This window comes from Vicia villosa, unplaced genomic scaffold (assembly GCF_029867415.1).
Source record: "Vicia villosa cultivar HV-30 ecotype Madison, WI unplaced genomic scaffold, Vvil1.0 ctg.000968F_1_1, whole genome shotgun sequence".
NCBI classification, from domain to species: Eukaryota; Viridiplantae; Streptophyta; class Magnoliopsida; order Fabales; family Fabaceae; genus Vicia; species Vicia villosa.
The window spans coordinates 132143-276321 of NW_026705435.1; the positions used below are offsets into that span (position 1 = coordinate 132143).

General features: G+C 35.3%; 9 protein-coding genes and 2 long non-coding RNA genes across 23 annotated transcripts in view; 7 read left to right on the top strand and 4 right to left on the bottom strand.

The window, feature by feature from the left end:
- The window catches only part of LOC131632583 (uncharacterized), a 450-nt gene extending 47 nt beyond the window's left edge, over positions 1 to 403 (bottom strand). Inside the window, exon 1 of the mRNA XM_058903320.1 lies at positions 1 to 403. This exon is cut by the window's left edge and continues 47 nt beyond it. Within this exon, the coding sequence (XP_058759303.1) occupies positions 1 to 403 (403 nt within the window).
- Positions 404 to 28015: 27612 nt separating this feature from the next.
- Positions 28016 to 31356, top strand: LOC131632595 (pentatricopeptide repeat-containing protein At3g26540-like). Its single transcript, XM_058903333.1, has one exon. The coding sequence runs from the start codon at positions 28090 to 28092 to the stop codon at positions 30139 to 30141; it is 2052 nt and encodes a 683-aa protein (XP_058759316.1). The 5' UTR covers positions 28016 to 28089; the 3' UTR covers positions 30142 to 31356.
- A 4894-nt stretch (positions 31357 to 36250) lies between these two features.
- Positions 36251 to 39257, top strand: LOC131632593 (putative pentatricopeptide repeat-containing protein At1g77010, mitochondrial). Its single transcript, XM_058903332.1, has 2 exons — positions 36251 to 38566; positions 39162 to 39257. Exon 1 carries the CDS (start codon positions 36287 to 36289, stop codon positions 38300 to 38302), a length of 2016 nt encoding a protein of 671 aa, XP_058759315.1. The 5' UTR covers positions 36251 to 36286; the 3' UTR covers positions 38303 to 38566; positions 39162 to 39257.
- Positions 39258 to 43850: 4593 nt separating this feature from the next.
- LOC131632590 (pentatricopeptide repeat-containing protein At1g43980, mitochondrial-like) lies at positions 43851 to 46906 on the top strand. The gene has a single exon (XM_058903329.1). It carries the CDS (start codon positions 44076 to 44078, stop codon positions 45963 to 45965), a length of 1890 nt encoding a protein of 629 aa, XP_058759312.1. The 5' UTR covers positions 43851 to 44075; the 3' UTR covers positions 45966 to 46906.
- A 3570-nt stretch (positions 46907 to 50476) lies between these two features.
- Positions 50477 to 54367, top strand: LOC131632589 (2-oxoisovalerate dehydrogenase subunit alpha 1, mitochondrial-like). The gene is made up of 9 exons (XM_058903327.1): positions 50477 to 50802; positions 52388 to 52525; positions 52640 to 52822; positions 52914 to 53071; positions 53182 to 53281; positions 53373 to 53484; positions 53579 to 53718; positions 53803 to 53988; positions 54116 to 54367. Exons 1-9 carry the CDS (start codon positions 50599 to 50601, stop codon positions 54281 to 54283), a joined length of 1389 nt encoding a protein of 462 aa, XP_058759310.1. The 5' UTR covers positions 50477 to 50598; the 3' UTR covers positions 54284 to 54367.
- A 5695-nt stretch (positions 54368 to 60062) lies between these two features.
- LOC131632584 (serine/threonine-protein kinase CDG1-like) lies at positions 60063 to 62956 on the top strand. Its single transcript, XM_058903321.1, has 10 exons — positions 60063 to 60234; positions 60344 to 60480; positions 60588 to 60685; positions 60766 to 60941; positions 61419 to 61856; positions 61935 to 62095; positions 62281 to 62354; positions 62465 to 62606; positions 62692 to 62841; positions 62912 to 62956. The coding sequence occupies exons 1-10, from the start codon at positions 60063 to 60065 to the stop codon at positions 62954 to 62956; spliced, it is 1593 nt and encodes a 530-aa protein (XP_058759304.1).
- A 46-nt stretch (positions 62957 to 63002) lies between these two features.
- On the bottom strand, positions 63003 to 79921 carry LOC131632587 (uncharacterized). 3 transcript variants are annotated; one of them, XM_058903325.1, is made up of 10 exons: positions 79840 to 79921; positions 79614 to 79733; positions 79450 to 79517; positions 79203 to 79311; positions 79059 to 79127; positions 78899 to 78956; positions 78441 to 78676; positions 78315 to 78366; positions 78156 to 78224; positions 63003 to 63331 (listed from the first exon to the last, which is right to left on the bottom strand). In XM_058903325.1, the coding sequence occupies exons 1-9, from the start codon at positions 79840 to 79842 to the stop codon at positions 78157 to 78159; spliced, it is 783 nt and encodes a 260-aa protein (XP_058759308.1). In that variant the 5' UTR covers positions 79843 to 79921; the 3' UTR covers positions 63003 to 63331; position 78156. The 3 variants fall into 3 exon arrangements, with proteins under 3 accessions (XP_058759308.1, XP_058759309.1, XP_058759307.1); XM_058903326.1 differs by lacking the exon at positions 63003 to 63331 and adding an exon at positions 76873 to 77475; XM_058903324.1 differs by lacking the exon at positions 63003 to 63331 and having other exon boundaries at positions 77992 to 78224.
- Positions 79922 to 82685: 2764 nt separating this feature from the next.
- LOC131632603 (uncharacterized) lies at positions 82686 to 84702 on the bottom strand. The gene is made up of 3 exons (XR_009293051.1): positions 84571 to 84702; positions 84413 to 84492; positions 82686 to 82929 (listed from the first exon to the last, which is right to left on the bottom strand). It is a non-coding gene; the product is annotated as an uncharacterized LOC131632603 (long non-coding RNA).
- Positions 84703 to 87604: 2902 nt separating this feature from the next.
- LOC131632594 (uncharacterized) lies at positions 87605 to 89706 on the bottom strand. The gene is made up of 3 exons (XR_009293050.1): positions 89567 to 89706; positions 89409 to 89488; positions 87605 to 87919 (listed from the first exon to the last, which is right to left on the bottom strand). It is a non-coding gene; the product is annotated as an uncharacterized LOC131632594 (long non-coding RNA).
- A 3603-nt stretch (positions 89707 to 93309) lies between these two features.
- LOC131632598 (probable cyclic nucleotide-gated ion channel 16) lies at positions 93310 to 96375 on the top strand. Its single transcript, XM_058903336.1, has 6 exons — positions 93310 to 93949; positions 94165 to 94377; positions 94482 to 94795; positions 94898 to 95009; positions 95104 to 95340; positions 95453 to 96375. The coding sequence occupies exons 1-6, from the start codon at positions 93497 to 93499 to the stop codon at positions 96188 to 96190; spliced, it is 2067 nt and encodes a 688-aa protein (XP_058759319.1). The 5' UTR covers positions 93310 to 93496; the 3' UTR covers positions 96191 to 96375.
- A 488-nt stretch (positions 96376 to 96863) lies between these two features.
- On the top strand, positions 96864 to 101017 carry LOC131632599 (ACT domain-containing protein ACR3-like). Of its 11 annotated transcripts, none has more exons than XM_058903346.1 (8): positions 96864 to 97023; positions 97588 to 97688; positions 98668 to 98713; positions 98886 to 99000; positions 99355 to 99422; positions 99547 to 100167; positions 100272 to 100376; positions 100483 to 101017. In XM_058903346.1, exons 2-8 carry the CDS (start codon positions 97618 to 97620, stop codon positions 100801 to 100803), a joined length of 1347 nt encoding a protein of 448 aa, XP_058759329.1. In that variant the 5' UTR covers positions 96864 to 97023; positions 97588 to 97617; the 3' UTR covers positions 100804 to 101017. The 11 variants fall into 11 exon arrangements, with proteins under 11 accessions (XP_058759329.1, XP_058759331.1, XP_058759324.1 ...); XM_058903348.1 differs by having other exon boundaries at positions 97600 to 97688; XM_058903341.1 differs by having other exon boundaries at positions 96875 to 97235.
- The last annotated feature ends 43162 nt before the right edge of the window (positions 101018 to 144179 follow it).

Consider the following 144179-nt stretch of genomic DNA (forward strand, 5'->3'; position numbering starts at 1 on the left):
CGCTTTGGGCTTCGAGAAAACGAGAGGTCGCTTCGGGATCATGGCAGCTACGGTAAGCTTCCATAATCGATTTATGACATTCCAATTCCTCCTTCTTTTTCCTTTTATTTCTGCTGCTCCAAACTACTAATTCCTTAGCACAAGATGAAATTTGATGCGTAACATCACAATGACTTTCCTGTTGCCAACCAAAACGGACTACCTCCTCTATATCCTCTTCTTTCAACCAATAGTTCTCAAATCTAAACGCATAGTATCGAGGGCGCTGAAGGGCCGGCTCACACGAAAGCAAAATGGGGGAGTGGTCCGAATGCGTTGCGATGAGATTATTCAGCTTAACAGATGGGAATAACTCCAGCCAGGATGGCGTCGCAAGGGCATGGTCCAATCTCTCTTGGACCATCCGATCAGTGCCTCGACTCTTAACCCATGTATATTGGTATTGAAGGATAGAAAAACACTTAGAAAGGGGGGGGTTTGAATAAGTGTAGCTTTAAAACTTATAAGATAAAAAACAATTTGCACAATGATTTTTATCCTGGTTCGTTGTTAACTAAACTACTCCAGTCCACCCCCTTGGAGTGATTTACCTCACCTGAGGATTTAATCCACTAGTCACACGAGATTACAATGGTTTTCCACTTTGACAACTTCTAAGTCTTCTAGAGTATACTGATCACAACCTGATCACTCTAGGAACAATCTACTTAGATACCCTCTAAGACTTTCTAGAGTATACTGATCAACAACCTGATCACTCTAGTTCTTACAACTTAATGTAAACAAATTCTTTTAAGAGTTACAATGCTTCTAATAAAGCTATTATCACAACTGTGATTTTCTCTTAAATTTAAGCTTAATCTCACTAATATATTACAACAGCAATGTAGTGAGTTTGATGAAGTTTGAGAGCTTTTGATTTGAACAGTGTTTCAGCGTTTTTGCATAAAGTCTTGTATTCAGAATTCGTAACTTAGCTTCTCATCAGAACTTCATATTTATAGGCGTTTGAGAAGATGACCGTTGGGAGCATTTAATGCTTTGCGTATTCCGTACAGCATTGCATTTAATGTTTCACTCTTTTGTCAACTACCTCGAGCCTTGCTTTCGCTGTGTCTACTGACGTTGCCTTTAATAGCTTTCAACGTTCCTTTTGTCAGTCAGCGTAGCCTGCTAGCTAGTACTTGCTTCTGATCTGATGTTTGTGTGAACAACGTTTGAATATTATCAGAGTCAAACAGCTTGGTGCAGAGCATCTTCTTGTCTTCTGACCTTGAAGTGCTTCTGAGCGTGATGCCATGAGAACTTCAGTGCTTCTGCTTCTGATCTCAAGTCCTTCTGATGCTTCCATAGACCATGTTCTGATTCTGCTTGACCATCTTCTGATGTCTTGCCAGACCATGTTTTGATGTTGCATGCTGAACCTTCTGAGTCAGTGTTTCTTGCGCTGATTTTGTGCATACTCTTTATATAATTCCTGAAATGGAAATTGCATAGTATTAGAGTACCACATTATCTCATACAAAATTTATATACATTGTTATCATCAAAACTAAGAATATTGATCAGAACAAATCTTGTTCTAACAATCTCCCCCTTTTTGATGATGACAAAAACATATATAAATGATATGAATTTGCAATCAGAATATCAGACGGCTAAAGACAATTACACAACTATAGCATAAGCATATGAACATAGTGTGTGAATGTGTCTCCCCCTGAGATTAACAATCTCCCCCTGAGATAAATAATCTCCCCCTAAAATAAATACTGGAAGAAATTTATAAATAAAGGACTTCCCTGAGTATTTTCCATTTCAGTTGAGACGATCACATATGCTTAGATCTTCAGAACATTCATAGCTTCTGATTCTTGCTTCCATAGGACAACTTCAGAGCTTGAATTTCTTCTTGAATCATTGCATGCTAGATTGTATCAGAACATTGTTGAATGTACCAGAGCATCATCAGAGCATCTCTACATCCTGAAATGTTACAGAACAAACTATACGACAAAAGTCAGAGCATGAATGAATCAAAACATAAAATATGTATCAGAACATATAATATGTATCAGAGCAAAAACAATAATGTTTCAGAGCATATTTAGAACTAAAACATGCATCAGAACATATAAGGAATAAGAATGTGTTAGAGAATATTCTATCATCAGAATATCATAACATTCTTCCTTCTTGCTTCTGATCTTGAAGCTTCATAGCACTCAGCTTGCTTCAAATTCCATGAGCTTGAATCCATATAGAATTGCTTCTCCTCATGTCTTTGCTTCTCATGTTGAGCTTTTAAGAATATCTTCATTTCCTGCAAAACACTCAAAGACATAGAACTTGCAAGTTCTGTTAGAAATGTGGAGACTTTCTCCCAGCAACTGATAATGTAAATCAGATCATTTATCACATTTTCTCCCCCTTTTTGTCATAACATCAAAAAACATAAAAGATTCAGATGAAAAACAAAACAATATGAGAGAAAGAAGATAACTTTCATTGATTAGCAAAGGAGAATCATCAGAAAATACAAAAGAGGATGCATAGAAGACAAATGCAAGAAACAAAGAAAAACAACTAAGACACAAAGACTAAGACGACCCTAGCTTAGACATAATCTTGGCCAGCATGTCATGAATCCCAGCATTGCTCTCAGTCTGCCTCTCCATGAAAGTGCGGAACTCAGCATTTGTAGTATCTTGCGCGTCCATGCGAGAAGCTAGCTCAGCTTGGTTCTTCTGAATAACCTCTAGAGTCTTCACTAGAAGAGAGGGTTCACCAGAAGAATCTTCACAACTTCTGTCCAGAGGGACATCATTCTGAACTACAGCTTCCATTGTTAGATCATCACCTTGATTTTCCTCAACAGGAATAGTCCCAGCAGGATGATCTTCAGCATCAGCTTCTTCCATAGAAGCATCTCCTTCATATTCTGCAGCAGGAAGATCAGAATCTCCATTCTCAAGAGCCTGAAGAATGGCAGCAAGATTCCTTGGTGCAGAAGGACCTTCAACTTCTGGCAGGTCAACAACTTCTGGAATGACCAAATTGGGGTCTTTCTCAGAAGGATTTTCCCTCAGAAAGTCAAACAAGGACTTGAAGTCTCCAGTCAGAACTGGATACTTAGGTCTCCAGATCATAATCTCCCTACAAGGATTGGCTTCCATTTCCGCAGAAATTTGTGCTTCTACAAGTTCATCATTGAATTCCTTCTCTTCAAAAATATATCTTCCTCCAAGACGACTGAACCAGAAGTCTTCATAGGGTCTCAGAATTCCACAAGGTCGTGGAGCAAGTTCTACACAAATTTCCTAAAGTTCTTCAAAATAAGCATCTGCATTTCTTCGGAAGATTCTCCAGAATTTTCGCATAGCAGCATCATTTAATCCAGCATGCTCAACTATTCTGAGAGTATCAAAGACTCTTCTGATATTCCTCTTTACCATTTCATAGATTACACCAATAGGGTATGCTTGGCGGGATTTTATTTTGGTTATGGGGGAATCTGGGTTTGGGACAGAATAGGGTTGAGGCTCTCTATCCAAACGAAAAGATGATTCTGCTTCATTCTCAGAATCTAACACTACCATCGTAGCTTCAGGACGAGGCTTGGGTGTGTAATTGCAGTCACGGAGCAATTGCTCATGTGATGCAGAATCTAGAATATCTGATACAACAGAATTGTTTTGAGAGGTGGAAGGAATGGGTTCATAGTTTGCATGAGGTGGAGGTTGAGAAGTGGATATATTTGTGTGAGGTGGAAAGAGAGTTTGAAGGGGTGGTATATCAAGGACAGGGTTTTCAAGGGCCTGGTCAGAATCAAGGTTGGTTGTGGGTGGAGATGAAGGAATGGGAACATTTGTGATGGGTGAGTGAGGAGGAGTAAGAGTTTTGGTTACAGGAGAAGAATGAGGTGTGAGAACATGGATGTTTATGGGTGATTCTGATGGGGCTTTTTCTGGTTGATTTACTGGTTCAGGGGTTTGAGCAACGGCTATTGGTGCAACTTCTGAACGTAAAGCAGGAACAAAATCAGGTTCAGAGAGATGTATATCTTTGGACACCTTCTGAACTGCTTCAAACACAGCCTCCAGCTTCCTCTGCTTCTTACTCTTCTGCTCTTCCACAATCTTTGCCTTTCCAAGAGAAATTTCTCTTCTTCTGGCAGATTCCAGTCTCTCCTTCTCATTATCAGCAGCCTTCTGACCTTCAACTACTTGAGTTGTTGGTCCTTGAATAATTCCTTCTGGCTGATTCACAGCTTCTTGAGCTACTTCTTCTGCATCCGAATCATCAATGATTAATTTTCTTTTTCTTGTCTCCTTCTTTTCAACAGCCTTTTCACTTTCCACATTCTTATTTTTCATTTTTATCTTTTTCTTCTTCTTCTTCTCAGCAGTCTCTTTTTCAACTACAACTTTCTGAACTTCTTTAGCTACAACTTCTTCTTGAGCAGCTTTCTCAACAACATCAGCAGCAGCAGCTACACTTTGGACTACCTTTTCCTGGTTAACAGAAGGATGATCAAATTTTCTTTTTGTCCTTCTTTCCTTCTTGACAATAGCTCTAGGTGCAGCTTCTGAAACATCTTTTGAAGCAGCAGGCCTGGAAGTGGAAACTTTCTTGTGACCACCTTTAGCAGGAGCAACTTTGCCTTCTTCTTCTTCTTTGAGTGAGTTCAGATATATAGTTCTGACTTCTGGCAGCTCACTTCTGAAGAAGGACTCAAAGTCAGCAAGAACAGGATCTCTTCTGCTTCTTGCTCCAGGAAGAGGTTGAGGGATTTTTACAACAGCATCAATAACACTCATCTTTCTCAAGGTGAGAGCATTCAAGCAACTTCCAGTATCAACAACAAGATCTTTGATGATTCCTTGAGCTTCCAGGTCCTCAACAATCTTGGAATGAACCAGAAGATTGGTAATAATTCTTCCGAAAGGAATAATAGTACACTTCTTCTTTCTGAAAGCATTTCTGGAATCCCTCACAGCATTCCACATGTGGTTGAAGATTATGTAGATAACATCAACCTTCTTCTGAGTGGCAATGCAATACAAAATGTATTTCTGCTCATTGTTGACAAAATCTGCAGAATGGGTTGCTTTCCTGTGATAGAAATACCCCAGAAGAATCTTGGTCCAGATTTTGTAGAGATCCTTCATGCCCTTGACACGGTCAGTTTTCTTCACATCTTTATAGAGAGTAGCCAATACTTCATCCCAATCAGCCCTTAGATCAATTTCATGAGCACCCTTAGGGTTTCTTAGATCAAACATCATTCTCAGAATATTTTTAGTAACAACTACAAACTTCCCATGGACAAAGGACATAATAGATTTAGGAGCAACAACAGCATGCGCCCAAAATTCCTTTACAAGATCTGGGTAAACCGGTCCACAGAACTCAGCAAATAAAGAGGTCCATCCTTGAAAGATGATATCTTCTTTAAGATGATACTCATGTTCTACAAGACTGTCAAAGTCTACCATAAGTTCACAGATAACTTCTAACTCCTTTTTGGGAATAGAGCAGGAGATAACTGGAACAATTTCCTGAACTTCTTCTTGAAGATGGAGAGGAGCAGATGAACCAGCGTTGAGAGATGATGAGGCAGCCATTGAAACAGTACTGAGATTGCAAGAAATATTTATGGGTTTGCGCTTAGGGTTAGAGAAAAAGGCAAAGAGGTTACAAAAGTGCATGCACAAGGAGAGAGAGAAAATGGGAGCGAAAAGGATAAACGTTATGATTTGAAATGTATTTATAGAGGCGGATTTGAAAAAGAATGCAATGAAATTATGAGAATGAACAGTTACAGAATCAAATGAAATCAACTGCATTAAATGATGAGTGACGTTAGGTGAGAGAACATGGTAATTGAAATGATTTACACAGTTACCTAGGGCGGCGTCCCATCAGATTCACTCACGCTTTTACCATCTGTGCAAACACGTGTTCGCCATCAGAAACACTTGATGACAGTTTTGTTGCATTGCATTTGCTTCTGATGATGAATAGAGCCTTTCATCTTCTGATTCTGGTCACTGATTCTGACTATCATTCTTTAGAAAAGATCTAGTTCTGATAGGATCATCTTTCTTTCCAAGAATCACATCTTCTGAGTGAGCTGAGGTGAGTCTAGAAGATCTTCTGACTGTTGGCTCTTCAGAAATCCTGAGATTCTCTAAAGATGCAGCAACTTGATCTTCTGATCCTTTGCTTCTGAGATTTTCAGCTTCTGAGACTTTGCTTCTTGGTTCTTCAGCTTCTAATATACCAATATCTATATCTGCAAAATTCTCAAACTGCTTTGGCTTTTCAAGACCAAGCTTATCATCAAATCTGATATTGATTGATTCTTCTACAACCAATGTTTCAGTATTGTATACTCTGTAGCCTTTAGAGCGTTCAGAATATCCAAGAAGGAAACATTTTTGTGCCTTAGAATCAAACTTACCAAGATGATCTTTAGTATTCAGAATAAAACAGACACATCCAAAAGGATGAAAATATGAAATGTTGGGCTTTTTGTTCTTCCACAATTCATAAGGAGTCTTATTTAGAATAGGTCTTATAGAGATTCTATTCTGAATATAACATGCAGTGTTTATTGCTTCTGCCCAGAAGTGCTTAGCCATATTGGTTTCATTGATCATGGTTCTGGCCATTTCTTGTAGAGTCCTATTATTTCGCTCTACAACTCCATTTTGCTGTGGAGTTCTAGGGCAAGAGAAATAATTGGCAATAACATTTTCTTTGAAGAACTCCTCAAAGAATCTGTTCTCAAATTCACCACCATGATCACTTCTGACTTTTATGATTTTGCACTCCTTCTCAGATTGAATCTGAGTGCAGAATTCAAAGAACACTGAATGAGACTCATCCTTGTGTTTTAAGAACTTTACCCATGTCCAGCGGCTATAATCATCTACGATGACTAATCCATATTTCTTCCCTCTAACAAATGCTGTTTTGACTGGTCCAAACAGATCAATGTGCAGAATTTCTAACGGCCTTGAGGAAGAGACAACATTCTTAGATTTGAATGCAGGTCTGGAGAACTTGCCCTTCTGACATGCTTCACAAAGAGCATCTGATTTGTATTTCGGATTTGGGAGTCCTCTGACCAGATTTAGTTTGTTAATCTGAGAAATCTTTCTCAAACTAGCATGTCCTAATCTTTTGTGCCAGACCCATTGCTCTTCAGAAACAGACATAAGGCAAGTCACCTTCTGCTTCTCAAGATCTAAAAGATCAATCTTATAAATGTTGTTCTTTCTCTTGCCTGAAAATAGGATTGAGCCATCTTTCTGACTTACAGCCTTGCAAGAATTTTGATAGAAGATTATGTCATAACCATTGTCACTTAATTGACTTATGGACAATAAGTTATGCGCTAATCCTTCTACAAGAAGTACATTAGTTATGGAAGGAGAGTTACCAATACTTATGGTTCCAGAGCCAATAATTTTGCCCTTCTGATCTCCTCCAAACTTGACTTCTCCACCAGATTTAAGCACCAGGTCTTGGAACATAGACCTTCTTCCCGTCATGTGTCGCGAGCACCCAGAGTCCAGGTACCATGACATTTTGTGCTTTGTCTTCTTTGCTGCTAAGGATATCTGCAACAGAAATTATCTTCTCCTTAGGTACCCACAATTTCTTGGGTCCTTTCTTGTTAGTTTTCTTCAAGTTCTGATTGAACTTGGGTTTAGCATAATAAGTAGCAGGAGGAACAGCATGATATTCTTTAGGTTTGGCAGCCTGATATTTTTTAGGTTGAGTCACATGCTTCTTGGTGTGTGAAGTGAGCCTAATATCATGTGAGTGGCCATATTTGAACTGATCATACAATGGTTTGTATGTGATTTTCAAATCATCAACAGGTTCAAATTTTTGTGAGGTATCACCCTTATAGTCAACGCCAATCCTTTTGTTTCCAGAAACACCATAGATCATAGAAGCAAGATGACTTCTGCCAATGCTTCTAGATAGAAACTTCCTGAAGCTCGAGTCATATTCTTTCAGAATATGATTGAGACTAGGAATGGATTTTTCTGATTCAGAAGGAGATCCAATATATTTGGATAATTTTAAAACATTTTCCTTCAGTTTAGAATTTTCCACTTCCAGCTTCTTAGTTTCAAATTCAAATAGCTTTTTCAGCTTTTTGTATTTGATACTAAGATGAGCCTTGAGTTCCAGAAGTTCAGTTAAACTGGAAACTAACTCTTCTCTAGAAAGTTCAGAAAATACCTCTTCAGAATCTGATTCTGATGTAGATTCTGATCCGTCATCCACTGTGGCCATCAGTGCAAGGTTTGCCTGCTCGCCTTCAGAGTCTGATTCTGATTCTGATTCAGAATCATCCCATGTTGCCATAAGACCTTTCTTCTTATGAAACTTCTTCTTGGGATTCTCCTTCTGAAGTTTTGGACATTCATTCTTGAAGTGTCCAGGCTCATTGCACTCATAGCAGATGACCTTCTTCTTGTCAGATCTTCTGCCTCCAGAAGATTCTCCTCTTTCAGGCTTCTTTGAACTTCTGAAGCTCTTGAAATTCCTTTGCTTGCTCTTCTAGAGATGGTTTACCCTTCTGGAGATCATGGACAATTCATCTTCTTCTTCTGATTCTGATTTTTAAAAACTTTGGTTAAGAGATTAAACATACACACATTCGTATAAATATGAGTCGTTTAAGAAAAAAAAGTTTTCTTGAGACCGTCCTCGAAAATTTAAAATATTATTCTTCAAATCATAATGTACTATTATATATTTGTGGATAACATTAAAACCATAATATTCATTCAAATTCCAGTGAATTATTATTGTAGGGAGTAGTTAAATTATTAATTTACTAATTATCAGAGATGCATGTGATATGTTGCTACCTTATTTTAATTTAGATAAAATATTAGTAGTAATAAAAAGAATTGTTTTATCTTAACTAGCTATAGCTAGCTACAAATTACAAGTAGTAATAAATAATGAAGAAAGCGTTAAAGGAAGAGTCGTAGTCGACACTGGGTACCTTGCACCTGTTACATGTAATGAATATGAATTATGAACCATCGATAAAAATTGTCATGTTGCATTTAGCATTTTTATTGATTTATTTGACTTTGATTGTATTAGTTTTGTTTAGAATATGTTGGATAATTTTTAATTAGAATATGTTGCACTTGCATATGGGGTATGTTTTGGAAATATTTAGACTTTGAGTAAGCTTGCAAATTTAATGGCAAAATAAGAGAGAGAAAAGTGAATTAATGATTGAGATTTAAGCATAAGCTCTAACTCCTAAAGAGTGTTTGATTTGCTAAAACACAGGATTGGACATGAAAATTATTTTGTACTATGTTTCATATATAATTAGAGGTTTGAAAACTGAACTGACCCAATATAAAATCATTAACTAAATCAAATCGAAATTGTAAAAAATTGCATTTGGTTCGGATATATTTGGATCATTTTTTAATACAATTGCACGGTTCAGTTCTGTTTGCGGCTTGTATTCTACAAATCAAATTAAGTCGAACCAAACCGCATTATATTACAATCCAAACTTCACTTAACTCACTTCCAACCCAAACTCAAACCTTTTAGGTTTTAGCCTTACGATTACGTTTTTAATGCACCCATTTTTCTGTAATATTTCATCTCTTTTGTTCTTTCTTTTTCATCTTCTTTCTTTAATCTTTATTCTCATCTGTTTTTTCTATTTCATTATAATATTTTTGATATTGTTTTATGCTACTATTTTATGTTTTTATTTCACTTTTCTCTAATCTTATTTTTGTATATCAAATAAAAAGTTATTGTCAATTATGATTAATTTTGTTGTAGTTTGATAACACATAAATAACTAAATATAAAGTTATGTTGTCATTTATATGTGTATATATGACTCAATAATTTTTTTTAAAAATCGAACCAACCCAAACCGCAATTGTTTGATTTAGTTCGGTTTTATTTTTAAAAGTTAATCGAACCGCACACTTTTTTTCTTGCGGTTCAGATGATTTTTTACGTCAAAACCGTACCATAAAACCCATAATAAAAACTTATCACGCGATGTGTACAAAATATGGCAAAAGACTAAAAAAAAATACATAAATTTTGTTTTATAGTTTACAATTTTTTTAATCTCAAACATATATTACAAAAAGAATATATCAAAATACTATTCTTAATCCCTATCTTTAATATTTTGATTTATAAATATAATTTTAATATTTTAATTATAAATAAATAATTTTATAATAAAATTATATTTTTTTGTCCAATGCATAGACATATCAAAATATAGAGTATAATTTTTTTCTCTCTTCGTCATTTTTTTCTCCTTATCAATATTTAATATTTTGATTCATGAATATCAATATTTTATAATCAATAAAAACTATTATAGTGAAAATTATATTATTTGGTGCATAAATATATCAAACAAAATAGACAAAAAGTTATCCAATGCATTAACCATCGAACACAGTATAATACAAAAATTTGTCTTGTACGATTTAGCATTGTTCTGCCCAATATTTCTTATTTTATAAATCAAACACACCCCTAAACTCAAGGTTTATTATAGATAGTAAATGGTATATTAGGGATTACGATTGGTAGAATTTGTAGATTAAAAAAAGTTTGGTACTCGAACTCATACTCGCGTGGACATCAATATTTATACATTTACCCGTATCTTATGGATACCTAAATACCCTCACCCGTACTCATTTCTAGAAGTTCTAGTAAAAAATTCTTTCAACTGAAAAATAACATATCATTTTAAAGTTTTAACAAAATCAATAAAAAAAATTGTTGAATTATAAAATAAACAAACACTCGTGTTAAAATATATAGTAATTTAATTGTGATGTATTTTTTAAAGAGATTTACATGATTTTTATATGATGATATAAATTAAAATATATAAATATATATTGTGCAGATATAAAAAGTGAGTATTAAAATACGCGTATCCGCATTCATACTCACTTATTTTAATAGATAATAATTTGTGTTTACGCCCTTACATATTTTATAGAATTTTAATCTACTCATTAAAAAAGTTATTTTTTAGTGATTAAATTTATTGATTAGAATACAAGAATACTTAAAATGGGTTAAAAGAATAGTTACATATTTTAAAGATAAAATTACACAAATTAAAAAACCAATTAAGATAGCAATTGGAGTCATCCTCGGTGAATATCCGCAAAAATTATCTAAACCGCAAAATAAATACATGTATGACATAGACCATTATCCACGAAAATAAATAGGTATAAGCATAGGTATGAGTATTTTAGTATTCACCTCGTCCCATACTTGTACAATATATATTTATACATTTTTATTTTTATTATTATATATACATAGGTTAATTTATTAATTTTATTGAATAAATAATTATTAAATTTGGATGTATTTTAATATAAATATATTTTTTATTTTTTAACTCAATAATATCTTCCTTGTTAAAAACTTAAAATAGCAGGATAAATTATACTTTATACAGGTATAAACGTTGCTACCTATAAAAATATGGGTTACGGATATAATTTTTTTTTCAAATCGCATATATGTGAACAACTATTATAATATTATAATACTCAGCTCAAATGTTGCTCATTGTCATTTTTATTATTGATACAAGAAGACCGGGATTTTTCTTTCTTATGATTAATCAAAAAAAAAAAAATTGTGTAAGCAAGAATTTACATATAAGAAGAACTAAGGGTTTTAGAATCTTGATACATAAAGACGGTCTAAAGTTGACCCAAAAAAGAAATTACAAATTAAATACATTACGACATAAAAGTAAAAGTCTTAGAATATATAGTTGGAATGAGTAATTTCGTTAAAAGAAGACCACCTCCAAAACCATATGTTAACAAAAACTTAAAAACAAATAACTACTATTTTTTTTATTAGAACATGTAACTTCAATTAAATAGATAAGAATGATGAAATACTTAAAAAAGTGTCTTGTAGAGATTAGTGACGAATTTGGGAGTTTATAAAAATAAAATGAAAAGTAATGTATTTAAAAGTAACGGATATTTGTAATGATCTGTTTCTTGATTATTTTAAGTGCTAAATGATTGAGATGTTGTAATGCGCCACAAAGAATGCTAATGATGATATCAAAGACCATGTCAATCATAGCCATTTTTTTCCATTATGAATCTCTTCATTGATCATTATCTTACAATTATGTTTGTTTTTCATTAAACAAACATTAGTAATTTGTGATTTTATATATGCTAATGTTTTTTTTTCCTTCACATGAAAGTAAATTTAGGTCTTCAAATATGTCAATTTTTAACTCAAATAAGTTGAATTATCTCACTCTCTATCATCATCTTATTAATATAATATTAGCCGAGGGTATTTCTTAGAAATTGGTTTAATAATGTAATCTTAGTTTGTCTAAGAACTATTTTTTTTTTTTTTTTATGTTAAGACAGATTTTATTAACCGGAAAACGAAGGAAAATTACAAACTATAGGACTCAAGTTTGGGATATGTCCTGTCCATGTTCTTGATCCTAAGGATCTACCAACACCAACAAGCTGATGGGCATCTCCATTTTCATTTCTACTAATAAACATAATACCAACACTTTTGAAACCAGACATTAAAGTTTGACAATCTAAAGCAATAGGACTCAAATCTGCATAATTATTCCAGCCATTGATACAATCCACGACCGCCATCGCGTCCGATTGTAAAACAAACTCCTGGATGCCCAAATCCTTTGCCATTTGAAGAGCCCACCTAATGGCCATAATTTCTTCATTTGCAAGATTTGTAACACTAGGAAGTCTCTTTGTTGCGGCGAGAAAATTACTGGAAGTGGGATCACGAATGACACAGCCGAAAGAAATGATTCCTTCGTCAAAACATCCAGCATCAGTTTGCACCACCCATCCCTTCGGATTTCTATCCATGGCCGCGACCTGTCTTTGATGAGGCCCTGTAGGAGAACAAAACAGAAATTCCTCATTTGCAGTATACCAAATATCCATCGCTACCGCACACGGATCTGGCTTTGCTTCCTTAAAAATCACACAATTTCTTACTTTCCAAATTTTCCACAGAGAAGTAGCTATCAGTTGCCCAAGTTTAAAATCCTTCTTTTTGAATATATCATCCAACCAATCTGCAATATCGCCTGCATCTGGAAGTCGAATTCCCAAAGGACTGGTAAAAAGAACTTTTTTAACAAAAGCGCAACGAAGGAAAAGTTGGCAGGTACTTTCAATTTCAGACTTATAGAGAGGGCACAGACCATCAGTCACGACTCCCTTACTTCGCAAATTCTCCTTTGTCGGCAGAATGTTCTTAATGATTCTCCACATGAAATTCTTAATCCTTGGATTCACATTAAGCTTCCACAGCTGCTTCCAGAAGCCGTGATAATCCAGAGAGGATAATCTGGGGCTGTTTGTGTTGCGCTTCCCTCCTTGAACACGATAAGCGGATCTGACAGAATACTCGCCATTTGATTCATGGTGCCAAATAAGTTTATCTTCCGGTAGATGAAAGGAGATGGGGATACTACTTATATGGCTGACATCGTTTTCACCAAAGTTCTCCCTAAGCGTTTGAAGATTCCAACACGCTGTAGCCGAATCAATAAGAGAGCTGACCTTGCTTGATGAATCAAGGATAGCAGCCGGGGAAGACGGTTTAAAATTTGAAAGAGTAGGGATCCATCTATCACCAATGATGTAAGATATGTTGTATTATTTTTGTATTTGAATTTTGAGCAGATGATTTGGTTGGTCTAACCTTTATAAAAAGGTGGGTAGATTCCTTCTACTATTAATACTATGATAATGAGTTCCAAAAGCACGATATAGAAGATAAATAACTTAAAAGATTTTTTTTATAAATGAAAATATACAATATATAGTTGGCTGGTCAGGTAAATAATATGACTAACTCACTAGTTGTTAAAACCACCGATTACACTAATAAACAATCTAGGACACTAGGACACAAATGATTTGTGGGTTAACACATAGCATACTCCTATTAGTCCATAAATCTATGTATACATCAATTTGAATTGTTCTCATAAGAACACAAATCTATTTGTTTTCAATGCTATTGTGAATCCATCAACTTGTTGCAGTTCTGTTAGATGATATGAAACTTCAAGAATTCAATTCATCACTTGTTCTCCGATAAAATGAAACCTAGTCTTTATATGTTTGATTCTTCCATGTGAAAATGGATTCTTGGCCAAAATTATTGTTGATTTGTTGTCAATCATAAGTTTTAAATGGCTTATGCACTTCACATTACATCATTTTTAGCAATGCATTGCTTGACATGAAGCAAATAAGTCAATTTTGTACTTTGCTTCATAGGATGACAAAGTTGTGACATGTTTTTTGTACACAAGGAGATGGGAGTCTCATTATAAATGAAAACATAACTTGAGGTGCTTCTTCTATCAGTTATGTCACCACACCAATCAAAATCTGAATAACCTATCAAGCATGTCTTTTTCTCCTTCACAATAGCTGGAAATGGCCAACCAAGTCTCATGGTTAGGTACTTGAGTTTTCTCTTTGTAGCCACTAGATATGATTTCATACTTCACTCATAAACTTACTGATTATACTTACTGCACAACATATGTCAAGTCCACGATTGCATAAGTACCTAAATTATTCCATAATTTTTTTGTACAATGTTGCGTCTACATTCTCTCCATCGAGACATTCATCAAGCTTTGCAATCAATCATTTCAAACCTATATAGAAACTCCTTCACACACTTTTTCTTCTGTGTAATCATGTCTTCCACGACTTTTACAATTTTCATGCCAAGAAAGTATGAAAGCTTACCTAAGTAAGTCATCTCAAACTAATCCTTTATTTTGTCCTTTAAATACTCAATTTCAGATAAATGATTGTCAATTATGAGCAAATCATCCACATACAACCATATCATCATGATGCTTGAATTGTTAGAACTTTGCACATAAACACCATACTCAACTATGCATTTTTTTTAATCCTAGCTGAATCAAATATAGGTCAATTCTCTTGTTCTAGGATCTAAGGGTTTGCTTCAATCCATACAAATCTTTGTGCAACTTCTATACCATATGATCTTTGCCTTTTCCCTCAAAACTTGGTGGTTGATTGAAAAACATTGTTTCTTCCAATATGCCATTTAGAAATGCAAACTTTACATCTAAATGGTAGAGGGACCAATTTTTGTTATTAGTTACTGCCACAACTACTCTCACTATATCAAGTCTTACCACAGAAGAAAATGCTTCATTATAATCAATGCCATACTTTTGCACAAAACATCTATCTATTAAACTCACCTTATGTCTTGAAACTTTGCCATCTAGGTTTATCTTCACCTTGAAGATCCACTTCACATCAATAGTTTTCTTTCTATCAAGTAAATTAACCATCTCCTAGGTGTGATTCTTATCAATTAACTTTAATTCCTCCATCATGGCCTCCCTCCAAACCTTACTCTTAATTCCTTCATCATGGTTGATTGGCTTAACAACATCCAGCAGAGCAAAGTGAGCGAGTTCACCTTCATTGTTAAATGCATTATTATGAAGCAACTCACAAAGTATACTAGGAACTTTCCTAGTTCTTTGTGGAATCACATGTGTTTAAGTCTATACTTTTCCATCAATTGCAACTCCAGTGCCTTTAAAATAAATTTCTTCATCTGAATCTTCACTTTAAACAAATTCTGCAAAAACATGATTGATATTACTTCCTTTCTCTAGTGCATCATAACACTTCCATGTCGTTGATTATTTGAAAATCACATCTTTGCAAATGTGCACCCTTTTATCCGCAGGATCATGCATTTTTTAGGCACTTGGAATGATATTCTATGAACACCATTCATGAAGGACACTTGAGAAGATACACCCAGGGAACATCATATAATTTTGAACGAAGATCACACCCATAAGGATGAGATCAATTCTGAAGCCCCAACTGAGGAGAGAAAAAGGGCCCCGAAGAAAGAAAGGAAAGCGAACTAATTCAACATTGTTATAGGAATTCTTGGGGGGGGGGGGGGATCCAAGCTACTCATGCAAAAGGAATGCACGTCAAGTGATGCATGTAGTAAATTTTCCTCAAAGTCCATATCACCCCCAAACCAGAGGTCACATTCTTGTAGAGGGACCAATAAGAATATTTTCCCATCAACACAGCCCCATGGTCATTATTGTGCGATTATTTAATTGGGATGTAAATTGTAACCTAGTAAATCCTAAAAGCTCGACCTAAGTCTTTTACTAGGAAACCTTTGAAAGGTTACAATTGGATCCAGAGCACCTGCAACCATTCAAAGGCTCTCTGGTGGATTTCTTGGGTAAACAGGTTCAAGTCAAATGTTACATATCCATTTGAACCATTTTTAGATTGCGCAAAAAATCTTAATCAATAAAATCAAGTACCTCGTCGTAGATGTTCTATCATCATCAGTTGCCCCACCTTCAACATCATAAACTCAACTTATCAACGCTCTATTCAACTATGAAATACCCCCTTGGATTATTGATGGATATGCATTGTAATGGGGGAACAAGAAATACCAAAAACTGTTTCCAATATCATAATGACCACCTGCTCAACAACGAGGCCTAACCCCCACAGAGTAAAGTTTGTTGACCTAAACCCTTGAGAGAAATGAACTAAAGATAGGGTAATTCCTACTAAACACTTGAAAGAAATCTAGAATGGGCCACACAATTTCCAGACCATAAAATTGAGCACCTCTCTGTCAAAAGGACATTTATTGATGAATAAGTGAAAAAACTAAGGAAGGCAAGACTTATCAATGAAATCAAGAATCCCACATGAATGGCAAACATTGTGATGGCCAAGAAGTCATCAGGGAAGTGGAGAATAATTGTAGACTTTAATTATCTCAACCTGGCATGACCTAAATATTCATATATGGATATATGTTCTTTTAGATATGAAGACTGCAATAACCTATTGATTTGGATTTTATAAAGACAAGCTCTGGATTTTACTAAGGAAAAATATCACACACACTTAAACCTCTTGAGAAACCTCTATATAAAATGTTTTAAAAGCTTAGCCAATTGATTATGGAGTTGTCTATTAAGTTAAAATCGTGTTTTGCAAAGTAATAATCGATTGATCCCTAGGAGTAGTCGATTATTTCACTTTGAACACTTAAAATCGGTTGGAAAGGCTCCTTAAATGATTGGTAACAGCTGGAAATCAAATACTTCTATTTTGGTGTTGCATAATCGATTATGTCTTCAACATAATCGATTATGAGGCTTAATTATCCCATGGATTATTTATAAATTTATTTCACGACTTCTCTTATAAATAGACGGCTTCTCTATCATTTCAAATCATTCAGAAAATGGATTTTGATCTCTCTTACTCACTCTCCATTCATTTTCTACAAAATTTCTCTTTTCTCTCTTTAGTTTTGCCTTAGTGCTTTGAGAGTGAATTTGTGTTTTGTAAGGATCAGCAGTTCTTGGGAGGGGGAATTTTAAAATTGCTCTGTATTATCTCTTGTGCAATATTTTTTCTTGTAATAAGGGTTTTTTTATTGTGAGTTAAACTGTTAAAAGCTCTTTTGATTGTTAATGTAAACTTGGTAAACCTCCAGTTGGATGGAGAGGGTTTCATAGTTAAAACTCTCAGTAGGTTCGCGAGTTTAGCCTATGTTGAAATATCTCATTATTTGTGGAGATCTCCGTACTTAAAACTCTGTTGTTGGTTGGAAGTTGGCCATTGGAAAACTTCAATCCTTGTAAAACGAGGTCCATGGGCACATCATGTTTAAAGCTCTCAAGATAGTGAAAACTCCCGAGAAGAATTTTTGGAGAGAGGACTAGGTCATTTCATTAAAACTGAACATCTATATATCTCTAGTGTGTTTCTCTTGTCCCTTAACTATTTATTTTCCGATAATTTATTTCTGCTGCAAAACCTTTTTCTTATTTTTGCTGCCTTTTGTAAAAGTTTTTGTTTTGGAAATGCATCTTTCAATCGAACACTATTGACCCTACTTTCCCCTCTCTTGTGTTTGGAGTCTCATGTCTAACATCATACCTTTTACCCAACATAGATAGATTGATGAACTTCATGCATGCCTATTTATGTTATAATTAAATCAAGATGAACCCTCTGAATGCACCGAAAACGACTTTCATAAAAAATAACTGCAATTATTATTATGAAGTGGTGCCCTTCGATCTTAAAAATGTCAGCTCCACCTACGAGAGATTGAATGACGCGATAATACTAGCCATATGTTTTTTAAAAGAAAGATAGAGAATTGGTTTTTGACAAAAATATCAACTTACAATTTTTTTAATTAGTGAATGATTATTCAGTTCAAAATAATTCTTTTTTAGGATTTATGTTATATTTGTATTTTGTTTAAAAAAATTTTATGAAATATTTAAAAAAATTCATGATATAGATACTCCTTACATTAACTCAAATATCGATCCTTTTGATTTAGTTTAAACATTGGATATCAAATATTGATTTTCTTTACTTCACTTTATAGTTAATAAATTATTGTGTACAAATAAACTATATTAAAGTTTAATTTTAAATTCAAATTGTTCCGTGCTAGCCAAAATAGTCGTATATTATTTAGAAATTAAGACTAAAGGTAATTTATATACAACATTCTACTTCTCAGTTCAACGAGGTGTCTTTTCAAAAGGACAAAGTTGTGAGGATTTTCATATTCAAAACGAACAATTTCTTGTAGCTGCAGTGAAACAGACTTGAGGTCAACCAAAACATTGACGTTGTATGTGAGAACTCGAAGTTTTCACCGTCTTCTTTAGCAAAACCGTCTCAAATTTCTTAGAGATTTTGTGTAGATTGTCGTAGTTTACCTAAGGAAAAATAGATAGAAGTTCTATTTAACTACAATTTAACCGCTATAAACATTTTACTATGCCCTATTTAACCTTGGGTTAACAATGATGAATTTGAGGCTATGTACAGTAGTCCGCCTTACACGCCTTCAAAGACGGCCCTGTTCCTTAGCCAAAATAGTCCTACATTATTTGAAAAGTGAGATTAAAAATATATATTATATACAATTCTCATTCACCTCAACCTAACGAAATATCTTTTGAAAAAGATAACGTTGCAAAATTCTCACATTTAAAGTGAACAATACCTTGTAGTTATAGGAAAGTAAACTTGATTACTTGAGGTCAACCAAACACAAAAAATGTGAATGTGAGTGGTTGTCTAAGAAATCCAAAAATCAAAAAATTGTTTGAGAAACTTTTAGAATTGTTCTTACCTTTTTTTCAAAATGAAAATCAAATCAAAGATACACTGGGCAAAATTTAGTTTAACTCCTAGCATAGAGCACGCGAGACATAAATCCACCCTTATAAAAAACTTGTATTTTCAAAGTATAACGTACATAATTCGCATGTACCTTGACAATGACATGTCCAATAAAACAACGAAAGATGTCAATTTTTATAACGTCCTCGTGTAGTTGTTTTGTTCTTCCAGTTTTTCTGCATTCTAGAAGTAACAACTGGTGTTATCCGTGGTTCTTTGTCACCCACAATATATTTGGATATTTTAAAATAAGAATATTACAATAAAAATAATCTACATGGACTTTATGAAAATAGGTAAATATATAACGTATGCCACAAGATACATTTTATATATATAACGACAAATGCGTGCGTCAGATAGACTGCACGAAGGAGAGAAGAATCGGATTATTAACACTGTGTTTGTTTGAAGAGAAATGAGTGAGAGAGAAATAGGAGCGAGAGAGTTAAAGGAGAAATAGGATACTTCTCCTGCTTGGAACACAAGTGAAATGAGGAAGAGAGATTAAAAATAGTGGGGTCCACCACCTTTTCTTTTCTCTGCTGTTTAGCGAAGAAACGAGGAGAGAGAAAAAATTGTTATCTTTCTTCCCTATGTACCCTCTTATGATTATTTGATTCTGGATTGTTCAAGTTATAATAAATTAATATTATCAACTTGTATGAATAAGTGGTGTTGTTATTTTTTTTTTCATTTTAACAACAACGTGCACACTATTTTAAAATTAGTTACATTAAATTTAGAATATTTTATTTATTTAAACAAATTAACTAACAAAAATTATATTCACTAATTTAAATTAATTTTGTTAAAAAATACATTTTAACTATGAAAAATTGCATATGAACTCAAATAAAACAAACTACTTCTTTTATAACATCAAATAAAATACTGAAACTAATATAAAATAATATTAATTAATTAATTAATTAAAAACAAAAAATAATAATAATTATTTTTAATAAAATGATCTTTAAATATTTAAAAAAATTATTAAATAATAAAATTTAAATAATTTATAAAGTTGTGCATTCCTAAAATTTTAGAGATAAGGGTAATTTTGTCATTTTAAAAATAATGATATTTCTCTCTCTTCTATTTCTCTCATATTTCTCTTATAACAAACAATATATCAAATCTACTCTATTTCTCATCTCTTTCTCTCTTTACACACTCTTTCTCACATCTTTCTCTCTTCTCAATTTCATCTCATTGCCAAACACACCCTAACCGAAGTATTAATTGTTTATAAGTGCCAGCAAACAGAGCCAAACGATTATGAAGAAATTCAGTACCCAAATAACACTATAAAACAAAAGCTATAATTAAATCAAAGAAAACGTTGGAACTCATCTAGAAGGCAATTTGTGCAATGTCAAAACGTCTTTTTTAGTGTTTACACGAGGGAGCCATATACAACCTTTCAACTTCTGCGGATTTTTATGTTGCAGCAGGACTTTTTACTTCACGACTCTTGGTATTTCGTTCTCGCTGACGACTGTTGCTCAAGGTTCATTTTCTGATGCACGTGTGCTAAAACAATTTTGCATTGATAGAAAAGTGTATGGTTTCAAATTGCGAAACAATTTACTTGATACAGCCATTATATTGCATTGCAATAGAGTTTCCAACTGGTCATTTCATGGGAATAAAAGATGTTAGGGCTCGTTTGTTTTGACTTTTTTTTAAAAATGATTTTTAAAGTATTATCAAATTTTGTGAAAAAATTTTTTACAAAGAAATTTTTTATAAAAGCTTCAAATGAAAATTTTGTTTGAATAATTATTCTTTAAATGTGATTTTAGGTATTTCATCTACTTATGGATAAAAAAATTGGATATCAAAATTTCAAAAAATCACTTAATTTTGAAGCTATTTCAAATAGATTTTCATAAAAATCATTTTTGAAATACAACTTTTTGAAAAAATTATGATTTTGACTAAGTTTTGATCTTTAATTATGTATATTTATGTTATAAGATGTCAAAATTAGTGTTTCATTTTAGAAAAAACGAATATAAAAAATCTTGTAATATTTTGAAAAACGGTTTTAGAAAATCTATTTTAAAAAATACAAAGAAAAAATCCATTTTTTTTAAAGGTGAAACAAACTGGCCCTTAGTTTGGTACAATTAACTTTTAGATTTTAAAGAAAATATAATAGTACAAATTTACTACTCCGTCGCAATGGAATATCTCGACCGAATGTTTTAAAACTAATTAGAGTAAAATAGTAAGTAGTAACAATAGGATGTTTTGATTAGTTCCAGGTTTCATTAACTTCAACAATTGCAACGGAAGTTTTCCGCAGCTAACTCCAACAAATTAATATCTAGAGTTCTGGTTTTGATTTAGAGAAACACGAGTGTACGAGGTGTGTGATTGATTTCGTTCTTCAAATTCAGGGACGGATTCAGAAATATCAATATGTGGGGGCAAAATAATTCATATATTATAAATATTATATAAAATATAAATGTTTATATAAAAAAAATTAAATATATGTTAAAATAAAGATGTAATTATTTTATGAATTCAATTTAATTGATAATTAATTATTACCATTAGAATACTACACCAAAAAATAATTATCGAACAACACATTAGAAACAACAAATTAATATTGTGGGGACAATACTTAATTTTTTTAAGAGAACAAATTGAAATTGTTAATTGTTTAATACTAAATAAATAAACTTGTGGGGGCAGGTGCCCCCAATGACTCTAACCTAAATTCGTCCCTGCTCAAATTTACACTGAATTTGGTAAGAATTGAGTGATTTGCACAAGATCGAAGATGAACGGCGGATATGGTAGCTTGAACACAAAACATCCAGTATTCGACGTAAAGAATTGGTATTAGAATATATGCCATACACTCTGGTAAGAACCTGAAATTTAAGAAAAATGACAAGAGAAAGATGAAAGTGATATGTAAAAAAGGATGTCCATGGGAAACATATTGTGCAAAAATTAAAGATGAAGATACATGGCAACTAAGAAAGATTATTGATAGTCATACACGTAGTAGAGATTACGAGGTCAATTTACTCAAACCTAAGTGGCTCAACAATAAAATACAAAACAATGTGAGAGATAATCCTATTTTAAAACTAACTAACATCATGGAGAAGACCCAACAAAAATGGAATATGGGGATCAACAAAACTCTTGCATATAGGGAAAAGACAATGGTTATTGATATTGTTGATGGACCTTTTAGGGAATATATAAAAGAGTTCATGATTATGCACATCAGTTGTTGAGGTCCAATCCTGGTACAATTGTGAAAGTTACAAGTCAACCATTCTAAGTAAGAGAGGACAACAACGAGCGTCCTGAAAAACAACTGAGCCGACATTTTCAAAGGATTTACATTTGTTTTAAGGCCTGCATAAACAGTTTTTTTTAAGTGCAAACCTATAATAGGTTTGGATGGCTACTTTTTGAAAGGCTATTATGGTGGACAAATACTTGCTGCAATTGGAAGGGACTCTAATGACCAGATGTTGTCTATTGCATTTGCTGTTGTCGAAGGTGAAACCAAGGATTCATGGAGTTGGTTCCTAGAATTATTAATATCTGACCTAGAAGGTACAAGATTGTACAAGACATATACATTCATAAGTGATTAACAAAAGGTAAACTGTTATGACATTTTTCTTTTAATATGTGTATTAACATATTTTGAAGTGCTATTTAAATTATGAATTTAATGTAGGGTTAAATGATTTTTACCCCCTGCCATATAGGCGTGTTTTGATTTACCCCCTTAAAAAAAATTTAAAGCAGACCTTAAAAAATAAAGATTCCATCATTAAAGCCTCTGTTCCATTTTTTTGGCCAAGATTCTTAGAATCTTGACTACGTGGACAAAAATAATGTGCTGACTGTGTATTTGCTGCACAGGTGACATTTTTTTTAATTTCCACGTGAAAATTCATTTTTTTTTTTATAAATTTTTTCTGAATTTTTTTTAATATTTTTTTTATAATATATACTATACATAGTTACATATAACTAGTTACTATATAATTATTTAAATAAATTTAAACTAAAAAAAAAGAATTAATAACGTAGATATATAATTAAAAAATAACATTAATATATTAATTGCACTTTATCCAATTAAAAAAATATCGTTAATATATAAAATTAATATTAAATGAATTTTTTATTAACTATAAGTATTATTTCATATTCAAATAAATTTATAAAATAAATAATTTATGAAATAGCAGTAAACAAATTTATTTTATATTTAAAATAAAAAATATATAACTTATTTGTTTACTGCTACTTCATAAATTATTTATTTTATAAATTTATTTGAATATAAAATAATATTTATAGTTATTAAAAAAATTCATTTAATATGAATTTTATATATTAACGATATTTTTGTATATTTTTGTAATTATATTAAGTGCAATTAATATATTAACGTTATTTTTTTAATTATATATTAATGTTATTAAATTATTTTTTATTTTAAATTTATTTAAATAATTATATAGTAACTAGTTATATATAACTAAGTATAGCATATATTGTAAAAAATAAAAAAATTTAAAATAAATAAATAAATAAAAAGTAAAAAAAAACGAATTTCCACGTGAAAATTAAAAAAAAAAAAAAAATTTGACGTGTGCAGCAAATACACAGTCAGCATATTATTTTTGTCCACGTAGGCAAGATTCTAAGAATCTTGGGCAAAAAAATGGAACAAGGGCTTTAATGATGGAATCTTTATTTGTTAAAGTCTGCTTAAATTTTTTTTAAGGGAGGGTAAACCAAAACACACATATATGGCAGGGGGTAAAAGTCATTTTAATGCAGGGACTGTTACCAGCTCTAAATGAATTGCTCTCAGAAATAGACCAAAGATTTTATGTCAGGTATATTTTATCAGTCCCCTATCTTTCTATGTGCTTCAGTGTTGTCCTTTAACTATGCCTTTTTTTGTAATTCAAGGCATCTATACATCAACTTTAGGAAGAAATGCCCAAGAATTAAGCTCAAAGAGTTGATGTGGAAAGCTGCTACAACAAGTTATACTAATGCATTTGAAAAGGCCATATTCAAGCATTTGCTAAAGATTCCATCAAGGTTTTGGAGCAAGTCTTTCTTCAGGACCAGTTCATTATGTGATATCCTCATGAACAACAAGTCAGAGGTATTCAACTCTATTTTTTTCACAACTAGGGCCAAGCTAGTTATAACAATGATTGAAGAAATTAAGGTCTATTTCATGCTGAGGTGGGAGTCAAACACGCAAAAAATTGCAAAGTACGAAGGTGATATACTACCAAATATCTAGAAAAAGATTGCAAGGGAATATGAAAAAACAAACACATGGATCCTTAGGTATTGAATATTGTTTGGATGTACTTTTGGATTGTGGTGCTGAATTATTGTCTGTTACTGAATTTTGGTGTGTCACACAGGCGTACCCAGGTGAATATGATTATGAGGTGAGAAACATCTCATATAATGGAGAAAAGTATATTGTGAGCTTGTCTAATATGGTGTGCCCTTGTAGGAGATGGATGCTGACATGGTACCATGCTGTCATGCAATATCTTGCATGAAATCTTAACAATTAGAGGTTGACAACTTTGTGTCTGATTGCTACAAAATACAATGTTATGAGGCATGCTATGCATTTGTAATTTTTCCAGTCTCTGAGGGAGAAAAAACAATATTGGCTTACAGTCACCACCAATCAAAAGGCAACCAAGAAGGCCTAAGAAGAAGAGGACTAGGGATGCATCATAGAGCATAAGAGATGAGACACAACTAAAGCGAGTTAACTCTGGTATAAAGTGCAGTAGGTGCCACAAGATGAGGCACAACAAATCTACCTACAAGCTTCCTTCCCTGAGTCAGATAACTTAACCTGAACCAAGTCATCCTGAAGCAACTCAGCCTGGACCAAGTTAGATTGCGTCAACCATTCCTAAAGCAAGTCAGACTACATCAATCATTCTTGAAGCAATTGTAACTTGATTAACTTGTCTGCTAAATTTCTGTTTTACTAGTAATAGTGTCAATGAACACATAATTAGGCTTTTTGTATTAGTGTCAATGAACACATGATTTGGTTATGATAATGCAAACAACATCTTGTTCTTTACTTAAATTGTTATTTTTGTATTAGTGAGTATGAACACATGTTTTGAATTAAAGTTCAAACATAAGCTGCAAATAGGGATAAATTACCTGTAACATGGTTAGATCTCACGGTCCCTTATTTAATGCATTGTTCCAGTTAAGTCCCTTTTTTCTAAAATCTTTGTATCACTTAAATCTCAGTCCTGCAATATTACAACACACTTTGTGTCAGGCAGAAATGGTAAAATAGTTTATTATATAACACAATTGGTAACACATACCACATTGAATCCATTTCAATTAACAAACATTGAAATTACATAGGTTAATGACATCAAATTACATGTTGTTTTGACCACAAACCCATTTGAAATACATGGTTAAAAATACTAAATTAAACCCTAAACTAATAATGCCAAACACCATTGCAATTTTCAACATTTCTCTTGTGCTCAAAATCTCATTCTTCAACTTAAATATTTTCTTCCTTTGCCTGTCAATCTTCAAATTCCTACCATCAACAACTTCATCACCTATCCACTTGAAAATATTGCATCACTTCTCCAATTGGTTTCTATAATTCCTAAATCCAAAAACTTTTTCACAACATTCACATTGTTCAAATATATAACAGTACGAACAACACACTCTTTTTGGCACTAACAATCCCTCATTTTGTTTCTTATGACCACAAATCCAAATGACCCACAACTTTGGTTGTTTGATTTATTTTGAATAGTTGCTGAAATTCATTGACATCTTAGCAGAAATTATGACAATGATGGTTTAGAGGAAGAAGAATCTTGATGAAATTTGGAAGAAGAATGCAGGAAGAAGATGAACAGTACTCCTAAATTTTTCTAAAAACATGAAAATGCATCCTTTGAAGATAAATGGAGCTTACAACGTTAATATAAGGACTTGCTGAGTCACTAATCCTTATTGTCATGCTACATCAGCCCATTTAACACCAAAATTTAAAATTAAGTTATTTTTAGTTTATCACCACCGGTTTAGTCTGGTTTGAGGGTCAGTTATGGCATCAAGTGGTTCCAGCCCCTTCCCGATCGCAGTGGCGAGGGATCGACCGTGGTTCTCCCTACCAAGTCTAGGGCCAATCACCACTAGACCAACTGACGATTGGTAAATAAGTATCGCTTTTAGTTTCTAATGCAATTTTAACTTTTATCTTTCAATTGTACCCTCTAATTAATATTTATAATTTATATTTCTCTCACATTGCATTAATGATAATTAGAATACACCAATAAATAGGGGTATTCAAAACAAAATCGGCCCAATAGAAAACCGCAAACCAAATCAAACCGAAACCGCATTTGGTTTGGATTTGTTTGGGCCATTTTATTACAAAACTGCACGGTTTGGTTTGGTTTACAATTTGTATTTTAAAAACCGAACAAAACCAAACTAAACCGCATTATGTTACAACTCAAACTTCACTTATCCCACATCCAACCCAAACTCAAATATATTATTCCTAATTAGCCTTCGGATTACAAATAATTTTTCTTCCTCGCACTGAACGTTTCGATTTAAGTCTTCTCAAATATCTCTTATCGGTATCGCCTCTTCTACTCATCTTATTTTCCATGTACATCTCGTATATTCTTCTTTATATCTCATATATCTTATGTTCTTTATTTTTCATCTTATTTTTATTCTACTATTCTCTCCTTCAATTACGTTTTTAATGCACCTCTTCTTCTCTGATCTCTCCCCTCTTCTGCTCTTTTTCATCTTCTCAAATATTTCATCTCCTCTGTTTTTCTGTTTCATTACAATGTTTTTGATATTGTTTTATGCTACTATTTATGTTTTTAATTCCACGTTTCTCTAATATTATTTTTGTATATTAAATGAAAGGTTTTTGTCTAAATATGATAAATTTTGTTGTTATTTGATAAGCATAAATGATTAAAGGCAAAGTTATATTGTCATCTATATGTGTATGTATGACTCAATAAATTTTTTGTAAAAAACCGAACCAACTGCATTTATTTGATTTGGTTCGATTTGGTTTTATTTCCAAAAGCCAACCGAACCATATCGAACCACACACTTTTTTCTCCTGCGATTCGAATAATTTTTTAAGTCAAAACCGTCCAAACTGCATCACAAACATCCCTACCAATAATCAATAACGATAATTTGATAAAATTAACATTCTCTTTTATTTATCATATTTTCTTAATTTGTGTGAAATGGTCAACTATTGCACTTATTTTAAGACAAAGGAAGTAACATATAAACTAATAAATATCAGAAAAACTACTAACAACTCCAAATAATATATTAAAACGAAATCAAATTCAGTTTAAACGGTTATTTGTTAAAAATCTCAAAATTAAAAAAAATCAATATTATGCATTTTAAAATATTTTAAAATAATTATTTTAAAATAGATTTATGATTTTTATGTGAATCGATTAGAATATTAATGTCACCAAAAAAACTAACGACTCTAGAAAAGTAAACACTCACAGCACCCGAACGAAAACAGCGACACTTTGTATTGGCGTAATGTGCCGCTTCTGTACTGAACCAATCTTCCGTGATGGTCCAACACCCACGCGTCGCCGCTGCCGTCGCCGTCACCACCACCAATCAAGTAATCCGATCAATCATCAACTACCTAAAAGTAGGTCGAATCCAAAAAGCCGCATCCATCCTCTTCGCATTCCCACTACCCTTCCCTCACTCTCTCTACGCCCACTTCTTCCGTCATTGTTCCTCCCCAAAAGCCATCGTTGCAGCTCATAAGGTTGAGTTCCACTTGGTCGCCACCTCTCCTAACCCACCCACATTCCTCCGCAACCGCGCCCTCGAAGCCTATGCTAGATGCTCCTCTCTTCATGACGCCAGGGAACTGTTCGACCAAATGCCTCACAGAGATGGTGGCTCTTGGAATGCCTTGATAACAGCTTATTCTCGACTGCGTTACCCGCAGGAAGCACTTTCGTTGTTCCTTTCCATGAATAGGTCTGATGTTCGTGCCAATAAGATCACCTTTGCCGGTGTTCTTTCCTCGTGTGCTGCTGTTTCAGAGCTTCCTCTCTCCCAACAGGTTCATGGGCTAGTTGTAAAGTTTGGTTTTTGTGGCAATGTGATTATTGGGAGTGCTCTTGTTGATGTTTATGCTAAATGTGGGGTTATGGTATATGCTCGCAGGATGTTTTATGAGATGCCTCGTCGCAATGCTGTCACTTGGAATGTTATTGTGAGGAGGTATCTTGATGTTGGGGATGCGAAGGAAGCTGTTTTCATGTTTGCTCGAATGTTTTCTGCTGGAGTTAAGCCTTTGAATTTTACATTCTCTAATGCTCTTGTTGCTTGTTCGAGTATGAACGCGCTTGAGGAGGGGATGCAAATTCATGGGGTTGTTGTGAAATGGGGACTCCGCGAGGACAATGTTGTTTCGAGCTCTCTGATCAATTTGTATGTCAAGTGTGGTGAATTGGAGAATGGTTCTCGGGTTTTTCATCAGCTTGTTTCGAAAGATTTGGTGTCGTGGACTTGCATTGTGTCAGGGTATGCAATGAGTGGGAAAACCTGGGATGCTAGAAGGCTTTTTGATCAGATGCCTGAACGAAATGTGATCTCGTGGAATGCTATGTTGGCTGGATATACCCGATTCTTTAAATGGTATGAAGCATTAGATTTTGTGGGTTTGATGCTTGACACTGTTAAGGACTTGGATCATGTAACTATTTGTTTGATGTTAAATGTGTCTGCGGGACTTTCGGATCATGAAATGGGGAAACAGCTTCATGGCTATGTTTATCGACATGGTTTTCACTCAAACCTTATGGTTGGCAATGCCCTTCTTGACATGTATGGTAAATGCGGGAACTTGAACAGTGCCAGAGTATGGTTTAATCTGATGAGTAATTGGCGTGACATGGTTTCTTGGAATGCTTTATTGGCTAGCTACGGTCATCATCATTTAAGCGAACAAGCACTAACAATGTTTTCAGAGATGCAATGGGAAACGAAACCAAGCAAGTATTCTTTTGGAACCCTTTTGGCAGCATGTGCAAATACTTATGCTCTATGCCACGGCAAACAAATTCATGGATTCATCATTAGACATGGATTTCAGATAGATACTGTAATCAGGACTGCTTTGATTTACATGTACTGTAAATGCTACTGTCTTGAGTATGCTCTTGAAGTTCTGAAAGGTACAGTCTATAGGGATGTGGTAATGTGGAATACGTTAATTTTAGGATGTTGTCACAATCATAGGGGAAGAGATGCACTTGAACTTTTCGGGATAATGGAAGCGGAAGGCGTCAAGCCAGACCACGTGACCTTTGAGGGCATTCTTCTTGCTTGTGTTGAAGAAGGCCTTGTTGAGTTTGGCACCCATTGCTTCAACTCTATGAGCAATGAATACTGTGTCCTACCTCAGATGGAGCACTATGACTGCATGATTGAACTCTACAGTCGGTATGGATGCATGGATGAGCTCGATAATTTTATGAAAACAATGACAATAGAGCCTACTCTTCGCATGTTGGAACGAGCCCTTGATGCTAGTCAGAAAAATGAGTCTCCAAGACTGGGCCAATGGATTGCTGAAAAAATTAATGAATTTGAACATTAGTTGCTTTCAACCACAGCAGAATGCACAAATCACAGCAGGGAGTTTATCTTTGTTTTGGCATAAAAGTCGAAAGTCAGATTGCAAGTATATGCAATGGAATACGACGATCAAGGTCCTATCTGTAATGATGATAATCAGATCAGTAGTACCTTGATGTGCTGCTACGGAATGACTAGTGTATGCAAAAAATGCAAATGCAGTAAGCATGTCATTTTCCGGTTTAGCCGAAAGAAAATGATCAGGATTTAAGATGTACTAGGAGGAGGCTTATTATCATGCTGCAACCATATGCAAAGAGGAAGGACAGACTACATTTTATCTACAATTTTCCGGTTTAGCCGAAAGAAAATGATCAGGATTTAAGATGTACTAGGAGGAGGCTTATTATCATGCTGCAACCATATGCAAAGAGGAAGGACAGACTACATTTTATCTACAATATTGGCTTGATAATAGCTTTGAGGGATAATTAGAGGACTGTGAATTCATGATACATTTGGGGAAATTATAAAGGGAGTATCCTATATGGGAGGAGCCTGATCCTTGTTTGTAGGATTTAAGGTGTACTAGGAGGAGTCTATTTGTCATGTTGCAGTCATATGCTGAGAGGAAGGACAAACTACATTTTTACTGTAATATTTGCAATTGATAATGACTTTGAGGGACAGTTAGAGGACTGGGAATTCATGATGCATTTGGAGAAATTTTATAAGGGAGTATCCTATCTGGGAAAGCATGATCCTTGTTTGTAGAGTAAGCGCAGTGAAACTTTTTCTGCAATTTGATGAAGTTATAACTGGCTCGGAGCTGCAAGTATAGATGGAGATGGAAAATTTGTCTTATAAAGGTTGGATTCAATCAATTCATTTGTGAATCCATCGGTTTTAATCACTCTTTAGACTCTCATTATGTAAACACATATGAAGTACAGACGGACCAAAAGATACCAACACCAGCACATAATATATTATAATGAAATAAAATATTTAAATTAAGAATAAAAATTTATATTTGCAGTCAAAGAAGACGAATGCATATCGAAGAATTTTTTTCCCCTTCTTTTTATAGTATGTAGACTCTTTTTTGAGTATTTGCACAAAAAGTATTGGTAAATGGTAACTACTATAAATTTAGAGACAATATTACATATCTATATTGAAGTAAGATTTGTAGATCATTAAAAACAATGTTTTAAAAACAAAACTGGTAATTAAACCGGTGAGGGAATTAGATTTTTTTTTTTTGACAGCAAGAAACTAAACCATTTCATTAATAATAATATTGTAAATACAAGTAGGTACATCGTTAAAAACATGAAAACTAGCAAGAGATGGAGCCGCCTTAGCCAAAGCATGAGCAACTTCATTAGCTTGTCTTCTAATGAACTTAACCTGAAAGTTCCTAGTAGAGTGAGTCAGGACCTGATAACAAGCTCGAGTAATGGCGCCAACATCTGAGTCGTTTGGCTTAGGAATAGTCACACTATCCACTACATTTTTAGAGTCCGACTCGAAAACCACATTATCATAGCCAAGGTCCAAAACCCAATTAATAGCAGCTAAGAGTCCAAGAGCTTCGCCGGTATCAACATCAGTAATAGGAGAAAACCATTCTGTCCGAGCTGTAATAAAAGTACCCTCCTCATTTCTGATACAGGCACCTATACCAACCTTGTTGCTAGCAAAAGATGCATCAATGTTGCATTTTAGCCAACCGGTGGGTGGCTTACACCACTTAGGATCGGTTACCGGTTGATCTATAGGAGAAACTATGTTCCTGGCCTGTTGAGCGTCTCGCCAACCTGATAATAGATGCGAACCTCGCAAGCAAATATTATCTGGAGAATCCTCGATTTGATTCCAAAGGGCATTGTTTCTGCTTTTCCAAATACTCCACAAGATAGTAGAAAAGGCCGCCTGATTTTCATGAGTAGAGACCTGCAGCAAAGAAAATACAACAGAACTAAAATCTCCTTCGTTGTCGACTAACTGCTGAATAGTTTGCCAAAGCCCCACTTTTTCCCAACAGACAATACTCTTAGGACACTGAAAATATAAATGATTATTATTCTCATAACCATTCCCACATATCACGCAACTATCAGGACACCCGACACCTTTGTCAATGAGGCGTATAAGTGAGAGTGAGAATTATCATTCATTCATTAACCATTGAATAGGACACTCCTTAAGTATTTACACAATTTTTCAGTTGGATTGAAATACAAGTAACATAAGCTAAAAATAGAAATTAATTGACTATAACCGGTTATAATTGCTACAAAAACTAAAAATATAACAGTGGTAACCGGTTAGTGCGAATGTGTAATCAGTTACACTCTCGAGTAAATCACTTATTTTCAGCTTATTTGGCTTTTTCACATAGATGTAATCGATTACAGCCCCGCAGTAATCGATTACAACACTTGAATTATTGTATTTTCACTTAACACACCACTTTATTCAAATTCAAGTACTCCAAGTCTCCTATGCTCATGTTCATCTTCAATCTCTTGAACACTTCAATTGTGACTCCCTTGATGAACAGATAAACCAATTGGTTTTCACTTATACAATATCCCAATCTTAACCTTCCTTCACTAACAAGTTCTTTAAACTAGTGAAACATCATCTATGCTTGCTCCTCCTATATGCAATTGAGTTCTTAGCAAGGTTTATAACAAAAATATTATCACCCAATAGCGTTACAATGTTACCATCATCAGTGCTCAGCTTCTTCAATAGATTCATTAACCACACGAATTAACACACATACATACAACGAAGTGTCAATGTACTCGGGCTCTCAAGACTAGAGTTCTACTACTGGTTCCTTCTTTGAACACCATGTGATTGATGTTTCCCCGAATCTAAAGATGTATTCAACTATACACTTCCAATCATCTTTATCTCTGCACCAATTGCAATCGATAAAACCGAGCAAATTTCATTTTCTGTCCGTGTCCACTGCAAGAAAGAGAATTCCACAGCAAATAAATCATTTGTCGTATCTTAGAATCCTCTTGAGTGCTGCCAAGTGAGACACCTTCGGCATCTCCATGAATCTACTCACAATACTGATACTAAACATCAAATTTGGTCGCGTATTGCACAAGTAATGCAAGGATCTAATCAACCTCATATACTAATTTGGATTAACATCTTGCTCATCCTCATTATTCAAAAATTGTGGTCTCGGTTCAGGCGAAGTAACGGCAGCATTACAGTGCTCCATTTCAAACTTCCTTACAATCTCGAGCGCATACCTTCTTTGGTGCATGACCAGTCAGTCCCTTCTTGGACTTGTGAAACTCAATGCCAAGGAAGCATGTATTGAGGCCAAGGTCGGTCATCTCAAACTCCTTCATAAGCTCACTTTGAACTTAGAAATGCACTTTTTATTGTTGTCCGCAATAAAAAAATCGTCTACGTATAGACAATGAATTATCACCCCTCCACTTGTATGCTTCTTCACATACACACCATGTTTGTATACACGCTTCTTGAAGCCAACATCCTTTAAGCAACCATTTATCTTTTTCTTCGAAGCTCTTGGAGCTTGTTTCAAACCGTATAATGTTTTCTTTAATTTGTAGAACTTTGGCTCTTAGTCTTACACAATTAAACCAAGGGGACTGTTATACATAGACTTCCTCTTCAAGCGGTTCGTTCAAAAACACATATTTAATATTCATTTGATAGATGGACCAATTGTTATTCACAATAGCAACAACTAGCCTAATAATTTCAATTCTAGCCACCAGTTCAAATACCTCTTCAAAGTCTATGTTTTCTCTTTGCAAAAATCTCATTGCAACTAGTTAAGTCTTATACTTGATTATTTCACCTTTCGAATTTGCCTTCACTTTATAGACCCATCTTACATAAATTGGCTTCTTTCTTTCCGGTAGATAAACTAACTCCCAAGTCTTGTTCTTCTCAATGAATTCCATCTCCTCCTTCATAGCATAAATTTATTTTAGATCACTCAAGGATTCTTCCGTTTTAACAGATTCAAATTCGGCCATAAGTGCAAAATGGACGAAATCGCCACCTTCATTAACTTCATTCTCTCGGAACAACTTACAATCTCCGAGTCTTGGAGGCAAACCTCTCTACCTTGTTGATCTTCTCACATTCTCTTCAATTTAGGCTTTGTCAGGGGGAGTTTATACACTTTCAAACTCTACAGAAACTGATTTTTCACTATTCTAACGGGTTACAGGCTGCTGCTGCTCTTTCATTTCATAAAAAATGATGTCTCAGTTGATCACAGTTCCGCTATTTGAAATTATTAACTCTTTATTATTATTATTATTATTATTATTATTATTATTATTATTATTATTATTATTATTATTATTATTATTATTATTATTATTATTATTATTATTATTAGTTAACGTGGTTATAACAAAAATAATTAATGCGCCTAAAAAAAGTCACACTCTAACCTGCGAGCCTAAACCCACACGCCTAAAAATTGGGGAAACATTTTAATGATGGGAAACATATTTAATGTGTCTGTTCCCCACTATTTTTACAACTGCCTCATGGCCTTCCTACTTCTTCTTGCGGTCGGTTTGGTGACAAAATATCGTCTTCAACTTCTGAAAGACTTACCAGATAATAAAATACCCAATAAACCTTGGGGACAACTATTATAGGCTGACAATGGTTCAATACAAATGAGATCCATACATCCATCTTAACCATACAAGGCCCATTAAGAATAACGTCTATAATCAAGACACGTGAAACTCAAGGTACACTTTTTTGATCTTATAATTTCGTTTCACTCATCTTGGACTCAATAACTGACTTGGACATTAGAGTGTTAACCTTGCAAGACTACTCCACATTGCCATATCGAAGATCAACACTACCACTTTAAGAGTCCAACATCGTGAATCGACATAAATTATGATTCATGTACGAAATATATTCTAAAACTCTGGCCTATATAAATACCTCAACCTTGGGACTAATTCTCTCTAAAAAACACGAAACAAAACTTCTCACATTTCTTGGGTAAACTTGCTTTAACACCACAACAACCTTACAAACTTCTGACAACTCATAATCACAAGAAATTGGGCCTGTTTGTTTTAGCTTTAAAATATATATATATATATATATATATATATATATATATATATATATATATATATATATATATATATATATATATATATATATATATATTTGTATTTTCAAAACTGATTTTATAAAATTGTTTTTCCAAATGTTACAAGTTTTTTTTTTTAAATTTATTTTTTCGAAATTAGAAACACTGTTTTTGACATTCTATAACATAAACATATATTATTGAAGATCAAAACATAGTCGAAATTGCAATTTTTTTAAAAAGTTGTATAATAAAAAATATTTTTATAAAAAATTATTTGAAATAGCTTTAAAGTTAAAGTTAAGTGATTTTTGAAATTTTGATATTCAAAAAAATTTCCATAAAAATGATGAAATATCTAAAATAACATTTTAATAATAACTATTCAAACCAAATTTCTATTAAAAATTTGTATGAACTTTTTTAATTAAAAATATATTACACTATAAAAATTATTTAAAAAATCTGAAACAAACGAGCCTATTATTATATATTGTACGTTAAACAAGTACTAATATTATTATCTATTGATAATTGAAAATTTTAAAATCATTTATTTCATGGTGTAAATAGTTTTTTTGAAGTTGATCTAAAATTACGTAGTTGATTTTAAGATTCTTTTATATTTTTTATTAACTTATTAATACTAAAAATATTTAAAAATTAATTTAAAAAATATTATGAGATTATTTTACAAAATTAATTTGAATGTAATATATTTATTTTATGATATTATTCTCAATTACATGATATGAAATTTAAAAATCAAAACTTATATCATTGACTTAAAATTTCAAGTGTATATTAAATTATATTATATTTTACCATAGTATTTATCCTATAATATATTATAAATAGTTAATTTATAAATTTTAATTAACAAAAGTATTATATAAAATTAAATAGAATATGTTTAGTTATTCTTTAATTATTGTTTCTCGTATTCTTTTAAATATTTTGTCTCTATGTAAAGAAAGACAAAAACAACAGTGATACACAATGTGTGAATGGAGTGAGTATGGAGTTGAATGTTTACCGCACGCTTCTTGAAGTAAGACAACTTCACCTGTCGCTCCTCAAAACCGGCACTCTGCATTCATCCGTCTCCACCACCAACCGCCTCCTCCAGTTATACTCCCGGCGCAGCTCTCTCCAAGATGCATCCAAACTGTTCGACGAAATGCCGCAAACAAATGCTTTCTCATGGAACACCCTCATCGAAGCCCACATCAACTCAGGCAATAGAAACAAGTCACTGCAATTGTTTCATGCCATGCCCCACAAAACCCAATACTCATGGAACCTTATTGTTTCAACGTTTTCCAAATCTGGTGACCTTCAACTGGCTCATACTCTCTTCAATGCCATGCCTATGAAGAACCCCCTTGTCTGGAATTCCATCATTCATGGTTACTCTCGACACGGGCATCCGAGAGAAGCGCTTTTACTCTTTAAGGAGATGAATTTAGACCCTTCCGAAACGGTGCACCGCGATGCTTTTGTGTTGTCAACTGTTTTCGGTGCATGTGCTGACTTGTTTGCTCTTGATTGTGGGAAACAAGTCCATGCTCGTGTTTTCATTGAGGGTTTTGAATTTGAATTTGACAAGATTCTGTGCAGTTCGATTGTTAATTTTTATGGGAAATGCGGTGATTTAGATAGTGCTGCTCGGGTTATGGGTTTTGTGAAGGAAGTTGATGACTTTTCTTTATCTGCTTTGGTATCAAGTTATGCAAATGCTGGTAGAATGAGAGATGCAAGAAGGGTTTTTGATAACAAGGTTGATCCTTGTTCTGTGCTGTGGAATTCGATTATTTCGGGTTATGTGTCTAATGGTGAGGAAATGGAGGCACTGTCTCTTTTCAACTCAATGCGTAGGAATGGCATTTGGGGAGACTTCTCTGCTGTTGCAAACATTTTGAGTGCTGCTAGTAACTTGCTCAATGTTGAACTTGTTAAGCAAATGCATGACCATGCTTTTAAAATTGGGGCGACTCGTGATATTGTGGTTTCTAGTGCTTTGCTTGATGCATACTCCAAATGTCAACACCCTCATGAAGCTTGCAAGTTGTTTGGTGAGCTCAAAGCCCATGATGCAATCTTGCTTAATACTATGATTACTGTTTATGCTAATTGTGGAAGAATCGAAGATGCAAAATGGGTTTTTAACGCGATGCCTAATAAAACCCTGATTTCATGGAATTCAATCTTGGTTGGCCTCACTCAGAATGCGTGTCCAAGTGAGGCGTTGGATACTTTTTGTAAGATGAATAAATTGGATGTGAAAATGGATAGGTTTAGCTTTGCCAGTGTTATTAGTGCTTGTGCTAGTAAATCATCCCTTGAACTCGGGGAGCAGGTATTTGCTAAAGCTATTACTTTGGGGCTTGAATCTGACCAAATCATTTCTACCTCACTTGTTGATTTTTATTGTAAATGTGGTCTTGTTGAGATGGGACGAAAAGTTTTTGATGGAATGATAAAAACCGATGAGGTTTCGTGGAATACAATGCTGATGGGATATGCGACAAATGGATATGGGATAGAAGCACTAACTCTTTTTGATAAAATGAGGTGTAGTGTTGTGAGGCCTTCTGCTATTACTTTTACTGGTGTTCTTTCAGCCTGTGATCACTGTGGTCTGGTAGAAGAAGGAAGAAATTTGTTCCAAACTATGAAGCACGAGTATGATATAAATCCCGGGATTGAACATTACTCTTGCATGGTTGATCTTTTTGCCAGAGCTGGTTGTTTTGGGGAAGCAATGTATTTTATTGAAGAGATGCCTTTTCAGCCTGATGCAAACATGTGGTTATCAGTATTAAGAGGCTGCATATCTTATGGAAACAGGACTATTGGAAAGATGGCAGCAGAGAAAATTATTCAGCTTGATCCTGAAAATGCAGGTGCTTATATACAATTATCTAACATACTTGCAACTTCTGAGGACTGGGAAGGATCAGCAAAAGTAAGAGAGTTGATGAGAGATAAAAATGTTCAGAAGATTCCTGGTTGCAGTTGGGCAGATTGTTAAATGAGAAACTCTGTTGAGCTTCTCAGTTCCAGGCAAAGTTAGGATTTTAGGGTTTATCAAGGTTTCATGAAACTAAGTACTTCACGATATTATCTCAATCAAGGGTTTCACAAAATCATCTCAATCAAAGGTTTGAAGTAAGTCCCCGACGGAAACAACAATTTCCTTAAGAGTTTCAAGGGTAATAACGCACGTGGTGTGGAGGGTTTTTCATTTTCAAGCTCGGTATGATTTGTCCCCACAGTAAGAGCTTGCTTCAATTTGGTACGTTATCTTGTTCAACTTCCTTCAGATTTTATGCTTGGTTTTACTTCGATTGATTCTGTTAATAACTGGCTTCTGATTTTGAAATCAGATTTTTAATTATTTTTCTATTGTTGATGATGCTGTAGCCTCTGTTTTTTATTGAATTTGTACAAATGAAGATCATAGCTGGAAAATCATGTTTCCTAAATATTATGTATTTTTGTTGGAATCATGTTCATGAATGAAGTTTTGTTGATTAACTTTATGTATCATTTGAATCAATTTTCTGTCTCCAATGGACATTATTCTATGAAGTGTTCTTAGCTTACAAAGCCAATTTTGAAACTTTAGCAACACGTGTCGTTTTTCCTTTTGATGGAAAATTTTGAAACTTTAGCTTGAGTTTGTTGTTTCTAATTTCTGATTTTGGTAAGCTCACAGAATTTTGCTTAGTATGTTTAGCTATTAATAAGTGTTGTGCTTTGCTTACTTTATAGTTGTGTTTCTAATTTGTTGTGCTTTGCTTACTTTGAAGTTGGATGCAAAGGATTAGATTGGCTGCAGCAGTATTAATTGTTAAATGTAATTCATTTTTGTCTTCATTTTCTCCAAGGTTGAGAGTATTTGGGAGATTCTAGCACAGAACAACTAGAGTTCATCGCTCTATCTCAAAGGACCAGATAACCAAAGTATCAATAGTACATACCAGGTTTGTGTTGACATCTATATATGGAATTTGTTGCACTAGTTGCCTAATCTTCCTGAATCTGATGTGAATGCCCATTTTTGTTGTTCAATGAGTGAATTTTGAAGTACCTTCCCGCACTAGATGAACATGTTCTGTGTTTTGGCAGCAAATCCTTAGTCTCTTCAATTTTGTTTTGTTTTGTTTCTAGTGATGTGTCTTGGGTATTAAACTTTGATCTTAATAAGTTTTATTTTACGAAAACTCATTTGTTATAATAGAACAAGCTCCCATGAGGGACAATATGGAGTACATGTTCTTAAATGAGATTAACTAGTTTTCTTAAAGAGTGTGATGTTGTTGTTTTATTTGTTTATATATGAGGACTGAGACTAGAAGAAGTAAGTTTTGATGAAATGACAACTTATCTCAAAGTGTTTGATTCTTTTACAGTTTGGTGATTTGTGTTAGTACTTTTTGTCTTGCTATGACCTTCTAACTCATGCAATATTGTGACCTTTTATCATGTGCTATTACTTAAATTTTAGAACTTTTCCTTTTTGGTTTTGGTCATTGTACCAGACAATGGTAAATCTTGTCCATTGACTAATTAGACCTGACCCTGGCCATCACCTATTGTGGCACTTAGCAAGTACCAAGTATTGAACCTATCCTATTATTTATAGAACTTTACTCCAGAAATTTTCAAATAATTATTCCAGAAAACCCAATACTATATTTTATACATAACTTTATTAAAAGCATGCAATTATTATGCAAAGATTCCTACTGTCAATGGCTTTGCCATTAAGCATTGATATTATAAATATAAATAAACTTTAAGCATTAATTTGATTGCGTTCATTACACAAAGTGGATAAATGAACTTATATACTTAAGTATTTATCCATATCTCCAATTTATTTCCGTATATATAATATATCAACGGCAACATAAGACCAAAAGCCTCCTTGTTCATTATTAAAGATGCTACCATTTAGAATATGCTAGATAATTGGGTATATATATTGAGAAAACTTAAAGCTTAATCACTTTTTAGAATTACACTTGTCACATAAATCAGAAATTTTCATTATGTTAACTAAGCAGTACCTTAAAACTCATGAGTAACATGCATGGTTTCTATACGTGGACTAATAAGAATAAAATAGAGAATTTAAAATATTTTTATTGTTTTTTCTTTATTACAAGCTTATTAATATGTTGCAGAAAAAATACAATATCCCAAAGGAAAGAAGGAAGACTGTATTTGCTATTATAAATGATGCTGGAAGACGATACAAATGATCACTTAAAAGGAATCATTTTAGTAAGTACAAAATATTGTGCGAGCAGCTCAAAAATCATCCATTAGAGGTACCAAAAGAAGACTTTAAGAAGTTATTGGAGCATTGGAAAGATGGAAAAAATCAAGTAAGATATAATTACTATTGTGAATAGTATTGTTGTAACAAATTTGGCATTTCCTACTAGTTTTCAAAGAGTCATTATGTTCTTTTATTAGCTGGGCAAACTGAAACCATATAGATTAACAACAAAAAGTTCCAATGAGTTTTCATGAAAGAATCCAAAATTTTCATCATACAAATAATAATAAATCATTCCTTTTTCTCTACAAATTTTTTCTGTTAGTCTTATAATTAAGGGTTAATAGTAATTTATCCCCTGTAATATGAGCGTGTTTCGGTTTACCCCCCACTGTTGCCAAAGGTAGGTTTTGGCAATGGTTTTTTTGAAAAAACCGTTGCCAAAAGGTAGGGAGGGAGAAAAGCAAAATTCGCTAACATTAAAGGGTGAATTACTATTAACCCTATAATTAATCATGCCTAAAAAAATATGATTTATCCTTCATGGTATTTTGATTAATTAATCATGCCTTAATATTTTAGTTAATCTAAGAGTAAGCTCTTTTATTACTTAAGGTTGCGGTATTTTGATTGTTCTGTATTGTTCTTTCCATTTCATTACTATATTATGTATGCTAGATAAAACTCCAAGACTTGATTGAAAATTATGGACAATCTTCTTTAGAAGTTTTGGAAAGTGTATTTGGTAAACAAAAATCTAGAAGATTGTGTTGCCATTAAAGAACCACAATACTAACTCTCTTGAAAAGAAATGAAGAAATCGCAAAACTCAAAAAAGAGCATGCTGTTGAGGTTAGACAGTTTAATGATAGGATATAAGAGATGGAGGAGAAACGTCGTCAAGATGTTATTTTGATTATGAATGATGATTGACAATATGATATGTATATTGAAGATGTTTTGTTGACTGTGAATCATGATCGACATTGATTATGTAATGAATTATGTTGTGTAGTTATGTTTTTTTTTTTTAAATTGAAAGATCATTTTAAAATTTGTATATGAGTATTATTATTATATAAAACAAAATTATGAATGGTGATTACATTTATTATCAGGTTTACAAAAAAATGATTTCATATTTAAAAAAAAAGAAATAATTTGTTACAACGGTTTTGAAGTGTTGTTGTAGTATAAAACTCGTTGCTATATGGATCTAATAGAACGCTTTCAAATAAACAACAACTACAAACGGTTGCTATATCAACGGAAACAGCCGTTCCAAAAAGTATCAGAAAGGGAACGGTTTTAATCCCATTGGTATTAGAAAGCGTTCTCTAAGACAAACTAAAGCAAAGGTTCTGTAAGAGGCGTTGCCATTGAGTTTAATAACCGTTGCGAAAGGATAAAGCAACGCCTCAAAATGGACGGTCCGAAAACATTCTAATAGAAAAAGGAAACGGTTTTCTCATATTTTGCAACGGTTTTTCTGCGAGTCAAAATGTTGTAGTGTGTGTATGGTTTATCTTTGTTGGTTACTTATAAACCTTGCTCTGTCCTATTATAACTAAAAAAAGGGGAGTAATATTGTGTGTGCTCTTACACTAACCACTGACTGAGGAGGAGAAATTTTTTTCTCTCTGGTGTGTTGCTGCTGTTGAGGGGGAGATGTCAAACACATTGTTTTGACATCATACTGATTTGTTGGAAAAGTGCATCTCTCAACAACTGTGTGCAGATTCTAATGGACAACTAACATGTGTTGCATGTTTGTTTCTTCTACTGCATCTCTGATTGTGGAACTGCTATTGTGTATTCTCTACAGGGCTGAGAATTGTTCGTGTGTATGATTTATTTTCAGACACTAGATTGTTAAGTTGTTTTAGCCAAAATAAGCCCAAAGGAGAGATTGTCAATTCTCGGTATTGTGGTTGGTATTATGTTTGGTAAAACTAACTTATGGGAACATGTTGAACAAAATGTATCACTTCAACTGAAAAAGATGTCAAGAAAGATGTCCTATGCAGGTTTCTTTCGACATCACGTCTGTTATGGTACAGTTGGATCTATTGAAGTTAGTTGATGTACAAGTGCAATATATTTTCAAATATTATGGAATCCTATGTGGCGCTTGATTTAAGGGATAAAAGATTGTCTCTGTTTTCAAGATATTTGATTAGTTCCTAAATATGGAGAATATTTAGGAATCTAATATTTGAAGCCCTATCTTCATGGAGAAGATTGTGGAAGATTTTCTAGAGTGCCCTGCAGTGATGAAGCCCAAATCCAGTTCAAAAGATTGATATAAATAGAAAGCATCAAACCTATTATTTTGTGTTAACTTACATTGTAATTTGTGTTAGGGTTTGTGTAGTTTTGTCTATTGTGAGCCACTCTAATATCACATCGATAGAAGAATTTGGTGTTTCCAACGAGTTGTAAGTCCTGTGTTTATTCATAAGCTTTTAAGCATTGGACGACTGTGTTTTAGAAGTGTGTCTTCTAATATTTATAATTGTTAATCACGGTTGTGATTGAGGCGGATTGAGGAGAGCCTCGTACCTAGGTGAGTCTTAGGTAAAAGTATAGCACAAATAGTGATTAAGTGAGGAGTCAGTAAATCAGAGGTTGTTTACGTGTGAACCAGAGATTGTTTGCATAACACTTTGAATTGATACTATCACAGTGGACTTATCCATGGCTCGGTAGCCCCCAGAGTAGGTATTGTTGATACCGAACTAGGTGAACAATTACTTGTGTTCTTTAAAGTTTCTGCACTGCATTATTTTATACCTTGTCATTGTGTGTGTTTGAAAAACGTTGTCTCGACATCTTTTAAGACATCTGTAATCTGAACGCCAAAATTTCAGTTGTCAAACCTCCATTAATGCTGAGTAGAGAAACCTCAATTAAATTTTACAAATAAGTCCTCTGCATCAACATGAATAGCCTTTATTTTTCAAAATTCCTACAATAAATTTGCTACAGATTAGTTACGACTTTAGCTGTCAATTAACTACCAAATTTTATGGATTCAAATATGATGTTGAATTTAGACATGTGGCATGACATGTCAGCATCTTGTCACGCCATCTTCTGTTAACGAATGTTGACATGAGGGACAAAAAATATTAAGAGGATTATTCCTTAAAAACTTTTTTTTTGAGAAACTAAAAACAAAATTTGAGATATTTAGAGGAACCAGAAACATGTTTACTATTTTTTTTTTTTTTAAGTTTTGATGAGAGAACAAACTAGATTTCAAATTTTAAAAAGTATGTAGTATAGTATCTAGTAAAACTAACCAAAAAAAAAAAAAAAGTACTAGTTGAAGATTCCGGGCGGGAGCTAAGAAAAAGCTCGAGGAACCAAACTTTGCAACCCCACTGGCCACTTCAACTCCAACCCCAGTTTCGGAATACTACACATTCAAATGGAGATTCAAGGAAACACATAAGACACCGCTTTTACCAACTCTGCCTATGTGCCCTGTCTATATGTACCCATCATTTGCATGTACCCATTTTTCAAGCAAACACAGTCTCTTCACTCCTCACTTTCTTACTGTTCTACTCTCCTACACCACTCTTTATCTCATAAATCCTCTAACTTTCTCAAAACTGTCCATGCTCACTTCCTCAAATTGGGTCTTAATACCTATACATATTTGGGTAACCGCTGTATCGATCTTTATACCGAATTTGGCCATATTGATGATGCCTTGAAGGTGTTTGAGGATATTTCTTATAAGAACTCCACTTCCTGGAACATTTGCTTAAAAGGGTTGTTCAAAAGTGGTCAACTTGGCAAGGCCTGCCACATGTTTGATGAAATGCCTGTTAGAGATGTTGTTAGTTGGAACACTATGATTTCGGGTTGTGCTTCTTGTGGGTTTTCTAGTCATGCCTTGGAGCTTTTTGTTGAGATGCAAGATATTGGTGTGAGACCGAGTGTGTTCACTTTCTCAATTTTGACATCGGTCGTGTCAAGTCCTTGTCATGCTAAGGAGGTTCACGGTAGGATGATTAGGAGTTGGATGGATTTGTCGAATATGGTGATTGGAAATTCGTTGATTACTATGTATGGGAAGTTTGGTCTTGTTGATTATTCTTTTGCTGTGGTTTTGAGTATGAAGCAGCTTGATGTTATATCTTGGAACTCTTTGATATGGGCATGTCATAGAGCTGGTTGCCAGGAGCTTGCTGTAGAGCAATTCTGTTGCATGAGAGCTGCTGAGATGTTACCTGATCAGTTTACGTGTTCGACGTTGATGAGTGTCTGTTCCAGCTTGCGAGATTTGGAAAAGGGTAAGCAAGTTTTTGCCTTTTGTTTCAAGGTGGGATTTGTTTATAATAGCATTGTGTCTGGTGCTGCTATTGACCTCTTTTCCAAATGCAACAGATTGGAGGATGCTGTGCGGTGCTTTAAAGAACAAGAACAATGGGATTCGGCTCTATGCAATTCCATGATTTCTTGTTATGCTAGACATGGTTTTGGGGAAGATGCTCTTCAGCTCTTTGTGCTGACCTTGAGGAAGAATATCAGACCAACGGAATATACAGTTAGCTTTCTTCTGAGTTCTGTTTATATTTTCTTGTCAGTAGAACTGGGTAATCAAATCCATGCTTTGGTTCATAAGTTGGGTTTCGAGTCAGATGCAGTTGTTGCCAATTCACTTGTTGATATGTATGCTAAATTTGGATTTATTGATGATGCCTTGAATATCTTCAACAAAATAAAAGCAAAAGATTTGGTAGCATGGAACACTATAATGATGGGACTGTCTTACAATGGCAGAGTGTCTGTGACCATGGGCCTTTTCAATGAATTGATAAGAGAAGGAATACCACCTGATCGAATAACATTTGCGGCAGTTCTACTAGCATGCAACTATGGGAGTTTGGTTGATGAAGGAATTAAGATATTTTCTCTAATGGAGATGGAATTCGGAGTAAAACCAGAGGAAGAGCATTATTCATATGTTGTAGAGATGTTATGTAGAGCTGGTAAAGTCAAAGAAGCCATTGATATTGTGGAAAAAATGTCGTGTCAAGCTACCCCTGACATTTGGAGGTCAATTATTTCTGCGTATGCAAGATATGGAGACTTGCAAGCTACTGAAATAGTTGCAACAAAGATAATGGAGAGGTCACCACAAACATCCTTACCGTACTTGGTGTTGGCTCAGGTATATCAGATGCGTGGCCGCTGGGAGAGCACGGTTCGAGTGAGGAAGGCTATGGAAAATAGAGGTAGTAGAGAGCTCATTGGATACAGTTGGGTGGGAATAAAAAACCATGTATATACTTTTGGATCAAACCAATTACAACACTATGGTGGCAAAGATATTTATATGCTACTGAATTTACTGGCATGGGAGATGGAGACTAATTGTAATGTCTAGAAATTGTATGAAGTTGGAGGGGAATATGGATATTTGAATTGAAGTGGGTTACAATTTATAAACTTTGATTCTGAATTCTGGGAATCATATAATCGGAGTTACGGGCTTGGATTATTAATGCTGGAAACAGGATGAAATTTATAATGAAGCAGATACAAAGTAAAGATAACATAATTTTTCATAAGCAAACATTAGTACATAACTTGTTAGGGAAATGAGGAAATGTTAGTAGCCTATATCATCATACTCTGAACCTCCTTCATAATGGTTTTTCGAAGCCCCAAGTTGAACAATTGGACTAATCATTCGGGGGCATCAACTTTCTTATATTAGTACTGCAAGGAAGTTTTTGTATAGTTGTTGAGGTATTTATATTTATTGTAATATGATTTGTTAGTATATTATAGAATTATGATAGGATCACATTCCTATTTAGATTATATCTCTCATGTACATAAATAGTGGTTTCTACTTTCTCAATATGATGAGAAATATTCACATTCAAGTTGGTATAAGAGCATGGTTCCGAAATCCTAGTTTGGGTTCTGCCTCCATGAAGGCTATGGCCTAGATTTGTTTTCTCAGTTTGGTTGCTGGATGTCCAAGGGGCACCATCAGCTGACCCATAGCAGTCACAAGCCTGACTGAAATCCTAGTTGTATCTTTGATCTCTTGATAGTATCCTCTGGTTTCAAATGTTGCTTGCAATTTGTGTTACTTCTGTTCATTGTGTTGGTCTGTTCAAGTTATCCATTTTTTTGTAATCGACACATTTGCTTTCTCTTAATTGTTGTCAGCATGATTATTGTAATTTGATTTTATCTTGAGAGGTTGCGAAGGTTCTGACAAGCGATTATTTTCTTTCTATAGTATCATGATAACATTTAGTTGTGTTTTTAAGACTGCATACAAAATCACAAGATTTACAATAGAAGCACTTCATTTACATGGCATTATTTCTGGACTGAAATTGCTAATTATAATTTTACTCATCTTAGTTTAATTGCGTCTTACTATGGTATTGTTTTTGGATCATCATTCCCTACATGTCGCGTTTAGTCAACAGGTTGTATTTCTATTTTTTTTAGAAGCTTATTTTCAATTTTTGTGATGATTTCAATCCAAATTGAGTTGTTTGTAATTTTAATGATTTTCTTCACTCATCTTTTGTTTCTTTGCTGAACATCGGACAATATAATATATGACATGAACATGTCTTTATAAGTGAGAGACAATCATTACCCTACAAATTAGTTTTGTAAGGATGAATTAAACTAACTTTTAAAATGGTATTAAAGTCAATCGATTCGAGTTATCTTCAGGCCATCTACTATTTATATGTGCACAAAGCCCAATAGTACTTGGCGGAACGGGGTATGCTTGTGTGTATGGTGTAAATACTTTTTGGTAAAAAATTGCAGAATGTTTTATAATTGTCAGTAAAAGTAATGAAAAACTTATTTTCTTCATGGGTTAACAAACCATTAAACTCTCATAAATTCGAATATATAAAAGCAAGCAAGTTGGTATTTCTTTCTACACTAGGAAAATGTTTCTTAATTATTTTTTCAATTTACCACATTTTTCAAAATTATTTACATCACATGACGTTAAACAAGATTTAATTAATCTATTCTTAGTGCTAATACCAACAAGAGATAATCTAATATGCCATAAATAAACGAATTCAATCATATAAGTGGAAATCGATTTTTTTTTAATAATGTTCTCAATAGTACAAAGCTTAACCACACCTTCAGTGAAATAACCCTTTCACCCCAAATACACCATTATGTGTCAAGATTAACTTGACCGATTCATACAGAGATTTAATATTTGGTTTTCTCAAAAGATCTCCACTAACAAAGTCCATATTCATGTCGAGAACATGAAGTATATTGATAGGAATAATTTTATTCCCAAAAGTGAAGTTAATTTCCATGGTTCCCATTTCAACGACCATCGAACATCCGTTATTTCTCATTTGAATCTCTTGTCCATTAGTGATTTCAAAATAGGTTTTGAATGTCATTTTATCGTAGGAAACATGGACAGTAGCACAAGTATTATTCTTTGTACCTTGCTTTTGATCTCCATAATTTTGCTCACATTAGAAATTATGTTATCACCGGCTTGAACAACATTTGCCTCATTTTGGGAGCATAATGGTCGTGTTTCCAACACATATAATATTCGTCTTTGCAGCCCTTTGATCTGCCATAATTCTTGAACTTATTTTGATCCTTCTTTGGACCAAGATAGTTCTATTTACTGGTTTCTTCTTGCCTTTTACGCTCAGCGCATTGACCTTTGAATATCCAATAGCCTAAATTTTTTCTCCATCTTCCAATTCCTCTTTGTTTCGAAGATGTTTCTGGATTTGATCTAGTGAGAAATCCTGAAAATTATGAAGTAACTTTTTGTTATAGTTTTTCCAAGAATATGGCAATTTCGCAATAATTGCACAAACTTGAAAAGCTTAAAGAATATCGATCTTCACAATCCTTAATTTATTTACAAGAACTTGTAACTCATGCACTTGTGCAATTATAGGCTTAGAATCCAACATTTTAAAATCCAAATACTTTGGAATTAGAAATTTTAAGTACATTCCTCCTCAACAAGTAATTTGGACTCGAGTGCCTTCCAAATTTCCCTTGCCGGTTGGTTGTCTGTGTAGAGATCGTAGAGACGGTCGGATAGTGCGTTCAAAATATGTCCATGGCACAATAGTTCATCCTCCTTTCGTTTCTCACGTTCCTCTTTGAGCACCTCGAAATCATTTCTTGCAGTTTTGAAATCAGTGTCAATTGAGGATCCAAGACATATAAGATCTTTTAGGCAGTCAGAAAGAAGATCATATTGTTTTTCCAGTGAATGAAGTTTGTCTATTCGAAATGGTCTAACTTCACAAGGTCTTGGTTCATCACTTTGATACTTGAAACAAAAGTCTCAGTTGCCACTATTTGAGATACTATTAGATTGTTAACTATTGATTTTAAATTAAATGGTTCAAAGCTAGAATTGTGCATATGAGCACTTTCTTAATAGTATTTCAAGTTCTCTCTAAATTCTTAGAGTTTACACGCATGAATACTTAGGATTTTTTTAGCCTATTTCAAGTTTGAACGAGACAGATGAAAACTCGAACGTAAGGAAGAAAAAAATTTAGAATTTAGCAATAAAGATCAGATTTCAAATTAAATGTATTTTTTTAATTAAAAAAATAGTCTATTTGCAGACTAAACAGTGTAGTTCACAAAGTTGCGTCCCTTGATAAAACACTTTTCTACTAAATATTGCAACTCTTTCCATTAAGTATTTCATCTCTTTACTAAATATTATAACTATTTGAAATAAAAAATAACGAACTAAAGGAATGAACAATGCCACTTGTGGTGGTTTGCCGCCACTAGCCAACATGTTGTGTCTAAGTGCTCAAGTGTTCAATGTAAGTCGCCACTAATGCGTCACGCCCACAGTATAAGTGTGAAGGTCACAATTGTCATAAATTTTATGAGTACCTTACTCATGTGACACTCTACTCTTTCGTTCCTAAGACCATCTCCAATGATAGTTTTTTCTATTGAGTTTTCCATCTGTACCATTAATTTAATAATTAAATATTTAAAAAATTTGTCATGTCATAATAGAGTTGCATTGCAATGCAACAACTAAAAATTGTAGTACCCAATCAAATCAAGTTATGAGGTAAAGTTGTGGGATCCATATCAATTTTTTATTAAAGTTAAAATTAAATAAATTCTTTTAACATGATGTGGCTTAGTGGGTTCCATAAAAAACTCAAATGTAAATTGCACCATTGGAGATGGTCTAAATGAGTTCAAAAGTGTAATTCTATATAAATAGTATATAAAAGTAAGTTAAACTTTCAATATGGAATATTTTCATGTATGTTGACTTACTCACTAAAGTATCAAAGACAACAATTAATATCCATTCAAGTAATCTATTTACTAATTAATACTTGCAACATTTTGAACCTATACACTAAGTCCTTAGTACATGGCATTGGTGACAGAAGTAAAAGCAAGAATGGCTCATGTTAATCCTTGAATAAAAACAGTGTTACAGTACATAAGTTGATAATAAGTGGTAGGTGAAAAAGAGCTACCCCACCTGATAATACGACACACTGACGCTATCTGAGGACTCCTCCCCCAAAGTTTTTGAAAGTAAAGATAACAACAATAAGTGGGTCTGACGTGGCCCCACCCATGGCATGGCATTGCATGACATGCAATGATAATTATGAATTTTAGAATGTGAATTTCTATCTACCAAATTTAAAAAGTCGGATAAAATTATTTATAATATAAAATGATGTAAAAAACCAAAAAATTATATTATTTAATAAATATTTTAATATATTAAAATTAAATAATATTATATCTAATTTTTAGTAATAGATAGAAAAGTTAGATAGTGAAAAGGTTTTCTATAAACTCACGACACACCTCCACGTCTTTGGTGCCAACTCAGTAGTACACTTTGTCATTTTCTCATCCCACTTCCATCACGTGTATCATCGTCATCGTCATTATCATTATCATTGATTTCCCTTATTAGAAAGATAGCTAGCCTCTTCATTGTTCAATTCAATCATATACTCATGGCAACCTTGTTATTTAGAAACTCTAGTACCATATTACTTCAACATCTTCAAAATAAGCTACCCTTGTTAGGAATAGGATCACGATCACGATTACCATCTTCTTCTCACCCATTTCTTCCATCATCAGAGCGTTATGAATCTACAGAAGCTCAGCCACAATTGGAGGATTTGCAGCCTCATGTCACTCACCATGATGATCAGGTACAACTACTATGTTTTCATTCTTTCAAAGGTTTTAAATAACCATTGCAGTTGCATAAAAACTTTCATAATTTTAATCAGTACAAGTGTTACGATAATTAATCACAATTTATTTTTTATTATAATAACAATATCGAGATTAATGATTTTTGATACATTTTACCGAGGCCGTTTTCGGTAAAAGCTTACCAAAAAAAAATTACAAACATTAATAATTATTTAAAGCTAAATTTGGTCTATCTAAGCGGTTAAAAAGGAAGTGAAACAATAACAAGTGCATGTCCAGTAATGAAATAAGTATAACATTTATTTTTAAACAAAAATAACTATAATTCACATTTATACCAAATTATAATTTTTTGGGTAATGAAGGGCACATGTTAAAATTTTTTCTTAGAAATTGTGTATTATTTTCCTTAAAAGTTAATAATTAATGTGTTTTTTATAATTTTTAATATAAATTTTTTATATTTAGATTTATTAACATGTGCATTTGGAGCACATGTTAGTTTTATCTTAATTTTTAAATCTATTTTTATTCTTAATATATCTCTTAATATCACACCTTCTCTTAGTTATTTTTAACAAAGGGGAGATAAATTGAGATTAGTACTATTAGTAGTACTATATATTAGAGAGAGAAAAGAGAAAAACAAAATGAAGAACAGGTGTTATATTTTGGACGCACGTAAAATATCATCACGTCCATGTTAAGAAAAATATAACTAAGCAGTTATTATGTCTAGGGACCACAATATTTTATCATTTAATCATTTATTAAACATTTTATTTTATTTTCCTCTCTCTTTTCGTACTACACACACTTATTATATCTATCAAATTATTTTCTTTATTTTTTTTTCTGTCATGATGTATATGGAGTCAACACAAATATTTTTTAATAATTTAATTTACATGCACAAGTACATGGGAATTATTCTATTTCTTTTATTTGATATAAATTGTCTAACATTTTTATTTTTACCGACATACTATAAGGTACTAATATTAAATTAATAATTTACTGACATGCTATAAGGTACTAATGTTAATACTGACATACTATAAGGTACTAATATTAAATAAAATCACGTGGGGGTGTTTAATATTTTTATATATGATAAGTTTTGAGTACAGTACTTCTAAACCCTTTTTTTGGACTTTCTAGATTTTGACTTTACGTATAGGATTTGTTCTAATCTTTTTTAGTGTTAGAATACATTTGTTTTAATCCTTTACAACGCATCATTCTTCATTGTATTATATTATATATTCAATTCAATAATTCTTCTCTAGATAGGACTCCCATACCTAATCAAACACCACCTTCTTTTTGTAACAAATATTTTATAATTAAATATGTTTTCTTTCTTTCAAAAGTCACAAACTTTGTTATCAAAATTTAATTGAAATTTTAATTTTTCACAGTTTGTAAAATAATTCTATTTATTATTATTATTATTTTAAATAAACACCTTTAGTTTCTAAAATAGTCTTGATGAAAATATGTGAATGAGATCAACAAAATTAGGTTCTAAAAATATGTTGGGTTTGAATTCACTATGCCTTGTCTCACTGTGTACAGATGCTTGATTTTCCTGGAGGGAAAGTTGGATTCACTTCTGAAATGAGGTTCATTTCTGATACTTCTCACATAAGGGTTCCTTGCTATCGTGTCCTTAACGACGATGGCGAGCTCATGAACCACACCAATCATGTTCAGGTATGTCATATCATATCATATCATATCTCTGTATCAGTATCAGTGTCGTGTTATAAAATGTATCGGAGCTTCTTAGAATTTTGTCTAACAAGCTTATGGACCATATTTCAACAGGTTAGCAAAGAATTGGCTGTGAGAATGCATTCTGAGATGGTCACTCTCCAAACAATGGATAGCATATTCTATGAGCTGCAGAGGCAAGGAAGAATTTCCTTCTACCTCACTACATCAGGAGAAGAAGCTGTTAACATTGCATCAGCAGCTGCACTTTCTTCTCATGATGTTATCTTGCCTCAGGTTTGCTTCTTCCCCAAGGCATTGAAATTCTTTCATGCTTCTTTTCAAATTCAACTCCCTTTTTATTCTTGGCTCACATTGTGATTGCTAGTACCGGGAGCCTGGAGTTCTGTTATGGCGTGGTTTCACTCTGCAACAATTTGCTCACCAATGCTATGGAAACACAAATGATTTTGGTAAAGGAAGACAAATGCCAATACACTACGGCTCTAACAAACACAATTACTTCACAGTTTCATCGCCTATTGCGTAAGACATATATACCATACTGTAATAAACATGTTAAAATAACTGTAATTGTTAATTTCTGTTGTGACATTTATTCTGAATAAATCCATGTTGTTTGGCAAGAAATTCAGAACACAACTTCCTCAAGCTGTAGGCGCTGCTTATTCTCTTAAAATGGACGGAAAAAGTGCTTGTGCAGTAACTTTTTGTGGAGATGGAAGTACTAGTGAGGTTAGTAATGATGAATATGGGCCAACAATCTCTCTTAAGAACGTAATTATAGAATAACGCATCCTTCTAGCTGATATTTGAAATATTGTAGGGAGATTTTCATGCTGCTATGAACTTTGCAGCAGTGATGGAGGCACCAGTTGTTTTCATATGTCGTAACAACGGATGGGCCATTAGTACCCCTGTCGAAGAACAATTTCGAAGTACTCTATACAAATTCTTTCTACTTAAGCTGTTTATTCAAACAAGCTCTATAAAATTCTCAAATCTATATGATTAACTTTGCTGTTTGGTTAGGTGATGGTATTGTGGTGAAAGGTCAAGCTTATGGGATATGGAGTATCAGAGTAGATGGAAATGATGCTCTTGCTGTTTATAGCGCAGTTCATACTGCACGCGAAATTGCTATCAAAGAACAAAGACCAGTTTTAATTGAGGTACATATGATTGATCTACTTATGTCATTTCATGCCAAGATGAGTTGATCATTATCAATCTAAAGCTGAATGAATGATGTTCAGGCTCTTACTTATAGAGTAGGGCACCATTCTACATCTGACGACTCAACTAAGTACCGATCAACTGGTGAAATCGAATACTGGAAGATGGAAAGGAATCCAGTGAACAGATTCAAAAGATGGGTCGAAAAGAATGGTTGGTCGAGTGAAAAGGATGAATTGGAGCTTAGAAGCAGTGTTAGGAAACAAGTGAGTTCAATTTGTTTTTAGTTATTGAAACTTATTTAGTCCATATATTTTTTTGGTATGATGCAGTAACATGTTTTGAGTTTTTTTTTTCTTTGGGCATAACATGTTTTGAGTTTTGATATTACAGTTAATGCATGCAATTCAAGTGGCAGAGAAAGCACAAAAGCCTCCACTTGAGGACATGTTTACTGATGTCTATGACCAACTTTCATCAAACCTTGAAGAGCAAGAAAGAGAACTTAGACAAACCATTGAGAAGCATCCCAAAGATTACCCTTCTGATGTTCCTTTGTAGATATATTTATTGGCAACTCAAATAACCATCTGTACTGTGAATTTGAATGCCAAAATGTAAAATAAAGTTGGGTGTTGCATCGCATATTTTTCTGATATTATTTTATTTTGAAAAACTAGAAAGAGAGATAAGTTCACAAACCAATAGAAAATTCACATGCTGTTATGGGATGATTAGATCAATTTGGTTATGGGACCATCACCATTATTGAATGAAGATAAGGTTTCCATTCATGAAGAAGCTGATAAGGTTGGTTGCATTATGTTATCTATCTCATATATTTTAATCTAATAATCTCATTAGGATTGTGACTTCAAAATTAATTCAGGTATGTGAAGATGCATAAAATATTGCTCAAAAGCTTCTATTGCTCTTATGTCCACATGATTGGATATGACAGAATATGGTAACCGTATGCAAGAGCGGTTACATTGAGAATATCTTTATTCAATGGAAACTGTTATTGACACAACAATAATTTGTAACTTCCAATTCAAGAAAATAACTAACACAATAATAGCTAACTTCTAGGAATTATAGAGCATAGTCTCTCCCTTGACCAAACCACAATTAACAACAATCCAATATCCAATAATTGTCATCTTTATTCTAAACCATTTAGGTTTGTCCGCCCAAACCATTTGGACCATAGTTTCGGTTTAGTACCTGAGACAGAGGAGATATGTCACGACACCTGTTAACTATTTCTATTTGGCCATCTGTTAGAGGATGATAAGCAGTGCTAAACTTCAATTTTGTATCAGCCAATTGGAAAACTTCAGTTCAAAACCTACTGAGGAAGACCTTGTCTATGTTAGATACTACTGTTGTTGGGAACCCATGTAAACATACAATCACTTGGAGTAACATTTCAGCCACGCTTTTGTCCGTGTATGGATGTCAAAGGACAAATCGAACACCCTGCATCAAAATAACACCTAAACCTATGTTACAAGCATATGCTTCTATCACAAATGGAAAACTGAAATTCAAAACTGTGAGCACCGACAATTCGGTCATTGTTGTCTTTAAAATAGAAAATGCACTACGCGTCTCCTCAACCCAATAAAAATTATTTTTATTGAGAAATTGAGTTAGAGGCCTTGCTAACTTTACATAATTCTTCAGAAAGTGGCAATAATTCCCACTTAAATCCATGAAACCTCTTAGGTACTTCAGAGCTTTAGGTGTTGGTCAAGTAAGCATCACTTCGATCTTTTGAGGGTCGGCTGCCACACCTTGAGCTGAAATGATATGGTCTAAATAATCAAGTTGAGATTGGCCAAAAGTGCATTTTTTGAATCTGATACAAGGTCTAGAATCTGATACAAAGTCAAGTGTTTGCAGCGGATAAAAACAAGTTCAGAGGTAGAGAGTGAAAGAAAGAGAGACACAAGCAATTTTATCCTGGTTCCTCCCACAAAACGAGAGTAGACCAATCCCCTTACACTTCCAAGGGATTTCACTATAACCACTACTGATTACAATTTCTCAAACACACAAGCAAGAAATTTTCAATGCTCAAACACACAAGTAAGAGACTTCTAATACTCTAAAACACAAGCAAGAGACTTCAGATGCTCAAGCCCACAAGCAAGAGACTTCTAATAATCTATCCTAATCAGATAAATAATTATTTGAATATTACACTTGATATACAACCAGAGGTGTAAACAAAATAGAACTCAAAATGACTCTTAAGACTTATAAATTTCTAAGATATACAAATGTTAATAAATTTTAAGTTAACCTTGTGCTTTTGATTTGATGGAGTAACAAATCTTTTTATTGTCAAGGATTAGACATCTTTCTTCAAGTCTTCAGGTCTTTAAATAGAGAGGCAGAAAAGAGTCGTTGAAGAAAAGAGCTAGCACAAGTGAGTCTTGGAGAAGTTTGATCATAGACGTTGGAATGTTTCTTGATATGGTTAATGTCGTTGAAAATACATTCAAATTTCCTTTGCTACAGGAGAAATTATACGTTACATCCCAACTATTTGAGCAGATTTTTGTTTGGATCTGCACGTGATCAGAAGAAGACAAAATGACCTCTGAGTCTGATAGTGACCTATCAAAGTCTTCTTGATCCTTGTGTTGACCTGCTTCAGAGTCTGAGTCTTCAAAGTCTGGATCCCAGATTCTCAACCTTCAGAGTCTGGATCTTTAGAGGTCGACTTTCTTCAGAGTTTAGTCTTTAGAAGTTGACCTCTGTTAAAGTTTGAGTCTTTAGAGTTTGGTTCTTAGGTTCTGATCCTTCAAAATTCTGGATCTTTCAGCTTCTCTTTAATGTTCATTTTAATGTCAGTACTAAGTTTATATCATAAATTTTAGTCAATGGTCCTGCACACTTGAACATATTTTAGTATACCCAATTGTTTTTTAAATACTTTATTAATATTAAAATTGAAATATAATACAAACCAATTTTGTTCCAAGAGAATCTCCACATAACACATGATAGCCATCTTTTATTGGAATTTGGAGAGTTAGTTCACCAAAAAACTTGCATGAATTTCATCTAACTAAGCTAAACAATCCATTCTTAGAATTATATCAATTCCTCCAAGATCAAAAGATATAAAAGTTTTATTGAATGGCAAGATCCTACAGATGCAAACAGACAATCTCACAAAGTCCTCTATAAGAAATTTTTCAGCCATCCTCCGCTTCCACCTTGCAAGCATATTGGAAAGATCCTAAAGTCTCACATTGATTGGAGATAGAGCATTGAAAGAGTTTATATAGAGTGACACTCCTCACCTTACAAAACCATTTTTGTAAGAATGAATTAATAACATTTTCAAATATCTAGGCTCGACACTTAAAGTGGTCCTGCAGATAATCCAAATTCAGTCCGAAATTCTTCAGCGGTAATGTTTTCTCTAAAACTCGTCAAGAGTTCGTAGGTGCTATTCATTGGTTGAAAAGGCTTTAGAAGCACTGCCTTAACACCAGACCAAGTAAGATTTGGAGAAGCAAATTCCCACCACGGAGACCATGAAAGCACCTTTCCTTCCAGGACAGCCTGCATTTTTTTCTTCTTCCAAAATGTCTTTCAACTCTAGCGCTCAACCTGATTGACCCATCCATACTAGGGGTGTTCAAAAATATGGGTAACTGAATTGTATACTTGAATTGAATTGCATTGCACCGTTAAAAAACTGAACCATTTAAATGGTTAATGAACTGAACTACTTAATTTAAACAGTTCAAATTCAATTTAAAACCGGTTCAGAATCAATTTCCTTTTATAAACTGCTTTAATTATATTAATTAGTTTTTTATATAAACTGCTTTAATAAGAAATGAGTTTGATATAGTTTCTACTAATTTTTATTAATTACTCTTAAAAATCATTTTCACAAATATAAAGTTAAAATCACTTTTTTAAATTCGTAAAACGGTTCCAGCTTTTATTATTTTACGAAACATTCAGTTTTCTATCGGTTCCAGCTTTTATTACTATACGAAACATTCAGTTTTATATTTAGAGAAATATTTAACATTTTACTATCTACTTCATCAGTTATATACATATAATTGGAAAATAGCAGCGTAACACACACAGTCACACACAAAGCTAACTCAAATGATAAATGGCATAGGCGGTATATACTTACCCGCATTGAAAAAAATTCTGATTTTTTTTTTTGTAAATAAGAAAAATTTTGAAAAAAAATATTTATTTTTAATAAATAAATATTCTGAAAATATTAATTTTTAATATAAAAAATTTAAAATCTTTATAAAATTAAAAAAATAAGTTTTAAAAAAAGTTTAAAATATAAAATTGGTTTAACATTACAAACTCATTATAAACTAGTTTATAAATATAAACCGGTTCTAAACTAGTTTTAAATTGAACTGAAACCATTTTAACAGTTAATTGGATTTTTATGGAAGTGGTTATTGCAAACTGAACCGAACCATAAATATGGTTTGGTTCAATGCAGTTCATGAACCATGAACACCCCTAATCCATACACATCCTCTCCGTCAAAAATAAGGATGAACAGTTTTCTCTACCTTTCTTCTGGCACCTAACTATAGTAGTAGGGGTTTTCAGCCGAGAAGCTTTACTGGTTATTCGCCCAAGTGGAACGGTTGCTGTCGGGGGTAGCAAATGTTAGGCCACAATCAGTTTCTTCTAGTTCATAAATACACCGTTGGGAAATAATTTTCTCGAATTCCATACTCTATTGCAATTCTTGAAAACCTTTACTAGATGCCCATTAAATCGCTGGAAGGAATTCCAATATTGCGTCCATCTTTAATCTCGTAAGTACCATGCACTGGCCCTGATACGAATTTGACAGAATATGATAACCGTTGTATGCAAGAGTAGGAGGAATTAACTGACACAGTAATAACCAACCTCTATGAACGCATTAAATAACATAAATTGAGCCTAATTACTTAGGTTTTTCGCTTCACGCCTATTATAGACAAACTTGATTGAGGCCTACTAACACAATGCAATTCAATGACATGGCACATTTATGATTTTCTATTGGATGACAGTGTAAAATTATTTTACAGTGTCAGTGCACTACCTTTTAACTCTTTGAGCACTGTCAGCGCACTACTTTTTAACTCTTACTCAAAGAAAAAAGGGGTGATGTACTGACAGTGTAAAATATCTTTACACTGTCAATCAATCAGTGCACTACTTTTTAACTCTTAGTCAAAAGTATATAATAAGATTAATAATTAATTTATTTATTGAAATAAGTCCTTTAGTTATTTCTCATTTGTTGAAAACTATTCAAATTTGAACTCTATGACTAAAATAATATTTGATCAGAATTTAATTGAACTATAAATTATCGGGATCTATTTTCTCATAACCGGATAGTTAAGGCAAAAAAGAAAAATTTGTTTGTTGAAAATTGGAAAATTCTTAAATAGACACAAACATAACACCTAATTTCAGAAACAATCAATCATAATTTTTTATTAATTAAAAAACAAAAAATATATTTTTCTCTTTCATATATTATCACAACCACCTCATGAATCCAATTTCCAATTAAAAAAAAGTGAATATTCTGGTCCAATCAAACTCTGTGTTATTCAATGACAAGTTACTTTTTAAAATTATTTCATTTTAAAATAAATTCAAATTCAAAACCAATTTGCACTAATTATTTATTATGGGTACTAAGAATTTTTCAAAAAGAAATTGAATTTTAAATAAATTTAAAATTTTCTCTCTACTTATTGGATGCTTCTAAGAATACATATTTCTGTCTGTTTTCAAGGCAAGTATTTCTTTTGATAACTATACATTTGTTGTTTTTCTGGAACTATAGCTCACTTTTCATACTTCAAGGGGAAGGTAATATTGAATTGAATTGTTTATAGCTGAAAAACACAGATTGAATAGTTTAAGAGTTAAATATAGAATAGAATCTGGTATATTGAAAAGCATGTACGATCAAGCAGTGACCAAAACCTGTCTTCAAGTTACTCGTACTCTTCCCTTGATACCATGTCCAAGGCGGCACATGTATATCACACAAATTTTGTGCCAAGAATATTCTCAGCATATTTTCTTGATGTTGTCACACTGAAAAACATGATCAGTGTTGTCACAGGAAAGATGAAATTTCTATCATTGAATCATTGGTTCATCTTTTCATTGATCAATGCCACTGCCACTGCCATTTATCATAAGCACATTATCTACTTTTCTGCATCGCCCCGTTTCGTGTAAACCGTTCGACCCTTAACTTCGAACTTCATCATAGTGGTGCATAGATACATTGATTTGAAGATATATGGATAGTCCTCATTCTTCTTCTTGCATCATTGTTGCTTGTGATGCCACAAGGGACCGCAATGAGCACGAGATCAAGATCGTTATTGATCATGTTCGAGCCAGGGATATCATGCTCGCTTCTGGTGACAGGTTGCTTGTGCTATGCATCTTGCATAAGGTGTCTCATCCCAGTAAGTGTTGGATAGTACTCATCATCTTGTATTTTTACGTCGACATGATATATACAAGATCATTTTGATTACATGTATCTTTTCTATTCCTTTCTTTTTGGATTAACAGTGGGGTACCAGACATTAGCATCTCCTGAGGCTTTTGCCGGCACCAACTTTCGAGCAATGGAAGAAGAAGTCAGAAAAAAAGTGCATGGTTATGCAAATGTGCTTTTATCTACTCTTGAAGATTTTGATATCCAAGGGGTATATATTAGATTCTAATAAAGCTTTTTATCAAATGCTACTTACATGCTTAATTATGCAGATGAAAAACAATTATAGTAACTCCACAACATGTTTATAATGTTCAGGTTACCGTCGACATTCAAGTCACCGCAGGTTTTCCAATCAGACAGGTTATTTTACAAGAGATTAAGAACTACAATGGATCTTGGATTGTACTAGATAGGTATAATTAGTAACTATAATTTCATACTTTCCTTCTTAGTTACCTTGTTATTTTTATCTAATGACTTTCAATTTGAACAGACACCTTCGGCGCGACATGAGATACCATCTTAACAAGATACCATGTAAGGTAGCATTGGTTAAAGATGATTTGTCCGTGGATATATGGAGATCTCACAACGCACATGACACAAATGTCACAGCAACCAAGCCGGTCTTTTCTTTGTCCAAGTTTGTATCATTATCAGATTGCCATAGTATGCAAGATATTGAGCAGTCTATTATCTCTTGCAAAAGTTATCCACATTCCTTAGCTTCTTCTGATAGCTCTGGTATTATTAAGAGCTATTCAACGCATTCCTATGCCAACAGTTCATTACATTCTGGATCTTCTTCTAAACATGAAAGATCAGGTCAGGATCCCTCACTAAAAATTTTAACCTTCATAGAGCATTTTATCAGAGCCGTCTTTGAGGGCGTGTAAGACAGGCTACCACACAGGACCCAAATTATTTTACGGTTAAACCATGGCTAAAAAGGACTTCATAAAATGTTTGTTATGGTTAAACCATAATAAAATAGGCCCCCTATTTGTTTTTCCACACTAAAACCATGATACATGGTCTCTGAAATTTTAAGACGACCCTGCATTTTATGTGAACTATATATTCGCAATCATTCTATTGCAATGTAAGTTGTTAATTCTAATTGTCATCCAGGTACAAGCATCAAAGGAGAATATAGACATCTCATTACATCTCAGATTGGTCAAAAGCAAAACCAAAGTGGCTTTCTACCAAAATCTTCAGATGCACCAATTCTATGTGTAGGCTGTGGAATAAGGACAGAGTTATCTATCAAAGAGTCCAACAGGTTCAGCTACTCTGAAATACAGGTTGCAACAAATGACTTTTCAAAGGATAACTTAATAGGTGAAGGTGGATATGGCCATGTATATAAGGGTGTGCTTAAAGACGGACAGCAAATTGCTGCAAAAGTAAGGAAAGAAGAAAGTGCACAAGGATTTTCTGAATTTCATTCAGAGGTTTATATCTTGAGTTTTGCTAGACACAAGAATATAGTGATGCTGCTGGGTTACTGTTGCAAAGAAAATAAAAATATTCTTATATATGAATATATTTGTAATAAGTCTCTTCATTGGCATTTATTTGGTAAGTATCTTATGCTCCAAGCCTAAGAAATATATCTTCAATCAGTCACTATAAAGTTCTTTTATAACTTTTTTGTAGAAAACAATGACGCGGTTCTTGATTGGCCTCAAAGATATGGTATTGCACTTGGGACTGCAAAGGGATTGCGTTTTCTGCATGAAGAATGCAGAGGTGGTCCTATTATTCATAGGGACATGCGACCAAGCAATATACTTCTCACTCATGATTTTGTTCCTATGGTAAGAAAGTTCATATATGTATGTATAATAGGTTAATGGTCCTAAGAGACACAATATTTCTATGCATGAGTCTTTGAACTCTCGGTTAAAGATCCAATGCTTCTGGTGCTATAAAAACGAAAGTGTCAAAGGCAAATGGTAAATTAAGTGATGTTTTATATATGAATGCATTATGCATGATGCAGCTAGGTGATTTTGGCCTTGCCAAATGGATTACAGGCGGTGATCCTCTTGAAACAAGGATAATGGGCACATTAGGGTGAGAATTTATCAGTTCAAACTTTTTATAATTACAACAACTAGCCTGATTATACATTCTTAAAAAATAGCAAAAACAAACAAGTTTTAATGTTGTTAATGTTTATGTAGATACCTTGCTCCTGAGTATGCTGAAGATGGTATAGTTTCGGAAGGGACAGATGTGTATTCTTATGGCGTTACTTTGTTACAATTGATATCAGGACGTCAAGTGGGTAATCCAGATCAGCAACAACAATCTCTTCGACAATGGGTAAGATATAAATATGAATTTGATCTTACACTGTCAGTGTGTAACAATTAATCTCTATAGATATTTGATTACTATATACATTTAGGCTGAACCAATGATTGAGAAATTGGCTTTACAAGAACTGATTGATCCTCGTTTGGGAGAATCATATGACACATATGAACTATACCTTATGGCTAAAGCAGCAAATTTCTGCATGCAAAGAAAGCCCGAGATGCGTCCATCAATGAGAGAGGTAACTTCATTTCATTACTTTGGCCTTAATTCTACATCAAGGGAAATTTATACTAATGATTAATTTACAGGTTGTGCGGTTTCTTGAGGGAGAAAGTTACCATTTCAATACCTAGAAGATCAATTTATATCAAACCATAAAACTTGATCAAGGAGTTTTTGTCTACTCGTCAATATATATGTTGATATATTGGTTAAGTTTGTGAGTGCTATAGCTTATTTGTAAACATGAATAATATTTTATTTTTAGGGCAATTTTGTGGTAAGAAAAGACTAAAATGATTGACGATAAATTGATTTGTCGACCAATCTTTGATCTGACCTTAAACAAGAGCAGCATTGATCAGCCATCATTTTCATTTTATGTGTTGTTGGTAACCTTTGCTCGACTAGTGTTGTCACAATCCAGAACATATGCAGGAACAGTTCCCTCCTTAACATCATCATCAGCCCTGCGCCTAGATGGCGGCTCTTCTCCATGTATGGCCAAACTGTTCCCATACAAGATTGAAATCATTCTCTCTTACAGTTGATGGAACCAACAAAACCATATACTGTGCTAATTATCGGCATAAACACATGCTGTATAACAAGAGCGAAATTTAAAATGTTGATAATTTATCACATGCTAAGTAAAGAAACTCACGGCTTCTTCATCTGTCCCTTCTCGACATAATTTTTCTTGGTAATCTTCTTACTCTTCCGAGGCTTATTGCTGCATATGCACACATAATGGCTACCCTTCTCGGCATAATTTTTCTTGGTAATCATCCAGAACTCACTCTATTTTAATTGTTAAAAAAACCAAAACATGGGATTTTACGGGTGTTCATCTCCGAAAACACTCTTATTTTGTAAAGAATGGGGCGTGTCCGAATATGCATATCTGAAATATGTCCCGATGAAAGGATATGGTTACTAAGGTCGAAATTGGTCTAAAACTTGAATAAATATGATCTATCATTCCATTTTATTTATAAAAACCATAATGAATAACTATCCTCTTCTTGCATTTGAGTATTTCAATGGTAAAAATCCCCCGCTTCAATTTAGGGTCTCCAAGGACATACTTCTCGTCGATCTGAACCCCAAACTGAATAATTTCCTACAATATCTAAAAAATTAGAGAGTTGTCAAACTCGAGTATCGTTCACTCTCGATTGAAAACAAAGGGAAAATACGATTCACCATGCTTAAACTGAAGACAGATGAGGATTTAAAGCTTATGTGGAGTTCATGTTATCGTTACTCAAAAAATGGTCTAATTGAAGTGGATGCGACGATTGTAAGATCGACCAAATATATTTTAAGGATGTTGCAACGTCCTGAACCACTTGTTTGCAATGAAATGTAAAGTTAAATTTATTATAACGTTAACAATTATTTATGTAATGTTTATTTTGATGTTAATTTATGTTGTTTTTCCATTATTCTGCCATTTTTTTGGTTGTTTCTGGTTTGACCTATCAGGGGATTTTCTGGAGATGCATCTTCGAAAAACTCATTAAATACTGCATTAAGGGTTCTTACGAAGTTGCATCTTCGAACTCAATCTAGTCTTGATACAAAGAAGCATCTCCGGACTAAGTTTTAACAAAATAAGGGTGTCTCAGCAATTTGATCTGACATGTGTGTGTGAAAAGGGTGCATCCCGAGATGCGTCTCCAGATTCTAGGGGCAGTTGTTGTTGGAGGCAATTTGGGGGTCAACACGAGAGAGCATTTTAAACTTGGGACACACTTTTGTGAAAGACACACAACATATTCACCCAAAACCTTATGGCGATAGGTGTGTGGGTTCTGTCACTTATAAAGTGCTCAATCTTCCTTTTTCAATCAATGTGAGACTTCTTCCTCACACTTGATTCTCAACACTCCCCCTCAAGTGAGTCTATACACAATGCCTCCCCTTCCACATACACTTGTATCGCCGTTAACACTCTTTAACAGAAACCAAAAGCTCATGATACCACTGTTGGAGGCAACAATCGGGGGTCAAAGAGGAAACACTTTTAACTTGGGATACACCTTTGGGAGAGACACACCACATATTCACCCAAAACTTTAAAGTGATAGGTGTGTGGATTTTGTCACTTATAAAGTGCTCAATCTTCCATTTTTTAATCAATGCGGGACTTCTTCCTCACACTTGATTCTCAACAGTTGTGACTTTTCACCATGATGTGGAAGCACTATGGAGTGTGATGAGTAGAAGAAAATTTAGATACAATTCCTTAGGTGTAGTTTTTACTATTTTCCAATTAAAAAATGACAAATAAACTTACATCCGGTCCTTGTATCTAAGTTTTGTCCGGATGAGTATTCCCAAGATTAGATTATTCATACGTTTTGTTTTCTGACTCAATATTTTAGTTTGTGTCAAGGCCCAATATATTTAACACTATAACACTAGAAATATTTTAAAATCTCGCTGTCTAAACACCAGTCCAGGGTCGGATCTTGGCAACTATCTTCCATTACCTGAAGAACGATCTAAAACTCTGAGAACATAGGATGGTCACGCCATAGCATCATATCAGGTTGAGGTTGCTTAAGCACACAAGGACCGTCAAATAAGATGAACAATTAGATTTAGTGACATCAGGGTTATGAGACAACTGTTGAAGAAGGTTCTAGTACTCTAAAAATCTTGAGATAGCCCCCTAGTAATACACATGATTAAGTTGACCGGTTCATAATGACCGTCATATGGAAATCTCCTGAATTTTTGACAACGGTCCTTAAGACAGTTGTCCCTAAAAAATTTCAGGCCATTAAACCCCACTATAAAAAGGAAGCTGCAAACAAGACTCAAGTACACATTATTCTAAAATCTTACAACCCTCACTTATAGTTGTCACTGACTTGATCATAGAGTGTTGACAACTCCCTACCACTTAATGTATTATCCTACCGGAGTTTGTTAGCACACTCATCATCATTAGCGTTACTTGAAGAAAGGTCTTAACAGATCAGAATGTACTCTTTCAATCAATATGGAATAGCAACATTGAAATACATGTGATGAAATTTCAAAATTCATTTTCTTTTTCTCATAGGGTATGAGTGTTGAAAGAGTATTGTGGTGTACTTTTCGTTATTATCGTCTCCACAGGGATTATTGCGATATCACCGCCGTTCTATAGCCTATTTTGTCTTGAGTTAATGTTACTTTAGTTTTAGGTTTGCAAAAGATCATTCAATTCTTTTAGTAGCAAAGAGTAAATTAATGAAAGTTCTAAGTTAAAGAATATGTATCAAGATTCGATTTCATCGACCTAAATTTGCATGTTTCCTTATAAATAGATGCTTATGAACTTGCTAACGATCAATATAATTACGTATCGACACCTATATCGTCCGTGTCCGCAACGATATAGTTAGATTTACCGTATTGTTTAACCGACGATTTCTCCACCGTTTAAACAATACAAATAACGTTTTAAGAACCGATACTTAGTAAACATCAAACTCTAAATCCATGTCTGCAACTTATAGTTTGAAAGATGATTAGTTAAGTCTAGATACAAACATTGATGTCTCAAACATTTATACCAAAGGAAAAGCTTTAATAAACAAACTAAACCATCTATATTGATCATCACTTGTTCATACACATATATTCACAAGAAAAACATACAAAAGGCTAGGAAGATTACATCTTATCTTGATACAAAAGTGGTTTAGCTATCCATGAGAATGGTAGCTTGCACAAGAAGGTAAGGATGAAGATCAACAAGCATCAAATGGCGATTAATCGACGATCAAGGCTTCCAATCTTCAACTCTATATTTGCTACAGTGTATATTGCTCTTGTTTCTCTCTAAAATATCTCCAACTACTTTCTAAAATGATCTGGCCCATAAACAAATAAACAAAGTTTCGCAGACCGCGCTTAGCGCGGTGCAGCCCGCTAAGCGCGCTATCAATAAATGCTTAAACCGCCCAACCGCGCTAAGCGGGCTCCAGACCTCGCTTAGCGCGGAACTCTCTGCCAGAACTTCCTTCTTTTCTTCAAAAGCGCGCTTAGCGGGCTCAACCTCGCTTAGCGCGCTACCTCTTTTCAGCAATCCTTGGCTTTGGTCTAGGAGCATCTTCAAAGTGCTTTTTCCATGGTCCCAGCTTCCAATTATCTATAAAAACTACAAAATCCAACATAGATTGCAAAGATAAGAACTATTCAACAATAATATAAATATAAGAATAAATATATACCAAATGACAATAAAATACTACTATTAACCACAAAAAGACTTGAGAGTTACCAAAAATTACCTAAGATATTTACACAAATTGGTAACTAACAACTCTCCCCAACTAAACCTTTGTTTGTCCTCAAACGAAAACAAACACAAAAACAATCAACAAGCAAAACCAAGAGAGCACAAGCTAAGACAAGAACAAATGGGTGGTTCAAATTCCATAAGCACACAAGCAACATCTCACCCTTGCTCAAATAATACCATGCTTGAGATACTAATACTAAATACACAATTGATGTAAACAGCTCCTAAAACAAAATAAGTTCAAAATTGAATCACAACCTACACACTTCTCTAGTAAGAGACAAAATTGAGGACCTAACACTCACACAACAATGTCGCCAACATCCAGAATTAATTATGCAATCATCTACACAACATTTATATAAAAAGCGTAGAAGCAAGAATCACAAAGACTTAAGGGTTGAAACTTGGGTTGGTTAACAAGGAAGTGTCATTTCTCAAGGCCATTGAAACAAAAGGGGTCAATTCCTAAGAGAGCATTCAAATCATGATTAAATCCACACATCCTTATCAACCGATCACACAATTTTATTGCTCAAGAGTTCATCTTTTTATTTTAAAAGAACTAGCTATATACTAAGCTCTTCTCTTTTCTCTTTTCTCTTTTTCTTTTTTTTTTTTCTTTTTTCTTTTTCTTTTTCTCTCTTGAGCAATTATTTATTTTCTTCTACACACCAATACAACCAAGATCAAAATTTTATTCTCCCCAACTTGAATATTACCACCACATAATCACGAATGCTCCCTATTCTAAGGCGAAAAGGAATCAATCCTAACCACATTTCATGGTACTTTTCAAGGTTCAAAGAAAGTCATCAAGATTCAAATCAAAAATCGGCAATTATAAGGCATGACATGATACCGATTGAATCTTGGCAAAATGGCTCAAAGTGGTTAGCAAATACTCACACACTCACCGGGTAGGTTATATTTGGAAGAGAAGTTATACTCGTAATGCGAAACAAAATGCTTTGATCACTTTCATGCTTTACACAATTAAAATAAAAAACGCAAGATTAAACATAATAAACACGAGTTAAACGCACATTGTTGGTAACCACAAAATAATATATATATGTACAATGGAAAGGCTCCTCACACTAGTTTTAGAACTAAAATGATTCATTATTGAACTATATTTGTTAAAGAAAATATGACATCTCAATTGTACAGTTACAAGCATCTCATTCATGGTATATTTAAAAGAACGGTAGAAATGTACCTTGCACGTGCTAATTTCACACTATATCATCACCGCCCCAATTGGTTGTAAAAGCTTGCTTCAACAAAGGAAGCACTTTCACAAGAACAACAACAAAAATTTAAAAACACAATTGCATATGTATATAGAAATAAAAGCAATTAAACTAAAAACTTAATAAATTAAAAACAAACACCAACAGGTGTCAAAATATCCAAAAAGGCATAGCAATGCCTAAGGTTCAAAATACCTCATCCTATAAAAGGACGGAACAAAAACTACATAGCTTAAGTCAAAAATAAAAAAAAACTAGCACTAAACATACTAACTAAACATACTAAGTATCAACTAAAAAGAACTACTCATCCTCATCATCATCTTCCACATTCTCATTCTCGCCACCATCTCCCTCCTCCTCAGGAAATGGACTGACCTCAGGCCAATTAGCATAATCCACCAAATCTTGGCGAGAACTCCACGGATGAGCCACATGGGGCTCCATCATCTGCACCCTCAGCTGAGACATAGCGTCATGCATAAACATGAATGCTCTCTGATGTGCCATATGAAATGCCAAGTTCTCCTCTCTATCAGGATCACTACGGCGACGAGCAGGGCGAGCAGCAGCAACAGGAACAGCAGTTAACCTGGACAAACAATAACGCTCAATAAAAGTATCATCAATAAAAGTGTCAATGGACATAAGCCCCTCAGAAGGAATTTGCACTCTAGCTCTCCTGCACAGATTCATGATCAAACCCGGGAATATCAACTTGCAGGGAGCACAATCACCATGGCGAGTTCCACTCAAAGCAACCCTCTTCAGCTCATTCGCAATAATGCGAGTAATATCAATCGGCTCATGCTCAATCATACGAGCAACCAAAGCAGCAGACTCAGCAGGTAAAGAAGAAGTGTGACTCCTAGGCCTCAAATTATGAAGGACCACAGACATGAGAATCTGAGCATTAGTAGACAACGACTTCCTAGAGAATTTCTGGGGCTGCTGTGAAGGATTAAGATCATAAGATTGCCCAACCGAACACAAGACCTCCCTCAGATGCTCCCAATCAAAATTACCCCTTGCCAATTGCACATGATACCCACACAGCTCACCATCCTCAAAAGGTAATTGAGTTCCAAGAAACTCACGGATAGCTTGACGAGAAAAATCAATTTCCTTACCACGCACCCAAGTTTTGAACTCAAAGGGAACACCTTCAACCGGAAATTCTTCATTTGGAACGGCATTAGCATAGAACTCTCTTACAATCTCCAAATGAAACTTAGGTGCAGGCTCACAAAGTCTAAGCCAACCATACTCCTCAATGGTGCGATGACACCACCCATAGGTTCCCTCAGGATTGATCCTCACAATTCGCTCTGGCCACCATGTCCTAACCTCTAACTTCTTATACCTCGCCTCCTGAACATGACTTTTAAAACGGTTTTGATTAAACGGAATAGCCCTAGGTGCTTGAGAAGAACTGCCACCTTCGGTTCCGGTCTTTCTTTTCTTAGAGCCCAGGAATTTCGGTCCCATCTGAAATAATTAGGAACACGGCACCACAAAACCAACATGTTAACACAATACATAACAAAAATTAAACAGCCACAACAAGAATTAAAACAACAGATCACTCCTCCTGCATCAAACAAAAACAGGGAGAAGAGGGGATTTTTCTGAAATCCCCAGACCGCGCTAAGCGCGCCTACCGCGCTAAGCGGGCTCTGCGATTTGCAGAAAAAATCCCCTGCGAACCAGGGTTTCATCCTTGCATTTCCAGCACCCAAATATTATTCTAAACAAGCACAAAGCACCGGAAACCAGATTGAATCACTAAGTTTTCAAATCAACAACCCTAACCACAAAATTTCTATTCCTAAACTAAAATTAAACCCTAATATATAAAACAAGCATAAAGAAATAGCAAAGGAGATGGAGAAATTACCTTGGTGAAGATGAAGGAGAAGAAAAAACAAGGGGTTATTTTGCTAAACAACAAAAATGGAGAAGCAAAGAGAGGATATTCTTTTAGGAGAGCAAAATGAGGGAAATGAGGCCACAAAACCTCAAAACCCTATTTTCTCCACTCAGAACGCGCTGGGCCGGGTCTAACACACAAAGGCCCAAAATTCAAAAATATTTTTTTTTTCTGAAAAACCAACCCGCGCTAAGCGGGCTCTGAAGCGCGCTAAGCGCGCAAGTCTCTGGAACTTGGGGTTCCAAAATTGCAAAAGCGCGCTAAGCGGGCTAGTGGCGCGCTAAGCGCCCTTGACAGAACACAGAAAATTTTTTCTTCTACCAGCAAGTGTAACTTTACCGGTAGACTGATTTTGGCTCGACCAGAACGCAAAAAACATAAACGGTAAAAAAAACACATAAAACAAGCTGAATATTTACAAATTGGGGTGCCTCCCAATAAGCGCTTTGTTTAACGTCGGTCAGCTCGACGGTCAAAGGCAATCAAGGATCACCAAACGATAAAACACAAGTTTCACGATTAAAATCGCATCCTCGATAAACCTTCAACCTCTGACCATTAACTACCCATTCTTGCTTTGATTTTTGGTCCTCTATCACAATAGCCCCATGGCTTCTAACCTCTTTGACCAAAAACGGTCTGGACCATTTAGACTTCAACTTTCCCGGAAAAAGTCTTAACCGGGAATTGAAAAGTAAAACTAATTGCCCTACCTTAAAGTCCTTCATTCTAACCTTACTATCATGATAGAATTTGGTCTTTTCCTTGTAAATCGAATTAGACTTATAGGCATGCAATCTCATCTCTTCCAACTCATTAAGTTGGATTTTTCTTCTCTCTCCACATAACTTGTGGTCAAAATTCAAAAGCTTCAAGGCCCAATATGCCTTATGTTCTAGTTCTACGGGAAGGTGACAGCTTTTACCATACACCATTTGGAATGGTGTAAGACCGATCGGTGCTTTGAAAGCGGTCCGATACGCCCACAAGGTTTCATCAAGCTTCATTGACCAATCCTTCCTAGAACTAGACACAGTTTTCTCAAGAATTCTCTTAATCTCTCGATTGGTCCTCTCAACTTGCCCATTAGTTTGTGGATGATATGGAGTAGCTACCTTGTGCTTTACTCCATATTGCTCCAACACTTTTTCAAGCGGAGCATTACAGAAATGAGATCCACCATCACTAATTAATACTCTTGGCGAGCCAAACCGCGAAAATATATTTTTCTTCAAAAACTTTATCACGGTCTTACCATCCGCTTTGGGTGAAGCAATCGCTTCCACCCACTTAGACACGTAATCCACAGCTACCAAGATGTATTCATTTGACATTGAGGAAGGGAATGGTCCAACAAAGTCAATACCCCAACAATCAAATACCTCAACTTCTACAATACTTTGGAGGGGCATTTCCTCTCTTTTCCCAATTCCACCAGTTCTTTGACAATTGTCGCATGAGGCAACATGGTGGTAAGCATCTTTGAACAAAGTAGGCCACCAAAATCCCGATTGAAGGACTTTTGTGGCCGTACGCAAACCATTAAAATGACCACCATAAGGCGAATTGTGGCAATGCCACAAAATGCTTTTTGTCTCCTCATCTGCGACACATCTTCTCAAAAGATTGTCACTACTCAACTTAAACAAGTGAGGATCATCCCAAACATAGAAATTAGCATCGTTCAAAAACTTTTTTCTTTGATTCCAAGTTAGATCCTCAGGTATCCAGCCAGATGCTTTATGATTAGCCATATCTGCGAACCAGGGTCTAACTTCTTGTACCATGTACAGTTTTTCATCGGGGAATTCTTCCCTCACCTCTTTTTCATTGTTTGTCACCTCGGTATTCACTAACCGAGACAAATGATCCGCAATCAAATTTTCTGAACCTTTCTTATCTTTCACTTCAAGATCAAATTCTTGAAGCAAAAGAATCCACCGAATAAGCCTCTGTTTTGAATCAGGCTTGGTGAGAAGATATTTGATTGCGGCATGATCAGTATAACACACAACTTTAGAACCAGTGAGGTAAGAGCGAAACTTTTCCAATGCAAATACAATTGCGAGCAATTCTTTTTCGGTAGTGGCATAGTTAACCTGTGCCTCATTTAAAACTTTGCTCGCATAATGTATAGCATGGAATTGTTTGTTCTTCCTTTGGCCTAAGACCGCACCAACCGCATAGTCACTCGCATCGCACATGAGTTCAAACTCAAGCGACCAATTAGGAGCGACAATTATGGGTGTGGTGGTCAAATTTGCTTTAAGTTCTAGGAAAGCTTTTAGACATGATTCATCAAAATTAAATTCCATACCTTTGTTGAGCAAATTACTCAAAGGCTTTGCAACCTTGGAGAAATCCTTGATGAATCTTCTATAGAACCCAGCATGTCCCAAAAAGCTCCTTATGCCTTTCACATTCACCGGAGGGGGAAGCTTTTCAATAACTTCAATTTTTGCCGGATCGACCTCAAGACCCTTTGAAGAAACCTTGTGGCCAAGAACAATCCCATCCGTCACCATGAAAGTGCATTTCTCCCAGTTGAGAACCAAATTTGTTTCAATGCATCTCTCCATCACCACATCAAGGTTCTTTAAGCACAAGTCAAATGATGACCCGTACACAGAAAAATCATCCATGAACACCTCAATGCTTTTTTCGATCAAATCTGAGAAGATAGCTTGCATGCACCTTTGAAATGTTGCAGGAGCATTACATAGTCCAAATGGCATTCTTCGGTATGCAAAAACGCCAAAAGGACATGTAAAAGCAGTTTTCTCGTGGTCCGCCGGATTCACTGATATTTGATTGTATCCCGAATAACCATCCAAGAAACAATAGAAATTTCTTCCGGCTAACCTCTCTAACATTTGATCCATAAAAGGTAATGGAAAGTGATCTTTTCTTGTTGCTTGGTTCAACCTCCTATAATCAATACACATTCGCCACCCAGTCACCGCTCTCGAAGGAATCAACTCGTTTTTCTCATTTCTCACAACTGTCAATCCACCCTTCTTAGGAACCACATGCACCGGGCTCACCCATTCACTATCGGAGATGGGATAAATCATCCCCGCCTCTAATAACTTCACAACCTCTTTTCTAACAACTTCTTTCATGGTTGGATTCAATCGCCTTTGAGGTTGTGCCACGGGCCGAAAATCATCTTCTAACATAATCTTATGCATACAATAGGCCGGACTAATACCCTTCAAGTCGGATAAAACCCATCCTATTGCTTCTTGATTCTTCGTCAACACTTCCTTCAATCGATGCTCTTCCTTGTTAGACAAGCCACTATTAATGATAACCGGCTTAGTAGAATTGTCACCGAGAAACACGTATTTCAAGTGAGATGGTAACACATTCAACTCCACCTTTTGCTCTTCAACTTTAGGTTCATCCTTCAACTCTTCAATTTGAGTTTCAAATGGATTCATCTCCTCACAAGCCTCTAAATTTCTCAAGCAATCTTCAATTTCCTTCTCTTGATCTTTGGTGAGAACTTCGAGAGCTTCCATTAAAGTCTTCTCAAGAGGATTCGACAAGTGCATTTGATTCTCCACTTTCATAATAGCCCTTTCGGTAGCATCGATTCTAAAACAATCATCCTCATCATTAGGATGCTTGATGGCTTCAAAGAGATCAAGACATAATTCTTCATCTTGGTACCTTAATTTCATTAAGCCATCATCAATGTCGATCATCATTCGGGCCGTCTTCATAAAAGGCCTTCCTAAGATCAATGGAATCTCAGGATCTTCTTCCATGTCTATAACGATAAAATCAACAGGATACCAAAATTTGTCAACCTTGACAAGCAAGTCTTCCGCAACTCCATGAGGATGAGCTGTGGATTTATCTGCTAATGACAACGTCATTCTTGTCGGCTTCAAATCATTGATTCCTAATCTTCTCACCATAGACAATGGGATCAAATTAATGCTAGAACCGGTATCTACCAAACCTTTGCCTATGTGAACATTTCCAATAGACACCGGTAAGGTTACCCGCCCAGGATCATTTGATTTTATCGGAGTATTGCGTTGAATTAACGCATTACAACAAGAGCTCACCGTTACTACCTCCGGATCCAAGAATCTTCTCTTCTTAGTGATGATGTCTTTGATGAATTTTGCATACATCGGCATTTGCTCTAATGCTTCGGAAAAAGGGACATTGATTTGCAACTTGCTAAAAATGTCCAAGAACCGAGCATAGTGCTTTGCATCTTCTTTCTTTGACGGACCAGGAGGGTAAGGTAATTTCTTCTTTTGTATAGAATCATCCACCTTCTTCTTTCCCTTTTCACTCACACTCAATTTTTTTCTCTCTTTTTCTACAACTTTCTCAAGAGTTTCTTTTTCCACTAATTCTTTCTCTTTCTCATTTTCAACTAAATCACCCTCAACATTTTTTTCTACTTCAATCACCCTATCTTTTTCACTCTCAACAATCTCTTCCTCAACTATTTCTCCTACACCCATATCAATATTTCTACCGCTACGAGTTAGAATTGACTTACAATGCTCACGAGGATTTTCTTGTGTAGTAGCCGGAAAAGGACCTTTGTTTTGATCGGCAAGTTGCTTTGACAATTGCCCGACTTGAGTTTCAAGGTTCTTAATTGCGGCATCCGTACTCTTTTGGCTTGCAATTTGCAATTGCATGAATTGGCTAAGAGTGTCCTCGATAGAAAGCTTTGTTTGTTGAGGTTGTTGATTGTAACCGCCTTGATAAGGATTTTGACGATTCGATGGGCCCGCTTCCGGCCTCCATCCTTGTTGATAACCTTGATTACCTCTTTGCTGGTAACCTTGGTTATTGTTGTAAGGTTGTTGTTGTTGTCTTCCACCATATCCTTGATTAGGATTAGACACATAATTCACCTCTTCATCCGGTGGAGGACAAAAACCAGTTTGATGGTCACCCCTACACAATTCACAACACATCACATGTTGATTTTTAGAAGGGCTCCCATTTATCTCTTTGATTTGTTGAGGGAGTTTTGACATTTGTTGAGTGAGCAATTCTACTTGTTGAGTCAATAACTTGTTTTGAGCAAGTATTGCATCACTAGTATTCAATTCAAGAACTCCCGGTTTTCTTTGCAATGCACTACGGTTGTGTTGCCCTTGATGATCATTCAAAGCCATTCTATCAATGATAGCAATCGCTTCTGCAGCAGTTTTTGACATCAACGAACCACCCGCGGTAGCATCTAAAAGAGTTTTTGGTTGAGGTTGGAGTCCATTTCTAAAGATATGGATTTGAGACAACTCATCAAACCCATGACCTTTGCACTTTCTAACCATGGACTTGAACCTCTCCCATGCTTCATTGAGAGATTCATTCGAACCTTGAGAGAACACCGCAATAGAAGTTTTCGCTTCCATGAACCTATTGTGAGGAAAGAACCGATCCAAGAACTTCTCTTCTAACTCGTTCCAATTTGTCATGACATTATTAGGTTGATCAAGGTACCATTCCTTAGCTTTTCCAATTAAGGAATGAGGAAAAAGTCTCCTGAACACCTGTTCTTCTTGGTCTTCCGGAGCACCAATTGTTCCGGCAATCTCGTAGAACTTTGTTAGATGAGTAAATGGATCCTCGTGATCTGCCCCTGTGAACGGATTTTGGTATAATAATTGAAGTAACCCCGTCTTCATTTCGGAGTTTCTTCCATTGGCCTGATCACGAGCAAATTGTGCATTGAGACGAGGGCTGTTAACACATGGCCCTCGAGGTGGTGGATCTGCAGCCATTTCTTCCTCAACCAAGTTTTCAACAGGAGTTGAAGAAGAAGATGCCTCTTGTTGCTGTCTTCTTTCCCTAGCTAGTTGTCTCCTCCTACGAGTTTTGCTATTCTCTCTACGAGCAGTCCTCTCAATCTCAGGATCAAAAAGGAGTTGATCTGCAGGTACACGTCCTCGCATAAACTGTAATCTGAAAAACTAACCAAGCAAATTAACAAACACAAGGAAAATAAATTTAGAAACAAGATATTAATTATAAGACTCAATACAAAACCAACTATTGCAATGCTTGCAATATCTAAACAACAATCCCCGGCAACGGCGCCATTTTGTTGAAAGAGTATTGTGGTGTACTTTTCGTTATTATCGTCTCCACAGGGATTATTGCGATATCACCGCCGTTCTATAGCCTATTTTGTCTTGAGTTAATGTTACTTTAGTTTTAGGTTTGCAAAAGATCATTCAATTCTTTTAGTAGCAAAGAGTAAATTAATGAAAGTTCTAAGTTAAAGAATATGTATCAAGATTCGATTTCATCGACCTAAATTTGCATGTTTCCTTATAAATAGATGCTTATGAACTTGCTAACGATCAATATAATTACGTATCGACACCTATATCGTCCGTGTCCGCAACGATATAGTTAGATTTACCGTATTGTTTAACCGACGATTTCTCCACCGTTTAAACAATACAAATAACGTTTTAAGAACCGATACTTAGTAAACATCAAACTCTAAATCCATGTCTGCAACTTATAGTTTGAAAGATGATTAGTTAAGTCTAGATACAAACATTGATGTCTCAAACATTTATACCAAAGGAAAAGCTTTAATAAACAAACTAAACCATCTATATTGATCATCACTTGTTCATACACATATATTCACAAGAAAAACATACAAAAGGCTAGGAAGATTACATCTTATCTTGATACAAAAGTGGTTTAGCTATCCATGAGAATGGTAGCTTGCACAAGAAGGTAAGGATGAAGATCAACAAGCATCAAATGGCGATTAATCGACGATCAAGGCTTCCAATCTTCAACTCTATATTTGCTACAGTGTATATTGCTCTTGTTTCTCTCTAAAATATCTCCAACTACTTTCTAAAATGATCTGGCCCATAAACAAATAAACAAAGTTTCGCAGACCGCGCTTAGCGCGGTGCAGCCCGCTAAGCGCGCTATCAATAAATGCTTAAACCGCCCAACCGCGCTAAGCGGGCTCCAGACCTCGCTTAGCGCGGAACTCTCTGCCATAACTTCCTTCTTTTCTTCAAAAGCGCGCTTAGCGGGCTCAACCTCGCTTAGCGCGCTACCTCTTTTCAGCAATCCTTGGCTTTGGTCTAGGAGCATCTTCAAAGTGCTTTTTCCATGGTCCCAGCTTCCAATTATCTATAAAAACTACAAAATCCAACATAGATTGCAAAGATAAGAACTATTCAACAATAATATAAATATAAGAATAAATATATACCAAATGACAATAAAATACTACTATTAACCACAAAAAGACTTGAGAGTTACCAAAAATTACCTAAGATATTTACACAAATTGGTAACTAACAATGAGTAGTGTTGCACTTAGGATGTACCATTATAAACATTTTCTATAGCATCAAGATACATCAAAACTAGTCAAAAAGTTTCTTGAACATTCATGGAGGATTTTGGCAGTGCATAGTTGAAGAGTATTTGGGCACAACGAAAGAAACAGTCAAACAAGGCTATGGTAAACTCAACTTTAAAGCACTTTTAAAGATATCTTTAGTTATTATGAATTATGATGTGAACCATCAACTTAATTTGCTCTATGATAACTTGATAATATTATGATGTGAAGCATGAGTTCTTTAAAAGTAACAGTTTTTCATAACATATTCTAAAATCAATGATGACTTGATGATATTTCGAAGTAGATTCAACTTTAAATAAGATCTTCATTTATAATGCTTAATTTGTGAGTTACTCAAACGAAAGACGAAAATCATTTCCAATAAATTGAGGCAGATGGAACAGTAATACCTATGAAACTACAAAAAGAAACATAAGAATGTGACTTGACCTCCAATCTTTGATCTAACCTTAAACAAGTAAAACAGCATTAATACAGCCATCATTTTCTGGGTTGTTGGTAACCTGAGCATATTTACCTGCATTCATAGCAAACAAAAATCCGATGCATCAATATCAGTTAAAACTTCAGCCATGAAAACCAAAATACAAGTAACAAATAATCTTACCCCACACAACTTTCCCTGCAGGTGTAACCAGACCAAGTTCGCTAACATTCACCTGATATTACAGTCAACTTAGATGCCTTAAACGTAAAGTAACCCTCAATTAGTAGAGTTAAAAAATATAAATACCTCGATTATGGATCCTCTGGTCATGACACCAAGAGAAGTGTACATAGGTCCATTTGGGTTTTTCTTGACTCCAATAATTTCTAGATTGAATGTGCATTTAAGTTCTGGATGAGTGACATGAGCTTTAGTGAACCGCAATCCAGTAGGACGAATGAACCGCTCATACTTTGGAGGTTTTCTGGTAAAATCAGCCCCAACAAAAGTAGTTTTGGTAACCATCCTCTTCCATTGCTTCGCTGCAAAATAGCGAACCATATACCATAAGACCTGCTTCTGAAAATGAGCAATATACATTCTGTCTGTCTAATACCCCTTACATAATAACAATAAATTAAGAGACTATTGAAACAATAACAGCATGACGCCTTTACAAACCCATCATTCGACAAAATCAAAACGCCGTGACAATCATGTGGCAACAAGATCATGTTACCGGAAACAATAAATGTAATACTTACTCTTTCTTTTACCAGTGCGGACTACTTTGAACATTTCTTCTTCAGCCACAGGACGTACCTAGCAAAACGAAAAAATCCACACATACACATTATAACTCATAAAAACAACAACACCCTAATGAGAACCAAAAGCAACTTAAAGTATTGAATACAATCTCACCTTTGGTAGAGGAACATCCCATTTCCCAGCCTTCTCCTTCCTCTTTTGCTTAATAGTGTTGCTGAGAATCTAAAATTAGAAAAATACACAAATCACTTTCAAGTGTCAAAATTGTTTCTCATTACTGCATAATTGCAAGCATACCTTTGCCCGGTTCGTGTTTTCACGATCCAGAAGATATGCAGGAACAGCTCCATCCCGAACATTATCATCAGCCTTGCGCCTAATTGTTGACTCTTCATGCATGGCCAAACTGCTCACATACAAGATTGAAATCAACCTCTCATACATTTCACCAACAAAACCATATCGACGAAAACCTAGTGCACTAATTAATATCTAACATCAACAATGTGACCAATACAATGAACATAACAACAATGAAACTCACGTCTTCCTCATCTGCGCTTTCTGCGCATAATTTTTCTTGGCAATCTTCTTACCCTCAAGACCCAAACTCTGTTGCATTCAAATTAAACAGAAACAAAGTTAGAATTGTGCAACATGCAATTACAAATACATAACTTGTTTGAATAAAAGTAATTTGAATTAAACCTTCTGGGCCTTTTTAGAGTGCTTGTGAGCTTGACGAGCCTTTAACTTGCGCAGTTTCACATCGTGATCGAAACGGAGGCCATAATCTCGTTTGTTCCGTTCCATGTAATTTCCTTGAGCCTAAAAACGACATAAACAGAAGAAGAATAAAGCAAAAACCAGAATAAGAAAATGCATGTGAAAATCATAGTAATGAAATATGAAAGAAAAGGGAAATCAAACCCACCATCGTGTTTGTTGAAACTCAACTCCAATTAGCCGTCACTGAAACTGAAGAAAAAAACAACTGGGGTTTCGGTCTATAAGGGTAACACAAGAAAAACAAATTAATAAAAACTCACAAACATGGAAAACTTGCAAGGCAAGTTTGACAAATTAAATAAATTTTTTTTTTTTTGGTTTTTTCTCTTTATTTTATCATTCAAACCAAAAAAAAAATTACTTATTTAAAATTAATGACCTTTTAAAACTCTTAATTAAGGATAATTAAGGGTGAGAATAGTTCACCCCAACTAACAGAGGTATATGGTAACCTACACAAATTCATGCTAGGTCAATTCTTTTTTAAATAAAAAAGCTTTGGTTTATTTATAATTTAATTTTATTTAGCTAAAAAAATTAGGTTAGGAGCCATAAAAAATATTTTAAGCTCAATCGACCTAATTAAATAAAAATTAATAAATTTATTATTATTATTATTATTATTATTATTATTATTATTATTTATATTCTATTTTGTACTTTGAATTAAAATATAAAAATAAATTTTAATTATCTTATAGAACTTATGAAAATAAATTTAAAAAAATCTTATTAGAAAATAAGTTTAAAAAATCTTATTAATCAAAAGTTGTTTTTATTAATTTTTTTATAAGAAATGAAATATATTTAACATTAACAGAGTACAAGGGTATCCGCCCATTTACAAGAAAACCATTATACCATCATTGACTAAAAAGATTTTGACACCATAAATAATAATTTGTGGGATTCTTTGCTTTTAGCCTTATAGTCCGCCAAAACCATGAAGAATGTCTAATATGTTCGAATACATCTTCAACATCAACCTCTTCGTTTCTAAATATTGCCGCATTGTTTTTCTAAGATCTTTCAAACAAATAGTATAAAAAACTTATGTTAATATGTAAACTCGAATGAGTAGAAAACAAATATTTAGTCTCATTGATCTCTTAATTCATTAGTCTGTTTAACATTAGTTGAATTTATTATTTACAAATATACAAATGAAATAGGATTTTAAGTAGGCTAGTAGGCCAATTAGGCATTCAAACTTAGCAAAGCCTAATTAGCAAAGCCTCAGACTTAAATTTTAAATTTTTTAATAGACAAGACTCAGACTTAGCAAAGCCTAATTAAGCCCAACTTATTCTTACCCTTACTCTAAATGAGTGCATCGTTAGCATTTTTCTTAAAATTATTATCTTCTCGTAATGAATTATAATTCTACAATTTTTCTTCTATTTTTTCCTTTAAAATCTTTTAGATTAAACTTGATGTTTTAGCCTTACCACTATTAATTTTTTTTGGCTTAATTGTAATTTTAGTCCCTCTATTTTGTCTTTTTCTTGATTTTGATCTCTCTATTTTAAAAATTACTATTTTAGTCTTCTTTTTAAGTTTTCTGTGCAATTTTCGTCCCCCTATTTTACTTTTTCCTACAAAATTAGTCCCTATCTTTTCCCCTTTTCAACAGAAAACTCAAAAGGGAATCAAAATTGTGGTTTTAAAAATAAAAGGAACAAAATCGAAAAAATGCTAAAATAAATGGACCAAATTTACAATTAAGTCTTTTTTTTCTAACTCAACCACTGAACTTTTTTTATTTCTCTTTATAACCAGTAACTCTAATATTTTTTATTTTAAACTTCTATCACTATTAGTTTATTTTATTTTACTTTATTTATATTATTATATTTTACTCCATATATTTCCCCATTTTCTAAATTATATTGAAAAATATATATTATTATTATTATTTTCGTTAAATATAAATTATCAAATTGTTGTTAGTTTTTTTTGTAAAAAATATAATTAAGATCAAAAAATTTAATTGATATATATTAACCGTGTAAAGATATTTTACACAATCACTGATCACAATGATTGATTTGGTTAAAATATTTGACTTTTATTTTAATTTTCTTTAAAATAATACATTTGAATTATCACGATGTAGAAATTTTTTTCATGTAGCAATTAAACTCTATAAAAAAACAATACCAACATATTATAAAATGTTTTTTTAACATTAATAACCGTTTTGGACCGACTCAATCGTTCTAATTGGCCCAATCCATCCTTTGGCCAAATAGACATTGACCCAATACGCGTTGTCCACAGGCAAGGGCACTCCCCTTCTCTACGGGACAAAACCGACTTCCAACCGAGCATGCGGATATCCCGTGCTCGACAACGACTAGTTCCTCTGGGCAGACTTAACAAGACCTAATCTAGCGATCTCCTACATTCTGGGCCGCGAATAGTGTCCAAGCCCACGAAAATAGGGGATCCGTTCCTAAGAGACCATTATAAATAGCCCTCTACCTCTAGAGGACAAGGTAATTCATTTCTCTCACTCAAAATCTTATACTTTCGGTTGTACCTCCTTGTTCCTTCACTTACTTTGGCATCGGAGTGCCTTGCAGGTACAACCCCCTTTTTTCCTCTCGACCATCACCGAAGATCAAGCCTACCGTTGTTGGCCACCTGTTCAACCGGAAAGAACAGTGGCGCCGTCTTTGGGAAACCGCTAAGTCTCCTCGTTCCTCTTTCTTGCACTTCTTGATCGCTACTCGCGTCATCAAGAACTCAGGAACCAAAAGCTTACACATTTCATTCATCATGGCCGGCAACGGAGAAGATCTCACCACCTGTGACGCTATGTAACACCCCAAATTCTACCCTAAAATATCATGCGAGAAATCAGAGTATTTTAAAAACTATCAACAATGCATTTGAGATATCACATTTACTTCCTATAAACAACTCATAAACAGATACATAGCACTTTAATCTTAGAGAAGCACAAAACAACCTATAACAGCTCTTAGACAAACCAACTTCATTTTAATATGCAGCGGAATCATAACATTCGAATTTATAAACAAATCATCTTATTTAATCGGAAACAACTTCAAACATCATAGTACTTCTCATTATCCAATTTGGAACTCAACAACTAAAACATGAACAACATAGAAACAACAATATAGACAACCCCCGAGTGCTACGTATCAGAGCGACACACCAACCAGACACGGTGAATCTACAAACTTCCACAGCTATACTTGAGTACCTGCCCATTTCCCATGGTAGGGGAAACATCAGCAGAAGGGGTGAGATATCAAACATTATAAAGGAAAGTATGATAATACATATAGCAAAGATAAAATCATACACAATTCACCACTTCTCAATATAAGCAATTTGCATCACAACAATAATGTTAACTATCAACTATAACAATGTATTCAAGTTTACAAGTATGTCATTCAAGCACATAATAACATATACTTCATAATCACAACGTAAATTAATACAACTATCAACAATGGCAAAACATGGTTCATATATTCCACATATATACATATATCATTAATACATATATATATATCTGCATTCTCATCATATACGTTTCATTTACATATATCACCAAAATCATGTATCAAACATCACCAAATTTAATTATCACATCTCATGCACACATAACAATCACCTAATCACATAATTACATATATTCAAACATCACATAACTCCAATGTAACTCAATGCAAGACATGTGACTCTATGCATGTGGTACCCAATATGGACCCAAAGTTCCACCGCTTCCGATTCATATAGAATCTAGCCACGCTTCAGATCCGGACAAGACCAAAGCCACCAAATGTAAACATATAGTTTACCGCTTTCCGATTCACTCTAGAATCCAAGCCACGCTTGTGTTTCAAAGCAATTCCACCTATGTTTCAAGGCACACTATGATATGAATGTATGTACAATCTCACAAATATATGCAATTAAGATCATCTCTACCATCTTAACTTTCCACATATCACAACAATTCAACCCTATGAATTATCCACCAATTGTACACAACATTCACAACACACACACATCATTCACATATGAGAGGCCAATTAATCAATTACGATTCACACAATCCAATTAACACTAGTAATCATACTATCTCATGTTAATTCTCATTTTTGTCAATTATACATGAACACACATTTTCAACATCAAGCAATTAGTCATTAGAATTAATGCTAACCAACTAACCATAAAGAATCAATATCAAAACAACATCATTGGCATGACAATATATATTTCTCAACATACATATTCAAGACAAAACACAATTACAAACAATTTCTCAAAATACCGTAATTTACCGATAAACCGAATAATTGGTCCAAGTTCAAGTATATTCCAATCACATAGACTTATTGGAATCAATTCAACTAATAATTTAACTATCCAATTAATAATTAAACTATATTAATTTCAATTCAACTATTATATTTCTATTCCATTATTTTCCAATTCTATAACAAAACCCATTATTTCACTATCAATGGTTTACTCACAACAAACATAACAATCTAATACACATAGATTATCAATTGCACACAACTTATCACATTTATATCATCACATTCCAACAATCATCAAATACCCAAAATTGCAACATAGAAGAACATGGATATCAAAGTATAGAATTAAACCCACTATAACATACTATCATACAACCCTTTAGCATGAAAGAACCCCACCCTTACCTTGGCAAATATGAAATCTTTCACCATAGCTCTAAGCTTTTCTCCAAAATAAATCCTTCAAACATAATTTGGAGACACACCTAAAAACCAGTTCGGAAATCAGCTTATCAGACGAACTTAAAATCCTCAAAATCAAAATCGCTCCGGTCAGAACTTACCTCTATGAGTCAGGAACGTTGTGTCAAAACCACGCGACGATCCAACGGTTGGATTGAGAGATACATCTGTTTTGCTAAGGTGACTCAATGCTGAAACTTGCTGCGAAAATGAGGTTTCTTCTAGCTTTTCTCTTCCACCATTGTTCTCTTTCCTTTTGCCTCTTTTCTCTTCTTCCTATCTTTTCCCCCAAATGAAAATAGTAACCTCTAAAACCCTAACCTTCTCTTACTATCTCACTTATGTCAATTGGGCTTAACCCACCAATCCATCCATTATGTTTCTATCACTTAGGCCCATTTAGTTATATCTCTCTAATAACTCAATTAAGTCAAACAACACAAACACTCACATAATTAAATACTTAAATAATTATTATATCACATAATAACTAAATAAATAAGTTATTATTAAAAACACCAAACAATATAATTACTAATATAATTAATAAAAATATTAATAAAAATCGGGATGTTACAACTCTCCCCCACTTAGAATATTTTCGTCCTCGAAAATACCATCGACACAACCATCTCATCTCCAAAACTACACTTACTCTCCCCAGAATCACACGAACACAAAGGCGTTCCACACCTTCGACCATACAAAGCTTCAAAATACAAGCTCTCAAAAGATCCTCAAGTTACTGAATCGTCTTCTCCGTTTGACCATCAGCTTGCGGATGATAAACAAAACTCAAACACAACTTAATAATCAAAGTACTCTACAAAACTTTCCAAAATCTAGAAGTAAACTTCGGATCTCTATCAGAAACAACACTCGATGGAATACCATGCCAACTCACAATCTTTTCAAAATACAACTTTGCAACTCTCTCCATCGGATAATCCCTGCTTATCGGAATAGAGTGAGCAAAATTCGTCAATCCATCTACAATGACCCAAATTGCCTCACAATTAATCGATTTCCTAGAAAAACCCAAAACAAATCCATAGAAATGCTATCCCACTTCCACTCAGGAATGGACAACGGTTGCATCAAACCAGACGGTTTCTGATGTTCAATCTTTGACTTCTGACAAGTCAAACACGAATACACAAATTCCGCAATATCCTTCTTCATACCTCGCCACAAAAATAACTTTCTCAAGTCTTGATACATCTTAGTAGCACCAGGATAATTACTCAACCACTTTGATGCCCTTCATCCCAGAAATTCTCTTTTTCAAATCCGAAACATCTGGAATACAAATTCAATCACGACATCTCATGACACCGTTCTCGTCAATCCGAAAATTATCACCTTATCCTCAATCAATCAATTTCATCTTGTCAACCAATTTCAAATCCGATTTCTGACCTTCTCTAATCTCATCAAGAATACCACAAGTAAGCTTCAACATACCAAACTCAAATCTCGAAATTATTCCAACAACTCCAATTCTTGAATCATTAACATAGACATATGCAATTATTTCCTACTCAATGCATTGGCTACAACGTTCGCTTTTCCCGGATGATAATTCAAAGCAAAATCCTAGTCCTTCAAGAACTCCAACCACCTTCTCTGTCTCATATTCAACTCTTTCTGATCAAGCAAATACTTCAAACTCTTGTAGTCACTATACACATCGAATCTCGATCCAAATAAGTATTGCCTTCAAAGTTTTAAAACAAAAACAACGGCGGCCAACTCAAAATCTTGCGTCAGATAATTTCTCTCATGAATCTTAAGTTGCTTTGGAGCATAACCTACAACTTGTCCTTTTTGTTTCAACATAAAGCCTTGCAAAACCTTCCTTCTTCTTAACCAACAAAAACATATGCACCTCTAGACGACACACTCGAACGAATCAACCTCTCCTCAAACAAATCTTCAAGTTGACTCTTCAACTCTTTCAACATCATAAGCAGACATCCTATATGGAGTCCTCGATACAAGACTAGTTCCAGGAACTAAATCGATCGAAAACTCAACTTTTCTTTCTGACGGTAAATCACTTACATCTTCAGGAAACACTTATGCAAATGCGCCAACTATCGATAATCCCCCAATCGTTATTTCCTCATGAACATCCAAAGTTGCAAACAACCTAAACAACATCGCACCATCTTGCACAGACTTATTCACTTCCAATATTATCAAGCTGGTAAGACAAGTCTATCTCATTCCAATACGATTCCGTCTACTATCAACAAGAGATTAAGGGTGATCAGTTCCTCAATTTGTCAATAGATAGCCGACAACCATAATGGTAGCGTAAACCATCGTTACTTAACTGCAATAGAATCCTTTACGTCACCAAAAGTACCATACTTCATTAACTCCCAAAATCATCTGAACATGCTAACACACACCTTGTGATAACATTAGAACATAATTCCTTTACACCACTATCAACACTTTTTATTCTTGGAATCATACTCGTCCCTTCGCATTTCTAACTCCGACTTGAACGTTCCAACAACTTCGACAACTTTTCCAATCTCTTGCCAAGGATCCCTTGACAAGGTCTACCGTAATTCGTCGCTTAATAATTATTCTTACGTCAACATCCTACGCAACGGTTACTTAAACTGATAACTTCACAGTCCACCAATAATGCTGAATATGACAACTTCCTAAATTCCATCTTATAACAATTGTCCTTATTCCAAGACGTTCCGACTTGTTAAACAACCAAAATCTTAAATCCATGTTACCTTCGAATTCGGAAACCAACAAACTTCTACATTGCTTGCTCTGTCTCCTTAAGAAATATATTGCACCAAAAACTTACAACTGAAACATATCCAAGAAGCACAGCTTCTTCCCTACTTCGCTCAAACTAACCCTGCAACAAAACGAACAAGTACCAACAGTGTTTCACACACATGTCGCGTACTAAGGAATAAAACACTAACATCATTCAACTGTCACACAACTCAACTGACTCGACAACATGGCCGGACGGACCGACCTGCTCTGATACCACTAATGTAACACCCCAAATCTACCCTAAAATATCATGCGAGAAATCAGAGTATTTTAAAAACTATCAACAATGCATTTGAGATATCACATTTACTTCCTATAAACAACTCATAAACAGATACATAGCACTTTAATCTTAGAGAAGCACAAAACAACCTATAACAGCTCTTAGACAAACCAACTTCATTTTAATATGCAGCGGAATCATAACATTCGAATTTATAAACAAATCATCTTATTTAATCGGAAACAACTTCAAACATCATAGTACTTCTCATTATCCAATTTGGAACTCAACAACTAAAACATGAACAACATAGAAACAACAATATAGACAACCCCCGAGTGCTACGTATCAGAGCGACACACCAACCAGACACGGTGAATCTACAAACTTCCACAGCTATACTTGAGTACCTGCCCATTTCCCATGGTAGGGGAAACATCAGCAGAAGGGGTGAGATATCAAACATTATAAAGGAAAGTATGATAATACATATAGCAAAGATAAAATCATACACAATTCACCACTTCTCAATATAAGCAATTTGCATCACAACAATAATGTTAACTATCAACTATAACAATGTATTCAAGTTTACAAGTATGTCATTCAAGCACATAATAACATATACTTCATAATCACAACGTAAATTAATACAACTATCAACAATGGCAAAACATGGTTCATATATTCCACATATATACATATATCATTAATACATATATATATATATATATCTGCATTCTCATCATATACGTTTCATTTACATATATCACCAAAATCATGTATCAAACATCACCAAATTTAATTATCACATCTCATGCACACATAACAATCACCTAATCACATAATTACATATATTCAAACATCACATAACTCCAATGTAACTCAATGCAAGACATGTGACTCTATGCATGTGGTACCCAATATGGACCCAAAGTTCCACCGCTTCCGATTCATATAGAATCTAGCCACGCTTCAGATCCGGACAAGACCAAAGCCACCAAATGTAAACATATAGTTTACCGCTTTCCGATTCACTCTAGAATCCAAGCCACGCTTGTGTTTCAAAGCAATTCCACCTATGTTTCAAGGCACACTATGATATGAATGTATGTACAATCTCACAAATATATGCAATTAAGATCATCTCTACCATCTTAACTTTCCACATATCACAACAATTCAACCCTATGAATTATCCACCAATTGTACACAACATTCACAACACACACACATCATTCACATATGAGAGGCCAATTAATCAATTACGATTCACACAATCCAATTAACACTAGTAATCATACTATCTCATGTTAATTCTCATTTTTGTCAATTATACATGAACACACATTTTCAACATCAAGCAATTAGTCATTAGAATTAATGCTAACCAACTAACCATAAAGAATCAATATCAAAACAACATCATTGGCATGACAATATATATTTCTCAACATACATATTCAAGACAAAACACAATTACAAACAATTTCTCAAAATACCGTAATTTACCGATAAACCGAATAATTGGTCCAAGTTCAAGTATATTCCAATCACATAGACTTATTGGAATCAATTCAACTAATAATTTAACTATCCAATTAATAATTAAACTATATTAATTTCAATTCAACTATTATATTTCTATTCCATTATTTTCCAATTCTATAACAAAACCCATTATTTCACTATCAATGGTTTACTCACAACAAACATAACAATCTAATACACATAGATTATCAATTGCACACAACTTATCACATTTATATCATCACATTCCAACAATCATCAAATACCCAAAATTGCAACATAGAAGAACATGGATATCAAAGTATAGAATTAAACCCACTATAACATACTATCATACAACCCTTTAGCATGAAAGAACCCCACCCTTACCTTGGCAAATATGAAATCTTTCACCATAGCTCTAAGCTTTTCTCCAAAATAAATCCTTCAAACATAATTTGGAGACACACCTAAAAACCAGTTCGGAAATCAGCTTATCAGACGAACTTAAAATCCTCAAAATCAAAATCGCTCCGGTCAGAACTTACCTCTATGAGTCAGGAACGTTGTGTCAAAACCACGCGACGATCCAACGGTTGGATTGAGAGATACATCTGTTTTGCTAAGGTGACTCAATGCTGAAACTTGCTGCGAAAATGAGGTTTCTTCTAGCTTTTCTCTTCCACCATTGTTCTCTTTCCTTTTGCCTCTTTTCTCTTCTTCCTATCTTTTCCCCCAAATGAAAATAGTAACCTCTAAAACCCTAACCTTCTCTTACTATCTCACTTATGTCAATTGGGCTTAACCCACCAATCCATCCATTATGTTTCTATCACTTAGGCCCATTTAGTTATATCTCTCTAATAACTCAATTAAGTCAAACAACACAAACACTCACATAATTAAATACTTAAATAATTATTATATCACATAATAACTAAATAAATAAGTTATTATTAAAAACACCAAACAATATAATTACTAATATAATTAATAAAAATATTAATAAAAATCGGGATGTTACACGCTACGCTGCTAGGAAAAGACGAGGTTGGATTCATCATACCTCCCAACAACACCGTCTCCCAGCTACGTGACGGTCACACAGCATCCCCTTAATCGGAAGACGGTCGCGACAACGCCACCTTCCATCACGGAGAGACTAGCGGAAAGGAACAAGAAGCCTTTCTTGAAAACCCTTTCTTGGCAACGGAGCCAACCCCGGCCGATCCAAAAATGGCCACCATTTTCGCCGCTCTGAATCAGACGACGCTCTGATCCGGCAGCAGAATGACCGGATTGGAGCCTTGGAGCATCAGCACCACTCCAGCAGAGACCGGCGTCCCAAGCCCGACGCTTCAGCGACTAAGAAAAGACAACACTCTCTGTCAAGAAGAGACCAGCCTTCCACTATAGCCAAGAGAAGCAAAGAAGATCATCGCTCTCGTCAGCGCTCACCCTCTCCATGTTCAAAAAGACGATCAAGATCGTCGTCCCCGAAACTGACGGATCACCGCCGCCATCACAAACGAAGTCGCAGCCGTTCTCCGACTCCGATCCCCAGTGACAAGGAGGAAGAGCGTCACGGTCCCTTATCTCGAGCCATACTGGAGGCTCCCTTACCCACTAGAAGCTCCCTTACCTGCAAAAATACCTATTCTCTAATCTCCTTCAACGCTTCTTCTTCTTCAACCTTTTTAATTTCAATCCCCTTCAACCTTTCCTTCAATACCTTACAAAAAAAATTAACATAAAATTAATAATAGAAAATATTACAACATTGAAAAATATTAATAAAACGAAATTGTCAAAAAAAAATTGAATCAAACTTACCTTGATACAAGATTTGAAGTTATTTGAATGAAAAAATGGAAGAGAAGCAAGAAATTGTAATGGAAGAGAAGAGAGGAAAAAAATCTGAAGATAAGTGTTATGTAGAAAGAGAACGAATCGGCAATTATATAAGCCAAATAGTGACGTGATATTCACGTCACAAAAAACTAACGGTAACATCATTCAATGCGCCTGCCTGGAAAGCCTGCCACCAATCACTTCTTATTTTCCCTCTTAAATTTTGCGACGTGTTTAACGCGTCACAACTAATTTTTTGAAATTTTGAATATTCCCCCATTTGAATCGTTACAACATTTTTTATTTTTTAATTTTACTTTTTGGTAGTGACGTGTTTCCTAAGTCGCAACATTTTTTCAAAAATCAGCGTCTGACTCCTACAGACTTTAGATTATTTATATTATTTAGTGGTAGTGACGTGATTATCACGTCGCAACAGCCAATTTTTTGACACGTGATAATCAGGTCACAAAAATACTTCGCAGGGGTGCTTTATTTTTGTAGTGTCCTTCTTACTACTGACGAGTCTAGGTGACAAAAAAAATGCTGAATTTGTTTTGGTGGGGGTCAAACAAGCAAAACAGAAAATAAATAAACTAGTTAAGGTGTGGAAAATTTCCATTCAAGAGGAACACGGTGGAATTGGTTTCAAAAACATGCAAGGCTTCAATTTTGCAAGGTTGGAGCCTAGAAACCAACCAAGATAATATCGTTGCTCGAGTATTTAAAGCTAGATATTTCCCAATGGGGAATTTTGTGAGCACAAGCCTGGGTCATAACTCGAGTTTTGTCTGGTGTAGCATCCACGTTTCACAGGTAGTGTTCAGAGAAGAACTTAGATAGAGAGTAAGGGATGGATCAACGATAAAGGTCTGGTCTGATTCATGGCATCATGATAATGAAAATGGTACAATCAAGAGTCCAGTGGTTATGCGGACCGAAACATATGTGAGTAAATAATCTTATAGACCCTGTCAATAACACATGGAAACACGACATATCAACCATATGTTCAATCAAAGGGGCACACAACAAATATATGCTTTATCAATCATAGAAGAAGTAACAAGAGACAAACGATTTTGGCGTTTCACTCCTCACGATGATTATAGTGTGAGCTCAGCTTATTAGTACATCATGGAGGACATAACGGAGAACAACAACATGCATTCTGATGGGAATTGGAAGCAGCTTTGGAACATCAAAATTCCCTAAAAGGTGAAAGTGTTTCTACGGAGGGATGTACGCGGGTGTCTTCCAACACGAAACTGACTGCAAAGTCGATGGGTGCAGTGTGGAGATCGATGTGTGTTATGCGAGAGATCTTATGAAAATGACTGGCATTTTTTCTTCGAGTGTGATAAAGTGAAATTGGTCTGAGAAGCAGCGGGTCTGTAAAATATCATTAACATTAAGTTGGAAGTGGTAGGTGATTTTATGGATTTATTTTTCTAGCTCACTGAACAATTAACAAATAACTAAACACTCTTTTTTGTTATGACCCTATGAGGTATATGGAAGAGGGGGAATGAAAAGCTATGGAATGATTCCAGGGGAATGCATGCATGATAGTGTACATGGCATGTGGATCGCTTCTACAATGGCAACAAACTCGCAACAAAGGAGACACCCGGAATCATACCACACATCAAGGAACAAGGTTGTTATTGAGTAGAAATGTGTCTCAGAGGGCAGCACGACGAATACATAAAATCTAAGACAATTTGGTATCGAGGATTACCAAAACCTCATGAGGCGGAAACGAAGGGACTAAACAAAGCGGTCAAATGGCTAGGCATCATAGGACTATCTAACGTGTCTATGGAACTTGACTGCAAGCAAGTGGTTGACGACATTGTTAGAAGTTTCAAAACCAACACCACTTTTGGCGCTGTCATGGAGATTTGTAAAATTTCTCTTAGGCTATGTTTGAGAGTTTGGAGGGAAAGAGAGGGGAGGGCTTTGGAAAATAGGAAGAATTGGGTGAAATGAATAGAAAGATTTTGGAGGGTTTGATTTTATTTATAACACCAAAAACCCCATAAAATGGGGGAACTCAAAAATTGTATTGAATGAGGGTTTTGGAGAGCTTGAATAAAATTTCCAAATATCTTTTAGGTTGTTATAATATTATGAAAATTAAAAATTTAGTAATGTTAACAACTCTTTTATCATTTTAAACAAAATCATATTTTCAAAAAATGTCAAATATTTTTCTATATTTTTTTAAAATTTTATTTTCGAAAGTCTTCTCCTCGCCTTCAAACTCCCAAACAACACCTTAGTTTCTATAAAAAAAAAAAAAAAAAACTTTAGGATAAGTTTAATTAGGATATAGTCAAACAATGTTGCCCACATGTTAGTCTCTATGTAGAAATTTTTTAATAAAAAGATATTGATTATATAATGAATGCATTTAAAAAAAGTTACCACAATATATAGCTCTCATTCCTAACTTAACGTTGAACCAGAAGCTAGTGTGCAAATTTTTTTGCAACCTTTTCCATTCTCTTCCCTCTTTGGTCTCCATGAATTTTGCAGCAACCGTGAACATTCCATTGCACCTTTTCCGGTGATTAGAATCATGCATGGTAAAAACCAATAAATTAAGTAATCACAAATAAAAAATGAATAGAGAAATACAACAATTCCCAGTCTCATCTTCATCACATTTCCACCAACGTTTTCCAAAATCATTCTCTCTTCGTAGAAAAGTGCCATGGTGGTACCAAATACAACATCCACGTTCACCTTTCCTTGCAAAATGGAACGTAATATTCCTCTACTCCTGCCTCTTTGCTCTCTTTCTAGACCCTCTTTATTTCTATATTCCCATCACAGGAGACAAAGCATGCTTGGAAACCGATTTAGTCCTCGGTGTTTTCGTCACGCTATTACGTACCGTCGCTGATCTCTTCTTCTTCTTTCATATAATTCTTAAGTTTCGCACCGCGTTCAATTCTCCTACCTCTCGCGTATATGGCCGCAAAGAGCTTATCACCGATCCCGGTATGATTACCCGTCGATACCTCAGGCATGATTTCATCATTGACCTTCTTGCCTGCCTTCCTTTGCCTCAGGTTAGTTGGTGATATTAAGCCATTTATAGTAGCTGTAATTCAGTTAGTTATTAAGGGTTTGGTTTGTTTTGTTACTTGAATCTCAAGTAATCCACCTTGTTATATTTTATCTATAGTTAACTATAACATTGAAATAAGATCAATATGCAATGTAACATAATAACCTCAAACAACATTTAGTTGTAACATTTGAATATGTGATGCTTAAATTTCAGATAGTTATTTGGATTGTGATTCCTGCAACAAAAAACTCGACCGCAGCTCATTCGAACCACACACTATCCCTAATAGTACTAATTCAGTACATTCCAAGACTGTTTCAGATTTTTCCTTTACAACGCAGAATCTTGAAGACTAGTGGGCTTATAGCGAAAACTGCTTTGGCAGGTGCATTGTACAATCTCGGTTTCTACATGCTCGCCAGCCATGTAATTAATCAACAGTTTCAAAATTAGCAATAGAAATCAAATTTATATAGTTTTGATAATAGGTAACTTGTGTGTTAAGTTATGTGTTGTGTTTGTCAGTGCAGGTTTTAGGAGCAACGTGGTATGTGACGTCGATTCAGAGACAATACGAGTGTTGGAGAATAATGTGCAAGAAGGAAATGAACAGAACACATTCACCTTCTTGTAATCCTTCTTTTCTTGATTGTAATACTCTTAATACCCGCGAGCGACAGGTTTGGTTTAGACGCACTCGAGTCCTCTCTGCTTGCGATGCACTCAATGATAGAAACCACTTTCAGTTCGGAATGTTTGCTGATGCTTTTACTGATCATGTCTCTTCCTCGCGATTCTTTCAAAAGTATTTTTATTGCCTCTGGTGGGGTTTGAAAAATCTCAGGTAATTTGATGTCATAACTTAGTGCAAATTTGCGAGTTTTTCTTAATTTATTAAGCAGTCACTTCATAACTCATTCTTGAAAATGATTTTGATAATTTGCAGTTCATATGGACAAAATCTTCAAACTAGTACTTACAGCGGCGAAACGTTATTTTCAAGTTTCATATGCATAGCAGGCCTTATCCTCTTTGCACATCTCATTGGTAACATGCAGGTATTGTAAGAAAATTTGAAAAGTAACCTATAGTTTTTTACCATAAAGTACTTATAATGTTTCTTGATTTGATTTTATTTACATGAAATTAAAGAATTATCTGCAATCTTCAACTGCAAGACTTGAAGAGTGGAGACTTAAACAAAAAGATACAGAAGAATGGATGAATCATCGCCAACTTCCACCAGAGCTACAAGAACGTGTTCGTCGTTTTGTTCAGTACAAATGGCTTGCCACGAGAGGTGTTGACGAAGAAGCCATTTTGAAAGCCTTGCCTATCGATCTTCGCCGCCAGATTCAGAGGCATCTCTGTCTTGACATTGTTCGCCGAGTAAGTCTATTGTTATCAGTTCAAAGTTTGTATACATCATCTTACTTGGCCGATGAGAACAACTAACTTTTATAGTTAATCAATCCGTCAAATTAATAGTTATCGTGTTCAGGTACCGTTTTTTGGCCAAATGGATGATCAACTTCTCGATGCTATATGCGAACGTCTAGTTTCATCGCTGAACACGAAAAATTCATATCTAGCTAGAGAAGGTGATCCAGTTCGAGAGATGCTTTTCATCATCCGAGGAAGTATAGAGAGTTCTACAACAGACGGTGGTAGATCAGGATTCTTCAATTCAATCACCCTAAAACCAGGTGACTTCTGCGGTGAAGAATTGCTAACATGGGCTTTAACGCCCGACCCTAGTCTTAACCTTCCAGATTCAACAAGAACTGTCAAGACAATAACCGAAGTAGAAGCATTTGCACTTCGAGCAGACGATCTCAAATTCGTGTCGAGCCAATTTAAGCGTCTGCACAGCAAGAAACTGCAGCACGCTTTCAGATACTATTCGCATCAATGGAGAGCTTGGGGTGCGTCGTTTATACAAGCCGCTTGGAGGCGTCACCGGAAGAGAGAACTGGCAATGGAGTTGATGGAAAAGGAGAATCTGTATTATGAAAATGTTATGGAGATTGAGGGTTATGAAGGGAGTGGCGCAGGAGAGAGTTCTAATGCTAATCAGGGACAGAATTTCGGTGCTACATTTTTGGCTTCGAGATTCGCTGCAAACACAAAGAAAGGCGCAGTTAAGAAGGTTACAATAATCCCTGATGATACCAGTTTGAAAATGCCTAAGATGTTCAAGCCAACTGAGCCTGATTTCTCAACATTTCAAGAAGATTAATTGATTAATTAGATCAAGTCTCATGAGCCAAAAGCAATTATTGGTTTGTGTTTCTTAATTTGTAATTGTATCTAACTAACTAGTTGTATTGTACAATAGTGTATCAAAGTTATATATTACATATTAAAGAAACTTTGTAACATATCTTTGTCAATCCCTAAACATAGTCATAAAATGAAAAAATTTCTGTTTGTTCTTCAAAAATTGGAGCATGTGATTGGTTATGTATTTCATATGATAGTCACACCTTGGCAACTTCTATAGAGTACTATAGTACCGTATAAGTATAAATACAGCCGTCTTAAGTTTTTGGAAATTCTGTATAAATTAGTCACAAACTCATAGTTTAACCGACAAACAAATAGAGGTTCTATTTAATCACAGGTTAATTAACTGCAACAAACATTTGACAAGATCCTATTTACCTGTAACAAATTTTAGGCCACTTATAGTAACCAGTCTTGCACGCGTTCAAAGACGATTCTGATTCTGCAATATGTTACGTCCTTCCAACGAATACGACAACACCCAACTCACATGCTGCTACACAACCGCAGAGACATCACAATCCTAAAAAAACAAAAAAGTATTATGTTTTATGGTCAGTGGTCACCTATTCTTTTTAATGTTATTATTGACTCAATAATGGTTTTCTAGCATCAACCCCACGCCCTCACCACTAAACAACATTAATTTTTTTTCTTTTGCTCAAAGGTGAGAGAGAGAGAGAGAGGGAAGAAAAACAAACTACACAAGAGACAGAGAGACCGTGTTGAACTGAGTGGTATTCCAACGTCGAAAGCAGATAGAGAATCTGCACCCGAGACACAGAGGTTTCTTTTTTCATCTGACAAAACAAATTTGACAGCTGTATGTACATAAACCTTGTACGGTTAGTGGGGTTGGAACATTGCAATTTGCAACAACCTATGTTATATGTTTCTTCAACTCCTTGTTGTTCAGAATTTTCATTTTCATTCATATTTTGGAACTTGCTTTTTGTTTTGGAAAGTCTTCTATTTCTATCTTCTTCAGTAAAAGACATGTAAGTTTTTCAGTTTACAATATTATAGCTAGAGTTTTGTTTAATGAGTAAAATATGTTCAAGTGGATACAACTATACAAGAACAAAACATTGATTTGAGAGCTTTGAATTTTTAGTGCGTCATAACAGTACAAGCCACTTTTTAATCAATTATAAAAAATTCACCTAACTCATTCTTATTTAAATAATGAAAAAATAAAAATAAAAATTGTATTGAATGTCAACGATTTATTGTATATTCTTGTTGTGCATAATTATTAGAATGTTGCTTTTGTTTTTTTCTTTTTTTATTCTTGATGAATGAGAGGATATAATTATATGGTGTGTTTCTAAGTGGTAACTTTGCTTGAAGAAACTCATTCAGAAGAGAAGGTGTGTTAGAATGAGTGCAGTTTGTTGGCCATATTTTGATCCTGAGTATGAGAATTTCAGCAACAGAATCAACCCTCCAAGGTTTGTTTTTACTATCTTTTCTTTGAATTATGTTTTTGTTTTTGAAGGCAAAGTTAATAGCTTATTTGAAGCTTTTGCTTGATTATATTTTTGAAGTTTTGTTACTTTAATAGGGGTGATAAATGTTATCCACTAATTGCATATCCATAAAAATGTTATCCACTGATTTGTATCATCCCAATCATTATTCAAGCAATCCACTTAACTACATATTAAATTTAATGGATGAGATTCAATCTATTCATTTATAAATTAAATTATAATTCATTCTTTTTTTTAAAAAAAAAATTAATAGTTTATCTTAAATGATAATACAAATTTATTGAATAAAAGCTAAATATAAAGTAATTTTTTAAAATTTATTAAATATTTTAAATATTTTATAGTAAAGTTAACTTACAACATATCACCCATTGTCAAAATCTGATAGCCGCGACCACCGTGTATAGTCCTCGCTAGTATGAAGTTTTCTGCGGGCTGCCACTGTTATTAAGTAATTTATTGTTTTGAAAATAAACTAACTAATTATTTAAAATATAATTTTAATTATTAGTAAATAATTATTTTAAGAGATTTAATAATATTTTTTGAGGCATTATTAATTTAATAATTAAAATTGTTATATTATTCATTTTTTTAAATCATAAAAATGAATAAATAAATGGATGGATAAATACTCATTGGAGACGGTTTAATGATTTCTGTGTTTAATGAATTTAGTCAAATTTAAAAAAAAAAAATTAGTGGTTAAATTGGATTTAACGTTTTTTAATATATTAAATAAAGTTCTAATTTTTTTAAAATTAATTATTATACCATAAAATCATTACCATTTGATTATTTTTTAAGGGATTTAATATTTAATTTTTATCGAATATAGTTTACGATTTGAAGATGGTAAAATTTTGATATTTTTAATTTTTTTTATTGTTTTAACTGAAATTTGATTTTTTTTTTTTTTAATTTGCACTTTTCACAGGGTAACAGTGGACAATGCTAGTTGCCGTAACTGTACACTAATCAAGGTATTATTTCTCAAAACCTTAACAATTTTCTAATGTTTTAGGTTTTTCACAAATTATACTCAATTTTCAAACTTATAGGTTCAATGATCATTGTTTTTCAATGTTTGCTGAAGAGTTAGTATATGCAATTTTCTACTGATACATTTTAATTGTACATTTATAACAATTGCAGTTTGATAGTGTTAACAAACCTGGAATTCTGCTGGAAGTTGTGCAAATTTTGACAGACCTTGATTTTATAATTACCAAAGCTTACATATCTTCTGATGGGGGATGGTTCATGGATGGTATGTTCCTGATTAATTGTACTTTCATTCCAAATGAATTTGCTACTAAGATATGTGTAGGTAATCTAGCAGTGACACCTCTGAAAAAATGTGTCTGTGTCCGTGTCCGACACTTACACTGACATTTATAATTACGTTTAATTTATTCATTTTTTTCAAATTATTACGGGTGGTGTTGACCTGTAGTCAGTGTTGGTGTTGTGTTTCGGTGTTGTGTTTTTTCAGTGTCTATGCTTATGTTATTAGCCTAGTTACAAGTATGAGTATCAAGTAATTCCTATTCGTGTTGAGTATGATTCATAACGCGGCACGATTCAGGGGTAGTATTTTACTTGTTCACTGAATGATATGCAGTATTTCATGTCACGGATCAGCACGGAAAAAAGATAACAGATGACAAAACCATTGACCTCATTGAAAAGGTATATATAAATCTGATATATTCTTATATTAAGATATGGTTTCTATTTAGCCACCATGTGACAGACTCAAAATCAATTTTGCAAGGGAATAATTGCTATCTGTTAACAGTTTTTCATCGAATAGGCTCTAGGACCGAAAAGCCAGAGTAAAGAAGGAGTGAAGAATTGGGCAGGAAAACGGGTTGGGGTGCATTCGGTCGGTGATCATATAGCTATTGAGCTGATCGGGAGAGACCGCCCCGGTCTCTTGTCTGAGATATCAGCTGTCCTTGCAAGCCTCCATTTTAACGTTACCGTAGCTGAAGTTTGGACTCATAACAGGAGAATAGCTTGCGTCCTTTATGTCAATGACGGTACAAGACAAGCCGTGGATGATCCAAAAAGATTGTCTGTTGTTGAGGAGCAGCTCAATAACATCTTACGCGGATGTGAGGACGGTGATAAAGTTGCTAGTAGAACTAGTCTCTCCATGAGTTTCACCCATATCGATAGACGGCTCCATCAAATGCTGTTTGCTGATCGGGATTATGAAAGTTCTGGAGTAACGACGACAGAAAGTGAATGTCCTCCCTCTTTCCGGCCAAAAATAACAATAGAATGTTGCAAGGAAAAAGGCTACTCAGTGGTTAGTGTCAGGTGCAAAGATCGCGCAAAACTCATGTTTGACATTGTTTGCACTCTTACTGATATGGAATATGTTGTTTCCCATGCCACAATCTCATCAGACGTCCCTTACGCATCCCAGGTACACCGCATTAATACTCATTTTTGCTTCTTCATTTATCTGTCACACATAGAACTTAAATGGTTCAAATATGTGGACTAAAACTGTTGATCTTTTACCTTCAGGAATATTTTATTCGACACATGGACGGATGCACGCTTGATACAGAAGGAGAGAAAGAAAGGGTCATCAAATGCATCGGAGCTGCTATTCAAAGAAGAGTAAGCGAGGTAACTTACGGATTTAAACCGATTTCTGCTAGCAACTCTTCCGCATTATGTTAAAGAACTTGATTTTTTTTGTTCTAAAGTTTTCTCGGGTAATCTTTGTTCACAGGGTGTAAGCTTAGAATTGTGTGCAAAGGATAGAGTGGGATTGCTATCTGAAGTAACAAGGATTCTAAGGGAGAATGGCCTGACAGTATGTAGGGCAGGTATATCAACTAGAGGGGAGCAAGCACTGAATGTGTTCTATGTGAGGGATGTATCAGGGAACTCAGTGGACATGAAAACTATAGAAGCGCTTCGTAAAGAAATAGGCAAGACAATGATGGTGGATGTTAAGAAGGTACCAACATATGACAAAGAACCAGAGACAAAAGGATGGGCTAAAACTAGCTTCTTCTTTGGTAACTTGTTGGAAAGGTTCTTGGCTTAACAATCATGCATGTAGGTTTGGTTATTTTATTAATAAAGAGGCATCAAGATGTATAGAAGAATAAATTTGTTTGTCTCAAACATAGGCAGTGCTTCGAATTTGGCACCTTTTCATATCAGAATAATGCTTGTGACTTATATTTCGCCTTCTATATCTTCCTGTTTCTGATTAAAAATTTTATAGCCCTGTTTGTGTCATTGAATTATTATTTTTTCTTTGTAGAGAGTGAAATTAGTTAGACATCTTGGTTGTGCGTGCGTGTCCGGGTGTTCGATAAAAAATAGTTGCATAGAAACAAACATAACATGTCACTTTACAAATAACAATCACTATTACTCCATGATTTCAATTAAAAAAAATTAAATTTAAAATAAATTTAAAACTTTTTCCTTTTCTTATTGGTTGTTTCTATGAATATGAATATAAGTGTGTTTCTATGCAAGTATTTCTCGGTTTCCGATACGTGTTAGCTGTTTGATACTTGTCTAAACACTCGCATGACACACATTCTATGTGTGATACACATGTAAGATAGGATGGTGGGACAAGCGTCACCAACAATTAAAATTAAAAGAGATTGAGAGACACATAATGGACTTTGCTTGACATTGTTGGTTCTAGTAGATCGGGCCGAACTAACGATGTTCATAATGATCCAATAGGAAAATTCAACTTAGCACCTCCAAAATTAATTCTGACATCCCATGCAGATAATTTGATCAAAATGCCATATGAAAAAAAAAGTTAAATTGTAAAGGTAAAACTGAATATTTCGGATTTTTCAAAACATATCATAATATTTTGGTTTTTTCAAAAAATTCGGTGGAATTCATATGGTTTATATCGACATTTTCAAAAAATTCAATGATTACTCATATGCAATTGGATATTTGAAAATTTCGGTATGTTGGATTTTTTTTAAAAGTTCTAATACAAAAGTTTCAATACAATCCAAATCAATGTGACTTTTTAATTTCGTTTTTACAATGTCATATACGTCTCATATATGTTGTTTCCCATACTCTTGCACCTTTGATACAATTCTCTCTCCAACGGCGAGTAACGGGAGATAATGGATAATCATACTTCGACTTCAACTGAGTCCAATGACTGTTGTTAACAAAAATCAATTGCAATAAGTTTATGTTTATTCGTAAACTTAGATGGAGATAACACAAGTGGGAAGAATGTGATGTTGAGGTTACAAGACAACAAGACCAATGTCACATTGTATCTATAAGTAATATGATAACCCATATTAGGAATTGTTATCCATCTCTCACGCCCTTGAACACCCAAGTTAGAGATTCTTAAAGAACTCCTAACTTTTGAAACTGTGTCATAGAACACATTGAAATTCAAATCACTGTTGTGAAAACTTTATCATCTAACTCCGTACGAACCAAGGACCGTGACTTTTCATCCCATCCAAGTAAATCTCCAATAGTTTGGAAACCACAATTTCCTTCAGTCTCCACATCTGTGATGTCTTCAATATAGTCATGCATGAATAAGAAGTTGAGACAAATATAGGTGTCTTGAAGACTTTCTTGACGATTGACTTAAGGGAGCCTTAATAGATGATCTATTACACTTTAACTTCCTTATGAGGCATCAATATACTCCTAATGTGAAGGATCACATATGATCCCCTGTTACTCTTCTTGCCTCCCTTTTTAGGCTTGAACTTCATGGAAGACAGTCACATATAGTTGTAAATTGATATGCAAGTTTACATACCTTTTTCTTCATCGTTCTCTGATTAACAATATTTAATGTGCTGAATACTTCTTCAACTCTTCACATTCATCATTTTAGTCTAGTTGTTCCTCACTTCCTTCTTCAATCACTTCATACTCTTCAATGTGTAATTTTCTCCAAAATACATGAATGGATTTCAATAGAACATGTTTGAATATGTGCAAGTTCACATACATAAGGTAACTCATGTGTTGTCTTAATGAAGCATCCACGTGCACATTTTTCAACACCAACTCTTTTCATACATTCAAACTCTTTCGCAATGTGATATTTACACTGTCTTGAGACGAAGTCATGCAATCTCGAATAAAAAGGAGTGTTATGTCAATGCCAATGTTCATAATAATTTTTTGAAATGATACTTTAATTTAACCTATATGAAGCTTCGACATTGCGTTTACATCATTCCAACTTCTACATAAATCTCATATACTAGTACTCAACGTGTTTTTGAGTCTCCAATGAGCAGACTTAACCCTATAATATAATATTACAGAAACATTTAATAAATAAAATATTTGTGTAATAATGTTAAACTCATAATAATGTATATACATGTTTGTTGTTGTGTTCCCTGAGTTAGTGACTTGGTTAGTCCACGGAGCAATAAATTTCTCCTTATTCGGTTAACATAATCAACAAAGAAAGGGAGATCAACACATAATAGCTCAAAATTTTGAAATTGTTGCTCATACTCAAACACCCTATTTGAATACATGACTTTATCCTATAGTTCTATCACATGCTTTTATCTATTACCCTCGACAAATTCCCTGCACTTTGAACCTACATTTTTCGCAACATAAAATATAAAGAAGAAGTTGACAGAGAATTGGAAAATAACTACTATGACATTCATTAGGGCAAGTTTCCGATCAATCACCATGACCTTGGTAAACAAATTATCGGATGTGAACAACTCGTTCAACTTCTCCATTTTCCACGAAAATTCCCCTCCCTTTCATGTTAAGAGTAAGCAAATCCAATAGAAAAAGTCAACTCAATTGATTTAACACCAACAATCTCAAGTAGTTGGAGTATGTAACTGCTGGTTTTGTACGTGTAATCAAAGATCAAGATCAGATGAAACATATTCAACAACTTCACTTAATTAGGTTGTATTTAGAATATATCACCCACAACATCTGATTTCTCCCTGTTTTTTGTCCAACACATATACTTCTCTTTATAAATTAATCTCAACAAATGTTGCATTTACGTTGTCATACCCCAAATTTGTCCTACCCTTTCAATTTTATCTGGCTTAGGCTTATGCATTTCATAGTCTCATGTACATACCTCCCATTAGGTCATTAACACAACATGTATCATTAATTAATAAATTCGGCATGGGGTCGAGGATCTTGGAAGCTTAGGGGTTTCGTAATGATGTTGAGGCGCGCATAGCAAATTAAAGTTTGATCCTCCCGGTTATTCTTCAAGCAGGGAATTTGAGAATTAACATTAAAACCAAGGTTTTGAATCTTTCACGCTTCGACTGAGGTTCATTGGATTTTATTTCAAGGTTTGAGTTACAAAAGTTAGGTCACGATGCAAGAGGCGATGTTTGTAAACTCATGTGGTGATCAAGACATTATCGTTGTCCCTAGCGTTTGTTGCATGGCTTGTAAGGCGATTTGGATCTGATTTGAGAGATAAGAGCAAAAATTCATTCCGAGGATAAAGAAGTTTAATCTAGAAGATTCATTCACTGCATTTACATATAGCTCAAGTTCGCATCATTCGTCATTCATTCAAAAATCCACACATATTTACAAATTACAAAAGAAAGTTCTACATCATTTACATCTCAAAGTTCAAATCCACATCGCTTTATCACTGTTGAAAAAGAGAAGAGAAGTATTTGAAGGTGAAATGAAAATGGAGGATTTACAAAAATATACAAAACGGGAACGGTTAACTTTTGTCAACAGTTGACCTTTTGGTCAACTGTTGACCATTGACCAGAACTTTTGACCTTTGACCAAAGACTTAGACTGTTGACCTCTTAATTAACCTAAAAAAACTAATCCTGCTGCCCCATCCAATTCAAAAACATACAATACATGGTTCTATTCAACACACCATATAATTCAACATACACTCCAAAAAAAACCATACAGCAAAGAGATACATCTATCAATTTCCAAAAAAAAAAGTCCTAAGTTCCTCTTCATATTTTCTTCAAGACCACTTCTGTTCAAAACTTCATCTTGCCATTCCATCATCATATTCTCCCACTCCCATCCTGATTCATCTTCGCGCTTTCGCCATGATTGTCATGTGTTCTCGAAACAACGCGCCGTGACAAAACTCATAAATCCTGACCTGCACCAGCAAAGAAAAAACAAATAAGATTGAATCTACATCATTCACAACGTCACTAACATGTATCATACTTTCACTTCGTAAACCTACATCATTCACAACTTCACTAACAGCCATTTCTTAAATAAACCTGCTGCACCATGTACCTGTATATACATAAAAATTCAAGCAGCATCACTACAAGTTCAAAACAAATTCACACTAACAGTTAACTCTACCCAAAACCATACACATTACTAACATACCATACGCATTACTAACATACCATATACATAAACCACATTCAGCCACCAAACTTTATAACAACCTAGCATAACCTAACCTTTACCCGATTCAGTCCCTAACTGAGTTAATTTCAAAAACAGAACCAACGGATTCAACAGATTTCGACAGAACTAACCTCCTCATTCCACAAATCATACACGGTTCAGCATAGATCCCAAAGTGGAACTTGCATTTAGCTCACAAACAGATCTGCAACCCTGCAACCTAATTCAACATAACCATGCAGCATTCCACATTCAAATTGAAAAGAAATCCTTCATAAGGCAAAGCTTAGCACCTGATAGAAGAAGTTACCAGAGCTCTTCCTTAATTGCAGACTGCCAGCATTCAATATCAGATAGATTCACACAGGTTCAGCAAGTAAAGCAAGTATAAAGAAGATGCTATCAGTGCAAAGATTCGAGATTTTTCAACGATATACCAGTCCTGCAAAAGTAGATCTAAATGTTCAAACCTTCAACAGTTTCCAGCACTAACATTCAACTATAAGAAAATCAGGAAACAGAATCCAGTTACCTCTATGTGATTCAGCCAATAGTCCCACATTCGAGAATTGGAGAAAGCTATGTTGCAAGCTGCGCTCCAAGTCCCACACCCAAGAATTCACCATCATTCCCTAATCATTGGCAATATATAAATGCTTCTGCAGTCACCATTCAAAGCACCTTCCACCACCTCCATTCATTCTTCGAATCTGTATCTCAACCTTCAACCATCTTCATCACTCCCTCTCTCCCTTTCACATCTTTCTCATACCTTCATCATCCTTAACCATTCATCACACTCTGCTCCTTCACCCTCCTCCGCCATTTTTCAGAATCTCCACTTCTTTCATCACATTCCATAACGCAACCTTCAATTCTTCACCATTTTTCCACCATCTTCAAAACCTCTCCACCAGTCTTCACCATTGTTCACACATCCTCCACAGTTTCCCTGTTTCTCTCATCGCTCTCATCTCCATTCACCGTCTTCTTAACCTCTGCAACCTTCATCTCCATTCAATCATCACTCTTCAATCTCCACGTCCAACATCATCAATCCTCCTCTATCATCAACTCTGCGCAACAACAACAATAGCACACGAACGTCATCTCCACGAAGCTCACAGAACGAAAAAAGAGAAGAAGAAAATCGAAAGAAAAGAAGGAGAAGCAAAGAGCAAAAGTAACAAGCAACAAAAGAGTTAACATTGATTCAAACCTGCGTTTATTTCGCCAATTGATAGAAGAACTCTACTCTTTGCGTGTTCATTTCGCACCTAAGCAATCGACCGCAATTTCAAGTTGTGAATAGAGATGAGGCGGAGAGGAACAGGGATTCGTCCCGTTAACGGTGGTGTAGGTCATGATCGGAGGAAGAGAGTGGCCGGAGCGCCGTTTCGGTGAGAGACGAAGAGAGAAGGAGGATCTGAGAACGAGTGAAGTTGAAACGGCGCAAGAGGTAACCCTAAAAACCCTCTCTAATTTCTCCTTTTGTTTTCATCTTTTATTTTCATTTAATCATTTTTTTATTATTAATGGAAATTGAAATAATCTGGATCAACACACCTTGGGCCAATTTTGCTATTCGTGTACCCCCTCTTGGCCCGTTTTTGGCAGCCATAAAAGCTGATAACAATAACAAACATAATTCCCTGGGCCAGAATTGCTAGCGCACCTCCCTTAGGCCCGTGTACCATTTCCTTTCACTACAAAAAAGTCTGAAAACAATAATCTGTTTGGGCCAGTACTAATGAGCCCAGCGTCCCTTCTGCTATTCACCACCATAAAATCAATATGCACCCCCTGTTTCCTTTTGTTTTCAATTAATATTTTCAAGTTCTTACTTAGATTTTTTTTATTATTTTTAGGCCATAAAATTACTAATTTTCTACCATCACTTTTAGGCTTTAATACTAATTTTTGATATAAAAAACGATCATAAAAAATGTTAGTTTTCTTTAGGCTAATCATTTTAATTCCTTTTGTTCAAACTAGAATTCAATTTCCTTCCTAAAAACTAAATAATAGTAATTAGGCTATTTTCTTTTAGTCTTTTTGATTGAATTAGAATTCAACTTCTTTCATAAAAAATCATATAAAAATAATAGTACTTTTAATTCACTTTGTGCTACATTTTGACTTGTTCTTTTCCATGCCTTCATGCTATTTTCAATATTCTACTTAATGCTTTAATTTTCATATTTCTTTTAAATCCTAACCTTAGGTAGAAACCATGATAATATTAGGTAGAAATCCCTTTTTTATTCTTTTTCTTTTACAACATAAAACATCTAATAAATACTTGAATAAAATCCCTCTAAAAATACAAAGAAAATACCTAAAAAACATTAATAAAAAAGTGAAAATCATTAAAAAGGGAATGGAAGCTTGGATCTCCCTTGCTTTAGGGAATCATTCGAGTGCTTGGATCTCCCTTGCTTTAGGGTTCCATTCGGGCGTAAGTTCCCAAATTCTAAAAGACACAAACCAAAGAGTAACTCGAGTTTCCCTTGCTTTAGGGATTTCCTCGAAACACTCAAAATCACTCTCTCACCTCCTTTCTTAAGGGCATTGTTATCTCCGCTCTATTGCATCCTAGGCTGCCCCCTTATGCAAGAGCGCGAGCGTTAACTCCGCCCAACTAAAAAACACAAAAACAAACAAAACTATGGAGCCGAACTACGGCGCTCTGATTCCTGAAAAGGATACGTAGGCATCAAGTCGCGGGGCTTGAACGAGCACACTTGTAAATAATTCCTTCTTTTCCCCGTATTTCTTTTGCATTCATGCGCATATAGACATAGACATAGATACACCCTTTAGATAGAAACAAACATAGGTGGATACCATCGAGTACGATGGGCGTGAGGGGTGCTAATACCTTCCCCTTGCGTAACCGACTCCCGTACCTAGATTCTCTGGTTGCAAGTGTAGCAACCTGCCCTAAAAATTAAACTTTAGAGTCGCCACCTATTCTACCAAGGCGAATAGGAAACCTCGCGCAGTTAAGAGATCAGGGTAAGATACTATATTCAGGTCGAGGGAAGGTGTTAGGCACCCTCAACCTTTTCCTATTGGCTTTGAATCTAAGGATAAAGGTTTATGGCTAAAATTGAGGTTTATAGTAAGGAAGTGAATAGGGGAAAAATTGAGATTTTAGGGAAGGGGACTCGCCTTGTTGCCAAGTGCCTACGTACCTGTCATACCCCAATTTTTGACCCTAAGATCCTATATCATATTCTGGGTTCGATCCCCAGCAGAGTCGCCATTTTTCTGTAGCGGGGAAAATCTGATATCGAAGCCATGGGATTGACTCGAATCAATATTTCGTTTGAAATCGCCACCGCGCTTTATTTTTTCAAAGGAAAAGGGAAAAGAACGAAAAACCCAAAGTTTTGTTTTTAAAAAAAACAAGAAAGAGATCTCAGGTACGGGTGTTGATTATATGAGGGGAAGGTTTTAAGCACCCCTCATATCTGTGGTACTCCACAGGAACCTTTTTGAAAATCTGTGTTGTGTGTGTGCTAAAAAAGAGTTTGTTTTATTTTTTTTAAAATAAGCTCGGCAAAGCGTTAAGCTTTAGGCCTACATACCCCCTCGGTGCAATGGAGAAGTCAGAGCTAATGTAGTTCCGCTTTTGGGAAAAACGTTTTTAAAACGAATAAACACTTTGTTGTCGTTAGAGAGAAATACTCAGCCATTGATCTTGAGCATGAGAACAAACAAGTTCTTTGCATCGCAAATGAAAGAAGGGCTCCAACTCGGATAAAATCAACGAGTATGCCACTAGCTCTCTCACGCGGAAAAGATCTCGTTATTATCAATCAATTTCAAAATCGTGGGGTATAACCACTCGTTTCGACAATTAACGGTGTCTAAACTTTTGAAGAAAAGCCACTAAGGGCGAAAGATATTTTTAAGAAAAAGGTTTTGAAAAGATTGCAAACATAAGAATATTTTGGAAAAAGGGAGAAGATTTTGAAAATTTAAGAATGGGAGGAGATGAAGAGGCTAACCTAATGCATAAAATAAAAGCTAAGGAAAGAAACGGTCTAACCAAATAAGAAGCCAACACTTGACATTAAGAGCCAAGATAGTTTTCCCATCCTTTGGATTTATCAATACCAACACATTAACACTTGGGGATCCAGATGAACTTATTGTCTTAGCACCATTTTTCATTAAGCACATTAAGATTCTGACGAAAATTGGGCAGAGTAACGGCTGTTTTCGGGTAAAATCCTTATATCAATGCCTTGGAATTAACCATCAAGGGCTTTCAAGGAAATACCTGCATACATAAACATACAACAGAACAATGCCAGACAGACAGAACAATCACAGGATAGTAATAGAATGAGTCCAGAGGTACTAGGTCCATAAGTCCGAATCTCCAAAGCGCTAGGGATAGTAACCGATAGTCCAAAGGGAGCCTTATGTATTTTTTAGATTTTGGTTATTTATTAGTGTTTTAGCGAAAAAATAAAGTATGGTCCAAGTGGACAAAAGAAAAATAACAGAAGCATAAACATATGTCCAAGTGGACAAAGAGAAAATGACGGAAAGTAAATATGATGAAATGATAAAGTAAAGCGATAAAGCGAGAAATATAAAGAGCGGTAATATAAAGAGCGGTATAGTAAAGGTGCGGAAATTAAAGTTAGTTGTTAAGTGTTAAAGATAACCATCTTGAAACCTGTCAAGTATGTTATCAAAGTTAGTAGGAAGATCTATGGTGAGTGAATGATGTACTCGGATTTAAATTCAATGGGGTTTATCAGAAGCTTGATAGAATCATAGCGACTACACGATAAAAACCTCCACAAGTCTTAAATCAACCGCATACAATTCTCTTCCATGTTTGATCTTTTTTTTATTCGGGACACGAAATATTGCGCTATGTTAAGCAGATCGCCAAGTGATTTATGTAGAAATCACCCTACAACGAGGCCGGTCAAAACTTTATGTGCTAATGCATGCGAGAAGAACGATATGTAGATCGCCTTCCGAAAGCAATACCGCACGAAAAGAAAATAGGTAACGATCTAGTCTTTACTAAGAATCCATAAGAATTCTCAAAGTATTAAGACTTTCATCGATCAAAAGAAAAAAAGGAGAAGGAGAAGATAAAATGCATAAAGATAATCAACTCACACTATCATTAATATCATTCATCTAATATTATGGATTTGGTTCTTTCAAACCTATCAACATCCTAGATCCAATGATATTAATGAAATGGAGGAAGAAGAATAAAATTCATAAAAGGTAATCAACTCACACTATCATTAATATCATTCATCTAATATTATGGATTAGGTCATTTCAAACCTATCAACATCCTAGATCCAATGATATTAATGAAGTGGAGGAAGTAGGAAGCCAAAACAAGCATAAAAAAGGCAAAAAAACACATTCTGCCAGCAGGAAATCGATTTACCTCTGTAGGAAATCGATTTCCTGAGTCCAGAGTTCAAATTTTTGAAAAAAAATAAGGTGGAAATCGATTTCCTACAGAGGGAAATCGATTTCCTGCACGCAGCATTCAAAAAATCAGCATTAGGAGGCATAAAACTTGACTTAAGCAAACATACAAACACCTTATGATCACATATCCATTGGAGCACGAATTTTCCATCAAATCACCATCAAATAGCACCAATATAGCATCAAAGATGCATTGAACACAAGCAACAAAGATCTACATCTTAGAATTGAGAAATTTACCAATTCTTGAATTAAAGTGTTGAAGTAGCTTCAAGAACAAGCACAAAGTGTAGATCCTTCAAGTATGGAGATGAACAATCAAAGAAAAGAGTGAAATGTAGGAGGCTTAGTTCAAAATTAGCAAGATTCAAGGTGAATCTCACTAATCTTATGAAAATGAACTTTGGGTGAGGGTTTTGGAAAGGGTGAGAAATGAATTTGCAAGCAATTTTTTGGCTCTCCAAGCTTGAGAAATGAATTTGCAAGAACTTTTTTGGCTATCAAAAGCTTGAGAAATGAGAGAGTAGAGGGCTCTATTTATAGAATTGGAGCAAAAGTAGTGGCAAATTGGTCTTTTTGTGTTTGGTGATTAACTTGTGTTCAATTGGTGATTAAAGTGGCAATTAAATGGTAAAAATGGTAAAATGAGGTTAAAGTGGGTTTAATGAATGAGTTAATTTTGATGAGGTGGAAAATTGATAAAATGATCAAATAAAAAGGTGCCAAAATGATGTCAAGCTTCCCTCCTTATATTTATTTGAATTTTGCGCACAGGAAATCGATTTCCCACAGGGGTAAATCGATTTCCATATTGAAAATTTCAAAAATTCCCTTTCTTGCACTTTTTGATTTTTGCTCGATCTTTTTCCTACAAAACACAAACAAGGGAAACAAAATGCATATTTTTGTATTTTGGTTAGTATAAAACAAATTAAAGAAAATTAGGTGCTTGATAGTTCCCCTCAAAGACGAAGCGAACATAACACCGAAAAATGAAATCTCAAGATTGTGATCTTGATTAATGATTGAGATGCAAATGATGTATGATCTTAGGGTCAAAAATTGGGGTATGACAGATGCCCCTATTTAAGTTTCTTCTATCCGGAGATGTGAGGGTTAAAATCCTCAGCTCGACGTAATTGAAGAGACTTAAATATAAAACACACAATTTTTGAACCTAAGGTATAATGCGATGCTAATGGATGCATCAAGTATGATTATGGAATTGAGAGAAGTATAACACAATTGGGGAGAAAGGATTCCACTGGGGAAAAGGTATGTGTCATCCAGGAATAAAACTTGGATCTCACAGGAGAAAGAGACAGTCAACAGAAGCTTTCAAGAGTAAAACATGAAAGGAACTTCGAGAAGAGAATATCTGAGGCCTACATGAATGTGGCTACATCAAATGAATATCAAGGTAAAACATGATTGGACAACATCAAATGACAACCAAGGTAAAACGTAATTGGGCAACATCGAATGACAATCAAGGTAAAACATGATTGGATATCGTCAAAGGATAATCAAGGTAAAACATGATTGGATAATCATCAACGAACAATCAAGGTAAAACATGATTAGATAACCATCACAGGTCCATCAAGGTAAAACATGATTAGATAATCATCACAGGTCCATCAAGGTAAAACATGATTGGATGTCATTAAGGGATAATCAAGGTAAAACATGATTGGATAACATCAAATGACAATCAAGGTAAAACATGATTGAAAAATACCAAATGACAATCAAGGTAAAACATGATTAGATAACCAAGATAAAACATGGTCGAAAGCGATCAGGATAAAGCATGATTAGAGACAATCAAGATAAAACATGATTGAAGGGAAACAAGATAAAACATGGTGTAAGTGATCAGGAATGACACTAAAAGAAGAAAAGATACATCTAGGAACAACACTAGACGGACAAGATAAACAAGTATCTGTTTTGGATAGGTGCCAAGTAAGTTGGACTTTGATCTCAAGGTGAAGATGTTGATAGCAACAGAACCTCGAAAAATGCAAATGAGTATGAAATTTGTTTCAATGCATGATGTTGAATTTTTCTATGCATGATATATGATCAATGCAATGCAATTGTTTGTTACAACTGAGGTAGACTCTTTTGTGAGGCACGAAAGGAACTCGATTCCTCAACACGGGAACTCTGCCCATTCTGCTTACAAAGAAGATGCTTAAACACACTTCTATTACACCGGTAACTGTATCAAAACAATGATCCTTTGAGAAGGGCTGATAAAACTGCTTGGGGATTGCTGAAGAAGATTGCCCCTGATTCACTAATTGTTGCAAGTTAACTGATCATGGCTTCAGCTGAAATGTATTGGGGATGAACTGATCATGGCTTCAATTCTTGAAATGCATGTTGGGATGGCTTGCCCCAGTACAAGTATTGAAATGATATTCTGATCAACAAATCTTGAATGAACATCTGAACAACAAGATCTTGAAGTAACGTGCCCCTGATAGGATCACTGATCAAGTTTCTCGACTGTTTGAACTTCCTGAAAGATGAGTGCTTACTTGCAAAAATGTTCATTCAAGAATGGTAATTTTAATGCAATGCTCAAAGCATATTTTTGAAATCAAAGTCATTATTGGAATGATGTTATTGATGTAAAGCAAATGTAATCACTGGTCAAAACATAAAGGTTGAGACGTTCAAAGTGAAAGATAAAGCAAAGATATGATATCAAAGCAAATGATTGGAAAATCTCATGGGAGTCAGCTTACGCAACCTTGTTGTAGTATGCTTTCAAACAAACCTTGCCTCAATTAGGTCTTTTAAAGGTTGTAACGTGGCCTGGTTCACGGTTTCAAAAACAAAGGATATAAGGCTCAAAATTTGATTGTACCCACCCCCTTCGTGATGATCTTCAGTCCTAAGCTTAGTTAATTCAACTTATGCATTCAGGTTCCAAGAGGCTTCTGGAATTGCACCTTTGATAATGATGATAGTTCACAAGCAAAGAGAACTTTTGAGATTGCAGTCACTTCTTCCTTTTTGTTGTCACAACATTTTGTTGCTTGAGGAATTTATTGACTTCTCTTTTTTCATCTTTTTCTTTTGATATCCCTAACTTTTGCCTGAACTGTTTATTTTTTGACCTTACAGTCAGCGGGATGCCCTTATTTTTGCCTAAGTCATTTTTTGGATTTTTGACTTAGCAGGGTTTTCTTTGTATATATATATTTTTTGATACATTTTTTTTTTGAAAGATAGTGACTGCCTTGCTTAATGATTGATGAACCATCATTGGCTTTTGATTGACATCTCCAACATTTCTTTGATGTATGCGGAGGAAAGCTTGCGATTGAAGCACTTGTTGAAAGGTGTGCTGAATGATTCTCTCAAAATAGAATGCACAGCCAAATTAACTGAGAACTACCCTGCCCCAAGTTAAAAATGCGGGTTTTTTCGTACAGAAAGAAACACCAACTTCGAAGGCTCAGAGGGGTTGACAAGGGATTAACTTCCTTATTTCTCCAGTGTTTGGGAATTGAAACAATGCCTGTACATCATCAGCAAAGTTTTATTCGAAAGCATACAGTTCAACAACTTGGGTATTTCGTTGTCATCATCCTCCCTCCAATCTTTGCATAAAACACAAATTTGATAGAGAAAGAAAATGGAAGAAAAAGTTTTGTAAAAGAAGGTATAAACATAAACACAGTGGATGTTAATGAATTCAAAATATGCAATGCTCATTTCATTAAAATCACCATTCAGAAACAAACAAGATCTAAAGGTAAACAGCACAATAAAGGAAATACAAACAGTACAGAAACAAGGCCTAGTGACTAATCAGCAACAAAGATGAGCTATCTTGTCTGAAACACTTGGCTTTAGGAAAATTGGGCTTTGACTTATCTTCAGCCACTTTGATCTGGCAAAGGATTAGTGACGACATTAGGACCCATATCCTTGAAAGAGAGCATCTTTGATCTCACCAACTCTTGAACTCTTTCCTTCAGAGGGAAACATCTTTCTAAATCATGGCCTGCTGCACCTTGATGGAAAGGACAATGAAGATCAGATCTGAAACCATCAGGGAGAGGATTTCGAGGAGGCGGCATAGCTCTTGTTGTAATCAACCCTTTTTGAACCAATGCGGGATACAATTCAGTGTAAGTCATGGGAATAGGATCATAAGTTGTCCTACCACGAATCTGATTTTGTTTCTGCTTCTTATTACCTTGAGAAGGAACAGATAATGGACGTTGATGCAAGGTCCTATGAAGCACTGATTGAGGAAAGCAAACAGGCGTTTCCTTCTCTACTCCAAAATATGAATCACATGACATAACAGATGGTTTCCCTTGAGTTGGAGTAGCAACGGAAAAGGCTAAAGGAGTATTCACTTGCTTTGTGATAATCGGAGGAATGTTGCATTCTTTCTTCAACAAGACTTGCAGGATTTCCATAATTTGATTCATCTGAATTTTCAACTGGCTGACCTCTGCTCTTAGAAACTCTTGGTCTTGTTGAAGTTCTTCCATACTCCTTAGATACATGCTTCTAGTTTTATGTGTCGAGGAATCAGCTTGACAGTAGACAAACAAGCTCTGAAGATGGAGACAGACAAGGATAAGTTTTCTGGACAACCTGGATGTATGTATGCAAATGATGCAATTGCTGTTTTTTTGTTTTTATTTATTTGATTTTCAAGGAATTCAAGTTATTAATTTGTAAACATCAAAACAAAAAGGAAATAAATCCTAAATCGGATCAAAGCTTTGATCAAGTTATCATCAAGATCAATCATCCATTTTGGTGGATTAAGGTTTTCACCCTATCGACACCCAAGATCCATTGAGTTTGATGAAACTTATGATGTTTACAAAGACAGACCTATGAGTTCCTTGGAAATCAAATGAATGCATGGATGCATGATTTATGCATCAATCACTAATCAAGAGCTTCACTTGGAAGTTTGTTTATGGTGTTGCACTCACCTCATCAATGAGAGGGACCATCAAGCACCAATGATTGTTTACCTTGTATGCATATTATACTAACCCAAATACCAAAAATATTTCTTTGTTTCTTTGTAGGCTTTTGTTTTGTAGGTACCAAGCCAAGACATGCAATAAACAAGGCATTTTTCACATTTTTGACTGATGAAATCGATTTCCCTACTGGGTAAATCGATTTCCCTGCAGCAATCTTCACCAAAATCACATTCTGGACAGCATGAAATCGATTTCCCTCCTGGGTAAATCGATTTCCCTAGTGTATTTTGCGCCAATTTCTCTTCTGGAACAGAGTGAAATCGATTTCACTCCTGGGGAAATCGATTTCCTTAAGGCGAAATTCAAAAAATATAAGGAGGGAAGCTTGACATCATTTTGGCACCTTTTTATTTGATCATTTTACCAATTTTCCACCTCATCAAAATTAACCCCTTCATTAATCCCATTTTAACCTCATTTTACCATTTCTTACCATTTAAATGCCACTTTAATCACCAATTAAACACAAGCTAATTACCAAATGCAAAAAGACCAAACTACCACTACTCTTGCTCTCACCCTATAAATAGAGCCCTCTACTCTCTCATTTCTCAAGCTTTGAGAGCTAAAAAACCCCTTGCAATTTCTCTCCTCATCCCTACCAAATTCACCAAAGCTCTTTGTTTCTTTCATAAAGTTTGTGAGTTACATCTTGAACCTCACAAACTTTGAGCTAAGCCACCATCCATTTCACTCTTTTTTCTTCAATTGTTGAGAGATCAAGATTTGTGTTGGTGATTCTTGAAGTAGATCCAAGTTTTGTTCAAGATTTGGTAAATTTTCTTCATCCTTTTTGTATATCATGATGTAGATCTTTGTTGCTTGTGTGTGATGCATCTTTGATGCTATATTGGTGCTATTTGTTGGTGATTTGATGGAAAATTTGTGCTCCAATTGATGTTTGATCATAAGGTGTTTGTATATTTGTTCAAGTCAAGTTTTATGCCTCTAAATGCTGTTTTTGCTGATTTTTACACTGAGGAAATCGATTTCCTTAAGGCTGAAATCGATTTCCTGCTGAGCGTGACTTGTTTTTTTTGAAAACTGCACTATGGAAATCGATTTCCCTCTGCATGAAATCGATTTCCTGCTGGCAGAATGTGTTTTTTTGCCTTTTTTATGCTTGTTTTGGCTTCCTACTTCCTCCACTTCATTAATATCATTGGATCTAGGATGTTGATAGGTTTGAAATGACCTAATCCATAATATTAGATGAATGAGATTAATGATAGTGTGAGTTGATTATCTTTTGTGAATTTTATTCTTCTTCCTCCATTTCATTAATATCATTGGATCTAGGATGTTGATAGGTTTGAAAGAACCAAATCCATAATATTAGATGAATGATATTAATGATAGTGCGAGTTGATTATCTTTATGCATTTTATCTTCTTCTTCTCTTTTTTTTCTTTTGATCGATGAAAGTCTTAATACTTTGAGAATTCTTATGGATTCTTAGTGAAGACTAGATCGTTACCTATTTTCTTTTCGTGCGGTATTGCTTTCGGAAGGCGATCTACATATCGTTCTTCTCGCATGCATTAGCACATAAAGTTTTGACCGGCCTCGTTGTAGGGTGATTTCTACATAAATCACTTGGCGATCTGATTAACATAGCGCAATATTTCGTGTCCCGAATCAAAAAGATCAAACATGGAAGAGAATTGTATGCGGTTGATTTAAGACTTGTGGAGGTTTTTATCGTGTAGTCGCTATGATTTTATCAAGCTTCTGATAAGCCCCATTGACTTTAAATCCGAGTACATCATTCACTCACCATAGATCTTCCTACTAACTTTGATAACATACTTGACAAGTTTCAAGATGGTTATCTTTAACATTTAAGAACTAACTTTAATTTCCGCACCTTTTATATTACCGCTCTTTATATTACCGCTCTTTATATTTCTCGCCTTATCGCTTTACTTTATCATTTCATCATATTTACTTTCCGCCATTTTTCCTTTGTCCACTTGGACCATACTTTATCTTTACTTGCTAAAACACTAATAAATAACAAAAATCTAAAAAATACATAAGGCTCTCTTTGGACTATCGGTTACTATCCCTAGCACTTTGGAGATTCGGACTTATGGACCTAGTACCTCTGGACTCATTCTATTACTATCCTGTGATTGTTCTGTCTGTCTAGGCATTGTTCTGTTGTATGTTTATGTGTGCAGGTATTTCCTTGAAAGCCCTTGATGGTTAATTCCAAGGCATTGAGATAAGGATTTTACCCGAAAACAGCCGTTACTCTGCCCGACTTTCGTCAGAATCTTAATGTGCTTAATGAAAAATGGTGCTAAGACAATAAGTTCATGTGGATCCCCAAGTGTTAATGTGTTGGTATTGATAAATCCAAAGGATGGGAAAACTACCTTGGCTCTTAATGTCAAGTGTTGGCTTCTTATTCGGTTAGACCGTTTCTTTCCTTAGCTTTTATTTTATGTACTAGGTTAGCCTCTTCATCTCCTCCCATTCTTAAATTTTCAAAATCTTCTCCCTTTTTCCAAAATATTCTTATGTTTGCAATCTTTTCAAAACCTTTTTCTTAAAATATCTTTCGCCCTTAGTGGCTTTTCTTCAAAAGTTTAGACACCGTTAATTGTCGAAACGAGTGGTTATACCCCACGATTTTGAAATTGATTGATAATAACGAGATCTTTTCCGCGTGAGAGAGCTAGTGGCATACTCGTTGATTTTATCCGAGTTGGCGCCCTTCTTTCATTTGCGATGCAAAGAACTTGTTTGTTCTCATGCTCAAGATCAATGGCTGAGTATTTCTCTCTAACGACAACAAAGTGTTTATTCGTTTTAAAAACGTTTTTCCCAAAAGCGGAACTACATTAGCTCTGACTTCTCCATTGCACCGAGGAGGTATGTAGGCCCAAAGCTTAACGCTTTGCCGAGCTTATTTTGAAAATAAAACAAACCCTTTTTAGCACACACAACACAGATTTTCAAAAAGGTTCCCGTGGAGTACCACGGATATGAGGGGTGCTTTAAACCTTCCCCTCATATAATCAACACCCGTACCTGAGATCTCTTTATTTGTTTTAAAAAACAAAACTTTGGGTTTTTCGTTCTTTTCCCTTTTCCTTTGAAAAAATAAAGCGCGGTGGCGATTTCAAATGGAATATTGATTCGAGTCAATCCTATGGCTTCGATATCAGATTTTCCCCGCTACAGAAAAAATGGCGACTTCACTGGGGATCCATTTTTTAAGTGTGTTAAGCCTATTTTTGTTTATATGTGTGTTTTTACCTGTATATACTGTTGTGTGCTTTGTTTGTTTATCTTCTTTTTTTTCTTTTTGGTGCTCGATGGTTCCTCTGAGATGAGATAAAGTCCTAACCCGGACTTTGGTGAGTAACTTGAGATAGGAGGTGGTAAGACCAATAGTCGCATGTCAGGAGCAATCCTTACCATGAGCGTCATATGGTGGAACCCCAATCAGTGGAGGCCTCATGGAAGGTAGTAGAGGTTGTTACGAACCATCGTGATAACGCTATTACTTTCAATAGTGAGTGTCCGTAGAAGCTGAATGGCCTAGAACCCATTTAACCCATCTAAGCCTTTTTAGGATGTAGCGCAGAAATAAGGTCAAGTACCAATTTGAGCTTGTTGTCATGCGATGCTACGCTCAGACGAGGTCTTTTTAGGCATATTATTGGCGCCCATGAGCAATTGTGCGTGCCGGTAATATCCGATAGAAGATTGAAAACTCTGGGAACCTTTGTAGAACCCGATTGGCAGGTACAAAACTCCTTAGATCACACCTTTTGGGATGGTTGGACCCATGGCTCCATGCTCGTGACGTCGAACCTTTGAACTATGATCTTATGTGACCTTGTGTGCTCTTGGTTGTGGTTGATGCATAAACCATGCATTCATGCATCCATGAAAACTCTTTTTCTTTTGATTTTCAAGGAACTTAGACGTCTTTCCTTGTAAACATCATAAGTTTCATCAAACTCAATGGATCTTGGGTGTTGATGGGGTGAAAACTCTAATCCACCAAAATGGATGATTGATTTTGATGATAACTTAATCGAAGCTTTAGTCCAATGTTGAGTGTTTACAAGTTAATATCTTAAGTTCCTTGAAACTCAAAAATAAAAAACAAAAAAAACAAATCATCTGCATTGCATGCATCATTCTGCATTTGGTTCTGCTTTCTAAAGAAGTTTTCCAGAGCCTTATTTCCTTTCTCCTGGTATCATCAGTACAACACTCTTACTAAGAAGAAATGGAAAGTATCAAACAAGAGATTCTTGAGCTCCGTGAAGAGGTGGTTACTCTAAAGGCTGGTATGGAGCATCTGACTGCTCTGGTCGAGGCTCTAGTTGCTGCCCAAGTCAATCCTCCTATGATGGAAGAAAGGATGGCAAAGGTCTTTCTTGAAACTCTGAACTCGTTCTTTCCCAAGGGGACAGTAGTCAGTACACCTGCTGACTTCCACAGAGAGGTGGATATGAAAGCGCTTCTAGAAAAGGATGTCCGAAAGGAATGTTTGTTTGAAGAAGGTAACTCAGCTGGTAGTGTGAAGAAGTTTGGTAATGACTTTTCAAAGAAGATAATCAGGGGAGGAAACAATCATCACCAACATCAGCATGTTTCCTATGTCATTCCTGTATCCAATTCAGTTCATGCAATCCCAGATTATCAGCAGAATACTCGTCAACAAGATTCTCCACCGAACGAGCAAAATCAACCTCAAAAGGGGAATTTTGATCCTATCCCCATGACTTACGCAGAATTGTTCCCTGCTCTAGTTCATAAGAATTTGGTTCAGACAAGGTTACCACCTCCATTTCCAGAGAAGATTCCTTGGTGGTACAATGCTAATGTCACTTGTGCTTTTCATCAGAATGCTCCTGGACATGACTTAGAGAATTGTTGGCCTCTAAAAAATGAAGTTCAAAGATTAATCCATGCTGGTATTTTGACTTTCCAAGATGTTGGTTATGATGTTCAAGCCAATGCTTTGTCAAAGCATGATTGAGTCACTATTGATGGTAGCCTGAAGTTCAAAAGATGTTTCGTTCAGCATATGCCCATATGGAGAGAGTTTTTCTCAATTTTTAGTATTCTTATTGATTTCCATTTGTAATATTTCTTGTTTTTCAATGCATTGTTTGCATGTAGAAACTTGTTTATTTTTGAATGTTAATGCTAATGCAATGATAATGTTTGTCTTGAAGTAATCCATTCGTTTCACTCATGTTTATTTGTTTTTATGCATTATGATACCAATTACTTTTGCCAAACTCTTGCTTATGCAAAGATTGGAAGGAGGATGATGATCTGAAAACGCAAAATTTCTGGTTGTATGCTTTTGAATAAGACCCTGCTGATGATGTACAGGCATTGTTTCAAATTCCCAAACACCGGAGATATAAGGAAGATAATCCCTTGTTAACCCCTTTGAGCCTTGAAGTAGGAGTTTCTTTTCTAAACGAAAAAACCCTAATTTTTAACCTGGGGCAGGGTAGTCTTCAGTTAATTTGACCGAGTGTTCATATTTCAAAAAGGATTGTGCATCCAAAGGTCAAGCATGTCATATCCACATCAATGGTTGGATCATGGAAAACCACAATGGTTATTCCCCGCACATCAAAAGGCTGGAAAATGTGAAACCACAATGGTTATCCTTCATCCGCCAAGAAATGAGGCAGTCACAACCCTCTCAACAAGTCAAGACAAAGTCAATGTCACACGATTTGTTCAAATCAAAAGAATGAAAGAAAAAGTGAGAAAAAAAAAGAAAGAAAAAAGCTCGCTAAGTCAAAAACTTGAAAACAAGTGACTTAGGCAAAAGTTAGAGCATCCCGCTGGACGACCAATTCAAAAGAATCAGTCCAGGCAAAAGTTAGGGAAATAAATAATAAATAATAAAAAAAAGTGAAAAATGAAAAGAAAGGACTACAAAGCAAAAGTCCTAAAAAATGAACAAATCTGTGTGAATACAAAAACGAAGACAAAAAGAGGTGACTGCTACTCCCAAGAAAGCTTCATTAGGTCCTTAATGGCACAAAATCCTTTTGAGAGATTAATACTCATGTTGAATTAACTGAACAAAGGACTGGAGAACATCACGAAGTTGGGGTGGGCTAAATAAACTTTGAGCCTAAAAATCTTTTTTTCTGAAAACCGTGAACCAGGCCACGTTACAACCCTCAAAAGTCCTAATTGAAGCAGGGTTTATTTCGAAAGCATACTTAAACAAGAAAGCGTTCCTGACTCCTATCGGTTATGCTGAAAACTTGTGTTGGTATCATATGCATACAAAAATCAATGTCTTTCCTTAACCAGTGATTCGTTCACAAGGTTTTGTGACATCTTTTCGATAAAACTTCAAGACTTACATAATTGTTGCATTTTCATTATCATTCTCAGAATAAACATTTTTCTGCTTATAAACATTTGTTTGACATCCAGGAAGTTTACATCTGATCATCAGTAGAAAACTAAAACATTGCCAGGGGCATGTTGTTTTCCCGGTATAATGCTTTTGCAAGTTTGATTACCATCATGGGGCAAAGCTCGAAGACTTTGTCGAGTAAAAGAATGTGCCAAGTTTAGTCAATCTGGGGCAGCTACGTCGAGATTTGACAAATCTCTCCAAAAATCTGTTGATCTGGGGCAGATTATTCCAAGTCTGCATGACGCCAAGGATCTCTATGAACCTTTTTGAGGTAGTTTCCTTTCATAGACCATGTAATCTGGGGCAAGTTGTGAATCCGAAGTTACCTTGATCACCTCATTAGCTTGAAGTACAAAGGTTGTTGCCATGATCAATCCAGAGTATATCACTCTCTACCAAGAAGTTTTGAGACAACGGTTGACTGTTGGGTTTTCTTTCTCACCTTGTGTTGAGTTTTGAACTAAAATCCCCCGCATGTTAACTTGTTTGCTTTGATGTTAACTTCTTATTTCCTCTGCAAGTTCAGAATGGAGATTTTCTCCAAAGAAATTTTCTCTGATTCCCCCTAATAGAGCTTGATGTGTTGTCCAACCTTTTTGATAAGAAGATTATCTGTAAATTCCTCGCAGAAATTGATAATCCCCACTGAGTTTGTTCTTCGTGGAAGAATTCTTCTTCAGTGTTCCTCCTCAGCTCATTTGTCAGGATGGAATTAATCCCCTGTTGAGTTTATTCCTCAAGGGGCAAAGCTTTGTTTGACCGTTTCTATCCAGCTTGTTCTTGGAGTTGAACTTTGGTCTCTTACAATACTATTTTGAACCTCTCTAGGCTGGGAAACCTAGATTGAGAAGGCATTTATTTTGCACCTCTTGAGGATTATGCTTTCCTCTATAATGGATAACTTGTTTGTGATTGATGTTCCTATCAGATATTGAAAGATTTATTTTCCAGCAGTGATGTTATTGCACTCCCTTGGAATTTGTGCTTGAAAGCAAGGGGCAGGTTTTGACTTTGAGCAACTTGTGTTATCCCCATCATGTTTTGGTTGACAACAAATTGAAGCCTCTTTATTTGAGCAAGTTTGTGCGTCTCCACATATCAATCTTATCTTCAAATCAAGTGATGATCTCTCATACTTTATGAACTTCTTGATTCCAAATGGAAGAAGCTCAACGAATGGCAGTCTCTTTCAGCAGAAGACAGTTCGTTCCGCTTAAGGATTTCTCGACAGGGTCGGCAAATGGCAGTCTCTTTCAGCAGAAGACAGTTTGTTCCCTTTGAGATAACGGATGGCAGTCTTCTTCATGAAGACAGTTCGTTTAAGAATTCTTATTTTAAAGTCAGCAAATGGCGGTCTCCTCCATTAGAAGACAGTTTGCTCACTTTTTCCTAAGACGGGTCAACGAATGGCAGTCTCTTTCAACAGAAGACAGTTCGTTCCGCTTAAGGATTTCTCGACAGGGTCGGTAAATGGCAGTCTCTTTCAGCAGAAGACAGTTTGTTCCCTTTGAGATAACGGATGGCAGTCTTCTTCATGAAGACGGTTCGTTTAAGAATTCTTATTTTAAAGTCAGCAAATGGCGGTCTCCTCCATTAGAAGACAGTTTGATCACTTTTTCCTAAGACGGGTCAACGAATGGCAGTCTCTTTCAGCAGAAGACAGTTCGTTCCGCTTAAGGATTTCTCGACAGGGTCGGCAAATGGCAGTCTCTTTCAGCAGAAGACAGTTTGTTCCCTTTGAGATAACGGATGGCAGTCTTCTTCATGAAGACGGTTCGTTTAAGAATTCTTATTTTAAAGTCAGCAAATGGCGGTCTCCTCCATTAGAAGACAGTTTGCTCACTTTTTCCTAAGACGGGTCAACGAATGGCAGTCTCTTTCAGCAGAAGACAGTTCGTTCCGCTTAAGGATTTCTCGACAGGGTCGGCAAATGGCAGTCTCTTTCAGCAGAAGACAGTTTGTTCCCTTTGAGATAACGGATGGCAGTCTTCTTCATGAAGACAGTTCGTTTAAGAATTATTATTTTAAAGTCAGCAAATGGCAGTCTCCTCCATTAGAAGACAGTTTGCTCACTTTTTCCTAAGATGGGTCAACGAATGACAGTCTCTTTCAGCAGAAGACAGTTCGTTCCGCTTAAGGATTTCTCGACAGGGTCGGCAAATGGCAGTCTCTTTCAGCAGAAGACAGTTTGTTCCCTTTGAGATAACGGATGGCAGTCTTCTTCATGAAGACGGTTCGTTTAAGAATTCTTATTTTAAAGTCAGCAAATGGCGGTCTCCTCCATTAGAAGACAGTTTGCTCACTTTTTCCTAAGACGGGTTAACGAATGGCAGTCTCTTTCAACAGAAGACAGTTCGTTCCGCTTAAGGATTTCTCGACAGGGTCGGCAAATGGCAGTCTCTTTCAGCAGAAGACAGTTTGTTCCCTTTGAGATAACGGATGGCAGTCTTCTTCATGAAGACGGTTCGTTTAAGAATTCTTATTTTAAAGTCAGCAAATGGCGGTCTCCTCCATTAGAAGACAGTTTGCTCACTTTTTCCTAAGACGGGTCAACGAATGGCAGTCTCTTTCAGCAGAAGACAGTTCGTTCTGCTTAAGGATTTCTCGACAGGGTCGGCAAATGGCAGTCTCTTTCAGCAGAAGACAGTTTGTTCCCTTTGAGATAACGGATGGCAGTCTTCTTCATGAAGACGGTTCGTTTAAGAATTCTTATTTTAAAGTCAGCAAATGGCGGTCTCCTCCATTAGAAGACAGTTTGCTCACTTTTTCCTAAGACGGGTCAACGAATGGCAGTCTCTTTCAGCAGAAGACAGTTCGTTCCGCTTAAGGATTTCTCGACAGGGTCGGCAAATGGCAGTCTCTTTCAGCAGAAGACAGTTTGTTCCCTTTGAGATAACGGATGGCAGTCTTCTTCATGAAGACAGTTCGTTTAAGAATTATTATTTTAAAGTCAGCAAATGGCAGTCTCCTCCATTAGAAGACAGTTTGCTCACTTTTTCCTAAGACGGGTCAACGAATGGCAGTCTCTTTCAGCAGAAGACAGTTCGTTCCGCTTAAGGATTTCTCGACAGGGTCGGCAAATGGCAGTCTCTTTCAGCAGAAGACAGTTTGTTCCCTTTGAGATAACGGATGGCAGTCTTCTTCATGAAGACGGTTCGTTTAAGAATTCTTATTTTAAAGTCAGCAAATGGCGGTCTCCTCCATTAGAAGACAGTTTGCTCACTTTTTCCTAAGACGGGTCAACGAATGGCAGTCTCTTTCAGCAGAAGACAGTTCGTTCCGCTTAAGGATTTCTCGACAGGGTCGGCAAATGGCAGTCTCTTTCAGCAGAAGACAGTTTGTTCCCTTTGAGATAACGGATGGCAGTCTTCTTCATGAAGACGGTTCGTTTAAGAATTCTTATTTTAAAGTCAGCAAATGGCGGTCTCCTCCACTAGAAGACAGTTTGCTCACTTTTTCCTAAGACGGGTCAACGAATGGCAGTCTCTTTCAACAGAAGACAGTTCGTTCCGCTTAAGGATTTCTCGACAGGGTCGGCAAATGGCAGTCTCTTTCAGCAGAAGACAGTTTGTTCCCTTTGAGATAACGGATGGCAGTCTTCTTCATGAAGACAGTTCGTTTAAGAATTATTATTTTAAAGTCAGCAAATGGCAGTCTCCTCCATTAGAAGACAGTTTGCTCACTTTTTCCTAAGACGGGTCAACGAATGGCAGTCTCTTTCAGCAGAAGACAGTTCGTTCCGCTTAAGGATTTCTCGACAGGGTCGGCAAATGGCAGTCTCTTTCAGCAGAAGACAGTTTGTTCCCTTTGAGATAACGGATGGCAGTCTTCTTCATGAAGACAGTTCGTTTAAGAATTCTTATTTTAAAGTCAGCAAATGGCAATCTCCTCTGTTTGAAGACAGTTTGCTCACTTTTTCCTAAGATGGGTCAACGAATGGCAGTCTCTTTCAGCAGAAGACAGTTCGTTCCGTTTAAGGATTTCTCGACAGGGTCGGAAAATGGCAGTCTCTTTCAACAGAAGACAGTTTGTTCCCTTTGAGATAACGAATGGCAGCCTTCTTCACGAAGACAGTTCGTTTTGCTTAAAGATTCCTCAGCAAAGTCAGCAAATGGCAAGTCGCTTTAGTGTAAGTGACAGTTTTCATCCAGTTCCTTTTCTCAAGCCATGTCCTTGATTAAAGAAGAAGTTGATCCCTATTCTCAGCGGCAACTCATTGTTCTTAGCAGCTCATCGTCAACCATTGAGGCGGTAATTCAATTTTCTTCAACCTTCAACTATTGAGTTGGTAGCTCATCGTCAACCATTGAAGCGCGAAAGGTGATGCTATAACCTCTCTGACGCGAAGTGTTTTCCCCAGAGAAGTTTCTTTTCCCACCAAAGTTTCATTTCTCCAATAAAGTCTTGCCTTCCCCAGCGGAGATTTGCCAGCAAGACATTTATTTTCCCCAGTGGAGTACCTTTTACTCCCCAGTGTTGTCATGCTTTATTATCATCACATGCATTCATTAACATTGCATTGCATCTTAGGATCAAAAATTGTGTCTTATATATTTAAGTCTCTTCGATTTTGTCAAAACGAAGATTTCCAATCATCGTATCTCCAAATCGAAGAAACTTAAATAGGGGCATCTGTCATACCCCAATTTTTGACCCTAAGATCCTATATCATTCATATCCCAATCACTAATCAAGAGCTTCACTTGGAAGTTTGTTTATGGTGTTGCATTTACCTCATCAATGAGAGGGACCATCAAGCACCAATGATTGTTTACCTTGTATGCATATTATACTAACCCAAATACCAAAAATATTTCTTTGTTTCTTTGTAGGCTTTTGTTTTGTAGGTACCAAGCCAAGACATGCAATAAACAAGGCATTTTTCACATTTTTTACTGATAAAATCGATTTCCCTACTGGGTAAATCGATTTCCCTGCAGCAATCTTCACCAAAATCACATTCTGGACAGCATGAAATCGATTTCCCTCCTGGGTAAATCGATTTCCCTAGTGTATTTTGCGCCAATTTCTCTTCTGGAACAGAGTGAAATCGATTTCACTCCTGGGGAAATCGATTTCCTTAAGGCGAAATTCAAAAAATATAAGGAGGGAAGCTTGACATCATTTTGGCACCTTTTTATTTGATCATTTTACCAATTTTCCACCTCATCAAAATTAACCCCTTCATTAATCCCATTTTAACCTCATTTTACCATTTCTTACCATTTAAATGCCACTTTAATCACCAATTAAACACAAGCTAATTACCAAATGCAAAAAGACCAAACTACCACTACTCTTGCTCTCACCCTATAAATAGAGCCCTCTACTCTCTCATTTCTCAAGCTTTGAGAGCCAAAAAACCCCTTGCAATTTCTCTCCTCATCCCTACCAAATTCACCAAAGCTCTTTGTTTCTTTCATAAAGTTTGTGAGTTACATCTTGAACCTCACAAACTTTGAGCTAAGCCACCATCCATTTCACTCTTTTTTCTTCAATTGTTGAGAGATCAAGATTTGTGTTGGTGATTCTTGAAGTAGATCCAAGTTTTGTTCAAGATTTGGTAAATTTTCTTCATCCTTTTTGTATATCATGATGTAGATCTTTGTTGCTTGTGTGTGATGCATCTTTGATGCTATATTGGTGCTATTTGTTGGTGATTTGATGGAAAATTCGTGCTCCAATTGATGTTTGATCATAAGGTGTTTGTATATTTGTTCAAGTCAAGTTTTATGCCTCTAAATGCTGTTTTTGCTGATTTTTACACTAAGGAAATCGATTTCCTTAAGGCTGAAATCGATTTCCTGCTGAGCGTGACTTGTTTTTTTTGAAAACTGCACTATGGAAATCGATTTCCCTCTGCATGAAATCGATTTCCTGCTGGCAGAATGTGTTTTTTTGCCTTTTTTTATGCTTGTTTTGGCTTCCTACTTCCTACACTTCATTAATATCATTGGATCTAGGATGTTGATAGGTTTGAAATGACCTAATCCATAATATTAGATGAATGATATTAATGATAGTGTGAGTTGATTATCTTTTGTGAATTTTATTCTTCTTCCTCCATTTCATTAATATCATTGGATCTAGGATGTTGATAGGTTTGAAAGAACCAAATCCATAATATTAGATGAATGATATTAATGATAGTACGAGTTGATTATCTTTATGCATTTTATCTTCTTCTTCTCTTTTTTTTCTTTTGATCGATGAAAGTCTTAATACTTTGAGAATTCTTATGGATTCTTAGTGAAGACTAGATCGTTACCTATTTTCTTTTCGTGCGGTATTGCTTTCGGAAGGCGATCTACATATCGTTCTTCTCGCATGCATTAGCACATAAAGTTTTGACCGGCCTCGTTGTAGGGTGATTTCTACATAAATCACTTGGCGATCTGCTTAACATAGCGCAATATTTCGTGTCCCGAATCAAAAAGATCAAACATGGAAGAGAATTGTATGCGGTTGATTTAAGACTTGTGGAGGTTTTTATCGTGTAGTCGCTATGATTTTATCAAGCTTCTGATAAGCCCCATTGACTTTAAATCCGAGTACATCATTCACTCACCATAGATCTTCCTACTAACTTTGATAACATACTTGACAAGTTTCAAGATGGTTATCTTTAACATTTAACAACTAACTTTAATTTCCGCACCTTTTATATTACCGCTCTTTATATTACCGCTCTTTATATTTCTCGCCTTATCGCTTTACTTTATCATTTCATCATATTTACTTTCCGCCATTTTTCCTTTGTCCACTTGGACCATACTTTATCTTTACTTGCTAAAACACTAATAAATAACAAAAATCTAAAAAATACATAAGGCTCTCTTTGGACTATCGGTTACTATCCCTAGCACTTTGGAGATTCGGACTTATGGACCTAGTACCTCTGGACTCATTCTATTACTATCCTGTGATTGTTCTGTCTGTCTAGGCATTGTTCTGTTGTATGTTTATGTGTGCAGGTATTTCCTTGAAAGCCCTTGATGGTTAATTCCAAGGCATTGAGATAAGGATTTTACCCGAAAACAGCCGTTACTCTGCCCGACTTTCGTCAGAATCTTAATGTGCTTAATGAAAAATGGTGCTAAGACAATAAGTTCATGTGGATCCCCAAGTGTTAATGTGTTGGTATTGATAAATCCAAAGGATGGGAAAACTACCTTGACTCTTAATGTCAAGTGTTGGCTTCTTATTCGGTTAGACCGTTTCTTTCCTTAGCTTTTATTTTATGTACTAGGTTAGCCTCTTCATCTCCTCCCATTCTTAAATTTTCAAAATCTTCTCCCTTTTTCCAAAATATTCTTATGTTTGCAATCTTTTCAAAACCTTTTTCTTAAAAATATCTTTCGCCCTTAGTGGCTTTTCTTCAAAAGTTTAGACACCGTTAATTGTCGAAACGAGTGGTTATACCCCACGATTTTGAAATTGATTGATAATAACGAGATCTTTTCCGCGTGAGAGAGCTAGTGGCATACTCGTTGATTTTATCCGAGTTGGCGCCCTTCTTTCATTTGCGATGCAAAGAACTTGTTTGTTCTCATGCTCAAGATCAATGGCTGAGTATTTCTCTCTAACGACAACAAAGTGTTTATTCGTTTTAAAAACGTTTTTCCCAAAAGCGGAACTACATTAGCTCTGACTTCTCCATTGCACCGAGGAGGTATGTAGGCCCAAAGCTTAACGCTTTGCCGAGCTTATTTTGAAAATAAAACAAACCCTTTTTAGCACACACAACACAGATTTTCAAAAAGGTTCCCGTGGAGTACCACGGATATGAGGGGTGCTTTAAACCTTCCCCTCATATAATCAACACCCGTACCTGAGATCTCTTTATTTGTTTTAAAAAACAAAACTTTGGGTTTTTCGTTCTTTTCCCTTTTCCTTTGAAAAAATAAAGCGCGGTGGCGATTTCAAATGGAATATTGATTCGAGTCAATCCTATGGCTTCGATATCAGATTTTCCCCGCTACAGTACCTCCTTAGGGAGGATCAGAGTCTACGTAGTTCGGGGAAGGGTTGTACGCCTTAGAATTAGAATTGAAGGTGTTTGAAATTGTTTGTGCTTTGAAAAGCATTTTTGAATTGTCTAATTGATGAGGATGAAAATCCACAGTTTAGTATTGTGGTTTTGAAAGGTTTTGAGAAGTGTTTTAGGATTTGGGCGTACAACCCTGGTTTGATTTAGCACTATTAACCGCAACGATCAATAGATTCGATCGCCATAGTTAACGGATTCGAAGTTGTATCGTTACCAATTTTAATCAATTGATTTGATTATTACTGATAACGAATTATGATATTTTTTAATAATTATGAATTGATTTGCATTGTTACCCCTCGCAATCGATTGATTCGATTAAAAAGAATAACAAATTTGAAGTTAGAAAAAAGGATTAATCATCACAACTAATAAGATAGTTGCAACCATTTAATCGAATATAATTGAATTGCATTTTAATTAAATAGCATTTTTAATTAAAATTATTGTTGACCATAGCGATTAATCGATTTAATCGGCACGAACAACAAATTGACATTTTAATATAAATATCACATAATAATTTATTTATAAAAAATAATTATTATACAATTAATATATATTAAAAGGTATTTTAATTAAAACAAATAAATAATAAAAATTATTTAGTTTATTAGGATTTTGGTTCAATGTGATCATCATTAAGGTACATGGTATAGGGACTAGATTCTGGACGTTGATCTTAGCTGAGTGGAGATTGGATGGTTAGATCTTGAAGGCACATGGTGGACCTTACAGGCATGCGCTCGTGGGATCAAAGTTAGAATTCTAGAAAAAATATATGTGGGAGCTGGGTATCGAACCCACGCCCCCAGACTCAAACCACACACTTGCCAACTCAACCATGGTATGCACGCGTTAAAGAAACGCATTTATCAAAATATATAAAAACAAAGGACAACAAATATGGAAACGCGCGCAAATTCAAAAACAACCAGTATGATGGTGCCACGCCATCATCTTCTCCATTGGACCTGCAACATTCAGAAAGGATAGCTACAAAATAGCTAGGCATTTTTCGTAGCAAACCAAAACCTACAAAAATAGCGAACAGCACATACCCTCAAAGAAATACGGCGCGACCCTGGAGAATTCTTCGTCTAAGGTTCCTGAATTCAGATACAGCCCTAATTTCATCTAATTTTACCTCTACGAGAAAGCCCCAATTTGAAACCTAAATATCTAACTCGGACGTTAATGGCAGAACACGAACGAACCACGCAAGCTTCAATTAACCAAACCAGAAACGTTCCCCACATTCATATGAATCATAATACACAATCAAAACGTCATAAATATGCACACATCATGCCAATCGAATCAAGTTTCAGAACGACTTACTTTGGCCTATAGGAGGTAATTCTGGGGGTGTTGATGCTATGCTAATATCCCCTCACCTTCAGAATGCCACGAGCGAGCTATTGCAACCTTTGAATCTTGTTAAAACACCCTAATTACTTGAAACCGAATTCAAGTTTTGTGAAGGATTTTCGTGTTATTGCAGCTGCGTTTTCGTCCAGAATTTCCACCCCCAATCTATTGCTCTCACTTGTATACTTATAGGAGAACCAATTTAGGTCAAAGAGAGAAGCCCAAAGCCCTTGAATCCAATGTTGCAAGTTTGGAGAAATTGATTTTATTTTTGAATACAATCTTTCTATTTTGGTCATAATTTTGCATCAATCTCTTCCCAACTATTTTGTCACGAAAATATACTATATTTTGGCATTAATGTTGATTGAAAATCAACAAAATATCTTTCCTAACAAAATATTTGATTTTCTCACTCATTTAAATCATTAAAAATCAATTTTAAATGAAATAAAAATTGTGCGAAGTCAAATAAAATGTTTATTATTCGTGGCATGTGTCTTAGATAACTTATGGGCCAAATTCAAGTCATAAAAGTATGGGCCTATTTGCAAGCTTCTCAATTTGAACCTTCTTTTTCATATTTGGTCCTCCAAAATTACCCAACTTTGATCAATCATATCTCACTCAATTTTTGAGCTATGAAGGAATTCTAGGACTTTTTAGAAACCTTAAGAGGTCCTCTATAAGCCACTTTGGAATATATTTTTCATTTGGAGCTTTTATCTTGATCATATCCTCTTTGGGAAAAAACTGCTTTTGGAGGATGCCTGAAAATGACCTGTAATCTTTTGCATTGTATCTCTCAAATGAATCATTTATGGCCCTGGCTTGTGAGATACAAAGTTGTAGGGAATCCAATTTCCTTCAAAATAGGCTTTGAGTGGGGCCTTTTTGATGTTCCATGTGAAAGTTATGCCCAGTCAAAGTTGGGTTGACTTTCTCTTAAGAAACCCTAATTTGAACCTTTTTGTATTTGTTCATCTCTGAGTTTCTATTAATGGAATCATGATCATTCTTTGATCAAATGATGGTTATGCACCTCTACATTCGATGTTTGACCAATGATCATAGGTTTGAATCATGCTTTGATTGTAGTTGGCCTTTAGGATTGGATCAGTTGACTGTGGATCTTGGGATTGTTTGAGCAAAGCTTTGGGATTGAATCTTGAACTTTGGATCATTGTGAATGGAATATGGAAGGCAAATTTTGGGGTATGACAGCTGCCCCTGTTCAATCTTCTTGGACCTGAAGAGGTAGAAGATGATTGGACACTGAAATGCCCTGAAATTTGCTTGCGTAGGGAAAGAGTTCTGTGGGAGATGGGCTTATAGATGCCATCTACTTGCCTGGAAGGGTACTTGTCTAAAGCGTATGCTTTTCAGACCTGGATCATTTGATTGTATCTGAGGAGAGAGGAAATAATGTCTTACATAAGACTACCTGAAGAGGTTCCTGAATAGGGTATATCGAAGGTTGATGCGAAGAAGCTTAGGCTTTGAACAATGCTTAGGAAGAATGTCTTGGAGAAGACTAACTGAGGAGTTCTTAAAAAGAACTAAGCGTGTCTTAGAAAAGAATGGATAAGCATTTTAAGAAGGCTACCTAGAAAGGCATGATATGTCTTAAATAAGACTCACCTAGAAAGGTTATGGTACGTCTTAAACAGGACTCACCTGGAAAGGCTCTTAGATAGGATACGGGATATCTTAAACAAGACTTACCTAGAGAGGTTCCTATAAAGGGAACGATACGTTTTAAACAAAACTATCTAGAAAGATTCCTATAAAGGGAACGATATGTTTTAAACAAAACTATCTAGAAAGATTCCTATAAAGGGAACGATGTGTTTTAAACAAAACTACCTATAAAGGTTCCTATAAAGGATACGATATGTTTTAAACAAAACTACCTATAAAGGTTCCTATAAAGGTCGTGAGACGTTTTAAACAAAACTACCTAGAAAGGTTCCTATAAAGGCTATGAAATATTTTAAACAAAACTACCTAGAAAGGTTCCTATAAAGGACAAAAGACGTTTTAAACAAAACTACCTAGAAAGGTTCCTATTAAGGACATGAAACGTTTTAAACAAAACTACCTAGAAGGGTTAGGATACGTCTTACACAAGACTTCTTGGAAAGGTTAGGATAATTGTCTTGGACAAGACTACCTGGAGAGGTAAGAAATTCTTTGATTGCTTCTGGATTGTCTTTGAAGAAAGACTTGGAATGAGGTATTGGAATTGTATCTGTTAAGATTGAATCGTTGATACGATCGTATTTGCACTGTAATTGGATGATAACACCCTTTTGATTATGAAGTGTCCTGAAAAGGCAGCGTTAGTTGTATGCAATGTCATGATGCATGTGTCATGTAATGAGATTCTCAAAATAAATGAGAATTATGCATGTATGTCGATCCCACACTGTGGGACATAAATAGTATAGGCGTGGGAAGATCAATTACGCAATAATGCTCCTTGTATGATACTAGTGTGACTTCCCGAATGTCAGAAATTTTGAGAGATGCCCCTTTATCTGAAGGAGGGACCTTTAGAGAGAACTCGAGTTTCACCATGTCTTGCCTGATATGCATTGCCCCAGTATTTGAATCCTTGAAAGATATGCCCCTAGTTCATAGGATCCTTGGTTGTATGCCCCTGTTTTAGGAAAACCCTCTGAACGTGGTTTCCTCATTCAAGGGTCTTTATCAAGAATGATCGTCTTTGATTAGACCAATTTTGAGGTCTCCTTGATGCTAAGTGTTGATTTGAATGTGAAGCAGATGCTTTTCAAAATGAGTCATGCATTTCGGTCGCATCCTAACGAACAATGATTTGCTGAGTACTTAGGATGAGATGATGCCTTCTATAAGACTACCTGAAGAGGTCCTTGGAAAGAAATGGGAGATTGTCTTAAATAAGATCGCGCTTTAAACAAAGCTCAAAGGGATGTGTTTGTGCAGAGGGTCAAAATATTCCTATAGAGGATAGAGACTGTTTTTTTTTTTTGTGGCGTTTTAAACAAAACTTAGGAAAAGATATCTTGAAGAAGATCACCCTAAAAAGGATGGTGAACTGTCTTAGAGAAGACTCCATACTTTAAACAAAGTTTGACAAGGTTCTTGAAAGCATAAGAGAAGTTTGAATATGTCTTAAAAGACTTAACTGAAAAAAGGTTAAGAGATGTCTTACAGAAGACCACCTAGAAAAGGTTCTTGGAAAGGAATATGTCTTAGAGAAGACTGTCTGAAAGGGTTTGAAAATAGAAAGGATAAGAAGGTGGGTCTTTAAAAGACTGTCTGAAAAAGGTTCCTAGAAAGGGTAAGGAGTGTTTGAACATGTCTTAAAGAAGACTGCATGGATAGAATGAGAAATATCCTATAAAGGTTCCTGGAAAGGAATATGTCTTAGAGAAGACTGTCTGAAAGGGTTTGAAAATAGAAAGGATAAGAAGGTGGGTCTTTAAAAGACTGTCTGAAAAAGGTTCCTAGAAAGGGTAAGGAGTGTTTGAACATGTCTTAAAGAAGACTGCATGGATAGAATGAGAAATATCCTATAAAGGTTCCTGGAAAGGATGTGAGACTGGAATTGTCACCATCTGATACTGAGTGACCTTTGCGACATGCCCCCAGGTGATGGACTTGCCCCATGGGCTATTCAGCGTCCTTGAGAGATTCCTATGGATCTTGATTAGTTTGCCCCATGTAAATGGGATAATGACGAGTTGTGCCATGTGTACACATTAGCCATCCCAGTCATGCGTAAGGGATGTTTCTTCTTTTGACGAGTTTTTAAAGCTACTTTGTCAGTCAGTAGGATTTTTAGCCGTTAGCCATGCCCCATGCAACTTCTCCCTGATGTTAACATTTAAATCTATATAGACAAGTGTACTTTGTAATGAAATTCATAAGATGTGAATGCATATGTTTGTCTTGAAAGTTTAAAAACATTTTTTTGAATAAAACAAAGTTTTTTTTTTGTAAGAAAGTGATATCAACTCAAAAGTTATAGTAGACCTTAAGGAGTCGGGATACCTTTAGTAACGGTATGCTTTCGAACTAACCATGCTTCAGTTAGGACTTTTAAGGCTTGTAACGTGGCCTGGTTCACGGTTTAAAGAAACAAAAGATAGAGGCTCAAAGTTTATTTGTACCCATCCCAATCTTCGTGATGTTCTCCAGTCCTACGCTCAGTTAACTATGCATTTAGTCTCCAAAAGAATTTGGGAATTATGACGTTGACATTTATGATGGTTCAAAAAACAGAAGTTTACTTTGCAAAGGCAGTCATCCTCCTTTCTTTTCTTTTGTGAGGGTATGTAGTGACCTCTTTTCAACTTTGCCTGAACTGTTCGTTTTAAAACTACGGTCAGCGGGATGCCCCAATTTTGCCTAAGTATCCTTAATAGGTTTTGACTTAGCAGGCCCTTGTATTGCTTTCTTTTTCTTTGCGGACATTGACTGCCGGACTTAATTGATGACGGAGAACCATCAGCGATTATGTTCAAAGGAACAATTTGGAATGATTAGGTTAACTGAGCAGCTACCCTACCCCAGGTTATATATGAAGGGTTTTATTTTATATGAAGGAAAACTCCTACTCCTTTAGGCTCAAAGGGGTTGACGAGGGATTAACATCCTTATATCTCCATTATTTAGGAATTGAACAAATGCCTGTACATCGTCAACACGGTCTGTTCGAAAGCGTAGTGTATGAAATTGTGGTATCGTTTTCGTCATTCTCCCTCTAAAGGTGTACGACTTTAATCGAGAGTTGAATATCACAAAGGAGAAAACCAAGTAAAAACACAGTTTTGAATATAGTGAGAACACTAGGAATGAATCAAGACAAACGTAAGCAATGCATTAATGATTGTTGTAAAGTACATAGCATATGTCATAAGACTAATGTTTAAACAAACGGAAAGAAATTGCGAATGAAAACAAAACTAATGATCTGAGAAATCCTCCTTCTAGCCACCTATGGCTTCAGACTTGCTAGGATCTTCGAACTCAATGAGCCCTTCTTCAATTAAATCTTGGATCTTGTGCTTTAACGGCCCACAGTCCTCTGTATCATGGCCAGGACTGTCTGAATGATAAGCGCACCTAGCATGATGTTTGTACCCGGGAGCGGGGTTAGCTGGAGCTGAGTATGGAGGCAGCAGTGTTACCAGGTTCTGACTAAGCAGATGTTGCAGAGTTTGAGACAGCGGCATGTGCAATGGGGTAAACGATCGTTTTGGCTTGGACCTCCAGGGGCGTTGGCCACCCTGTTGTTTTTGCTGATCCTTCTATTGTAGTGTTGGTGTCTGATTAACCAGGATCGCTCCAATAGTGTTGGGTTCCTTTTTTCCGTCATATGACTTCTTTGTGTGATAGGAACCTGAGGGTGCCCCTTGTATCTTCCCATTTTTGATTCCATCTTCAATCCTCTCACCAATAACTACCAAGTCCGAGAACCCTGAAGATATGCTCCCGACCATCTTGTCGTAGTATGGTCCTTGCAAGGTGCTCATAAATATGTCCACCAGTTCTTTTTCCATTAGGGGATGTTGGACTCGAGAAGCCATTTCCCTCCACCTTTGGGCATACTCCTTGAATGATTCATCCTTCTTCTGTGACATGTTTTATAATTGCATCCGATTGGGTGCCATGTCCAAGTTGTACTTGTACTGCTTCAAGAATGTGTTAGCCAGATCATTCCAGCTTCGGACAGAAGACTTCTCTAGTTGCATGTACCAGTCAATAGACGCTCCGCTTAAGCTTTCTTGAAAGAAATGTATCATTAGCTTTTGATCGTGGGCGTAGGCAGCCATTTTCCGCACATACATGCGCAAGTGATTCCTCGGACATGTGAGTCCTTTGTATTTCTCGAAATCGGGAACCTTGAACTTGCGAGGGATAGTCAAGTCTGAGACCAAACTCATTTCGAAGGCATCCACATCGAAGGCATCGTATCCTTCTACCACTTTTAGTCTTTCTTCCAGCGCCTTGATTTGTTCACTATCCTTGGAGTCTTCCCTAGAGTCGGGGTTAGACTGTTGCGTCTGAGGTGCTTGGTCTGTATTGTCCACCTCTTGCACTCCGTATTGTAGATCCAGGTAATCTTCGTCCTTAGGGACATCGTCAGCAGGAATGCGAACTGTGCGGGTTGTCCTTTTCGTTTGTAGAGTGGGGACAAATCCTTCTTGGGAGGTTTCTCCTTTCTCTTGGAATTGGATAGCTCTCCTAACAGATCGGACTTGAGGTCTGTCCTTAGCAGGGCCAAAGCCTGGAACAAATCCTAGCAGCGGGTTTTTGTCGTTGGGGATCTCATCCTGAACCAGGGTATCCCTAGACTGAACCTCTTTTGCTTTTTCTTTTTCGTCCATGAGGGTCTTCATGAATTCTAGCATCTGAGTCATTCCTCCCTTAACCTCTTCCATACTAACCTTTAGTTGATCCACATCTTCACGAAGGGCAGTTTGATTCTGTTCTAGCTGCTCCATCGATTTCTTTTGTTGAAATCTGGTTTGATAAGACGGTCGGGATGTTAGGTTATCCTTCCCAATGGTTCCTTGCTTTTGGAGATAGAAGAGAAATCTTCTCTTAATGCCATGAAAATGATGTGCATGCCATGCATGATATGCCTTGTTCGTATTTATGTCTTTATCCACACCTATGGATTAAATATAATAAAACTCCTTTTTTTTTTCTGGATAAGCCATGATGCAAGAATGCAAATGATGTATGATGCATGCAAACACAAAGATATAGCAACAAACAAACAAAACAAAAAACAAATCATATAAGGCAAAAATGCAAATCATATCATAATATTTCAAGAAATCCAGGTTCATAGGTTCGACGTAGCGGCTCTTGGGAGCCAACCTTTTTATAGGGGGGTTCTAGAAGGTCTCATGGGGTCGTTCGTAGCCTCCGAGACTTTTTGTCTCTTCGGATTTTAGAACAACTCATTTTATCCATGAGGTTCGAATTTTTGGGGTAGGTTCCCGGAGAGATCAGCCAAGTATCCAGTCCTGCCCTCAACAAAGTCAAGCCTCGTTTTGGACATTTCCGAATACTCAACCCACTCCGAGTGGAGTTATCAATGAGACTCGTAGGCGATTCATACTCCCCTATTGATCTCAAAGTTAACTCCCACACTTAGGGTTTTAACATTACATAATGCCAGCAGTGTATATAAAAATATAACAATTAGGCAATTAAATATAAATATATTAACATAAACAATTAAATATAAACATATTATAAACAATTAAATATTTTTAGACAAAAAACAAAAAAATAATTGCAAACCCTAAAAAAGACGAATTAGCCAAACCCTAAAAAGTTGTCAAACCTAAACCCTGCCAAAACCTATAGGAGCATAGTATTCACCATTATAGTTATCCCCAGCAGAGTCGCCAGCTGTAGCAACCTGCCCTAAAAATTAAACTTTAGAGTCGCCACCTATTCTACCAAGGCGAATAGGAAACCTCGCGCAGTTAAGAGATCAGGGTAAGATACTATATTCAGGTCGAGGGAAGATGTTAGGCACCCTCAACCTTTTCCTATTGGCTTTGAATCTAAGGATAAAGGTTTATGGCTAAAATTGAGGTTTATAGTAAGGAAGTGAATAGGGGAAAATTGAGATTTTAGGGAAGGGGACTCGCCTTGTTGCCAAGTGCCTACGTACCTCCTTAGGGAGGATCAGAGTCTACGTAGTTCGGGGAAGGGTTGTACGCCTTAGAATTAGAATTGAAGGTGTTTGAAATTGTTTGTGCTTTGAAAAGCGTTTTTGAATTGTCTAATTGATGAGGATGAAAATCCACAGTTTAGTATTGTGGTTTTGAAAGGTTTTGAGAAGTGTTTTAGGATTTGGGCGTACAACCCTGGTTTGATTTAGCACTATTAACCGCAACGATCAATAGATTCGATCGCCATAGTTAACGGATTCGAAGTTGTATCGTTACCAATTTTAATCAATTGATTTGATTATTACTGATAACGAATTATGATATTTTTTAATAATTATGAATTGATTTGCATTGTTACCCCTCGCAATCGATTGATTCGATTAAAAAGAATAACAAATTTGAAGTTAGAAAAAAGGATTAATCATCACAACTAATAAGATAGTTGCAACCATTTAATCGAATATAATTGAATTGCATTTTAATTAAATAGCATTTTTAATTAAAATTATTGTTGACCATAGCGATTAATCGATTTAATCGGCACGAACAACAAATTTACATTTTAATATAAATATCACATAATAATTTATTTATAAAAAATAATTATTATACAATTAATATATATTAAAAGGTATTTTAATTAAAACAAATAAATAATAAAAATTATTTAGTTTATTAGGATTTTGGTTCAATGTGATCATCATTAAGGTACATGGTATAGGGACTAGATTCTGGACGTTGATCTTAGCTGAGTGGAGATTGGATGGTTAGATCTTGAAGGCACATGGTGGACCTTACAGGCATGCGCTCATGGGATCAAAGTTAGAATTCCAGAAAAAATATATGTGGGAGCTGGGTATCGAACCCACGCCCCCAGACTCAAACCACACACTTGCCAACTCAACCATGGTATGCACGCGTTAAAGAAACGCATTTATCAAAATATATAAAAACAAAGGACAACAAATATGGAAACGCGCGCAAATTCAAAAACAACCAGTATGATGGTGCCACGCCATCATCTTCTCCATTGGACCTGCAACATTCAGAAAGGATAGCTACGAAATAGCTAGGCATTTTTCGTAGCAAACCAAAACCTACAAAAATAGCGAACAGCACATACCCTCAAAGAAATACGGCGCGACCCTGGAGAATTCTTCGTCTAAGGTTCCTGAATTCAGATACAGCCCTAATTTCATCTAATTTTACCTCTACGAGAAAGCCCCAATTTGAAACCTAAATATCTAACTCGGACGTTAATGGCAGAACACGAACGAACCACGCAAGCTTCAATTAACCAAACCAGAAACGTTCCCCACATTCATATGAATCATAATACACAATCAAAACGTCATAAATATGCACACATCATGCCAATCGAATCAAGTTTCAGAACGACTTACTTTGGCCTATAGGAGGTAATTCTGGGGGTGTTGATGCTATGCTAATTGTTAGAACAAGATTTGTTCTTATCAATTATCTTAGTTTTGATGATAACAATAATATGAATTTTGCTTAAGATAATATGGTACTCTAATCCAATGCAATTTCCCTTTCAGGAAATATATAAAGAGTACGCATAATTCAGCGCTCAGAAGTTGTGTCTCAAATGGTTCAGCATGCAACATCAGAACATGGTCTGGCAAGACATCAGAAGATGGTCGAAGCAGAATCAGAACATGGGTCTATGGAAGCATCAGAAGAACATGAGATCAGAAGCACTGAAGATCAGAAGATGGTATCACGCAACAGAAGCACTTCAAGATCAGAAGATCAGAAGATGCTATGCACCAAGCTGTTTGACTCTGATGATATTCAAACGTTATATTCACAAACATCAGATCAGAAGGAAGTACACGTGGCAGACTACGCTGACTGACAAAAGGAACGTTAAAGCTACTAAAGGCAACGTCAGTAGACACAGCGTGAACAAGGCTCGAGGTAGTTGACAAAAGCGTATAACATTAAATGCAATGCTGTACGGAACACGCAAAGCATTAAATGCACTCAACGGTCATCTTCTCAACGCCTATAAATATGAAGTTCTGATGAGAAGCAAGGTTACCAATTTCTACATCTATTCTGTGAATATCAAACTTGCTGAAACGCTATTCAATCAAAGCTCAGAATCTTCATCAACTCACTACATTGCTGTTGTAATATCTTAGTGAGATTAAGCTTAAACTGTAAGAGAAATATCACAGTTTGTGATTATAGCTTTTAAGAAGCATTTGTAAACTCTTGAATAGATTACATTAAGTTGTAAGGAACTAGAGTGATCGTGTGATCAGTATACTCTAGGAAGTCTTGGCAGTTGGCTGAGCAGTTTGTAACTAGAGTGATCAGGTTGATCAGTAGACTCTAGAAAAGTCTTAGGAGTGAACTAAGCAGTTGTTCCTGGAGTGATCAGTGTGTGATCAGAAGACTCTGGAAGACTTAGTTGCGGACTAAGTGGAAAACCATTGTAATCCGTGCGATTAGTGGATTAAATCCTCAGTTGAGGTAAATCATCTTTGCGGGGGTGGACTGGAGTAGCTTCGTTAACAGCGAACCAGGATAAAAATAATTGTGCAATTTATTTTTATCATCCAAGATTTAAAGTCACACTTATTCAATCCCCCCCTTTCTAAGTGTTTTTCTATCCTTCAATTGGCATCAGAGCGCCGGTTCTAAGGTGCAAGCACTTAACCGTGTTTAGAAAAGATTCAGGAAGAGAAAAACGCTTCATTTAAAAAGATGGCTGGTGAAACTCCGACAAATCCACCTGCATCTACATCTGGCTCTGCTGAGCAATACAACGGTAACAATGGTTATACAAGACCGCCGGTATTTGAGGGTGAAAACTTTGAATACTGGAAAGATAAACTGGAAAGTTACTTTCTTGGTCTAGATGGTGATCTATGGGATCTTCTGATGGATGGTTACAAACATCCAGTAAATGCCAGAGGCGTAAAGCTGACAAGGCAAGAAATGAATGATGATCAAAAGAAGCATTTCAGGAATCATCATAAATGCAGAACTGTTTTGCTGAATGCTATTTCTCATGTTGAGTATGAGAAAATATCAAACAGGGAAAAAGCCTATGATATATATGAGTCCTTGAAAATGACTCATGAAGGAAATGCTCAAGTCAAGGAGACAAAAGCTCTTGCCTTAATCCAGAAGTATGAAGCCTTCAAGATGGAGGATGATGAAGACATTGAAAAAATGTTTTCGAGATTTCAAACTCTGACTGCTGGATTGAGAGTTCTTGACAAAGGATACACCAAGGCTGATCATGTAAAGAAGATCATCAGAAGCTTACCCAGAAGATGGGGTCCTATGGTGACTGCATTCAAGATTGCAAAGAATCTGAATGAAGTTTCTCTGGAAGAGTTGATCAGTGCCTTGAGAAGCCATGAGATTGAGCTGGACGCAAATGAGCCTCAAAAGAAAGGTAAGTCTATTGCATTAAAATCAAATATCAAGAAATGCACTAACGCTTTTCAGGCTAGAGAAGAAGATCCTGAAGAATCAGAATCTGAAGAAGAAGATGAACTGTCCATGATTTCCAGAAGGGTAAATCAACTCTGGAAAAGCAAGCAAAGGAAGTTCAGAGGCTTCAGAAGTTCAAAGAAATTTGAACGTGGAGAATCTTCTGATGATAGAAGATTTGACAAGAAGAAAGTCATGTGCTATGAATGCAATGAGCCTGGACACTACAAGAATGAATGTCCAAATCTTCAGAAGGAAAGTCCCAAGAAGAAGTTTCATAAGAAGAAAGGTCTTATGGCAACCTGGGATGAGTCAGAAGATGATTCAGAAGATGAGCAGGCTAACTGTGCGCTGATGGCGACAGAAGATGACGGATCAGAATCTACATCAGAATCAGATTCTGAAGAGGTATTTTCTGAACTTACTAGAGATGAGTTAGTTTCCGGATTAACTGAACTTCTGGAATCCAAGTCTCAGATTTGTATTAAATACAAAAAGCTGAAAAAGCTATTTGAATTTGAAACAAAGAGGCTTGAGTTGGAAAATTCTGAATTGAAAGAAAAACTTTTAAAATTATCCAATAATGTTGGATCTCCTTCTAATTCAGAAAAATCCACTCCTAGTCTAAACCATATTCTGAAAGAATATGATTTAAGTTTCAGGAAGTTCTTATCTAGAAGTATTGGCAGAAGTCAGCTAGCTTCTATGATATATGCCGTATCTGGAAACAAAAGAGTTGGCATTGGTTATGAGGGTGAAACCCCATACAAACTTGAACCTGTTGATGAAATGAAAATTACATACAAGCCATTGTATGATCAGTTCAAGTATGGTCACTCTCATGATATTAGGCACACTTCACATGCACAAAGTTTTCACATAACACATACCAAGAAGCATGTGACACAACCTAGGAAATACCATGAAACTCATATTAAAAATTATCATGCTATTCCTCCTATTACTTACAATGTTAAACCCAAGTTCAATCAGAACTTGAGAAAATCTAACAAGAAAGGACCCAAGAAAATGTGGGTACCTAAGGATAAGATTATTCCTATTGCAGATATCCTTGGCTGCAAGAAGGACAAAGCACAACATGTCATGGTACCTGGACTCTGAATGCTCGCGACACATGACAGGAAGAAGGTCTATGTTCCAAGACCTGGTGCTTAAGTCTGGAGGAGAAGTCAAGTTCGGAGGAGATCAGAAGGGCAAGATAATTGGCTCTGGAACTATAAAGTCTGGTAACTCTCCTTCCATTTCTAATGTACTTCTTGTAGAAGGATTAACTCATAACCTCTTATCTATCAGTCAATTAAGTGACAATGGTTATGATATTATCTTTAATCAAGAGTCTTGCAAGGCTGTAAATCAGAAGGATGGCTCAATCCTATTTACAGGCAAGAGGAAGAATAACATTTATAAGACAGATCTGCAAGATCTTATGAGTCAGAAGGTGACTTGTCTTATGTCTGTTTC

What these genes read in the sequence shown, in the direction of transcription:
- LOC131632595 (XM_058903333.1), top strand. Translation starts at nt 28,090, where the DNA reads ATGGTCCAACACCCACGCGTCGCCGCTGCCGTCGCCGTCACCACCACC.
- LOC131632593 (XM_058903332.1), top strand. Translation starts at nt 36,287, where the DNA reads ATGGAGTTGAATGTTTACCGCACGCTTCTTGAAGTAAGACAACTTCAC.
- LOC131632590 (XM_058903329.1), top strand. Translation starts at nt 44,076, where the DNA reads ATGTACCCATTTTTCAAGCAAACACAGTCTCTTCACTCCTCACTTTCT.
- LOC131632589 (XM_058903327.1), top strand. Translation starts at nt 50,599, where the DNA reads ATGGCAACCTTGTTATTTAGAAACTCTAGTACCATATTACTTCAACAT. An exon ending in ACCACACCAATCATGTTCAG is followed by an intron (nt 52,526 to 52,639) that starts GTATGTCATATC and finishes ATATTTCAACAG; the next exon opens with GTTAGCAAAGAATTGGCTGT. An exon ending in GAAGCAGTGTTAGGAAACAA is followed by an intron (nt 53,989 to 54,115) that starts GTGAGTTCAATT and finishes TTGATATTACAG; the next exon opens with TTAATGCATGCAATTCAAGT.
- LOC131632584 (XM_058903321.1), top strand. Translation starts at nt 60,063, where the DNA reads ATGGATAGTCCTCATTCTTCTTCTTGCATCATTGTTGCTTGTGATGCC. An exon ending in AACAATCTCTTCGACAATGG is followed by an intron (nt 62,607 to 62,691) that starts GTAAGATATAAA and finishes ATATACATTTAG; the next exon opens with GCTGAACCAATGATTGAGAA. An exon ending in TGCGTCCATCAATGAGAGAG is followed by an intron (nt 62,842 to 62,911) that starts GTAACTTCATTT and finishes ATTAATTTACAG; the next exon opens with GTTGTGCGGTTTCTTGAGGG.
- LOC131632587 (XM_058903325.1), bottom strand. An exon ending in GGGATGTTCCTCTACCAAAG is followed by an intron (nt 78,957 to 79,058) that starts GTGAGATTGTAT and finishes TCGTTTTGCTAG; the next exon opens with GTACGTCCTGTGGCTGAAGA. An exon ending in CCAGAGGATCCATAATCGAG is followed by an intron (nt 78,367 to 78,440) that starts GTATTTATATTT and finishes CTGTAATATCAG; the next exon opens with GTGAATGTTAGCGAACTTGG.
- LOC131632598 (XM_058903336.1), top strand. Translation starts at nt 93,497, where the DNA reads ATGAATAGAGAAATACAACAATTCCCAGTCTCATCTTCATCACATTTC. An exon ending in TCTACATGCTCGCCAGCCAT is followed by an intron (nt 94,378 to 94,481) that starts GTAATTAATCAA and finishes TTGTCAGTGCAG; the next exon opens with GTTTTAGGAGCAACGTGGTA. An exon ending in ATCTCATTGGTAACATGCAG is followed by an intron (nt 95,010 to 95,103) that starts GTATTGTAAGAA and finishes ATGAAATTAAAG; the next exon opens with AATTATCTGCAATCTTCAAC.
- LOC131632599 (XM_058903337.1), top strand. An exon ending in TGGGGGATGGTTCATGGATG is followed by an intron (nt 99,001 to 99,354) that starts GTATGTTCCTGA and finishes AATGATATGCAG; the next exon opens with TATTTCATGTCACGGATCAG. An exon ending in CCATTGACCTCATTGAAAAG is followed by an intron (nt 99,423 to 99,546) that starts GTATATATAAAT and finishes TTCATCGAATAG; the next exon opens with GCTCTAGGACCGAAAAGCCA.